Below are 103,910 nucleotides of genomic sequence, written 5' to 3'. Positions count from 1 at the left end.
TATGTATTACTACGCGGCGCAGCCAATACCGTTTTTCGGTTGTGTTACAAGACACGCCCATTTTGTGTTCACTCATGTTATATGAAGTTATTGGGTGTTAGGGTTTAAAATTGATTCGTTATATTATCACAGACAAAGACAGTTGAAAATGTAAATATAAAAAAGTAATTAAGAGCCCTAAGATTATTGAATTGCAATCATATGCATTTTTATTTCTGAAATACATGTACCCCCGGAACATCAGTTTTGAAGAGTTTATATCTATTGATTTATTACATCATCATTACCAACCTTTCTAATACTTAACGCATCGTAGTGATTCAATGAAAAATACAGAATCCAACAATTTTCGAATGTCAATATATGTTCATATATAGGTATGTATAGCTATATAATAGTAATGTTAATCTATAAAATTATTTCTTTGGTGATTTATGCAGTTACGAATAAAGGATGCGTCATTGCAGAAAAAAATACATATCCGCATAAGCGGGTTATTGGTATATATTTACATTTTCAACTGTCTTTGTCTGTGATAACATTACGAATCAATTTTAACTCTAAAACCCAATAACTTCGTAAAACATAAGTTGCACAAAATGGGTGTGTCTTATACCATAACCGAAAAACGGTATTGGCTGCGCCGCGTAGTAATACATAGCATAAAGCCTTTCGGGCTTTATTGGATTATACCACGCTCCGACCGAAATTATCACCTCATAATCTTCAAAGAATGACTCCTTATTCCTTAAATATGGGCGGTGGAGAGGGCAAAAATACCAAAATACATAATTTTTTAAACTTTAATTCTAAGGACTATAAAATTGTAAGGATTGAGATTGAATGCACTATTTACTCAAAATACGCAAAATAAATAAAACCATAATCAACAACTTTGTGTACAATAAATGATCCTAAATGTACATGTTCATTGCCAAAATAAATGAGGACAAGTTTCACACCTTGCCATACATGTACATACACAAACTGAAATCTACATCGGAGCGAAATGGACGTTACATTTGAATACTGTAAGACAAGTATTTGTTTTGTATTTTTTTCAATACTTTTTGTCCTTTCCACCGCCTATAACTTTGTAATACGAAAGACAAAAAGACCAAACAAACAAAATATCGAGATATGTAAGAAAAAAAGCTTTATAAACGGAATCATTTTTTTTTTGCGTATTTTGAGATGTAGTTAAATGCAGACGCCAATTTTAAATAAGAAACAGGGAATCATATCTTTTTTTTTAGTATTATGAGGTGATTAAATACGGTTGGGGTGATTAAACCCAATAAAGCCCGTATGATTTATGATAGATTTGATCACACTCGATCGTAATTTGTCTCTTCTTAATCTCCGAAGAATGATTCCCTATTATATTCATATAACTTTCAGCAATTTTACGATTAAATATCAAAATATTGTTAGTGATAAAATATGTATTGGACTATAAGTTACAAAATCGGTTCGTAGTATTATCAGAGCTAGACTAAGACACTGGATAATGTAATATTTTTTATAAATAAAGTGTTATGGTTCAGAATAAAAGGTGATAAATTATACATGATATTTCTTTGTTTTACTCATAAGAGGGTCATACTTTATATTAACTTGATGAACACATGGGATATGTACTTCTTCCTTGGTTTATCTTATTTGACGATGGTTTGCCAATTCACTTTATCTGAAGAGGTACATGTAACTTTACGCACTTAACGCTCGTATCAGTGACTGAATTAAGGTACAAAGTGTGAAATCCACCCTAGAAGAAACCAATCTGTGCATGTGATCTAGCTATTCTATCACAGAACAGTAAGTTGAATATTTCCATTTCACGTTTAAAACATTTATGAAATTTATTTAATTATTTACGTAAGTTTGCTACATTTCATACAACCAAAACAATTATGATCTATTCTGCAATTATGGGGGGGGGGGGGGGGGCGCACATGATTTCAGCTAATAAAGATTATATTTACCCAACTCTACCCCAAATATTTCCTGTTTCTTAAATCCTTAATTAAGAATAACATGATATTGAACTAATCCGGTTGTTGCCTTATGGGAATTCGGGTCTGACATCACCATACGTAGGTGTGAGTTTTCTTGGTTGCTAAAAGGTTTCAGTCGATAAAACTGGTTAAAACTGAATCGTGTGGATTTCAGTCATGTCAATGTCTATAGAGCTATGAATTAGTCAATTTCTGTAACTAAAAAAAAATAGATCTAGGGAGATTAATATTTGGTAAATATAAATATTGAAATATGAAGGTGATATGCAATTCAGACGCAAATTTTATGTATAGTGCAGAACTTGATTATGCAGTTGCTCTTCAGAACTCTTTTAACAGAGCTGATATACCTTCTTTTAGATGGCACTTTCCAAATCCCAAGTACCTGATGCAGCCCAGCACTACTTGGTGTGTGGCACTGAAGAGTGTAAGAAGAACTGTCAGTTTTACTGCAATCCTTGTCACTTGCAATTGTGTGAACAATGCAGAGATGAACACCAGAAGAGTTCGAAAACCAAGAACCATGAAGTGGTTTTTTACAGACAACGCCAGCATCAACTTCCTGTGGAGCAATGCAAGGATCACCCAACTAGGAATATAGACATGCTATGTGAGGACTGTCAAATTCCAGTATGTTCTAAGTGTGTAATACAAGACCATCAAAAACACACACTCAATGATTTAGAAACAATTTATTCGGAAAAATTCACTCTTTGCCTTGATGAGATCTATAGAATCCATCACTATTTTATCCCAACTTCACAAGATATGCAAAAAGTAATAATGAAAGATACCAAAGAAATAAAAGCAACCATGGATAAAATGCGAACATCCATAATGGCTGAAGCTGAAATGCTTAAAAGTCTGGTGGACACAGTGTTATCAGATAAAATAGAACAAGTCAACAAAATGGAAGAGTCACTAATGGAGGAGCTTCAGAATCAAGACAAAACTTATCATAATTACATCTCCTATCTCAAACACCTTGTCAAAGAGTTCCATGGCTACCTGTCCTCTGCTAAACTTCAAAACAATCCAATCATTTTTTCTTTTTCTGATCAGTTAAAAATCCAACCCATACCAGAGATCACCAAACCAGTCCCTCCAGTATTTACTACTGGTCATTGCAGCAAGGAGGATATTGCCAAATTACTGGGTAAAGTAACGGTTCCAGATATAAAACCAGAGAACAGAGAAATTAAACCCATGGAGACTGCCTCTACACAGTTGAAACTTAGAGAGAAAGAGATGAAACAGGTGGGAGAAAAATCTGACGTGAAACCAACACTGTCAATGACAATGGTAAGATATTCAGAGGATGTATGGGGAGCGAATAAAATGACACAAATCCTTGGATCAAATTCTCGAATTACAAGTGATTTAATTTCTATATGTAAACAGATAGCAAAATAGGTCACCCTATTGATTCAGGTAACCTAAAAAAAATAGTGAATGTACAATATGATCTTATAAAGTTATAATTCTTTTAAACTGAATTTATAGCATTTCCACAATACAATCAAGAATCAAAGATGGTTTAAAAAAAAAAGTAAAGTATCATTTGAAGATGAAGAAGAAACATATCAGTATGACACAAATGCCCTGCCAAACATTATCTTAACAGCTTAAAGCCCACAGATGTGACATTGTCCAAATGAAAAATAATGAATTGTCCAATTGCTGCTTTTGTAATATTGAATTCATTAATAAAGAGAGTAAGATACTAGTACATTAGTTTCCATAGTTAAAATGGAATTTTATTTTGAAAATCTTCTATCATGATATGAAGTCTGATAATGGATTTATACATTAACACATAATGGGATGAAGATGTTTACACTTTTCCATGAATTCACTTTAGTCCTCTCAAATTTTTCATCCTTCCATTTTGGTGTCCTGTGATTCCACTGGTTCGGTTTCCAGTGATTCTTCCTTTTTCTCTTCAGTTATAGGCGGTGTCTCTAAAGGTTCAGCCTAAAGATGAAAGTATACATGTATATTTGGTTTAGTAGATTTTCTGTGATTATGCTACTATAGATTACCAAAAGTAGGTCACTGTGACCTACTTATAAAAGGACACATTGAAGCTCTATGGCTGTTAAAGCTGTTCTTGCAAGTGGTGTTCAAAAAGAGCATTGAGATGCTGTATAGCAGGTTAAAATTCCGGTCGAAAAAATTCGCAATTTTTTCATTTTGCAGCAAATCACAGTAGGTTGAATTTGTGCAAAATAAAAATTTGTAAAACATAAAATTAAAACCCGATCATGATACATGTATATTAACTCACAATGAATGATTGTGATTAATGAAATGGTTTTCAAAAAGCAGCAGTTACAATGTATTTGTTATACCCATTTATAATTATTGTTGTAATATAACATTTAAGTGCACCCAACTTCTAAAATGGAAAGATTGCTACTGTCAATTGATTTCCACACCTTTTCAGGTGCTAGATACTCATATGAGTACCTTGTATAAACACTCAGATTTTTTATATTCTCGCATTTTGATACATAACAACGGGGTCAGGGAATTAAAGGGACTTGGACACGATTTGACTTAAAATTTTCAAATTTTATTTTATTATTTTCAATGTTTATACTGATGAATATAGAAGTCTATAATGCTTTGTCAAAATTTTAAAGTCAAATATCAAGTTATAAGCAAGATACAGAGTTCATAATTATTTGTTTTGTAAACAAAGCTTGAATATTGTCATTTTTTACATAATTATGTGTTGTATTGGTGTAAGTTTCAATCAAATAAATCTTTCTTTCGTTGATAATAGTATTTATGTGGATATTGAATTAAATTTTGCATGTCATTTTGTCTAAGAAATGGTAATTCTCTACATTACATTTTTTGTAAACAACTATAAGACTCGAGCTTTGTTTACATAGCAACCAATTCTTACCTCTGTATCTCACTTGTAACTTGACTTTAACATTCAATATTTTGGTCAACCATTTAAAATGCACAAGTGAATCATTTTATAAATAAAAAATAAAAATTTAGACTGTAGGTCATATGGTGGCCTACTTCATAAGAAGATACCTTGAAATAAATATTACCCAGAATCACAACTCTTTGATAAGTAGGGTGACAAAATACATGTATATAAATGATTACATATCCAGGAGCTGTTTTACCTTTGTCTGTCTTCCTCCTCCGTGCTGTGACATCAGTCTGTTGATTTTCTGGTTGTAGAAGTCGTACACAAACTGAGCCATGTGGGGCATGTTTTTCATAATCATTGCTTCTCCTTTGATTGGTTCATTCATCTACATAAGGACAGATGTATAATAACCACACTTGGGATAAAAATGTCATGTAACTTTATGACAAAAGTTCTTCAATAAATCCTGTTTTATTTTCAAAAATGAAATAAATATTTATGAGTATCAGTACATTTTTGGTCCACAAACTAAAAATTCATTGGCTTAATTTATTTTTTGATAGCTTTCAATAAACGTGTACAGAAGTACAGATAACTTGTATACCTTCCTGGAGGGCGGATAAACTTCTGATGGCACAATGTGAAGTTGTAAGGGTCTGGCCATCAACTGTAAACAAAAAATTCATGATAAAATTTGTCATCATGAAATATAAACTATCGTGTTAACATTCACCAGAAATCATAAACTGTTTCATATTTGATATCCTAACTACCTGTTTCATATATAAAGCCTATATATCTACAGTGTACTTCAAGAAATTAATCATAAAACAATAATACACTTGTCTAAAAAGAGGTGTTCTAACTTGTAGATGTTTTTTAATAATAAAAAAATTAAATTTAAAAAAATTTAAAAAAAATATATAATTTTAAATAATCAGTTGATGATCTTTTATTCTTACCTTGTTAAAAGTTGGCGTGAGTTCAAAACAATTACTGAATAGAGAGACCCTGCCAAACACGTACAGTCCCAGTCTGGCTCGGGACATGGCTACCACCAATCTTCTCACATCTCTGTACAACAAAAATAACATAAATGCATTTTCTATTTTAACACAAAATTTTTTTTTAACTTTTTCAATTTCCATGTATATACACATGGAAATTATATACACATGTTAATGAACATACATGTTCATTTAAACTTTAAAGGTAGAAGAATAAGCTATTAAATTTTTAAAAAATAATAAATTTTAAGAACTATCATAGCATTGATAATAATTCATCATGTTTATTTGAAAGTGCCACAAACCTTTTTTCCAGAGTAAAAATTTATTTTGCTTCAAATTAATTATGATTTATTTTTAGGTTCATAGTTTCATTAAATAATACCTTAAATGTCCAACTGTCTTTGTCCTGACGAGTGAGAGAAGGATGTAATCATTCTGCTGACCTTGGTAACGGTCAACTGTAGTCACCTGGAAAGAGATAAAAAGTATTTTCATCTTAGGTCTCTGCTGATGCTTAGTTACACTACTAACAAATAGAAACAAAATAAACTTGAAATGGTATCCATAAGGGCTTTGATTCTTTTACCAGTATATGCACATTGTTCAAAATTTATTAAATATTAAGCATATTTTATTTACATGTAAATGAGTACTGCAAGGATGAATTATAAGTACCGGTACATGTATTTTCATATACACTGTAGTGCCAATAATGTTACTCAAATAAATTTATAGCGAAAAAAATTACTGTTCAACCAAATTGTAATTATATCATATTCCCAAAATTTTAAACAACATAATTTTTTACACTACTGATTGACAAATCATGATTATAAAGTCTTCACTATATACCAACATTCATTTCCATAAAAAAGTCTCAAAAAAAAGAACATTATTGATAACCCAATATACCACAGCCATTATATTCATAAAAAATACAAATAAAAATAGCACTGAGTATAAAATAGTAAGACTGTTGCAGAGTACCTTGTGTGGTGTCCCAATAAACTGATTCCTGCCGCATCGCTGTTTGATCACGTCCCTGATCAGGTGTTTCTGACCGTTGTACGTCGTTAAGATGGAAATCTTCTCAGCAGGATAACCAAGAAGTCGCATATACATGAACGTAGCTACCACGTACTCAGCTTCCCCCAAATTCTGATAGAAGAATGGGTTGGGTTCAGATTCTCCCACACCATTGAAGTCCTGGACGTCTATCAGTTGATGGTCAAACACAAACCCTGCATTAGCCTTCTTGTACTCGGGATGCACCATGACGTGAGAGAGGCTGCCCAGTTTCTTGTATCTCCAATTGTATAAACTGGCTATCCTGAAATTTTTCATTAAATATTTAGTCAAAGATACATTGCAAGTGTCAATTACAATTAAATAAATATATTGTCACATATGTACAGTACGATGAAAAATCATATAAATGTTTTACTTTTTTTTTTGTACATTGAAATGAAAAAAAAGACGTTTACAAAATACCATTGTTAGTATTAACTCTAGTTTCAATAATATAATATATCTGAGCTTATTTTAACACCAGATATTTGGAATGATAAAGTTGCCTTCAGTCAATTTCAGTTTCCATATATATGAATAAGCCCATCTAACAAAGTCTCATACCCTGGTCTTGCTCGACCTTGAGCATCAAGGTCAACAGTTGGAACTCCCAGCCTGACCAGACGTGTGAAGAGGGACTGCTCCATGTTACAGAACTTCTGGAACGCCATGTTCTTGATGACAGGGGGGAGCTGGTGATGGTCTCCAATCATGATCCAGCGCTTCAGACGATTGTTGTTGTCCTCGGGGTTCTTTAACAAGTAAAATTAATTAAACCAAGGTTTTTTTTTAAAAGGTTTCCAGATTAAGTCACATATATGGAAATGCATGTTAAAACTGATTTATGAGAGCACAGAAAAATCTGCCCAAAACAACACCTTTGATATTTGTCTAATTGTTCATTCGAACAGCAATTTTAGTTCCAGACTATAATGTTGTTTATTTTTACAATTGCTAAATTTTAATCCAACAATCCCTTCACTCCTAAGAATAATACTGCTCATAGGTTGGACAGGATTATTGTTACCAGTATATCACACTCATAGAATACCTGTAGCAATAATGGGATAAAAGTTTCTATTTCAAGGATCTGTGCTGACTCTTCCATCAAAATGTTGTCAAACTGAAATTTGAATCAAAATACATGTATTCAAGACAGAAACTGACACAAGAGAATGACATTTACATTTGTATTTTAACTTTTATACCTTTTATAAAGCAAAGACATGGATTGGTAACATCAAATAAAATTTATAACACATATGTTCATGTTTATCTATCAATCATAATACAGACAGCTCAGTGTCTCCTCACTAGTGTGTCTAAAGACGTTTGTAGAACTCGACACAGTACCTTGAATCCGATAGAAACCAGGTCCCTCCTCTTCAGGGCTGCGTGAGTACACGTCATTGCGATGATCTTAGCCTCCTTGATCAACAGATACTCAGCTCGATCCGATCCACTCCTCAACAGTTCAAAGGCTCGGAACTCCTGTTATTTAGCAAAGGACAGTGCTTGTATGCTCAATGATTTAAGAACAGCAACAAACATCAACAAAATTGCATGAATTTTTTTAATTGCATATTGTTAAGATGTGTACACTTTTTGTGAAATTTTGTATTAATGGTATAGTAGGTCAGAATGTGTGGTTCATACATAAAGGAATGTCATATAAGTATAGGTATTATGTAACAGTTCTATTTAAACTTAATTGTATACATACCTGTGTATGCACATTTACTTTTACCTTGTACATTCAAGTATTTTAAAAACTCCAATTAACACTTTGAGATTCAAATATATATGTATGAACATAAAAAATTTATTACAAATAGCTTCTGAGTAGTAAACAAAATTCATTAACAATGGTTTACAGTAGTATCTAAGAAGTTTTTAGACTATGTTTCTTCTTACTTCGAGCTGAGTGAAGATTTTTTTTATGTGTCTGAAGCAGCCCTCTGCCATGTCCATATCTTCGGCGTAAGATCTTCCTTTAAATATAGGCTGAGGGGCATTCTCAAAATACTTTGTGAAGGGAAACTCATCTTTGATGATATCAACTGTCTTTTCCTGCAAAGGTACATGTATTTGACATTTACAATATTTTCTGCAATACAAATAATGAATTATTAGAAAGTCTCCAACTTTTATTTCCTGATTCATATTTAACTTTTAAGAAGCAAAGTAAAACAAGTTAGGATGAACCAAAACTTAAAGATTAGAATTTTTTTTATTAAAAACAGAAAATCTAACTTACCTTTTGATTTCTGAGTTTACTTTGATATTCTTCCCATCTTGCTAACACCTATAATTATTGCATACATATATTAGAATACATGTACACAATTAAGCTTGATTCAATACCCTGCCATTTTTACAAAATACATGCAATTCCAATTCTTGCAATAAAAAACCCTCCTTTTTTATTCACTGAAACTATGGGAAGATTGTTCCTGTATCACTTGAAATATGTTTTCTTAAACAAAAATTAAATTCCCTCCAAGGCATTTTTTTTAATAAATCATATCGGATTATTAACAATCCTCCTTTTACATCCATTTATTATACATAACACAAAGTATGAACATTATACCAGTGCATATATTTCTTTTGGAGACAAATAAAAGAATTTTATCAAGAAAACTTGTGTGATAATTTTACCTGATAGAGGTAAAAGTATCCAGCTGTTTCACAGGTGTATGACATGTCCCCCTTGACATCTAGACTACTCTGTAGCCTGGCCACCTCCTCCAGGAGTTCTAGGCGCTGGGCAAGGACGTAATTCACACGCCCATATCTACAAATCAGACACGCATTATATATACATCACTAGCATCTCTGAATTGTGAAGCTACCTTTCTTGTCCATGAAAAAATGTTTAGATGCTGTTTAGGCAGATACTAAATGCAGTCATTCTGTACATGACTTGTAGAGGACTTATCGTGAAAGAGAATGTTTGTTTTAACAAATCAAAGTGCTCAGCAACTTCCAAATGATTTTTGCAAAAGTTACTTTTTTTCTATTCTGCTTACTGTATTTCACTTGTACACTTTCATATAGCAAAACATGTTACAAAACTTATAAAATTATACTGTACAGCATATTTTACCTGCTGAAATCTTTCTCAGTTTCCAGGGCTTCCTCTCCATGACCAAGACGGAGCAAATGTCGCTCATCAATGTCAAGGGCCATGATTTTCTCAAAGAGCTGATTTAAGGCCTGTTTAACAAAGAAGAATAGTTGTGAAAGTTTTCATAACAAGTGATTCCAGCCATTACACTTTTGATCTGAAGTTAAGCATCATAACTGCTGATCCACAATCAACAAACGTACAATCAGAAACCTTTGAGAAATGAAGCCATTGTGAACTACAGAAGCAGATACATCAAGAAATATCAAGCTACATAGTGTATGTGTATACTTGACCTGATTGGAGTGTGTGACAATAAGGGTGCGCTGGTCAGGGAAGTTGTGGTAGATGTTTGAGATGATCTGTACGGCCACATCCGTTTTACCCGTCCCCGGGGGTCCAACTACCATGGTCAGACCTGGCTGCATGCCTGACCGTATGGCCTCAATTTGAGTGGGGGTGAACGGAATCTGATTTCTGAAAGAAAGTTTGATCAACCAAAATTCATTATAAATCAGAAATATTCAAATGCTTTGAATAACTTGATCTTCATGAGGTATTATAACAAATCCTTTCCAAAGTAGACCATCTGAACTATATACCTTAGAGTAATACAGTAGATATACTTGTATAACAGACATTTTGAACCCACAAACAATGCTACACTTTCTGTGTGCTCATTATTCCACACTATTATGAGAGTATAGAGTACATACTTTTTGGGCTGGTTGTATGGGTATGGACCCCTGTTTTCGATGAAGTGGGGTTGTATGATGACTTTTTTGGAGGGCGTTGGTTCCTCCTCTGCTGCCTTCCTCTTCCCTGTCGCTGGTTCCTGCTGCTTTGTAAATGTCAACCTGTCAGACAGAAATGGCCATGTTTAAAACGGTGTACTAGCTTATGTACCGTAAACAATTCATATAACTCACACAAATTGTACAAATAAGACAAAAATAACACTGTACTACATAAGAACATGACCCATTTAACTGCATACTGAAGAACATTCATTTCAATTCAATTAATTAATATATCAATTTTTGGTTGCTTAGTTTAATATCACAATTCAATATGCACTAAGAAAGAAAGGTGGTTTGATCTCAGTAGAAGCAGGTCCACAAACATGCCTATGTCTCTAATATTACTTGCCTGAATGGTGGGATGCATTTGCTCACATCTTCTGTGGTTATCTCAAACTCGTGTCCTGGAAAGCTGGCCTTCAGATGATCAATGTTCAGGAAGGTATCGTTCCAGTCCAAGGTCTCAATCGTGTTACTCATTCTGTAAACACATACATGAAAACATACACTAATAAAACATTAAAAACTCATTCATACCATTGCCAACCATTGTCATAACAAATAATCCTCATATCATGTCTACCAAAAGAACATTTCAACCTAGCTGTAACTGTAAACCCTCAGCTTTTTTTTTTTCAAAAGGATGGAAATCAGAAAAAAATCTTGATAAATAAATTCATGATAGTTTTACTACGAACAGAAATATTTCTTTTATTACTTGTCTAAAGCATGTACATTGTACCTATAAATCAATTCATTTTAGCGATCACAAACATACAAAAGTAAATGACAGCAAGATTTTAAAAGCAATACAGAAAGTTGATTCTATGACCCTGCAACTTCTTAACAAACGTCAAATATTAGTGTAATTATTACATGTATTATATTAACAAAGAATTGGTATAGAACCCATGATGATACGACGGGTCCCTTACTTTGAGTAGTGGGCAGCATCTGGCTGTCCGTAGCCCAGAATGAGGTCGTGTAACCAGTCTGGTACCACACACTCCGTGTTCATCAGGTCACGTATGGTTTCCAGGACAGCCTTAAAGTTGTTCTCCTTCGGCTTCCTCCTCATGATGACATTGAAGGTCTCATACACATCCTGTCAAATCAACAGATGGCATAAAAATTGTTATAAGGTGTTTCATAGGAATCATGACATCTGAACCAATGGTGTTCGATTAGGATGCATAAAGGAGGGTGATACAGAAAGACGATTCTATACATGTGTAAGTATGCATATATTTGTGCACATATACCTCATCACCATCCATGTTACTGGTCATATCCTGTTGGTACTGGTTGGGATCCAGCCAGACTCGGAACGTCCGGGTGTCTCCATAAAGATAGGGCTTTGGTTCTGGTCCTAATAAGAAAAATAAATCCGTTTTGAAAAAAAAAAATTACACATTTTTCATCCAAATTGTTTTAAGAAAAACATCCCTTGCATTAATATCTATATTTGTTTCAGGACATTATGAATATTGTTATGATGAAATAAAGGCAGCTTCATAACATATCTAAAATCTTCTTGTACTCCTTACCATCCTCAATGACCTTGCCCTCCATATCCAGCATGCCCTCCACCTCACAGCCCCGCACATAGGTCAGCCCCACCTGGGGGATGAACGGCTCCCGGAAGTTGTACTTGTGGTGGATCGGGACTGTGGGTCTCAGAGTGATCAGGAAGGCCACGTCATGCTTCCTTAGATCTACAGAACAGCCATGTAGTTGTACACCATAATTCATAAAACATTAACCTCTCCTAATTCAAAGTAATCATGATTTGTTGTTCTTCACTTACATGTACAATAGACATGTAATATAGTTCAACTAATACAAAACATATAAGTATATCTAAGTCAAAATAAAGTCAGAATCCATCCCTGTTAAGCACAAGCTCTAAAAATTGTAAGTTCCCTAATAATGATCGTTTTCAGAACAACAAGATACATATGGATTTTTTAAGATTCTTGTTTAATGGAAAATTAAACTTATATTTTGATTTATAATCACCTTCCCATTCTTTTTTAACCTGAGGTCGGACACTCAGATTGACTGTGACGTCTGCTCTCACTTGTGCAGGATGAGATTCTCCGACACGAGGTTTGGCAACCTGTCAAAAAAGAATCATTATCATTTCTCAAATAAACAATCTGCTTTAATTCATTTTTACTTCATAAAAAATACATTAAAAGTTAAGGGAGAGAAATAATATAGAATAGTGCTAACCTCCACAACATTGAATCCAACAATTGGCTGAGCCATTCTGGCCCATCCCCCAAACAAACAGCTGCCATCTTCTGACTGCCTGTTTAATACATCAAGTTTTTAAAGACAGTTTACAAATACATGTTTACCCATACACTACATACTTCATTCATAATTTATGATACAATCTGTTTTACATAAGCTACTAAAAAGTCAAACACCATCCATTCATGAATTAAATAAATTATGAAAAAAATCTGAATTTCAAAAATTATATTTTTATCTAAATAGCTCTTTGTGCAAGATATTCAATGTTTAATCTTTTAAACCATAAACAAGCTTATTTCTCTAGTGATGCTTTGTTCATTCATGAAATCAGTTATAGATATCTTATAACAATGAAGTGACATACCAAGGTTTAAGATGTGATCCTGCATCCTCTATGTCTTGCCGAATTTCATCTGTCAAATGTCAAATTTAAGGTCAGGTAAATAAATAATATTAAATGTGCATGTAAATACCATTGTCAACTTTAAGTTTTGATAAGCATAACAGTTCAAGTACATGTACATGTTTAATGTAAATCATTTAAAACAAAAACCAATTCATTAATGCACATGTAATTATGTTGAGTTTTAGAATTATCTTCAAGTCATGTTCATATACAGGATTTACTACCTTTACACATCAAACAATGTTGGATAACTTACATGTAGATTCCAATCGGAAAAGATCAAAGTTTTTCAACAAATAGTCATGGAGAGTCAGAAACTGCAGATTGAGCTTAGGCAAAGCCAAACAACCTGTTAATGAAATGAATACATTTCTTATGAACAAACCAAGTTTTTTAAACTTTAGAATAAATCTGAAGATCACTAGCTCAAGCTAGCTGATATAACTTCAGGTAATCAAATTCAATTCTTTTATCAATGTTTGTTAAAGAACGTTTCAAATGAAAATCTGAACCAACATTATTCCTTTCTTCAGCAAGGCCCTCTATCTAAAGACTAAAATATTCTTTCATTTGCCTTTAATGATAAAAATCAACATCATATATTCTGTATATTGTATCGAATTTATAGAAAAATATCATTAAATTTCCAAAATTATATTTTCATATACTAGTACATGTAATACCTTCTCCAGAGAAGTACTCTACAGGTACGATATTTTCGTCCCAGATGATCTTCTCCGTGGGGTAGAGGGGCATCTCATTCACCCTCTCCTGCTGAGACTTGCGTTTCTCGTGTCTGGAGATCAACAGCTCCAGCAGGTAGTCCGCATCTGATATACAATCCTCTTCTTTCTCCACCGGGGGCAACTGGTGGATGTATGCTAAGATCTTGTGAAGTTCTACGGGACTGGGTTAAAATAAAATGTAAGATACAGTGAACAACATTCTTTCAAAAACAAAAATCTAATTTCTTTACAAGTATAAGTGTATATTTGCTGTAATTGGCAATCTTAAGTAAAATCGGAGGGATTAGTTTGCAAAAATTGTGTAAACCATGCTTCATGTTCTTACCTTAGAGATTTAAAGTACTTTGTCAGAGCTGCTCTTGTGTCCACACTGGCTACATTGGCAATGGCAAACCTTTGCAGGTCTGGGAAGTGCTTGAAAGCCACTTTCTGTTTAAATAATACATTAAACCAAAATACAATTTTTAGAAATAAATGTACACATTTAATTATCTTACTTTAACATACTTTCCTTATACAATGAAGGTTAAATCAAAAATCGTCATAAAATTTAAGCAAGGTTACACTATCAGTCTGACTCATATGTAATATTATGATAAATCCATTTTATTAAATCTAGTAAATATATCATAGTAGTTAATAATGCTGATAATGCATGACATCATTATTACACTAATTGCTATTTCATACCTGCAGCTTCAGGACTCTGTCATAATGGATATCAATTCTGTTGTGCAGAGTCAGGGCCTCGCCTGTGATGTCATCAATTTCAAATTCTGTGTAACTGCTCAACATCTCCAGTAACTGAGTAACAGAAAGTACAGATTTACATATTTTGGTCTATTAAAAACAGTTAATGTCTTCACCTACCAACACAATAATTGGTCTAGAATCTGAGGCACTAAAATTTTCTTTTATATTCAACTTAATTACATGTAAAGTAATCCAAATCAAAAGACAAAAGCTCTTCTTTTTTTTAATTCTTTTTCAAAATTTAACTATTCACAAACAAATGCAATTTCATTTAATTTCAAATCTTTTTCAGTTTGCAGTGTTAGAAGCGTACACAAAAACATCAATGTTATTCATAGACACTGTGACATCATCTTGTAACTTTGACAATTACCTGTCCGAACAGCTTGCCCTCTGACCTTTTACACAGATTGGAGAGCTGACATTTGACCACCAGGTGGCAGTCTTCCAGGAGAACATTGAAGAATCGTCGCGTAGGAAGCTGAGCCTCAATATCAATCATCAACTCAAGGAAGCGCTCACAGAAATTTATCTTGGAGAATGGTACTTCACCTGCAATAAATTCTCTGTATCAGAAATTCAGTCGCTTTTCCTTAAGTGGTATATAGAACACATGCAGTTTTTGAATAAAATGAAATTTGTCTTCCTTTTTCAATTAATGGTCTGACTGACCAGCTGTTAAGCAACATGTAAAGTTTGATTCAAAATCTGTTTGCATTTGAGCAATATCAAGTTTTTATGATTACAAAGATTTCAGCACTATGCATACAAGTATAAGCACTTAATGTTTAAAAAAATGCACAATAGGCATTTAGTTTTAAACGATGTGTGGTATCATAAATAAGAATAATTATATTTAACAAAAGCTCAATCCACATACAAAAATCCCAGTGTAGATTTTAAAATTAATTTAGTAGCCATGCTGTATCATTCTGTACACTGTAAGACTGCTCAATAGCTGTATGAACTACATGTAAATTATAATGATGATCAGCTTTAAAGATGAGTTTCCATACACATCAATGGATAACGGGCATCAATACCTTTCAGTGGAACAGTGTCCAGTACGCTAAGGAATTTTTTGATCATGTGGTAGAGGAAGCCCCTCTCAAACGTCACCCTCTTCATCTGATCCTCCGACAGCTTGGCATCATTCTTCTTGATCAAGTTGAAGAATTTTTTGTACTTTGGATTGTTTCTGAAAATTTCATCCCTCTTTCCCTGTTTGAAAAATTTTCAAATTGATGTCAGGTTCGTTCTTTTAGGAAACCTTTCTTGATATAATTAAATGGTTTAAACCAGCAAAACACTACTATTTTGACACAGTATTAAATATATATACTTCAACCCCCCCCCCCCCACACACACAACAAAAAACATACAACACACATAAAAGATATTAAGAATCGTTAAGTTTCATAAGTACCTGCAAAATATTGCTCCATATAGGTAGAGACACCAGTTTCTGAATCTGCTCACGAATAAGGTCCACTTCCTATAGAGAAGAAATGTTTAAACATTCAATTCACAATATATTATACACAAAATGTTAGAAATTCATAGGGAGAAGCATGTACATGTACATGTATACATATAAACCATCTGATTTTGTACCACATAAATGTTCAGCCAAGAGGCATTTTTAAAGGTACATTGAGTAACAAAATCATATTTAAACATGTTCATTGCACTATGTACTATTAAGCTCCATCACTTTTTCAATGTCCACACTTTTTTATTGGTTGTAACTGTTAATCCTTAGAAAGATGCCAATTATGGCGAATAAATGGACTTACCAAACTGTTGAAGCAGTGAATGAGGAAGATAAGAAGGATGGACAACTCTCTGAGTGATGTACCCTCTTCAAGACAGGTTTCCAAGGCTCTGAGACTGAAATCACTGAAATGCTCGGGGTGTTGTTTGAAGGACTACATAAAAAAAATGATAGTAAAATAGACAGGCGTGGTTTTCAATTACAATGTACATAGCTGCAAAGAGGGTCAATTCACTAGACATTATTGAATGAATTCTTATCAATTTTCATAACAGCTAAAATATGTATTTGTTTAAATAGATAAAACTCAGATAGGATTTTCTATTATGTAAAATCTCAAAGTGATTTATTAAACATGTTTGAAAATCTTACTTCCCAAGGTGGTACTCTTTCCCTGAACTTTTCATTCACCATCAATACAATCGACATTATGTGTGCATGTCCCTGAAATATTCAGAATATTATATTATGGTAAGTTATTCATGAACAGGCATGTACATTTACAAGTATTCATACTTTAATATAATGAAAACTTTTTAGTTTAATCTTTCAAAAAATTTAAACTCACCTTTTCTTTTGTAAAATTTGGCCATAAGTAATTTTCAAGGTACTGGCTGAAATGAAAAGAAAAATATTTTGAAATTTCTCATTAACACACCCCTATACATTTAATGTGTTCTAGTTGTAAATGTATACGATTCATTCTCAAAATATTGTATTTATACCTGAATTCTAGTAACATAGTTCTTTTTGTTGAAAACCTGAAAATCCAAGTAGAAATATTGCATTTAAATACTGGGGTGCACTTTTAACAAGATTAATAAAAAATAATTCAGACAGATTTTTGTTTAAAGATCATCTTTATTATACAACACTTACAAGATATATAAACACTTGTGAAAATGAAAAAAAATAAGACATGCATATTTGAGAAACTTGAATCCATTATACAGTTCTGTAATAATAAATAAATGCATTTGCTCAACTTTTTTGCTACATACAAGTAATCTTCAGATATATATGTAGTATGGAACTATGGACTGCATGTAAGTTTTTATTTCTGTGTGTATATCACTTACTTTGAGGCCAGAAGCTCTTCTTTGAAAACCTTTTCAACAATCTGTTTTAAAAAGTGTTATATTGTTAAAAAGGTATTTAAAACTTTGTTTCTATTTTTAACTCATTAAAATTCAAAGTGTTAAAGGTAGGAAATCAGTTTAGGCAAATACCTCTGTTTTAAATGGAACTCCATTTTCCAAAGCTTGTTTTGACCAATGTTGACTTGCAAGCTTAAAATTAAAAAACATATAAATCTAAACATATCTACTTATTTCATAATAAAAAAAAAATAATGGATAAATAAACCCCATAATGTTAAATTCATAACATGAAAATGTAATAGTGTATCGCTAGTATTTACATTCTGGTATATGGCCACTTCTCTTCAATTTTTTTTTTATGAAATCTTAACTGACATGTTCACAATCTAACCATTTATATACTACTTGTTTTTTGTTCCCTCTATTGATACTTAAATTCTTCAAACACAACATTACACAGTGACATTTGCCATTCAATCATGCAATGTATAACGAAGGATATTATCACTGTATAATGATTTCTCGTTTTATACTTTTGAGGTTTACTAAGCGTTTAAATATCCGAGTAATACCTGTGTTATACTGTCCTCCTGGATCTGTTCTACTGTCAGGTTTTTGTTCCGTCTCTTGCCAGTCTTGGTCTTGTCACTTTCAGTCGGTGCACTCATTATGAATGTTGTCGCCTTGCTAGTATAAAAAATTCAATAACAATGTGTTTTTTACAGATAAAAATGAAGTGAGTTAGTGTTATAATTTCCTCCAGTGGTTTTGAATTCAAAACAAAAATAGCCGGTAATATGAAACGAACACAAGACTTTTAAAGTGTGTAAAAGGGAGCTGAAGAACAAAAAATCATAATTACCGCTTAGAAAAGTATTTATTCCTAAGAAACAGGTTCTACAGCAAACATCTCTCTTGTATTTGATTTAAAAAATACAATAACAATTTTTCACATGTGAACGTTTTCAATTCGTCAAAACGGATAAGATGCAAGTAAACTAAACGAAAAACCGGTGACCGTATATATTGAGATCCGGAAAAAATTAAAACTAAAGACTTTTACGACACGCTTGTATCATAGAGAAGCGGTTTTGCGAGTTAAAATGCCACGGATTTAGGTTGTACTAATAGTATTAACCAAAAGAATATGTATATCAGACTTATACATCGTACAGAATCTTATGAAGTGTAATGGAGTCTGTAAACTGCTGATTTTTACTTCAAAAGAAAGTGTAGTGCGATAGAATGGGAAAACATTTAGAAAACTTTACAATAGATACTATCAAATAGATTTATTCGAGTTTTACATATGGTTTTGAAAACTAGCAAAAAATAATAGATTTAAAGAAAAAATCAAAAATGTAAAAAAAATGATAAACTTAATATTCGTGTTATTCATTTACAAGTTGCATCATCTCTCAGTAATAACATGTACTTTGTAAAAAAAAATCATTTGCAAAAGAATTTTCTTTTTAAATCAATGCAATGTTAGAATCGAAATCTGGATATTCTGTTCATGTAAAGAAGATTGGTAATATATTTGAACTGGATCGGGTGCATGTCATCTGGTATCCTCACAACGACAGGGGTCCTAAGCCCAATCATCAGGACCCCTGACGTTGCGAGGTTGATTGTATATATATGGTTATCATTTTCTTCATCAATATCTATAGCTATTGTTGAAAATATAATTTGAAAATAATATCACAGACATTACCAGAATAATGATTTATAGACGGAAGTACTATTTTTTATAGTTGCTCGAATAATGTTGAAACTTTGTGATTGATTAAAGTGTTGATTACTAGTAATTAATAAATAAAATGCAAATAATGCAATCAAACCAGCTTGAAAAAACAAAGGTACCGATCGGGGTATATAGCAACACACATTTTTGGTTGTGAATAAAGGTGAATAACGAATCTCTCTCTCTCTCTCTCTCTCTCTCTCTCTCTCTCTCTCTCTCTCTCTCTCTCTCTCGTGAAATATATCAAGGATTAATCTCGTAAATCCAGACAGAGCTGCGAGGAAACCCAACAGTTTTAAAACCGATAAAAGTGAATTTTATATATATTTTATTTACCTTTCCAAAACATAAAGATTTCCCCTCTACGCATTTCAAACATATAGATCGGCCAATCTTACGTCTTACGTATTATAATAACAAAACAAAATATAACCATTTTAACTGGAGCTTGGACTTTGGGTAGTTGTGTCAAACAGCAATGTGACGTAAGCCTGTCTATTTCATTGCTGGCCACTCAGCCATGGCTCTTTGAAATCAACAAGATTTGTCTGGCTTTTGGGGTAAGACTACGCAATCGGTGCACATTTCACTTGAATCCAGCGTCATTTTTTAAAACTTGTTTTGACGCAAGAAATAGTTAGCTACATCCAACCGAAAGTCCAAGGTCTTGTTAAAATAATTCTCTCTCTCTCTCTCTCTCTCTCTCTCTCTCTCTCTCTCTCTCTCTCTCTCTCTCTCTCTGGTTTTAAATGAATTAAACGTTCAGCAAATTAGATAGCAGGTGACCAGATGGTGTTGTGGAATATTCTCAATCACCTCCTCCGTAAATAAGGGACCGATCTGCGACCGCTGAGAATTAGCAGGCCTGGATTTTATTAAAAAGAAACAGAGACTGAATGCGGCAGAATTAGGATCTGTAATGCCCAGGCACGCGCCACCAAACTTAATTTTCTGCCACGGTGACCTGTGCTTAACAGTGTTATCCTGTTTTCTAAGAAAAACCATTTATTATAATCATATTAACGCCATTGCGCGTCGTCCATATTCCTTTCAAGGGGGACACTACAAAGATGTTAGTGTTTAATTTTCATGTTGCAATTTAAATCCAATGTGAAAAAAGAAAAAAAAAAAAGGAGTTGTATCGAGAAAACATGCTGTTTAAAAAGCGCATTGAATTAATCAGAAATGTGAAATCACTTCAGTGGAAGTTGGGCTTTTTTTTTTTTTACTTAAAAAGAGGGTATTTTTGAGGTATTGTATTGGACACTATATGAATTGTTCAAGAAGCATCTGTACATGTATATAATTATATATAGAATAGTAATGGTTTATGCATAAATGTGACCGTTTCTGATCGAGTGCAAATAGCTTGTAAATTTTTTAAATTTCTAAATTATAGATTTCATTGTTAGCAATAAAAATTTTGTCTTATTTCGTAAATGCGAACAAAATTCATCATGTTCATATTTTTTAACGAAAGTGTTCGATCGGATTTCCTTTTATTAATAAGCACTCGACTCTCTTCGTGTCTTGCGCTATGAATCAAATAACCCTTCCTAAATCATTTGATGTGAGTTGGAAAGAAAGCGATTTATATCATTTATGGCGAAAGTTGTCATTTCTTTCAGACAACGCTACATCATCCGTGAAATCCCTCGAAAGAACCGCGTCGCAATAAATTGTACGATGTATAGTTCATAACTGTCATTTATGTAAATAAGTAATCGGCTATGTTCTTTTCCCTTTTTCCGCTGAAATCTACATTTGTTGATTCAATCTTAGCGTTGATCAATATCACGTATTGCTTTATTTCACTTGTTTCCCAAAAATCACTCCTGGTCCCTTTGTGGTTACAATTAGGCCTAGTCTTTGAGAAATTGAAAGCCATATTCCCGTTCTGATGGACTTCAGTGATGCATTTTACGCCGGACTTTTCTAAGCCAGTGAAAATCAATTTTCTTAGCCGTCAAATACGTTATTCAACATTGCAGATAAAGAAACACATCCATGCTAGATTATTACAGTGTTTGAGATGCCCATAGGGACCCAAGATCGCGAGGGTGAGAAAATAGTAATCACATTTGGCGTCGCTACTAGTTTTGAAACACGCTAATTCTAGAAACCAGGCAGGGAAATCCTCGAAGTCTCTCAGAAGACAAATTGGCAGACATTGGCTCAATAACGATAGTTATAATCGTCATTTGGGTTATTGTTTGGGAGCTGTTGACGTTTAAAGATGCGATATTTAAATTGGTTTTTTGTTACGTATGATCCCCCAGATGAATAGAGTTATGTACAACATGTATCTTTTCCAATCGGGACTTTATCATCAACGTTTAATTAGCCTGATTATAACAATTTAGGAATGATAAAAAACTTTATTTATATGTATATGAAAATATGTATTTTTATTTTAAAAACACAATCAAACCGTTTTGTTTGGAAAAATTAAAAAAGGGAAAAAATTGATTAATAAATAACTTCACAAAATCCATGCATCACCATTTGGTTCCCGCCACGACACTTTAAAAACAAGCAAGAAATTAACGCTTTGCTGCATTTGTGAAGCGCTTTTGCACAAAGTTGCATATTTTGTTCTGTTCAGTTTATCAGTGTATATTTTTGGTTGATGATAGACGTGTCAAACTATTCAATGTTCTTTAAAGACATTGTGAGGGATAAAAAAGCTTGGACCATAACATCTAGTGATATACATTTTAAACAAGAGGTCAAGGATCATCTTAATATCTAGAGGTTCTGTACAGAGAATTACTAAAAATTCAACGCAGATTTTAAAACATTTACATTATCCATTTTGTATTTAATTTACATAGAAGGTGAGAAAATCAAAATTTTGTAGCAATTATTAAAAAAAAAAGGTACCTTCCTAATGTCAAAGGCTGCTGACTTAAAATGAAATTTCAATCAGAAACTTTTAATTAATTAAAAGTTAGGCAACTATACACGTTTTTTCTCAGCTTTATCTCTATTCAATTTAATAATAACAACAACCACCATACATCATAACAAAGCCGCATTACTACGCACGTAGAAATCTTCAGAAACATGATCTAACTAATAAAACTCCATTACATCTATAAATGGCTTACTCGTGGACGGGAGACTCTCGCCAAGTGGACAGTTAAATGGAGAAGAATAGATTTGTTTCTGAATTATTTGCTGAAGCCTCCCCTGACCCCTGTCCCTCCTTCTCTCGCTTTAACAAACTAGATATGACAAATTGATCAGATACATCAAGACAGTTTTCGGAACTCATCTGGATAATATCTCGCACCATCGAGTGTCGCCAGCAAGAACGAAGACAAATTGGCCCGCTTTTGTTAATCATGAAGAGGGAGAGAGAGAGAGCACATCGCTTCCCCTTGCTAGGATCAATTTATAATTTCAATTTAAGACCATCGCTCTTTATCTCAATGATGTTTTAAGTAAATGAAGTTGTTATTTCGGGAGGGGGGGGGGGTTTAATTTCCTTCAAAAGACCATGTTGCAAAATATGCCTACTGATTGGCTATCTGGTAGGCGGTTTCAAAAGTTCTGTGTGTATATTACATACAATACGAAAAGCGTTTTACGGTTCTGGACAATATGAGGTGCAGTTTTCATTGGGGCCCAATGAGTGTTCTGCTGAAGCATTATTTTTTAGCATAAATATGTTCACTTGCACATATTGTAGATGGATTTTATTTCTTTCTAATCTATCCATTTTACGACGAAATTAAAGAAAATGTACATAAATATTATACAAAAAAATGTCCCTTTGTCGTCTGAATAAGTGGTCGAAATTAAGCATAGATTTTTTTTATATGTGATTTCGGGTATCCCCAAGATTGTCATCTTTGATATTATTATTCTTTCGTTATATATACACTCGTGCGTTATATGCACCATGATTTGATGCACAGAAATTTTTAGTGACGTTATTTTTTACCAATATGGTGGAAATACGTATATTACTAATACCCGTGTAAGCTATGGACTAAAACAAATCAAAACTTATCCAGTTTGATTAAAATCAGCTGTTCTGGTCTGAACAGCTGATTTTATTCACATCTGATTTTAATCAGATTGAAAATTATCAATAACTATAATCATGAAATTTTATGAACATGTATAGCATGCGGCGTCTAACCATTGATAAGTTCCCAAGTATCAAGTTTGTTGATATACATGTACAACTAAAACGCAACTTAACAAATAAACAAAACAAGCCTATTTCATTTCTGTAATTTATTACGTTGAAACTGAACTCATTGAATAATTTTTATTATAAGAATTATTGGTTGAAGAATATTTAGATATGCGCATGTACTGAATTATACAATTATTAACCCATGTACAAAATCTAAAATCTATAACAAAAATACATTGTACAGAAAATTAGAAAATTTAAAAAAGGTTATCCTATTGCATGCATATTTTTATTGTTTATTATAAGGAGGCTCAGTGGTAAACATATTAATGTAATTAACTGTCAGACCCACCTCATATTTTCAAATGATTTGCTTAGCTATAAACTATTATTTTCAATTTTCTTAACTTTAAGATTTGAATGTTTTCATATATCTTTATAGAACTCTTCTTTTAAGGAGATTTATATAGTCTAAAAATGACCACGACCACCCAGCCCTCTTAAATTCAGGCATCTTGTGCACACTTACTGAATTCTTCTCCAAGATATCGTAGTGTCAAATCTCGTTTCATTTCAGACACGTAGCATCGTTTTTGAAAGTGTGGTTGGGGGGGGGGGCAGACTCATTCAAACAAATCTTGACAAGTAAATAAAAAATGATGTTACTTTGCAATATCATGAAAATCCTAAACCGTGGGGGGGGGGGGGGGGGGGGGTATTTTCTTTAAATTCAATTTCAGTGTTTTTTTCCTTATTTTCAATTCAATTCTTTACATGGTCCCATAAAAGTTGGGGGGGGGGGGACTCCATGTTATTTCAATTTTTTGTATGTAAATTTAAGAAAAATCTTTGCTGCGCAAAAAGTGGGGTGGGGCAGGCCCCTTCCCCCGATGCTACGTGCCTGCTTTTGCAACCAAGAACATATTCATTTTAAAAATAACATAAGAAAAGTATTAAACTAATTCCTAAAATTCAGACGTGTAATATTAATTTTAAGTGTGAAATCTCTTATTGAAAGAACAGATGAAAGTACGTGTAAAAAGAAATGTCTTTTAAATTGCCAACACTTCGTGAAAATATTTCATTCTCTGGCTTTAGATAATATACATGTGCATTATTCAAACGTCGACCATCATGCACTCACACGTGTAAATTCATTTGATTATAGTACGAGGACAACACCATGTAACATACTTTTTTAAAGCACTGTTTTTTTTCCACAAATTTTAAATTCTCCTGTGTAAGAAATGTATGTAAATATAACAATAGCACAATGAAAAGATAAATTTTAAAAATCCTGACATCACCTTGTACATTGTACGTACTAGCTGATGATTTTTGACACAGGTGCGTTATACATAAATACTTATATGTTTAATTTGTAAATCTAGCGTGCGTTGTACTACGAAAAGGACAGTTTAACATATTGTTTAGATTTAATCAATTAATCATCCATGAATGAATCAGTAAAAAATGGATTAAGCAATTCTATAAATTATTTGATTTTAGAATTATCTATATTTTTAATAAAAAAAAGGCATTAAAAGATTAATGTTTATGAAAAGAGAGTAATTGAACATATTGTAAATTACATAACGATAACATTAAAAAAAAAAATCATCCAAAATATGCAGCATTTTAGACACAAAGCTGCAAACTTTGGAGACTAACTATTGCAATTTCAAATGTTAAGTGACAAACAATTTAAACATAGGGTCCTCCATGTTAAAGAATTACAATGCCATGCGAAGAAAACGTTTTCCATAATTCACACACATCAATTAAAATCAATCAAAAATCTTTCGCACCGTTTTTTCTCCTATGAATTTGAAGGCGCATCAAACCCTGGTGTACACTTGGCCCTGCCCTGGCCTGGGGGTAAAGACAAACCCTGGACCCCTTGCAACCGATTATACGACATGAGGGGGTCAAAACATGCCGATGGGGGTGTGGCGGTTGGGTTCATGTAGGCCACCATCCGTCTCATCTCTTCCAGGGCGTTTGCCTGAATCAGGATATAGTTTTTCGCCAGCAACAAGGTGGCTATTTTAGACAACTTTCTGACAGACGGACTATGTGCGTACGGTATAACCGACCGGAGTTCGTCCAAAGCATCGTTCAAATCGTGCATTCTACGTCTTTCGCGTGCGTTTATGCTCAGCCGCGCGTTTTTCTCCACTTTTCCTCTTCTTTGCTTGTGTTTGGTTGTTATTTGGTCTTCGGCGTATTCCTCGGATAAATTCTCGAACTGTCGTCTGCTGACTGAAGGAAAGGGAAAACCCCTATCACTATCCTCACTGTTTTCTTCGATGTCTATGTTCGTGGATCCACAGTCCGAATCCGTACTGTGCTGTGTTGCACACTCCCCTTGAGAAAAATCGAGGTTGTTTGAAAAACTTCTAAAATCGTTTCTTATATGGTGAAAGTCTCCTTTCGTCGCGGTATCCAATTCACATTCTTGTTTTTCTTGATCTTTGGAAATCCTTTCATCCATAGTATGATAAAAAAAACTCACCATGAAATTTAATCAGTACACTAAAAAATTATGATAATAAATTAGTTTTTTAAGATACACTAAAAAGTTCGCTGGTTTCTTCTTACTAAAACTTTGGATGTGTCTATTACCGCGATACACTCAAAGGACGATAAAACGCTATCTGCAATTTCAGATTGATTGAACACTTTGCATGTAGTTGATTCGTCAAAGCACCCCCTTTGATTGGTGGGATGTTCCCCGGTTGGACCCCCCTGCTTTGATTCAGTGCGCAGATGAGCAGCGAGGGGAGATGGCGATTATTCGAAGCCAATGGATGATTTCGGCTAACGCCAGATTTATTGGGTAGGGGGCGGTCCGAATCATCTCATGTCCCAAAGGATATCTCTGAATATTTCTCGATCTTCAAGAAAATGACTTGATTTGTATATTGCAATTTGTAAGTATTTATTTCAATTTAAAATCATTAAACACATTTTTTATTGTAAAAATTTGAATATATTTTCAGTGCTATTTTCATTTTATTTTTCAGATGTTTTTGCTTTTTTATGTTTTGATTCTACTTACTTCAGTTAAACTTTGCAACTATGAAATCCCCAAAAGAAGGAAATAAGAAAATTTAAATGTATTCTTATGATTCATTTCAAAGAAATTTATTTACAGTGAAGGAAACTGGTGCGAATTCTGATGATAGTGTCTATTTACTTACGTTTCTGCAATTTACTTATTAGAATTATTACAGTAATTTGGTGAGCTTGTGGTGCGGTTAAGGTAAATCAGCGAGACTCTGTATAGATGATTAATATTTATATTGACATAAATTGTGGCACATATATGTAAATTAGTTACAGAGTGATTACTAGATTTTGCCAGATTCACAAATCCCCATAAATATATTTTCACGACTCTCTCTCCCCTCTCTCTCTCTCTCTCTCTCTCTCTCTCTCTCTCTCTCTCTCTCTCTCGTCTCAAGTTACAAACGGTCTTACATACCTTTCAGCGTGTAATATGCCTTAGCATGTGTTTGGATCAAAACGCAATCAGCTCTTATTACAATGTCACAGGAACAGATGATATCAAAATAGGAGATGCATTTTAATACCAAGAGCACTAATTTTGTCATTAATTTCAAATATTTTGACAATAAACATGGATTTACTGACGGGCGTCTAAGCACTGGGTGGACAGAACATTTCAGCATTTGAATGGCCATATGCTACAGTCTGCTCGGCTTTCAATTTTAATGCCTACTTTTCAAGTGTCCTCTTTTATAATGAAAATGAACAAATGATGGAAACGCGTCGAATGAAACGGGGAGTCATAATGCGATTTTCAGGCCCCCGTGAGGTCTTGACAAAGAATCGTTTAGGCGAGTAATTGCTTTTTGTTGGATGTCCCGTTCGCGAAAAAATAAATTGAATATTTATGAAGTTTTCGCAAGTTAACTTTTAATTTTTTGCGGGATTTCATGCGGATGGTTATTGTAAAAATTTTGTTTAAGATTCCCCCTGGGTCGGTTTGGGGGTAATTTTACGAGGATCAAACGGTTTTAAGCGTCACACTGTTTCGCTACAGCTTTTAATGATTTTGTAATAAAAAGGGAAACGTACAATAGCTAATACAGCTTGATGAGTAACAAAAAATAATTGGGAGAATAGACTGTGAAAAGACTGCATGCAATAAAAGTAATGTTGAAAAAAAGTTTAAGCGATTAAATTCATTTGCTATGAATTCGACATCTTTCATGTTTTATATAGCCATTATTGTAAATTAATTGATCTGTAATTACTCGAGTACTGAAATTCTCGAGTTGTTCACTTTCCCTACGTGGGTAACAAACATCAACATCTGTGAGCTAGGATTTTGGCATTGAGATCATAATAATTAATAAATTATCACAATAATTTGACTAGACTATGTCAGTAGATTTCAAAATATCAAACATCTTATTAATCTCTTCATAGATGTATATATCCTGGATAATCAAATGAAGTTATTTTTTTTTACCGTACATAATCAAACGAATTTGTAATTTTCTTCACGTGCATAACAAATTGTATATTTTTCAGCAATGTCCGCAACACTCTTACAGGAAACAAACAAATGTTTGAAAGTTGATTCAATTACTATGCCTACTATTTGAATTGTCATACGTTTAGAAAAATTATCTAAATATTTTAAAAGTTTCTTTCAATTTAAAAAGTCTAGCATTTATTTTCTTATATACAGGCCGGTATCACATAATTCTAGTACCGGTAATGTACAGTCCAGTCCGGAACTCTACATACGTTGTGTTTGGTTCCGGGTTTGAAACCGGTAGATTGTACTTTCTATATTGTTGAGACTGTGGCATTACATATGATGTTATTTATTTGGGTATACATACATTAATGTATTTAAAAAAATCAAATTAAGAAGAATTAAGGGCATACAAAATAAAAATACTGAGTTATGACTAAAACACAGAAGTGGTTTGTACCTATACGTATGTACTATACAATTTCCAAAAGTTCGCGATGCATTCTGTATTTTAATTTCCAATTTCTAGAAATGATATTAGTTTGTCCTGAAATCATCAATATTTGAAGAAACAAAAACGATTTCAGTTTATTCAAACTAGTGTATTGTTGGTTTTATTCTCAAATCATTAAATAGAAATAAAACATGTGTTTTCCATTCAAAGACATACATATACTGGAGTAAATGCATGTATATATGCTATGATCGGGGCATGGCCAAATCCAATAAAGTCCGAAGGTCTTTATGATCAGATGGATTTAATCTCGTCATAACCGTGATGGTCACCTCATAATATTTAAGAATTGATTCCTTATTCCTTATATTTATATAATTTTCAGCAATAGTACGAATAGATATTAAATTATTGACATTTTACGTTATTTTCATATCGTATAATTACTCAAATCCCGCATATAGCCCCAATAGTGCGTGATTTGCGTCACTGATGAAATGTATTGAACCATACGTTCTAGTACTACGAATTGATTCATAGCGTTATCACTGACAAAGACTAGGAAATGTAAATATGAGAGAATAAGATGCAGTCATTCTATTTAATTCAATCACAGGGGTTTGTGTATAAAGCATCGTTTGAGAAGTGCGTAATTCGGAAGGAAAATAATATTTTTCCTTCGAGGTAGACACCTTTTTAACGATGCTATTTTTTTCTACACAATCCCCTGTGATTCAACCTGTATTCAAAATCTGACATGACCATTAAACAAAGACTTATTGTTTTTGTGTACTTGGAAACCAACAATAAAAGTTTAAAAAAAATTGTGTTGCTGGCGAAAGCAGAGTCCGATATCAGTTGTTTTTTTCATCCAATGGATAAAAATTTGTTCAGAAGTATACAACTAGCAGGAGAATTGATCTATTGTTCTGGGGTTGTTGATTTTTTTTTTAAAAAATATATGAAATATTAATTTTCTTCAAAGCGGTATGACTTATCTTTTCCTCGATCTTTATATAAAGCCCCGCCCTCTTCCCTAAACTGGGAAAAAATGCAGTATTCTTTTATTGCAATTCTTTTTTCCTTTTCTATACATCATCGTCAGTCAGAGAAATCAACACGAATTGCATGTTTAAATACCGAAGAAAAAATTTGTTTGCATGGGTCAAGTTAAAATAAGGGAAAAATATTCAGCCCTAGTGTGGTTTAGTTTCATAATGAGAGAATGTAAACGACTTACCGTGTCACCCCACCTAGGTGAATTTCGTGTATATCAGAATCTTTTAATCAACTGTTCTTTGTTATCAAAAACCTCATGTAGGCGGTTGATTTTTATACTGAAATGCGAGACATACATGTAGTTGGTAATTTAAAATTAAAGCAAGTTTTGAAAGTGAATTCAGGATCCGGTTGTATCAGTTTAACACAGAAGGCAACATAAATAAACAGTAAACATTTAAATACTTTCGTACGTATACTGTGTTTTAACAGTGGACTTAGAAAATTTGTCTTATTATTAAATTTCACAGTATAAAAATAAAATACTAATTTAAAACGTAAGAAAGCTTAGTAAACACTGCTTGACAGTGCCATGGCTTTACGAATACTCTCATCACCTACCGAGTAATCGACAAGTCAATTAATATCTACATGTAGTTTGTCCAACTCTCTTAATGTGCTCGGTATCTCTGTCCTCAGTAAATTTTAATTGCAAAAGCAATCCATAAAATATTCATCCTTATTGTATAATTCATATGCATAATTTACTTTCCATCGAGAAACCGCGTAGTAAAAATAGCTTATATAACTTGACTTTATTTGAATTTGGAAATCATTTTTTTTTACAACTATAGAAGTACTAGTTTATGTAATCTTAAAATCAACTGCGTTTGTAAAAGAGTGTAATATTCAAGATAAGCATCATCGTTATTCAATCGATTTGAGAATTTAATTTTCCGTTTCCAAGTCTTTCAATTCACGCATCAACAATGTCATCAGCCGTCTTTTATCGTCTGCAGCATTTTCTTTGTTTTCGCCTTTTTCGCCCTTTTTGTCTTCTTTGTTCTTGTCTTCGCTTTTTTCTTCTTCCTCATCGATTAACTCCTCACTGCTTTCATCTTCGTTGTTCTCTTCATCTTTCCCCGAACTGATTTCACCCTCTTCTTCCTCCTGCTCTTCATTTTCGTCATCCTCTTCTTGTTCCTCCTCCTCCTCCTCCTCTTTCTCATAACCAGCATCCCCTTCATTATTTTCCTTCCTTTCCAGGTTAAAATTGTCGACATGCTTCATACTTTCGTCTTCTTTAGCTAAGTTTCCACCGTCATAAGAAACCCCATCGCTCGTAAAGGCCCGACTTCCGGTTTCCCTGTTTTCTTTTTCCTTTGCATTCTGATTGTTCATTTCAACGTCATCATGGCTCATAAACTTTCTTTCTTGCTCAGTAAGGACCTTCAAATTTCGCCACTTCTGCTCCTTAGCGTGTTGCGCGTTTACCCGACTAACCAAACTTAGCAGTTTGTTCAGGTATGGCTGATCATCACTTGAAGGTGGACCTGGATTAATTTTCCTAGCAACAGTTGGTGAATGTAGAGTCTTCCTAGCAACGGCGGGAGAATCTGGAAGATTCCTAGCAACATTCGGCGAATCTGGAAAAAAAATTGCCAAAAGCTTAAATTTTAATGTGGTATAATTATACACAAATGATATCTTATTTATCCGTACTCTTTTGCAATACAAAATGGTTTATTACTTTAAAAAATGAACCAGAGGAGACTGTAAATTTCTAAGATAAGCCAATCGAGTTTTACGGTTACAGTTAAGTACATGTACCCACATCACTTTTACATATTCACACATATGACTTAATATATCTCAGTACATGCATACGTGTACATATGATATACATATACTATACATACGATATATTCGTCGTTGAAATTCATTTCCGCCTTGACCGTCGTAGAGTCGAGCTTCCTGTAAAGATGTACACTTATTGAGTACATATGTTATAATGTATGTAAAACAAATACATGTACATTTATGCTATGTATATACACAGGGGCCAAGCCCGTTTTAACATTAATTTCAATGTAACCATAAATAAAGATGGTTACATTGAAATTAATGTTAAAACCGGCTTGGCCCCTGTGTGTATATATAAGACATCTTCTCATTGCAAAACTACAGTTATATTTATTACAACTAGTTACCCCAAACTATCAGGAAGATATATGAATTTGTGTCAATTATACCCTGTCCCGAGTTTTTGCTTCCACCACTTTTTGCTTGATATTTCGATAATAATGAATACCTTTGTGATAAAAAAATATGAAAAAATGTCCAGATTATCTGTTTTGAAACTCCCTCTCTGTCGGTTCAGGTTTCAATACACATCCCAAAATAGAAAGTCTACGGGGATTTTGCATTGCATCAGTCATTAATAAGCCCGGATGATTACGTTGAAAAATTACGCGAGGTGTCCCGAGTAGGCCTACTTCTGAATGGAGAAAAGATGTAAACATTTCCCATTATAAATTTCCGTAAGAAACTTGTTTTCCTTTCTGTAAACTTTTATGGGTGAAAAGGGAAAATTAATCAATGAAGATATCTTGGAGGATATTTTCCATTTCATCGATTTCAACTGTACTTCTTTCACAGGTATGTGTATTTTTATTAAAAATCATGAAAAAGTGATGGAAGCAATAACTTGGGACAGACTATAAATCATAATCCTAAAATCGTCACAAAGTTGTTATATACAGCATGATCGATGGTAATAAATTAAATTTTACAAAATATAAACTATGTAAAAACCTTTTAAAAAAATCGAAATAATAAAGTGAATGACTGACTTTTTTTACCCCGTTTACCTTTAGGTGCAAGCTCTCAGCGCCATGGAGCACCAGTAGGACTCCGACAACAACACACAAGAAGACAGTTTTCCGAAAAGCCATGTTTACTGGTCACAAACGCTCTGAACAGGAATCATTGCATGTTTGAAACTTTATTCGAAAAAGAAATCACCTGTTTTGCGTCAACTGAAAATGAAATAAAAAAGACCCCTTTGTACCCTTGCATGACTAGCTTTAAGGTGTATACGTAAGAAATTTAATCTTACTCCTTCATCACCTACCTTGGTGGGGTTTGTGTATACCAGCGCACAAGTGTAGAATTTTATTCTAAACTAGAGACGAGCTCGTTGCAAGCAACGATTAGGTCTTCCGTCGTAGCTGCGTCATACTTGTGACGTAATACAAAAATTGATACCTGACCATGGTGCAATATTAGATGTGTAAACATTGTGTAAAAGAAACAAAGTACATGTATATAAGCAAATACAGATCTTTCAAAGTTGTCTGAAGTTTGATTCGCCGCATGTTGTTTTTTTGCATGTGCATTTTATTTTGAGAAACTTATCTAATCATCATAATTGACTCAATATACACAGAATATGGACGACGATTATAATCACACAGTGGGTATGACCGGTATGAACGTAAAAAGACCAAACATTTTACTCGCATTTTTAATCGAAAGCAAGGGCCAATGAATCTTTTAGAATGTATGCGGAGATCCTCGAAATTTTACAGGGGGTTCTGAAGAATAATTTTGGTTTTTTTTTTTTTTTGGGGGGGGGGGGGGGGGGGGGAGGGGCATGCGCGGATAAGAAAAATTTTCCTGGGGTGGGGGTTGAGTGTCTGACGGTTATTTGAGTTTGCCTGGGGATGTCCGAGGCATATTTTTGTAATTTTATATTGTACATGCAATGGAAAGAAATTTTGCAGGGGTTAGGGTTGGGTCTGGAACCCTCACCCTACTCTTCTAGATTCGCGCATGGGGAAGACCGATGCCGGTAATTTAACGGTAATTTTAACCCTTTTTATTTAATTAATCATTTTCAAAATTATCGGAATTCCATTATTACCTTTAAACGCAGTTAAAACTTAAAATACGAACCATTTAGTCTCGGTGAGTATTCGGCCAACATGCGTCCGCCTACGAAAGAAATGGCAACATTCAAGAAATTTGGATGGACGATCTGGGTCCTAGGTCGTCCATCCGATTCTTTTTCAGACTAAGAGCTACAGAACTGCACTTAGAGAATGTCAAACTGATTATGTCAATTTATTTTGTCTCAAAGAATCAGTTTTTTTTAAACAATAAAGATTTACCTTAAAAACAAAAGGAATCGGGCACAATTTTCAATGTTAGCATTTTACAATTTAAAGGTCTAATAAAATTTTGAATGAAGTTTCAAGATACTACTCTTCGTTGTTTTATACGAAATATTGCATGGAAAAAAGATTTACATCGCATATATATTATAGAACTAATTATTTCTCTTTTTTATTTACATCAAAATAAATCCAAGAAAAAATCTAAATATTTTTTTTCCTTTATATGTGTTAATGAAAACGTTGGTCAGCAAGGGCCAGTTCTATGTCGTGCAAGCACCTACTTAATAGATTGTTACACGGATCTACCACGATGACAAATATCGAAAAGGCAATATTGTGGGTGAAGGATGAAAGTGTACTTTGTTTTTTAGGTTTATTTTTGATAATTATATTTATCTGGATCAATTTCCGTTATGAAGTCAAGCATATATTTTCATATTATTATTGACTTAAAACATGTTGGAAAAAAGAAATATTGTATCAAGCAGTTAGTTATTATGCGCAGATCATGCATTCCTCTATGGTTTTCACAATTGCATGTATCAGTTACTACACGTTTTTGCCTACGGAGAAATAAATTTCCAAAGAGATGATATAGTTATCAGTTAAGTTCCAGATTGTCCTCTGCACATGCAAGCACGTGTGTAATCCTGATTTAAAAATAGGTATAATGGCCGGGGGGGGGGGGGGGGTCATCGCAACAAAATTGTGTATTAGCGTACTAGAGTGTACATTGTTAATTAATGATTGATGTTGAATTGTTATTAACAAACAAAATCATAAATTTATAATAACAAACACTAAAATGCCAGGGAGTTCTGCTGGACGCGATTTCATTTGTCTTCAGTTAATAGGGTGTAAGGATGCCCGCCTACTTAATACATATGCTCACGCGTCAACCGATTAAAAATGACTGTATTTTGGATTTATAAATCGTTCTAAAACATTCGATCTGATATTTCGTTGTTAACAATTCAAAACTTTGAACGATTAAATTTGTTTTTATACCTACCCCGACCCTCACGGAAAAATCCATTCAGATCAATGGAAATTTCATTTACAAGACTCCGCGCCAGAATCAGAATGTCTCATTCATTAATTTTTTCGTAGTTAAAGTGGACGAGTCCAAAATAGGAATAGAATAGGAATAGGAATACCATGTGAACATATGCCGTGAATGCAGTTTACTTTGCGTCCATTTTTTTTATTTTGAGAGTCCTTTTTATCATGTTTATCATGGCTTGAAAATGACGGAAGGCCCTTGAATGTTGTTATCTTTATGCAGGCACGTAGCATCCTTTTTGAAAGTGGGGGGGGGGGGGGGGGGGGCAGACTCATCCAAAAAATCTAGACAAGCAAAAAAAAAAAAAAAAAAAAAAAAGACTTTCCCAAAATCTTCAAAATCCTAATCCGGAAAAATTAGTAGCTGTGAGAAAAAGTGTGGTGGTGGTGGTGGGGGGGGGGGGGGGGGGCACCCACAAGCTTGAATTAATAATTGCCTGACGATGCATCTTTAATGTGTCAACATTTATATTCATAATTGATGAAAACGTTATATGGGATGTAATAAGCAACAATGAGCAAGATTGTTCAATTAAAAGGGCTTTTCACATTGCACGTGTGTAATCCTGATTTAAAAATAGATTGCCATATTTGAAAGGTCAAAAAAAAAGAGGGAGGTGTCATCGCAACAAGATGATACACATTGTCTAAGTAGTACAATGTAAGTAATAGTTGGTGTTGGATTATCATCATTAACAAAGAATCATCAGTTTGGATTAATTAAAACAAATATAAATTCATATAATTGGAATATTTACTGGAGGGGCTACGTACAAGTAATTCGCCGAAGTGGGGTACGTGTGACCCGATTTTCGATCAATTGGGCGATTTCATTCATCTGGAAAAGGGTTTCACTCGCGTGTACAAATGTAAATGTACATCAAACAATTGCTAGTCAATTAAGTGTGTATGTTAATTGGATAGATTTCTTCTAAAACATTCAATCCAAAGTATAATATATGTAGTTATTAGTTGACACCCTCCCAATGGATCTATGCCGATGGATCTATCTGAGATCTCAGCTGTTGCGTGAATGGTAAAGAAAGACTTCGCGCCATAATACGTCTCATTCATAATTTTGGCTCGCCGATTAGTGGGCGAGTCCAAGTAAGGCAAGAGCACATGATGTGTAGATGGTCTTACCCACTCTATTTTCTTAACTGGTCATATAATAAATAGAGATATCATGGATCTTTCACTTTTGTCGGAGCATGTAATAAATGGAACCAAAAAATAAAGTAATTCTAATTGAATTAAATTGAAGTTAAAATGTAAATACCCCATCCCACCTACGGATTAGGATTTTCAAAATTCCCCATTTTTTAAATTCCTTGTCACGATTTTTTTTGGATAAAGCTGCCCACCTACCCCCTCCCCCCCCCCCCCCCCCCCCCACACACACACACTTTCAAATAACGATGCTACATGTACGTGTTTGAATATCCTTTCCTATATGGTTAGAAATAACAAAATGTCTTTGATTTTGCATCTAATATATAACAAATTCAATTTTCAATTTGGCTGTTTGAGATTATTCGATACATGTACATTCCTAAAATGATTTAAAATAATGAAATGATTTAATTTCCAGTGATATGCAGGTACATGCACTCGATCGAAGAAAAAGATTGAAATTGCTTCTAAACTCTGCACGTTCATTTTAATAATTTATGATCCGCAGCGAAAATTAAATTTAATTTCTTATAAGATAGCCTAATTGATACATGCATGCTTCCATTGAATAAATTTGGGTAGTCAGGCAAGCTTTTTGGAAAGCTATTGCTTGTATAATATTAAGGTCAGACGCGACCTTCATGTATCTTCCATTTTTTCCTATCTCCACAATGTGAATTAAGATTTCCACTTTGTTATTTCATAATTAAATTTTTAGGTAATATGATTTTTTTGGTTTGGATATAAAGTGTTCAAATTAAAATATATAGTATGACTTAACTTATAAGCATTCAAATGCATTTTGCGTGCTATTTTAAGGAAAGTTCGAAATATTCTAGCTCCAAAACGAGCCTGGTAATGTACTCTAAATTTTTTGGAATTAACAGGTTTAAATGTTAATAAATAAGGAATGAAATATCAAGGAAAATTATATAAAATTGAGGAACGTCTCGTCTGTCCTTAATTAAAATAATATAAATAGACATCATAAATCCCATATCAAACGACATATAACCACTTGAATCTGCACGTCTTTTAATGAATTTATGAACAGCAGGAAATTCTAAGGTAATGTTAGCTGCAAGTCTGTACAGCCCTTGTATGAAAAATTTCGGATGGTACTCAATTTTTCCAGACGGAGAGCTACATATTATATGCAGCTAAGGTAACTTATAATGCTTCCGATGAAATACTTTGTTTAGTAATGCAAGGTTTTAAGAGCGCAATACTTATTTGTTTAATAAATAACACCCTAATACTTCGCATTTTATTTGCTGTTTGTAGAACAAGCAGAACCAGTATCAGTTCGATCCCTACCGTATGTACATTGTTCGAATTTAATAGCCCTTGCATTGCATTGCTTTGCATGTACAAAATATCTTTTAAAAATTCAACACTGAAAGTGTTTATCTATATGGCTATTAATCTATATGTACATGTACACATAGCGTACACATGTGATTCAAAATACCCCAAACGGAAAAATTCACTTATTGAGTCTACATTTTATAGAACTTGCAAAAAATACATTGCGGGTCTGAATGTTTGTTAATGTGTCAATCTATCAATATACAGTTTGTTAATTTTTTTCGATTGCTAAGGCTACGTCGTTTTTGATGAACATTGAACAACATTTTTTCCATGCCATTATTTCCACGGAAGATAGCGAGTACAATTATAAAGCACAATTTATTTAATTATCTCTTTAATATTGTGTGCTAGTATGTAATAAATAATTTATAAATTGCTGCCGAAGGTTGTTTGGTATTTTCGTTTGTAGATGCATTGCAAGTAAAAAACGTGAAACGCGGGGCAAGTCATAATTAATATCCCTAATAACCGTTACTTAAAAATAGCGGCTTTGGATTCAAATATTATCGTATACGAATATTAAGTTCACTTTTTAAAATCATCTCCACGATGATAATATTATATCCATCGGAAATCAGTATTTTGTTTTGCTTTAAAAGAAATGTTCTATCGGGAGCAATCCCGCGTTCGTTTAAATTGCCAGCGTACATTTGTCATGTCAGTAATACACATTGTGCTTTATATGACGGCCGTGTATACGTACTGTAGAAAAGTTGAGTTTAATTACCATGCATTCGAACCATTTTATTAACACATCTCCCAGTACTGAAACAATTCAAAATGTCTCTGTTACAGTAACACAGTGGGGCGTTAAACATGTGTACGTCCAGCTCTACAAGCATATGCACTGTCGTCAAGGCGACGGCCTGAATACAGCTAGCGACTCTTCTATCGATCGGTTACCTGAGTCTCGTAATGCATCTAAATATAGAAAGGGGCACAGTTATGAAACAAACAGCAAAAATAAGGTCAAAGACGTTCATCTTTATGAAATGAATATGTACATATGAATAAAAACATTTGGGAATTTTATGTAGAATTATTTTTGCGCGCTGCATGTATCAGTTAGTGCATTACAAAAAGCCCTTTCATAACCTCATAAACGTGCGCACCCCCACAAAAATGGACCGAACTGAAAACAATTGTTTCTGCAAATACTGGCTATAAATTACGAAAACATTAAATTGAATACCACGGAAGGATTCAAAATTAATTTCTTTACAACTTTGCTTCAATAATGCATTAGAAATTTTTATTCCTTTACAAGTTATTGACAAGAAACTTTTGACGCATCTAACTCCCTAATTATAGGGGCCAGCCCCTTTTTCTGTATACCGAATGAAAGGTCTTGGTAGGACCAAGATCGTTTAAATTACATGTTATAACAAATTTTTATCAGATAGAAAACTAACACGGAAAATACGCGAATTTTTTTGAATTTTTTTCGTACCTTTGTTTCAACATCTATACCACCCCTTTTATTTCCATTTAAATAATAAATAAAATATATCTCGCACGAATTCAATGCATTAGCTTCCAAACCAGCCCATCTTTGAGACTCTGCCAGTCATCGTTATAGCTAAACCCCCCTGGACAAAAGAAGTCGTTAAATTTTACTAAAAGGGGAATAACTCAAAACCGGATGGGGATTTTCCTCAACTAAAATATGCAACGACAACATCACGCGGCATGTTATCAGTCCTGAAAATTTCAAAACAATCGGTGAACAAACGAGCGAGATATTAAGGATCAAAGTTGGCGTCTAGAAGAAAAAAAAAATAATAAGAAATTTGAAAATTTTTCAGAATAATAGTAAGGTCTTCCGTTGGAAACGGAAGACCTTAATTAAGTTTTATCATGAATCCATGAAGACATTTGATATTTAGTAATGCTAAACTGGCTTTCATCAGGATAGAGTCCCAAAAAGTATTTTAGTTTTATGCTATTCGTGATAGGACAATTTTATTTTATTTTTTTATCATAAATTAAGCTCTTTCTTAATCCAGAATCTTTTAAATTAATAGACAGTCTGCACACAACAGTCAGAACTCTTTACTTTTTAAAACCACGCTGACTATAATTTATTATTACGGATTTCATAGTACATTTTTGTTTTTGCTGTTGTTATTGAAGTCCTTTATGGATTTATTCTGTGTTAATGTTCTTGATACAGTGTACATCATTTTATTAAGCGGCTATATATATATATATGTACTCTCCAAAAACATCATTGGTTAGGAATATTCAAGGTACAATCTCACCCTAAAAAGACAGATAACTCCTACAAATATAATTCTATCTAACCAGCAGTGGACGCTGTGGAAGTTAATTGTCTTGAGATTGACGTATAACGCTAGGGTACAGTGCAGCGCGTTAGTTTTCAAGACTAGGGGGTGGGATAGCAAACCTATTTTTGTAAAAATCTAACGCACTGGGTATGGATCTGGTCGTTTGTCAAATAATAACGAAAATTTCTTTTTTTAAAATAGGGTGTAAAAACCCTTGATTATTGTACATAAAAGGAAGACCATGGCTTTACCGGAAACCTTACTTCAAATGCAAGAAGAAAATACTCCAAAAACAAGGCAATAGCATGTAATTTCGTATGCCTGTTGTGACCAAAGATATAACATACTGAACAGAAAGTATGGGGACAACTTTTTTAAGCAGAGATCTTTTTTCATATAAATTAAAATGAAAACCAATATTTATAGTATTTTCATCCTACTGTTTCATATCAATTTTTTTTTCTTGTCGAGATTTTTTGGGGGTAGGCGTGTGGAAAAATGACACCATGTGCTTGACGTACACAATAATAAAAGCCAAAATGTAATAAACACCAAAATCGCTGAAAGGATTTAATGATTCAATAGTTTGATACGATGATGTAGGTGGCTTAATGGCAGAATAATCATTTCGTTGGAACAAACCATTTAGGCATGAGGATTTCACCAATATTTACATTTTAAAAAATCTGGGGTTTTTCTATTTTGGTACACTTTGGTTGAATAATTTAGCTCGCCTGATTGATAGCTCGTTACTTTTCTGATAATTCATTTACAGTCCATTAACGTTTAAGATCCATAATTTTCAAATTACTCTTTTGCCCATTTAAAAAGCTCACACTATGATTCACAATGCAAAAATAAAGTTTTTTGAGGGGTGCCAAGTTCTTCATATAAATATATAATAGAAAATTTTTCTCCAGAAGCCTTTGAGTAAACACTCATCAATACAGAGGAAAGCTTTCTTTATATGATAGAAAAATTACACCCCATTTACACAATTAAAATCAGGCATATTCAAATATGTATTTTTAAAAGAAAAATGGAAGAAATATATTAACAAGATTACAAAAAAATATTCAGGTGAGTGATGTGACCCATTTTGTTACAGTTACTGCCTATTATCAATAGCAGATTTTTTTGGGCAAAATTTACACTTACTGTCTACAACTACAGTATATAAAATTAATAATGAGGCCATTTTTATAAAACTTTGGTTAAAACTAATCAATTAACCAGGGTGGAACCACAGGGGCATCTTATCCCTCTGCTCCCTGACATATTTATATATATTTACATTATCCAGTGTCTTTGCCTGTGATAACACTACGTATCGATTTTGTAGTATATAACTCATAATACAAATGACACCAAATTGAGGCTCAAGTGGGGTTTGTTTATTTATATTTAAATATTTAATCGTACGATGGCCTAAAATTTTATAAATATAAGTAATAAGGAATCATTCTTTGAGCTTTCGGGCTTTATTGGATTTGATCACGCCCCGACCAAAATTATCACCTCATAATACTCAAAGAATGATTCCTTATTCCTTATATATGTCATAGAGAGCAGAGCAGATAAGATGCCCCAGTGGTGGTACAGGGGTTACCACACAATAAGCTGTAAATTGTTTTATAAATTTGTTCTCAAAATGTGTGCACTTTGTCATTTATTATTATTTTTTTTTAATAAAACTGATATCAAGCATATGAAATGGATATATCTCATACATCTAAAGAAAATACCGAATATCATGAGTTTAAAACATTTATTCCATCTTTTTCCAACAAAATATGCATTTGTGGCAAAAATACATAGCACATGTACATTGGATCTGTTCGAAGCTAAAAACATTTTTGTCAGAATGACAGCAAACTAAAGAAGTCTAGCTGCACCCAACTCCTTTTGACATCAATACATGATAAAACTGTGTTGAAAATAAGATTTAACTTTAAATTCCAGTATATTTTAAGGCTTATTTATTTACCCTCTTACAAGAGAGATAACTCTCAGAAAGATAACAAAAAAGGCATTCATTTCAATCATAGTTTTGATTCCTTTTTTTTTTTTTTTTATCATATCACAGTCGAAATTCAATGCACAGAGGGTTGACAACTTTTTTTATATTTATATTTTTTATAAGTGTACAGGTAAATTTTCATTATTATATACAAATGAAATTAAAAAAAATAACAGAGCCAAGTTCATTAAAATCAGATTTGAGAGGACTCATTGCATGTACATGGATATGCCATTACACATTATTTGAAGTGGTCAGAATGTTACTGATTTAAAATATAATGATAAGAAAACCTCATACATGTATAATCAATGCAGTGACTTACTTTTCATAAGTAAATCAAATAATATCTATAATCAAGGCAATTTTTCCTCAGTGACTATGATTGATGCATTACATTACTGTTTATTGAAGTAAGCAACTATTTTCATTAATGCACCAAATCAAATACTGTTTAATCTTGCTTTAATACTAGAAATATATTAAAAATGGCCAACTTGCAGTTTTCATCTATTCATCAAAATCAAAAACAGTACAACAAATTTAGGACAATTTATTGTCAAATGGTATCATATTTATCTTTTAAGAGTTGTGGAGAGTTTAGAAAATAACCCTTAATGCCCCAAAACAAATGAAAATATAAAAGAAGCATGAAAAACATTAAAACAATTAACAAAAAATAAATCTGTTTTTGGCAATTTGAGGGTTTGACTCAAAAATTCCTTCAACAAGAATTTAATTTACTAGGCATCAGCCATTTCTAAGACTCTTAGACTAAGAGAAATCAACATGTTTGCCTTCAAATTTCTCATTAAAAAAAAAAAGGACAATGTTTTTTTTTTCTGTTACATCACCTTCATCAGGCTGCAAGTTTGTATATTGATAGTAAATATGCTGATATTAATCATACATAATTATGGACATGTATTTCATATCATACTATGAATTGAGGAAATCAGACAAAAACATCCAAGGGTTTAAAAAAACCCAGCTACAATAATTTAAAGTATAGTAGCCATTAACTTGTAACAGCAATTCTATCTCTAGACACAAACCAGCTGCATCATTTGTTTGCAAAAACAATAACATATACAGTCTGTAATTCACTTAGCACTCTTAAAAGCGTATCTAACAAATATGATTAATAACCAATTTTAGATGAAATCCATTTGACATTCAATTGAGTCATCTTATTATTTATAACATACAAGAAAGGTTCAAAGATATTATTGGTGTATTTCTACGCACAAGTTTTTAATAATACAGAAAAGGAATGAAAATCAAAAATGAAAGTAACAACCTTATACTGTGAACTCGTTCACTTCGAGGGGGTCATTTTTTTTTTTTATGAATTGCTAATTTTTTTGTTTACATGTTTTTGTCAATATAATGTATAATTAGTAAATGGAGATTGTGTTTTTCATAGCTCAATGAGGAAGTAAACATATGTGTGAGGGTTTCCATGGAAATATGAAGATCGAGTCACTGGTTAATTTTATGATTCTACAGTAATTGTTAGAAATTCTGCGATGATGATTTGGTCTTCTGCCCATCTCACTATTTAAATATTGGGCTCTGTATGTAACAAATTTCCTAACCATTAACTTAGTATTGCACAATTTTCTATATTAATACATGAACTTGTACTATTTCTAGCTTTATAATGAATCAATCTAGCCATCCTATTCCAGTGTTCACTGGACTAGAATTGCACCTTTTTGGACAACAAAATAAATACATGACCTTACAATTGTCACATTCATCAAGGTATTAAAAACTTACAGTAAATTAAATAATGCTTGACATATACATATCTGAGCAATTTCTAAATCTAGTCATTTTTTTTCTATTCCTTTTTTAGAACCTGCAATAACTTTACATATTGACGTCATAAAACTTGTACACACAATTGCTGTTTATGGTGCATATACATACATGTATATGTATACAGTCAAGAATAAGGTTAATCAAAAAACCAGTAAAGCTAGGCTGAAATAAACATGCAGTGAGTGATATTAACTTATTTTTTTTTTAAAAACAGGTCTTTATACAATGCTGAGATTGTACAGAAATCATGACAAATACTGGCACATAGAAATAGTAAAACTCCTAACCAACAACCTTGATCATTTCAGCTTGGAGTTTTCTTCCAGACTCTGCCAGTTGTCATCATCATCCTCATCTGCCCAGACCTCATTGTCCCACCCTGAGGAGGTTCCCTTCGCTACCTCCTCCTCCTCACCAAAGTCCAACAGATTCCCCACCAGAGGCTGCTTTTGCTTCTGGGGTGAGGCAAAGTCTGAGTCCCAATTCACGTCACTCCACCCATCCCCTCCAGAAGACGATTTGTCCCCTGATTTTTTCACACTTTTGTCCGATTTCTTACTCTTCTTCTCAGTCTTTTCCTCGCCCCAGTCATCCCATTCATCTTTGCTTTTTGATTTGGATTTGGACGACTGGAGTGGTGCATCATCATTCAGCCACGCCTCAAACTCGTCTTCCTCGTTAAGTTTCTGTGGTTTGTTCTTCTTTTTGCTTTGGGATGAAGCCTCCTTTTTGCTCTGATAAGAGTCAGTCTCTTCCCATCCTCCCCAGGAATCATCCTCATTGTCCAGCAAACTATTCTGACTAGGATCACTTCAAAATAAAATTCAAAATAGTTTTATATACACTATATATTCATTACTATCAGCTCATTTTTTATCTTATTTGTCTTCTTAATCTTGTAGCAATAATTAATTATTCAACAGAAATGTCCCCTGGCCTTCTCATCGTTTTAAGTAATTAATGATTGTTAATCACAATGGAGCTTTGATTTATTAGAACACATTCAATGTCAACAAAATTGTTCAGATTAAAGGGACTTGGACACGATTTAAGATCAAACATTTTATTTTTATTTCTTATGTATAAAATGGTTTACTGTTGCATTTAAATTGATTGACAAAAATATTGAATGTTAAAGTCAAGCTACAAGCGAGATACAGAGGTAAGAATTGGTTGTTATGTAAACAAAGCTCGAGTCTTATAGTTGTTTACAAAAAATGTAATGAAGAGAATTATCATTTCTTTGACAAAATGACAAGTAAGAACAATTTAAACTAATTCAGTATCTTCATAAATACTATTATCAACAAAAGAAAAATACATTTGATTGAAACTTACGCCAATACAACACATATGTAAAAAATGACAATATTCGAGTTTGTTTACAAAACAAAGAATTATGAACTCTGTATCTTGCTTATAACTTGATATTTGACTTTCAAATTTTGACATAGCATTTAAAACCTCTATATTTATCAGTATAAACATTGAAAATGGAAAAATAAAATTTAAAAATTTTAAGTCAAATCGTGTCCAAGTCCCTTTAAAGAAAATTTCAATAAATGAAACACCAATACAAGAATATTTTAAATCATTTGAAAACAAATTTCCATTGCAAATTGTTCACAAAGCAAAGCTTCCAGATTACATATGTTCACATTACTGAAACCTCACTGTATAATCATTCAGTAGTACATAGTCTTTAAGGAAAAGCAATCTTTTAATTAATTTACAGTATTCTATAGAAATCATATTTATTTCACCATCTGAATTACTAAAATCACCTGCTGTTTGATGACTTGTCTAACAGGAGTGAAGACTTCTCCCCTGGGCCCCCTGTTGGGGACTTAGAGTCACCCCACAAGGAAAAATTGGTCCATCCTTTTGAACTGATCTAGAACAAATAAAAATTAACATTAATTAACATGATAAACTTAAAATATTAGATTTTTTAACATTATATGTACCAGTATGTAAGAAAGATAGGGACCTAAATATAAACATTTTCAAGGAAAAACATTTTTGTAACAAATTTTGTTATCATCTTATACTTTGAAATTTTTTTATACATGTACTTGTATTACATTGCAGTAAAAATACTTAAATGAATATTTTTGTGGGGATTCGATATTTTCTTCAATTTTAATGCTTTCTTTGTTTTCTAATGACAAAAATTTGCAATGCATTAAAAAACCACAATGTGTGCTTAAGATGAAAAATTACATGTGTTTGTATTTACAATTAATAATTTTTTCAAGCATAAATATAAATCATAAACAGCATGTTAAAAAGTTCACCTGGATATGAACTTAGCTGGTATGTGATCAAATCATCTGAGAAGCCCTTCAGATTTCACAGGATTTGATCATGTGACCAACCAAGTTCATATTATCCTATTGAACTTTTTAAAATTAACATGCTGTTTATTTTTGAAATTATCATGAACACAAACCTTGGCTGCAAACCCGCTCATGGAGGTTCCGACGTCGTTGATCAAAGTACCTTCTTTCACCTAGTATAAAAAACAAGTTAGTCCATCAGTATTACGGAGTATAATTTAAGATGACTTCTATTTTGGCCAAGCCAACTGTAAAACACAGTGTAAACTAATAACATGTCATTAACTTGCATCACTCGTAATGTTTTCAACCTCATCCTTAGGGAAGACCCTAGTTCATTAATACTTGTCCATGAAAAATCAATACCGGTAAAACAAAATTTACGTTCCCACAAGCATCCTGTTTGGTAATAAAAGTCTTCATTAGCTGAGAAGGCTTTTTCAGACTGAAAATCATACTAGTTATATAACTTTTGTCTTAAATGAATGCATTACAAAATCAACTCCCACCAAAATTTAGTGAAAAATAATTCATACATAACATGGTTACACTTTTTTTCAAATTTGACTTTTCCAATGTTAGTATTTACAAAGCTTAACTAACTGTAGCCAGCCTAAAACTGACATCTGACTAAAACAAACTTTGACTGACTATTGTTCGGATCTTAGTTAAGTATCATTAACATTAAAAATGGAAAAGTAAAAATTGAAGAAGAAAAAAATCATGACCATTGCCAGGCCTTTATATATAATTTCATGATTTTTACAAATAAACAAAATAACATATGGTACATTAAAGGAATAATTGATCCAGAAATATTCAGGTGTCTGCTAGCTGGCAAAGCAGAGTGTGGTTATATATAATATAGGATGAAGAAATTGTATTATCAATTACGTTGAGTAGCAAACAATTCAATCCAAATAATCTATGAGTCATGAATATGTAACATGATAAAACATGTATGCATAATGACTGCATCACATTTGAGTGTAATAAAACCCGTTCTACATCTGCATAATGAATTGCCCATAAAAATCTGGCCATTGAAGCAACAATTTACAAGTGTAACATTATTTGATTACATGCTGAGAACAGTACATGTTTATATAATTTAAATATTATCTGGTGAACATCTTAAGTCGCATAAAGATTTTTTTTTAATATCATGTCATATAAATCAGATATAACTATACCCATACAGTGCCATACTACATTATATAAAATATTAGATTTTTTTTTTTTTATTTTTTTTTTTTTTTTTTTTTACAAATTTAGCAAATTTAACAGACTGATCAAAAAGCAATGTGTATAATACACATGTATTAATTGTGCATTGAAATGAGTATATAATCCAAATGCCTTACAACTCCCCAAGATTCTGAAAAATTTTACGAGAAAAATATTTTTGTAAACTCTTTGCAAGTACCACAAAACTGGAATTTACATAATTTTTCCCCTATGAAATTGAAATGATTTCAAATGAAACACGTACAACTTAAGATAAATTTTTATGTTTTATATATTTCTGTTTGAAATGATATCTAATGTACAATTACTGAGCTAATTTTGTCAATTTGAATACAGAACTAAAAAGAGATCTGTTGTGTCAATCTCAACTTTTGAAAGGCTGTGAGGTATATTTTAGATGGTCTTTTTTTGCAGAAAAAATTAAAAAGAGAGCACATTTATCAGATAATATGCTTATAAAATAAGATCTTGGATGTAATAGGATTGGAAACCCTCATTCTTTAATTGCTTTTTTTTTTTGAAAGGGAAGGGGGGTGGGAGGGAATGTTAGACAGGTCAATTGTTACCCAATATTTCTGCTGAAACAACCATTTTCGTATTAAATTATTAAATGTAACACACTTTTTTTCTTGAAATTTCTCATCACAACAAACAAAAAATCCAATATATATATATATAGAAGGTTTCAATATTGAATTAAAGGAAGGTGAGGGATATTGCTTTCTCTAGCATATCTGTGAACAGTGTTACATGTAGAAATGTTACAGGCTACAAAATAAATGTGAGACAGGATTTAGGCCTGGAAGCGAGAAAACAGCACTGCAGAGACATTGCTTTAGTTTACACACTGGCCTGTATTACAGCTCACTGATATGCATGTACTTACTCGGCTGGCGAAACTGGACATTGATGTTGAGACATCATCCAGAATTTTACCTTCCTTTACCTATATTATAATCAGTGCCCACATATTTAAAAAAAAAATCAAAATTATCTTCATTAAGAAAAGTTTGTTGTTGAAATGACACTTCTACATTTTTAAACAGTTGGAGAGAAAACGCAGTTTAAAATCAAGATAATATATAAACATCACCATATTTATACCCAGTACATTTTTATTTACACTTTCCGCATTTCAAGCAGGTTGCTAATAATAGATATTGTTATACTTTCATGTTAAATACTGAAATCTGATTGGTTAAGACGCAGTTAATAATATTTTCTATTACCCTCAGCGTTAGCAACGGGTAACATTAAAAAATGATACATGCGCGAAAATTATGCGCGTACGGTTCGCTGTAGAATTCACGTTATTCCTATATGCAGTAAAATTTTCTTAAAAATTAAGACATTCAGTATAACAAAATAAATAGTGCCTGTTTGGGAGGATAACAGTTGAAATTGACACCCCTCGAAAACCATTGTCAACCTCCGCTTCGCGTCGGTTGACAATGGTTTTCTCGGAGTGTCAATTTCAACTGTTACCCTCCCAAACAGGCACTATTTATATAATGTTGCAGAATAAATATCGTACATGTACAAACTCCCATCATTTGAATTTTTATTTAATCCTCCATAAACATAAATTTATTTTGCTATTGTTTACGCGGGTATGATAAGGCAACTCTCAGCGATCAAATTCCTCTGATCGATATGACGTCACAATAAGCAACATGATGTCATATTTTACTCAGAAACATGTCGATTTTAACTTTATCTCTGGTTTAAATTATAAAAACTACAGGCATAAAATATCACTAGAAACTCTTCTAACTGAATATAGCTTCGATTTCTCTCTATTACGTATAATTATCATTGATGACGTCACAAGCATGTTAAATAGAGAAGATCAAGTCGGGAGACAAATCATCGGAATGCAGTGTAAACAATGCCGAAATAAGACTTATTTAATACAGATACCTAAGATTTAGATGAGTGTCAGTTAGGATATAATCAGGATAATACAGGCATGGATATTTTGTTTCATCAGCGCGTGTTTTAAGGTAAGCAGATCGACATTTATGTGGCTTGACCATCCTTTCCTCTGTCAATGTGTACAAAGAAAGGCAAAAGTGTAACACTACCCCGGATATTATGAAAGATAACTTTGGTAAATATCAACGGTATATGACCTAAACTACTAGAAAAGTGCTGCTAGAATCCTGTGCTTTGTTGTTTTAAATGAAAAATACGTAGTATTTTCAATGAAATTATAGAAGTTGAGAGGGTTTCCGATAAATATTTACAATATCTTTTTTATGCGATTAACAATAGGATTCTAGCAGTAATACCACTAAACATGAACTAATTGCCAATCGAATCATAGTATCAAACATACAAATAAACTTCGGGGTAGAGTTACACTTTTTAATTTTTTGTTAAGGTAAAAAAGTGATCTATTTTTAACTGTCACATGATACCATGGCTCGGGAGCTTCAAAGATCGAGTCGATTCCGAAGTAGAAAAATGATATATTTGGGAACACATTCACTTGGTATTCATATTCAGCACTGTTTTCATAAAAATGGACAGTTTTTAAATTGATCATAATTTTGACGGTCATTAAACTCTGAGTTGCCTTAACCTACCCGCGTATCAAAAGTACCATAGTTTTTTAATGAATCGTTTAATAAAAGTGGTAGAAACAATCACAGATGGACAAACTACATATAATGAAAAAAATAAAAAACAGTTCTATGGTACATTTAATACATGTATTATCCATCCACAATGCCAAAATAAAATAATTGCTTGTTTGGAATTGCCTCTCGCCTCATTGAAATACTCTCCCCACAAATCAATTTTATTAGTTTTTATAAGGAGATTTTTATTTTTCAAATTTAAAAATGTAAAAAAAAATCCACCCCCCCCTCCTGTGTCTAGAAAACCCTAGGTGGCAATTCCAACCAAACATTTTTTAAGGATGGCCAAAACCCTCTTTTCCAAAAAAAAAAAAAAACAAAATGAAGGAAAAAAAACCAAACCTTTTCTTTTGTGGGCTTTATAACTGATTCATTCACTGTTAGTCCGAACTCCTTTGTCTTCTTTGAAGCAGCGCTAGCAGCTTTGGCGGCCTAAAAAAAAAGAGATGGTAATAAAGTCAAGTAATCATTCTTAAACTTAATTAGTTGCAAGATCACCATAAGTAAAGATATTTGAACTCAAGTTTAGCACTCTCTATGGAAGATTTTTGAGCCTTAATGGAGTAAAAAAATTGTGAAATAACGATAACATGAGAACTACAAAAAAAAAAACCCCATAAGATACAAAATCAATGGTCTCGTATTTTCACAATAGCTTAGCTGCACAATGACCTCAAATAAATTCAGTACAGTACTGTAGAATCATTTTGAAAGCAATTTTTAAAATATTCCGAGGTTTAGATGCAATTTTTCTCATGTTCAGAACCCACAAATGTTCTATTCATCATGCTTCTTTAGTGAAATATACTCATGGCTTCAAAAATAGATGTATCTGAAATTCAATAAGTGGGTATGGGCCGGAAATATGAATCTATGATAATTGAGCTGTCACGAGCTGAAACGATTGAGAACCATAAAATATCATGAAAATGTGATAACCACTAAGACCAATTAACTCTTACAATGAAATCTAATATGACCCACTTATATTCTTATTTACTAGACATATAAACACAAATTACTGCCTATTCTTAGAAGTAAGTTGTACTGTTTATTGATATGGTATGAACTGATGATGACCTGCATGGTACCTACCAAACCAAATATACAGAGCAATTAAGCAGGAAATTCTGAAACGACTGAGCATCATTAATTAAAACTCAACATCGACACTGAAAATAGTCTCCGATCTAGTGCACACCATGCAATGCCACAGCTTGATCAGATATTGCTGGCATGGCCATCCTTAGATGAGGCTTTGAAATTAATCATCAAAACAAAAAAGGAACAGCCCAATTCAAGCAACATAATTATCTAAAATGCCTTGTGAACAGAGTAATTAACAATATTGCTTGTGGACATAAATTTCTCTTTTTCAGCTTGGTTGTAGCATCGCATGCATGGAGCAAATTCTCTAAGGTCTTGGATAGTTTGGTACTCTCTTCAATTAGCCGGCTTTTTAAATTCCCACGATCTGCTCGCAATCCAATAAAACGTCCAGATACTAGGAGGGGAAATTCCAGGAGTAATGATTTCCCCCAATAATTACAAATTAAATAAGTCTGCTTTTAGTCTATTGGCTTTCAAATTATTGTGTCTGCATTAGCCTGTAGGTCTGTCTGTGTAGCAATTTTCAGTTGCACTTTTGTCGAGTTTTATCATTCTGCTACGAACCAATACTACTACATGATGACTTTGAAATCAACTTTGGCATTTTCTGAAGATTTCTTACAAAAAGTTACATGCATGAATGTGGAGTATAGAAGATAACATTTTGGATGTGAATAAAAGAATATTATACATGTATTTTTTAAAAATTGAGGATAAATTTATCATAAACTGCTGTTGTCATATTAAGTCTTTGTTACTGGTGATTTTAACTATTGTCACATTTCATTTGTATCTGAACCCAAACAGACATTTTGCATACTTTAATAACTGTGTATCAGATAAAGTGCTCTAAATTTCTAGCAATCAAATGTGAAGAATTACTATTTGTGTAAAATAATGAGAATCAGCCCTTGCAAATTTAAAACCTCACTTTAATTTTGTGTGAACTATGAACAGTAGATCCCTTATTTTACACAAACTGTACTGAATTCTGCTATTAATTGTGTAACAAATCCTTGTATTATAAAATTGTGAGCATACTACTTTGATTATACCAGGTAGTTTTATTTAATTTAAAACTATCAGAAAAATAAATAAAGCTTGATTTTATACCCTGCAAGCTTAGCTTCTCATGACTTTACCTTAATATCTATCTCTCACATTTATCTATAGTGTATGATATTACAACAAAAGCCCAGCAGTTATGATTTTATATTCTCACAATTTGATACTAAATATCAAAATTGCGAATTACATGTAAGTACATGCATTAAATTTATAAAATAAGGAATATAAATAAAACTGTATTTCACCATATCATAATAGTGTGAGAACCCAGTAAGTTGCAAGAAATTGTGTTTGAACCCTTTATATTATATATAAACAATAAAATATGTTCAAACCAATTGCTATTTTTTTTCTGCTTTCTTGTTTCTAATTTGGTGATTTTCTTCTGTCTTATCATACTTTACCTCTAATTTTTAGCACTGTCCAAATATTCAACTGAATATTGTACTCCTTTATACAAATCTAATTTTAAAAAGTACAAACAAATCTTACAATTTAGATAGATACCCTACTGCATGAATGATATCCAAATGTAAAATGTATGATTTTCACTTTGGATACTTAACGTGCTGAATATTTTTTTTGCAAAAATGTTATTTTCTACTAAAATGACAAAAAATATTATTGTTTTAGAATTTCTGTTAGCCATTTTTTTTCATTGAAAAGGCCATTAAGGCCATTATGAAAAGGCCTTAATTGGAACAAAATTGAATTTTTGTAGTCCTGTACAAAAATTGATCTGCTATATATTCCTTAGAAGAGAAAACTTTCCTTTGACAAAAACTAATGATTTTTTTCAAATCTTATCTATCATAAAATCTTAAGTTCCATGTAGACTAACCATACTAGCAGGTTTTTGCAGCAAAAAACAAGATATCTGTGAGCCAATGCTCACTAGTGATACCCCCGCTCTGATGTGAATATGCAAAATAAGCAAAGTCGACATTTAACAGAAAGCTGGCATTCAATTGGTACAGAAATATATCCCACAATATGGCATGCCTTAACAAACACTGTGTAAAAATTTCAAGCATCTCCGATAAATAGTTGCTGAGAAATCTTTGACGAAAATTTGTTTGAAAATTTTGGCAAAAAATAATCAAAGTCATTATTTAACAGGAAGTTGACGTCCGATTGATACAAAAATATATCCCACAATATGGCATGCCTAAACAAATAGTGTGTTAAAATTTCAAGCATCTGCGATAAATAGCTGCTGAGAAATCTTTGACAAAAATTTGTTTGAAAATTTTGGCTAAAAATGAATAAAGTCGTCATTGAACAGGAAGTTGACACCCGATTGGTACAAAAATATATATCCCACAATATGGCATGCCTATACAAATATTGTGTAAAAATTTCAAGCATCTGCGATAGATAGTTGCTGAGAAATCTTTGACGAAAATTTGTTTGAAAATTTTGGTTAAAAAATAAGCAAAGTCGTCATTTAACAGGAAGTTGACGTCCGATTGATACAAAACAAGATATCTGTGAGCCAATGCTCACTAGCGATACCCCCGCTCTGATGTGAATATGCAAAATAAGCAAAGTCGACATTTAACAGAAAGCTGGCATCCGATTGGTACAGAAATATATCCCACAATATGGCATGCCTAAACAAATAGTGTGTTAAAATTTCAAGCATCTGCGATAAATAGCTGCTGAGAAATCTTTGAGGAAAATTTGTTTGAAAATTTTGGCTAAAATAAACAAAGTACTCATTTAACAGGAAGATGACGTCCGATTAGTACAAAAATATATCCCACGATATGGCATGCCTTAAAAAACACTGTGTAAAAATTTCAAGCATCTCCGATAAATAGCTGCTGAGAAATCGAAAATTTGTTTGAAAATTTTGGCAAAAAATAAACAAAGTCATTATTTAACAGGAAGTTGACGTCCGATTGATACAGAAATATATCCCACAATATGGCATGCCTAAACAAATAGTGTGTAAAAATTTCAAGCATCTGCGATAAACAGTTGCTGAGAATTCTTTGACGGAAATTTGTTTGAAAAGTTTTGCTAAAAATAAACAAAGTCGTCATTTAACAGGAAGTTGACGTCTGATTGGTACAAAAATATATCCCACGATATGGCATGCCTTTACAAATACTGTGTAAAAATTTCAAGCATCTGCGATAAACAGTTGCTGAGAAATCTTTGACGAAAATTTGTTTGAAAATTTTGGTTAAAAAAAAAGCAAAGTCGTCGTTTAACAGGAAGTTGACGACCGATTGGTACAAAAATATATCCCACGATATGGCGTGCCTTAACAAACACTGTGTTAAAATTTCATGCATCTGCGATAGATAGTTGCTGAGAAATCTTTGACGAAAATTTGTTTGAAAATTTTGGTTAAAAAATAAGCAAAGTCGTCATTTAACAGGAAGTTGACGTCCGATTGGTACAAAAATATATCCCACGATATGGCATGCCTTAACAAACACTGTGTTAAAATTTCAAGCATCTGCGATAAATGGTTGCTGAGATAAATGCGACAGAAATTTTTGTTACGGACGGACAGACAGACGGACGGACAGACAGACGGACGGACAGACAGACACACAAGGGTAAAACAGTATACCCCCTCTCCTTCCGAGCGGGGGTATAAATATATCCCACAATATGGCATGCCTAAACAAATAGTGTATTAAAATTTCAAGCATCTGCGATAAATAGCTGCTGAGAAATCTTTGAGGAAAATTTGTTTGAAAATTTTGGCTAAAAAATAAACAAAGTCGTCATTTAACAGAAGGTTGACGTCTGATTGGTACAAAAATATATCCCACGATATGGCATGCCTTTACAAATACTGTGTAAAAATTTCAAGCATCTGCGATAAACAGTTGCTGAGAAATCTTTGACGAAAATTTGTTTGAAAATTTTGGTTAAAAAATAAGCAAAGTCGTCATTTAACAGGAAGTTGACGTCCCATTGGTACAAAAATATATTCCACGATATGGCATGCCTTAACAAACACTGTGTTAAAATTTCAAGCATTTGCGATAAATAGTTGCTGAGATAAATGCGACAGAAATTTTTGTTACGGACGGACAGACAGACAGACACACAAGGGTAAAACAGTATACCCCCTCTCCTTCGGAGCGGGGGTATAATAAAATTTCTAAAAAATACAGCTCATATTGCTTTAACAGGATAGAAAACAGGCAATCAACATCCATAAATCCTTCTATTTTTATCTTTACCTCAGCCTTTTTTTTAAAACATACAAATCAATATGTTTACCTAACACATCTATCAATCTTTTGAATGGTGACAAAGAGTATTGTGATGGGCTTGCTGATACAACATGAAATCGTATAGCGATATAATTACCGTAATGTGGTTTAGAGTTGCATGCTCTCAAAATAGGAGACGATGATTCACATCTCTTTGCACAAAGACATGACCTCAGTGACATTTCTGTGTTGCCACGAAAATATATTCAAGACCGAAGTGTTTACTAAAATGATTTCATTTCAAGAGAACATCCTCATAATGTGTGATGTTTTACAATTATTTTTGATTTTACTAAACTTCATATTTTACTGAATATTAAATACAGCTAGTACTAAGTACATCTGCAAATACTAAATATTCTGTACATGTGAAACTGATATATTGTACATTGGTTAACTTTTGCAAGTTGCGAATAAAGTATTGGTTTTGCTGGGATATGACCCAATAAAATGTCTGAATTGGAGAAAAATTGCCAAAAATTTCAAATGCCAAAATAACTGCTATGCATATAATTCTGTTAAGATGAGAGAATGTCTGATGAACTATCCTCGAACAAAAATCTTCTTTATAAGTGTAATTCGTTATATTCTTCAAGTTTACAACATATGTAATAATGTAACGGGGTATAAAAATCACTTTGCTGTAAACGTCAATTCATTACATAAGCCTATTCGTGTTTTACTGTAGTGTGAATTTATCAAATTATTAGGCTGCAATCCTTTTTTGAAGTAATCTTTAAAAATCTGTTATATTCATTACTATGCTCTTGAATTCAGCGAAGTCCTAACAGTGAAAGAGTTATTGCATACTTTTTTACAATTAAAATCCTTTGAAAAATTAAAGAATACTCTCTACAATACATTATTTGTTCCACTTCTGTTTTCAAAGACGATGTCAAAATAAAACTAGTACTAAACAAATTGTGAATCTCTTTTGATTTACATTTAAGTAAGAAAAAGAGCCATTAATTAAGCTTGAGATAAAAATTTCTTTGATCCTGTAACCATAATATAACATATTGCCAGTCACCAAGGAAACCAATGAGATCTAAGAGTGACCCATTTATGAACACTAATTAAACGAATGACCTGTCTTTAATCCCAGCTGGACTATTAACAAATCTCATTAAACCACATTTCTTCTAATGAAAAAAAAAAAGGTATTTGACAGTTAACCCACAGAATGAACTACGGATACAAGAACACATTGTAAAACATTTACCTTTGATTTTTCCAAAAGAATTTCTTATGTAGAGTATTTTTCTTCTTCACTTTGATTTAACCAAGGCAAGAAAGATCTGGATACCTTATAACTACGAATGCACCATCTGCCGCATGTCTGCATGAACACTGGAGTTCAGGGGGGCTGACTCAGCCGCAAAAATCAATACAAATATAGCCATTATCCTCAGATCCTGTGATTAAGCGATCTGCCTATTACAAGGTCCCCACTTCACAGTAACGACACTGCATTTTCTGGGTATCAAGACAAAGGGATCATTTTCACTCATAAGATAATGCCCTTTCACCTTGTTTATTAATTTTTTTTTCAGTACTGCATTTTTTTTTAAATGTAAGGGGCTTGTGCACAAGAAAATTTTCAGAAAGGATACCGAAACATTGACACATTTACAAACAAATGAAACACATTTCATAGTGATTAAAACAGCATGCAGATCTGCTCATTTCATAAACTGCTAATTAAAACATCTAGCTCTCATGAATACGGTTTCATTACAAATTCAATAGAAATATATATGACGCACATTGTCATATTGATTCAAAAAGCTTGACTTAATAGATGTTTTTGTTGTTTGGCTGTCTCGGCTGGCATTAAGCAGAAATTGCATGAGCACACAGCACAAGAATAAGCTTCTTCTGCATATCATTGTTTTATTTTTTAGCATTCAGAAAAGTGGTAAATTTCTGAAGGCTTCCAACCTTACTACTTCCTTTAACTTTGAACAGAATCAAACTCATTGACCTTTAAACTAATGACCTTAACACCAATGACTTTTGCCACAACTGAATACTAGGTAAGTACCGGTATGAAAATATAAAAGCAAGAAAAAGAGATTACCAAAAAAATCATCAAATAGATATCAGCTGTATATATACACTGTACATAATAAATTCATGCTTTTAAACACTGCCACCAATACAAGGTTGATGTTTTTGGTCTTATTTATAAACTTCGCTAAAGTAGTTGTCGATAGATATGTACAGATTTCCTGGTAGAACATTATATGGATTTGAACCTTTCTTACACAATTAGACCCCTTCCCCATAAAAAAAAATAATAATGGGCCATACGTTCCACATGCTACCTAAGTAAAATAAAGATCTAATTTAAAGATATCTTCAGGCTGTGTAAATTTGATCAATACTATCAAATCAAAATCATTTTCTTCGTTAATCCAACAAAGGTGACAAAAAATTAACATTTCCATGATAACTTTTCCAAGATAACATATTGTATTTAATCTGCATATCATACAAAACTTGGTGCAATGGGTAAACCACACGATCAAGTAATAAACTCATGCTGCTGCATTATTTGACAGGTTTTTTTTTTGTTTTTTTTTACTGTATTGCCTCAGGACAGCTTTTGAATGTCTCATACTACAGGAAAGCTTGTAAAAACTAAATGAGTCAAAGACTCTCAAAATGAACGGTTTACCCAATTTGTTTTTGCTGAGCTGAAAAGAGTCCTTGAACTTTAATGCAAGTAAAAAATTTTTCAATAAAAAAGAATCATTAACCAAACCCATTTATAGCTTTGATATTTTCAAAGACATCACATTGATTAGAAATTTAGAATTGTTAATATGTTCGGGAAATAGAACCATTTGAACAGAAGCTTGGACTTTGGGTAGTTGTGTCAAACAGCAATGTGACGTATGCCTGTCTATTGCATTGTAGGCCACTCAGTCGTGGCTCTTTAAAATCAACAAGATTTGTGTGGCTTTTGAGCTAATGCTGTATGTTTCGCTTGAAACCAGCATCATTTTAACTTGTTTTAACAAGAAATACCGGTAGATAGTTACATCCTACTGAAAGTCCAAGGCCTTGTTAAAATGGTTCTACCATACACACACTGAAACATAATTGATATTCACACACTTTTTAACTCAGAGACTTATCCAAAGTTAGATTTGAACCAAGAACCTTCCAGTTGATGGTAATATGGACATCACAGTTTTGCAATTGGCTCATCAATTGCAGGACGATTCTAGTTTGATACTCACATTTAAAAGAAGTGATGTACAAAAAAAAACTTCACTCCAGTTTTACTTTTACTTTCAAAATAAGTTTTCACATGTTTGAATTTCATTTAATTCCTCAAAATTAAATTTTTTATCATACGACTTAGCATGCTTAAAACTCTGAAAAACATAAAACATATAAACATAACAGCATGCAGATTGATTGGATTTTTGTGCAAGTCATTATGACAATGGTAAAAAAGTTAATAACAGAACATATAAGCGATAACTTAATTCTCTTGGTCAACCAAATTGCAAGTCAGGCTTAGAAATCAAATTACATGTACTAGTAGCCTATATAAACGGTACATGAAAATCAAAATATCACAAGCTGATGATCCGACTTCCAAAAATGTTGTAGCTACCATAGTTAACTTCACTTATATGAGAGAACTGGCTATTCTGTTTTTTTTAAATGTTCTGATTGACAATAATAATAATTGACATTTTTCTTACTTACTTTCTAGTAATGTCATGAATCATAAAAGTTATCAGTATACCTCATATCATTGTTTAAAAAACAGTTAGAGAAGTGTAATTAACTTCTCAGACATCTGATCTGGATATGAACAAATGAAACAGCGGAATGAAAAATAAATCTCAAGTATTATAAACATACCTTTTCAGACGCAACTGAGGCAAATTTTGTGGCTCCAATTGTAAACGATGACCAGCCCTAGAACATACAACACATCTACATGTACTTTATCTTTATCTTACTATATATGCATTTACAGATATATGGTATTCATTACATTGAGATTTAATGGATTAAGTTTGGTCATCTGGAAAAAAATCTAAGCAATCAATAACATTAACATTCTGGTATCAAAACATGAAACTTATCATATTCATGACTCGATAATGGGAACCTCTTGATCCTCAAGTCAGAAGCATACAGCAGCATATTTGCCTGTCAACTTATAACTGAACCTTGTCAATCATCAATATTAAACAGGAGTTAAAATACACAGATATTTCTAAATCATTATTAAAGATCAAGGTAGGATTTGTTTCTTCAGTGTAGACATCTAACAAATCTGAACTTTTTCTCGTAGATTTATTCAGGAGACAATAAATTTGAATATAGAAAATAGAATATTTACTTACAGATGATAGAGATGATAGAGTCGTGTCAAAGAAATCATCGTTCTTTGACTGGGGAGCAGGGGAACTCCCAAATCCTACATATTTCCCCCCTTGACTGGGTGGGAGATCGCTGTAAAGACAAGGGATGGTGGATTTAGTTTCACACAATAATACAGGAATTTGAATGACTTTTTTGTGAAGGTAAATTAATACATGTACGGTATCATCCACAGTTGAAAAGTTTATAAATGAAAGAAAGACAACTTTAATTTCTTACTCGGGTCTATTGGCATTTTCCCTTTGTTGTCGATCAAAGAAATCATCCCTCTTCTTTTTGAAATCATCACTGTTAAAACAAAAAAAATTCAAAGTAAAAAATCTTTTCTTATAAGTTTTAGACAATTTCAACTGAAAAACGTAAAAAAGATTTCAAAATTAAGGAAACACAAAAGTAAAATTTAATTACATCTGTAAATTGAAAACTATTCCTTTGGAAATTTAAACAAAATTTCTAAGTAACTCTCTCTCCTTGTTTATTAAACATGACTCACCTTTTGTAGAACTCTGCATCCTGATAGTTATCTTGGTAGCTGTCGTCTGCACCGAAATTGCTGTAGCCATTGGAGTGGGGTTTTGAATAACTGGACGACTTTGGCAAGGTACTGCGGGGTTTGAATGCTACGTAGTCTTTTGCTGAGGAGGTGGATATACTCCAGGATTTTCCCTCTGCCTCTGTTGTTATCTGAGCAATACAAAACTTAATTGGTAACTCTTTCTTGCAATAAAGCTTATAAAATTTTTGTGTATACATTTGTAAATGTGTTAAAAAAAAAACTTCACATGAATCTGTCAATGTGTAAATGAACAAGCACGAAATATATGTATAAAATATTTTATTTACTGGCTAAAATATGTGTATAGATGTACAATGTATAACATGTTCTCTGCAACACTTAATGGTTGAATACTTGTATGACCATAATCAATGGAGTATATGTAGATTTACTTATAAAGATTAAATCTTGTGCAACAGAAAAATAAACATGGTTAAGGTGGAATACCAAACCTGGAAAAAAAACAACTCAAATAAACAGTAAATTTTTTGATTATGAAAGATATAATGATAAATAAACTGTACACATGTCAAATAAATGCGAAAAATTTGCAGTTTAGGGAAAACAAATGAATATCTAAAAAATTCAATTTAGTAAGTAACTATAAAAAGCCCCGGTGGGATTTGAACTCAGGATGTACGGATCACAAGCCCGACACTTTACCCACTCGCCTATGGAGTAAGTAACATGTTGCCGTTGATTTAATTCCTTAAAAAAACCAAAATGTCCTTTCGATCAGAGGTCAGCCATTTTGTGATTATGTGTTATTCCTTCTTAAACCAGTAGAAGAGACAAGCATTTCACATTTTAAAGACAAACTGTGTGCATAACACAAACTAAAAAGAAGTAGATTCATCAGATGACATATTAGTGGTACATTGTATATTAAATCCTTGGAACAGGTACATGTGCTGAATATCTACCAAAACCCAGGATGCAAAAAAATGCTAAATTTTAAAAAATTTCAAGTAAATTAGAACAGCTGCCATTATGTATGAGCCAGTCCTTTGATATCGTGGTAGTTAAATCATTTTGTCGAAAAATCTATCAATACGGAAATATTTCCAGAAACTAATGTTATTGTGAGTTTCCTCTATTATATACCTCAGTGATGTTCAGCGTGCCTCTGTTTACTATGTCTAAAAATATCCAGACGTCAAATGTCAATTTCAGCGCGTGCTACTATACGTGAACAGAAATACCGTGATACCATAGAACCTGTGATATGATAGGAAACAAAAATACATGAACAATTCACCTTCACATTTCATACCTTGTCTCGTAATAATGCCGCAGCTTTTGAGTTGTATTTATCCTGAATGGACATTCCATCAGAAAAGTCTGACTGTGACTGAAAGAACTCCAGTGCTTTTCTATTTCCTCCCGCCTTCATTTTCTCTAATTCAGAGTCTTTCCATTTGTCCATAGAAACAGATCTTACAAAACTGAGAGGAAAAACATCGGAATTTAATAGAGAAATACTAGATACTGTGCAAAGCTTACACAACAACATCACATACATGCATTTATTTAGAACTTTAGGCAAAAAATAGATATAATTTCCATTCAAGAACTGACTTATTAATATACATTGTTTAAGTTGACTGATCCCAATGACATCTTCATATCTTATAGATTGACTATGATAATTTTCATAACATTGAAGAAACAGGCATGCAATAATAAACATGATGAATATCCAGTGTTTTTGTGTTTTTTTTCAGTTACCTTAAATGTACACCTAATCCTCTGTGTTTTCCTGAGCATTCTAGACAAATCCATATTCCATAGCTAACGCTGACCCATTGAGGATTGTGTGCACCGCATTCAAAGCATTTCTAAAATAAGAATAGTTTGGTTATTTATAAAATAAACAATAATTTTTTGACGCTATTCCTGAGACAACATCTTGTGACATAAAACTCAGTGGTTGAGCATTTGACTTAATTAAGTGAAAAAGGTCCAAAGATTATTTTTTGGCTCAACTCTATATGTTTTCTTCCTTAGCTATTAAACTTTCATTTTATATGGAACATGATATACTTTCAGTTGTTTGAAATACAATGTTATATGGATATTATACATGGTTAAAATTATTCCAATCCTCAGATTCTTCTTTAAAGTGTATCTACTACTATTGCTCCTAGCTTCACCTTCGCAACTTTGCACTCTCCATCGCCCTCTTTTCTCTCTCTCGGTCGATTATATTTAATTTGATAACAGTATTATTGGAATTGGTATGCATCAGCTAGACAGTGTGGTGGTACCACCAGGCTTACTATTTACTTGGTTATTTATCATATCTTTAAATCAGTGCTGGCGAAGCCTAATTATTATGTATTCCATATAAAATGTATATATGATAATACGAAATCTTTCATTTTCATTCAACTATCCTTTGAAATACAACTGCTGATTTGATGTTTGAGAATTTTTTTTACAGATTTGTGTCCCTGACTTTATATTGAAACCTACACGTATTCTTCAACTGGGCCAGGAATAACATACTTTTGTCAATTGTGGTTTTATTATTGTATCCACCGGTCTTCGCCTAGATGGTATCCATATTCTACTTTTTATAAAAATCGTCCAAGAACTTACGTTATTGTCGTCTTTGAGACGAATGTCTTTCAAAACTCTCTTTGTTCGTGGACTGGCCATTTCTCCGATTCTCTATAGGCTATATAAAAAGTTACAAGTTAATCTGAAGTGAAACCGCAAGGTTTTCTATACTTTTCTTATATTTCGTCTTGAAACTTGGTGAGTTGTCAGTCCATTAACCAAATATGACGTAATGAGTAAAGCTATAAATGGTTATTTGCGCACTTTACTTAAAAGAGAAAGTTGAATTCAGAATTTATAAAATACATTTTTTATTAATACAAAGTACTTTTAAAAGATATAGGAATTATTTTAGCATATTGAATGTACCTTTTATCATAGAAAAGTAATTTGAACAAAATATGAAAATATCGTAATTGACAAAACAATAATGGCGGCGTCCATGAATTTTTGGAAACAAACAAAATGAAAATATGAATCTGAGGGTTGTAAGACGTTAAAACTCAATATTTAATAATGTAAAAACAAAAGATTTAACCTGCATTTCGAAATCATGAAAAAGGAAGGCAAGACAGACGTCTCAAGGCCATATAAATTGGGTAAGTATCTTACTTGAAAGTGTTGTAACTCTTGATCAGATACTGAGATAGTTGTAAAACAAGCTCTAAGAATTCAAGTTTATGTACCTTAAATTTCCGTATGTGCATAAAAAGACGTGTCTATCAAAGTGCAATTTTTAAATTAAAATGTTGTTAACAAAGTTAATAGATTGTCATTAAAATAGTCAATGTACAATTTTTCCAGATATAATCTTCAGTATTTAGGCCAATAATATGGTGTTCCGATGGGGCCACTTCGACCATTGCACTTTAGGTCGAAGATGCGAGAGTGCGAAGTTGCGAAGGCGAAAGTGCGAGAGTGCGACAGCGAAAGTGCGAAGATGCGACGGCAAAGCGTGAAGATGCGATGGCGAAGCGCGAAGATGCGATGGCGAAAGTGCAAAGGTGCGAAGGCGAAAGAGCGATACAACTATCACTCCTTCGCCTTTGCAACTTCGCACTCTTGCCTTCGCACCTTCGTACTTACACCTTCGCCTTTATGATAGCATTCAGAAAGTCTCAGTAGATTACATAGACTTTGATGCAGGCACCGTACTCGCCAAGGTTTTCCGTTTAATCCATGATACTATTGGTAAGCATGTGCTAGGCCATTGTGCTTACTATGAATGTTTATGAATATTTTAATGTGTATATGTGACATATATGTTTACCAGTGCTGGCTATGCCTAATCATTATATACTCCGTATAAAATGTAATGTCCACCAGATTGTATACATTTGCACTTCCAGACCCCTGCCACTTACCAGCTGTCTGTTTACCGTGGATCAAACACAGAAACATTCTAATTTCATTATGCGACACTCCTTGCTCATGTATGGACCTATAGGAGGGTCTGCCCCCCTGGAAAATCCAATATTAATACCTTCACACATGGAGTAAAGGGGGAGAGAGGGTCCGGATCCCATCCCCCGGAAAATGTAATTTTATTAATTAATATATATAATAAAATCTCTAAAATATGTCTCAGACCCCCCCCCCCCCCCCCCCTTAGAAAAAGTTAAAAAGTTATGGATCTGCACAGGCTGTTGAAAATAAATTCTAAAAAGTTCATCGTCTACCTCATATGTCCTTTTATACAGCTAAAATTGTCTTTAAACGATAGAGAGCTCCACAATTATAAAAAGGCGAAGGCGAAAGCGCGAAGATGCAAAGGCAAGAGTGCAAAGTTGTGATGGCGTAGAAGCGATAGTAGTATCGCTTCTTCGCAATCGCATCTTCGCGCTTTGCTGTCGCATCTTTGCACTTTCGCTCCCTTGCCTTTGCACTTTTGCCTTAGCAACTTTGCACTCTCGCACCTCGATCTAAAGGCGAAAGTGCGAAGGTCAAAGTGGCCCCATTGGAACACCATACAAAAGGGTGTGCAAACAAGTCAATGGTCTATTTATCTAAATTGTATGGTATTCCGATAGGGCCAATTTGACCTTTGCACCTTTAGGGTGAAGATGTGAGAGTGCGAAGTTGTTAACAGGCTAAGTCAAAAGATGTGATGATGAAACTGAAACGTGAAGATGTGAAAGTGCAAAGATGTGAAAGTGCAAAGCAGTGCTCCTTTGCCTTCTCAACTTCACCATCTAGCTTTCACAACTTCGCACTTTGCCTTTGCCTTTTTATGTCTATAATTTAAAGATTATTTTAGCTGTATATATAATATTGTTTTTTAGGGGTTGGGGTAGGTAGGTCCGAATGATATATTTGTATTTGCCGGGGGGGGGGGGGTTCCGACGCATTCTTTTGATAAATTTACTGTAAAATTAACAATTTTAAATTTTCCAAGGGGATGGGGTCTGCACCCGTACCAATAATATCTGAGATTAATCAGCAAACCTTAGGCGCGGACAGTGCCTGCATCAAACTTCATTTTATCATCCGATAATTAATAAAAAAAGGCAAAGGCTAAAGTGAAATGTTACGAAGGCAAAGGAGCGAGTCAGAGTAGTATTGCTTCTTTGCCTTTTCACTTTCACCATTGCAACTTTACACTTTGCCTTTGCACTTTCGCTCTTTTACACTTTCGCCTTCGCTACTTTGCACTCTTGCATCTTCGCCCTATAGAAGAAAGTGCGAAGGTTGAAGTGGCCCTATTGGAAGACCATAAAATTGACCTTCTTATTTTGATCTCTTAAGACCATTGATCACCATGTAAGGATTATAAGAATCATAAGGCCATATTGAATAAAATCAATACTTTGTAGACAGGAATTATTTTTTGGATTTAAAGTTTTGATGTTTTCTGTGCTACATGTACTGTAATTCTTAAGTTTATGATTTTATTTGATTGATTTAGCTCATCAGACTTTATGCATTCGTGCAATAAACTTGGAGAAGAAATCATTGATTGTAAGTTTTATACATTTTTGTATAGCATACAATGTATTTTTGCTGTATTTCCATTTCATATTTATGCTCACAAATTACACTCTTATTTAAAACAATCTACTTGACTGACTGTAAATATAAAGCATTGAACCTGGCTCATCAATTTATTAAAAATTGTTTTATAAATCAATATGTCACTTAAAGTCTAGATATGACTCTCAAGGTTTTATTTTTCAGGGTTATGTTGAGCTTGTGATTCATCCCCTGCGACAAGATTTAAAGAGAGTGAAGATAAATAGCAAGCAGTGCCGTATCCTCTTCGTCACTATGTTATATAGGTTCTTCAATCCCAAGTAGAATAAATATGCATCATTAAAACAAAGGCTGTTGGCTCTTTTTACATTTAAATCTCAGAATGGCAGATTACAAGTTAATTTTGGTTCATTTTGTAAAATGGCCTTGTTAGTTTGTGACTGACAGTAGACATTTTATCCTAACTTGTTATGGTCAACAAGTTTTTAACTGATTATGACTTTTTTATGCTTGCATTATGTGTTTTTATGTCTCCAGAATGATATACCTGGTAGTTATTGATTTTTTTTAATAATCAGGTTTATCAAATTTGTAAGCTAATGGTCACTAGCTGTCATAGCAAAAATTAACATAGGCATGTGGCTGTGAGATAAGATTAGATATATAAGTGTTGTGTTTCCTTAGCTATAAAAGGAATATATCATGTGTCAATAAACGATCAGTATGAGGCAAAGTTTCTGTACAATGACCCAACACTGGAAATCTGCCAGGGAGATGCAAAACAGTATGTACTTATTATGCAATAGTAAATTTACTTTTGAATAACTTGCATCATTCATAACGGTTACTCCTTACACTCCTTATTCCACTGGCACCATCCCATTTACTTTGTAACTATGTTCATTCATTGTATTATTTTTCTTTCAGGAGAAATCTGGATTACTTTCAACACTGCCATTTTTCGGCCATGTCAGCAGTAGACCCTGACAATGGAAATGGAGAAATCACAGTTCGCTTGCCCCCAGAAATGTACCTGAATATTGCGGGTAATTAAAATGATTAAGATATTAATGTTTCTCTAAGATTATCCACATTTGTGAAAATATTTTTGGATTTATCGCATCATGCATGTGATGTTATACATGGTTATTTTTTTTATAGAGTTACGCCCCTTCCGCTTGTGCATTGAGTTTTCATTAGAGAACCCTAAAGGGGGTTTACATTTTGTTGTACCTGATTTACCTGGACCTGCACATGAAAACGCAGCACATGTATTTACTGCTGGTCTCAATAACTGCTCCAGGTATTTCCATGCACTATATTCAAGTTACATTCACATGACTTTATAATTTCAACAAAAAAAACTCAAGTACTGGTACATGTTAAATGAAAATCAAAATATGGTAGCATCAGCAAAGGAATTCAAAACTTGCACATTTGATAATCAAACGTTCTGGATTTATTATTGATTAATCAACATTTATTGACTAGATTATGGTTTCCCTGTCTGGACACCTATTCAGAGCCCTGCACCTGGAAGATTGAGGTGACAGTAGACAATGAACTGACAGCGGTGACCTGTGGGGACCTCATCGAGGTGATATCAACTCCAGACAAAAAGCGGAAGACATTCCACTACTTCCTGTCTATTCCCACCTCCGCTCCCAACATTGGAATGGCAGTTGGGTAAATACAGAATATATAGCTCAGTTATTAGAAAATTTGGTTTGAACAAGTTTTATACCGAACACATTTTTAGGAGATTTTTATGAATATACCTAATTATGCACTCAATGTACATGTACCGTATATGCTTAAAAGTATAATACATGTAGATATTGCAGGACATGTAGTGCTCATGTTGGTGAAACAAACAAGTTAATAAAGTTGATAAAGCTTTTACAAATAAAGGTTATGATTAAGTTTAATCCTGACCAAGCAGGGTATGATAAAATGTTTCATATACCTGGTATTTCTTACAATATTCTTTGTATGTAGGCCATTTGAAATCCATGTGGACCCTAACATGCATGAAGTGACCCACTTTTGTTTGCCCCACCTGACTGAGATTCTGAAACATACAACTAACTACATTCATCAGGTAAATATCCATGCTCAGAGATATTTGAACTCTGTATCTCCCTCCCTCTTGAAATTTGACAATGATGGAGCATTTGAAAAACCTTTCTTGTGACCGTTCCTCTTTAATCCTTTTAAAAAATTTGAGTCTTTTGAGTCATACAGGCAATATTAAATGAATAACTGTTTCCTCACCCCCAGGCCTTTGAGTTTTATGAGGAGCTGCTGTCCAGTAGATACCCGTACACCTGTTATAAACATGTGTTTGTGGACGAGGCCTATGTGGAGTCAACGTCTTATGCCACCATGTCTGTTCTGAGGTAATAGGTTTGTTTCAAGTCAAAGTAGCAGTGGATAAGCAAATTCATCGCCCATGTCAATTGATCTGGTGGTGGAAGACCTTTGAATTTGCCCAGTTTAAACTTGCCTGCTGACAATGAGGCCAAAAGGGGCAAAAATATAATGGGAGCAAAGATTTTCTGATATATAGTATACTTTACTGTATTATTTTTGGGTGATTTTATTTATTAGAGAAACTTGAAGAATGCATTGAATATTTTCTCCTGTTTTTCAAAAATATGTAATTTCTGCATGAGTAGATGTATTGTTTATGGGAAGACTATTTAAGTCTTGATTTATTATTTCAGTACGAACCTGTTACACTCCAACAGAATCATAGACCAGACCATTTCAACACGCACCGTCCTGGCTGAGGCAGTCGCCAAACAGTTCTTTGGAACGTTCATCGCCATGCAGACCTGGTATGGTTTGGTTAAGTAATCTATAAAGAATAGCACAAAGTGCCTGATGGATTACTGAAAGTCTCTTTATTCTTTTTGTAACATCATCTGTACTTGCAACATGCTACCATACTCATGAATTAATCAGGATAGACAAACCCAAATGAAAGTATACGACAGTTAGCTTCTGGCTTTTGATTATATATCTGCAATTTGTATTGAAAGAAGGTAGCATATCAGTCCATGCTCATTGCAATACTGAACTGTAATTAACATGTATTACATACTCTGATTTTGTTGTCTCCATGGATCTTTATGCACTAAAACTATATGGAAATTGACTTATATTGAGTGAATTTTTGATCTTCACTCAATTGTGATATGTTACTCAAATGAAAATTGTGATTAGTATTGTGATGACCTTAAAATACATGTACATGTAAAATTTAATGATATTGAAACAATATTTTTTTTATTTATAGGTCAGATGCATGGCTGCCGATGGGAATCTCAGGATATCTGTGTGGTCTCTTTATCAAGAAAACATTCGGAAATAATGAATACAGATTCAGAATTTCAAATGTAAATACAATGTAATGGCTTTAAATTGAAGGGGAAATGTATGGTTTAAGATATTTTAATATAATTAGCACATCTTAACAAAAATTAATTTTTCCTTCTCTTGATTGTCTCTATTTTGTTGGTTCATGTATTACTATGTGCATTTTGGGATTTAATAGTATTTGAAAGACGTCCAAGATTATGAGAACAGAGTGGGAGGAATTGTGCTAGATCCCACAAAACGAGACTCCAATCATCATTTCTCCATCAAAAGCCCCCACACGGTGTCCCCTCGTTACATGGAGGCCTTTCGATCCAAGTGTTTCCTGGTGATGCGGATGTTGGAGCAGAGGATTGGTGAACAGCTGCTTATCCAGGTACTGTACTTACGTAATGAGTGTTTTATTTTAAAAGGAAATCAGAAAACGATATTCTTGCTTAGTCCTTACCTATACACCATGTCTTTCTTTGGCCTTGTGATATAGATGCATTTCATTATTCAGGGATGTGATTTTTCAGTGAAACACTGATTTTAGTGGATTTAAAAGTCAAAATGGTCATTTAAGAGATCAGTACAGACCCCTGTATGACTGATTTTCGCATTTTTCTTTCTCTACCAATCACATCATTGAATATTTGTTTTACCATTACATACTGGTACTGATACATTTATGTAAAGAGGTCAGAAATAACCCCTATGAAATTATTAACCTGAACTAGTATATGTATTTCAGAGTACATGTAAGTTTATGCAGAGATGAACAATGATGCATCTTCATCCGTGAATTGATTTTGAATGTACACATATTGTGTTTTAGGTTGTCAACAAGCTTGTAGCTCTGGCCACAACTGGGGCTTCACAGAAGGTGGGGGCCAACACATGGGGGAACCTGCTTCTGTCAACTTCATCAGTAAGTTGTTTTGTGGTTTGCAAATCTCAATGATGGTATACAGTGAATCATTTAAATTAACATGATTTGGGAAGATAGCTGAGTGTTGGAATGGGTTAGTCAAAAAAATAGACACTGTTACTGATATGTATAATGTAATCTACCCTGATTTTATAAAATGTTGGCATCATGCATTGGAAGAATGAAAACATCACATTCAATATGCAAGATGGAAAAATGGGGAAGTTCTGGATGATCTGTGCATTTTGATTGACATAACATTTAATAGGATAATACTGTGTCTTTTCTGTTTCAGTTTCTTAAAATCATCTCAACAGTCACAGGGAAAGACATCAGCCCTTTCCTCGAATTATGGGTGTATCCTTTGTGTAAGCAGAAAAATCACATGCATATCGTATGGCAATGGATTTAATACTAATTTTGTCATGTTTTAATCCCCAATCTATGATTTACTGATGAAATTTACTAACAAATATTGAAGTACCATGACATGAAAATTACCCCAAAATCATGATTTAAGATTTTTTTTAATTTCATAATTGTGAATGCATGTAAAGATAATTATATTTCTAGACACTGTAAATAGCATGAAGTACAAAAATTTCACTCCCCAGATATAATGTATACTCAGTAGGCTGAATGATTATCAGTAACAGTGAACTAAAACATACAGTGTACAAGTGCTCAGACTCCTTACATAAGAATCAGCTCACAGAGTGGGTGTGCCAGGTTTTTCGGAAACTTTGTGTTCAACAGGAAAAGAAATGTCGTTGAGCTGGAGTTGAAACAGGACCTTGGAGCTAAAGGGGCCTTGAAATATGTGGTAAGTATGCAGAACAAGCTTACAATTTGAGCAAAAATAGAACACACACACACGAAATCCTCCTCCAAAGCTTGTTATTGTACATTTAGTGAATTTCATCTTCTAAACTTAAGAAGAAATACATAGGTATCAAGCATATGTATTCTTTTTCCAAAATTGTGATTTGCCTTATAAAATGTAGTACAGTGTACATGTGCAATGCACACATGTATGTTGCAAAACTTACTGTTTATGTATAAGCATCTATGACATACTCTCCTCAGTTTTTTTTTCATAAACATAAATATTATCAATGTTTAATTCTGTCTTGACATTGTATACAAGGTCATAGTAATGGGAGGCAACTTAATTTTGTATTGATTTTTTATATTTAAAAATGTTTTAGTTGGATTTCTCTAAGATATGGAGACACTGATTTATATATTAAAAATCAAAATAGATTCATTTGTAGTTGAAATCAGATTGAATGAATTAAAATATTTTTCCACTTCAGCAATGACATTTAGGGTTTGTTTTTTCTATTCCAGGGGCCACTGACAGTAACCATTCAGGAACTGGATGGGTCGTTTAATCACAACTTTAAAATAGAAGAAAACAAGACCAAGTTTGACATCACCTGCCATTCTAAATGCAGAAGGTATTTTTTATCTAAATATTTTCACTGTGCTACATGTACATAAATGTACTAAAGGTATAAAAAATGTTGTAAAATTTTGTAACTTAAGTTTGGTGATTTCAGATCTGAAAATGTAGATCCTATGTGGGCATTTTCTAGGAGGTAAACAAAATGGTTATCTTTACTTTCAGGTTTTGTTCACTGCCTTCACATTTTGGAAATTTGTTTTATGTATTGATTTGTTACATATTTTGCATGTATTCTTCAGATATTTCAAAAATAATTTCATAAAATAAAGAAAACCATGAAAGAAATAAAGTAAAAAAGATTTGAGAGTCAAACATGGAAATGTATTATATATTTTATTAGAATATTTTAACATGCTAGTTTCTTGACAAAATCTGAAAATTTAATGAAAGCAACAGTCCCAATCTGCAAAATGATTAATACAAGTTGAAAATGTGAATGATGCTATTATTGAGGTGCATTGTGCATTATGAACAGTCAGTTAGTTTCACATACCAATAGGATTAAAAAACAATTCAATTGCCAGCAGAAGTCAGTATTGGTACATGTACTTTAGGGGCTGATTGAAAAAAAAATACGTTAACAATGAAAAAAATAGCTGTTGATCATTTTGCTTGAAGAGATGCAAAATGTTACATGTAGTTTGAAATTTTGTGGTTTCATGGACAAAAAGAAATACCTTTTACAGGTCACTTCTGTATCTAAGTTTGATTTTTAAAAAAACATTTTGTTCTTTTATATACCGGTAATTGTTTTTTACACATGTATCTAAGTTTGAGTTTGTCTTACAACAGTTATTTTTTTTCTATGTATTAGGAACAAGAAGAAGAAGATTCCGCTGATGACTGGGGAGGAGGTAGACATGGACCTTAGTGCTATGGAGTAAGTCTTATGTTGACATATTTATTCTGTCTTCTGTCCAGCTGTCTTTTTGTGTGTCCCACTTGGATTTTCAGCACTTGTTTAGATCAATTTCAAGCTTCTGCTTTTTTGTATAAAATCGCAGGAAAATAAAATTTTTTGTTATAATTTCCTATCATTCAAAACTTTCTGAAAAATGAAAACAAGATTTTAAAATCCACAAAAGTTTCTTCTTGTGATTTTACGTGGATATTGAATTCTTTCATTTAATTTGGAAATTCAATCTACAGTATACGATATTACGTGGGTTACACTGAACACTTAGAAACAAATTCCTCTGAAAGGTTAAGATTAATTTGGAAGCAAATTAGTATTAGTTGTTTTAGAAGTTTTAAACAAAATTAATAACAGTCCAAGTCTAAAATATGTAATGATCACTGTAGATACTTGTACACTGTCACTGTGTTTGTGTTCCATTGTCCCACATGGAGATTGTTCTTGTCATCCACACACAGACCACGGGGACATTTTACCCCTTGCTGTGCTGTGAGTAGTAGAGACAAGAACTGACCGTCTTCCTTCAGAAGATAAACTGTATCGCTCCTTATATCGCACACCAGGATGTGACCAAGGATATCGGTGCAGATACCATAGGGGCAAAACTCTGACCCCTGACCTGTGTAGGAGAACCTATGTTGTCCAGATTTATTGACCACCACTACAGCTCGTTTGTCCAAGTCTGATGTACAGATATCACCATTGATGTTTTCTGTGATGTAGTGTGGATCACCATACAGTCCCTGTCCTATGAAGTCCCTCTCTAATTCTTTCCCTGTCTTGCTGTACCTTGTGACTTTAGCCTCTCTATTCTTTATCATCCCCACCAGTATGTCCCCGTTAATGTGGGAGGAGTGTATACTGATAGGTTCCCAGTCTCCTGTTTTAATGAATTCAGTGATTGTATTATCCACTGTTATCCTATTGATGACTTTGTTCTTTCTGTCTGTATAGATCAGATCCCCGTCCTGTGTGACTGTGTGGTAGCCATATCCACCACTGGTTTGTATCTTCTGTAGCTGATTCCCCAGTATATCTGTTTTGACAAGGTTGCCATGATAATCACTGCCCCAGACTGTACCTGATTTACCTAATGAAACATTATGTACACTATCAACTTCTGGCACTGTGTAATCCATGACCTTGGTGACAGCAGAAGACATGTCAGATTTCTCTTCGTCTTCTTTCCACTGTTTAGATTTCAGTTGTGTAGAGGCAATCTCCATGGGTTTTATTTCTCTGTTCACTGGTTTTGTGTCCGGAACAGTTACCCTACCCAGTAGTTTGGTGACATCCTCCTTGCTGTATTGACCAGCAGTAAATACAGGAAGGATTGGTTTGGTGGTCTCAGGTATTGGCTGGATTGTAAGGTTATTTGAGGTGTCCAAAGAGATTAGTTTTTCTAAGCTTGAAGAAGAAGACTTGATGTAGCCATAGAGTGTTTTGATTACACCATTGAGGTAGTGAGTGTAGTCATCCATTGTTTCTCTTTGACTGTTCAATGTTTCTAATAAAGACTCTTCTATTTTGTTGACTTGTTCTATTTTATCCAATGTGACTGCATCTACCAGTTCTTTGATAGACTTCGCTTCCTCCTCTATAGATGTCCTAATGGCGTTCATTCTCTGTTTGATTTCTGTGATATCTTCAGCAATTTCTCTTTGCAAACCTTGTGAAGATGGCTGCAAATAGTTTTGAATCTTTGCTATTTTCTTTTGACAAAGCAAAATCTTTTCAGTGTAGATTTTTTCCAAATCAATTAGCAGATGGGCGCAATGACCTTGTGTGGCTGCGCATTTAGTGCAAAGGGGGATCTGACATTCCTCACAGAAAAGATCTGTGTCCGTTGAGGGGTGGATCTTGCATTTCTGTACTGGAAGTTTTTGGTTAATTGCCACTTCATGGTTCTTGGTAATTGGACTCCTCTGATGTTCATCTCTGCATTGTTCACACATTGGTTGGTGACAATTATTGCAGTGAAACTGACAGTTCTTCTCATAGTCTTCAGTGCCACAGTTCAAATGATGCTCAACTGTGAGTGATATTTGGGATTTGGATAAAGCCATCTGAAATGTAAAATATCCCTTTACATTAATGACTGACCATCACAAAATATGATTTTGCTTTGCTTTTTTAGAATTCTTAACTCGCCCTTTTCTTTTTAACCCAACAGTTTAGACATGCAGCATCATCATATTAATGAAATCAATTCAACTTTTCTGAATAATAAGTATCTCATAACTAATGGTCCTATGGTATGTAAAAATTAATGACCAATTTTTAAAAAAATCTCATTCATTACAAAGAAATTGGAGGTAATTAATCCAGAACTGAAATCAAAAACAAAATTCAGGATTAAAGACTTTTTAACCATCAAGTTTTCTTCTTTGCCAAAATAAATTAATGTTTTCTTTTCCTATCATGCAATATTATATGATGGAATTAAGTTTAAATGCTACCTTGGAGTCAAATCAGCAGGTGTCACACCTCAGAAATTTGGAAGCGACTCTGGGAAATTTGCATAATTTACTTCCTGGTTACATTGCTATACTTAGATTTAAAATTCTTTGTCACCTTGAATAGAACACTTAAATTAATTTCCCTCTTGTACCATGTATGTTTGTTCAAAATTGGTCAGGGTTTGATGAAAATGTAAACACCTGAATGATTGTGCAAAAAAAAACCCTGAATGAAATGGTACCTGATGCATACCAGTATAAGTTGAAATCTGACCCAAATTGTTTTAGAATATATGATACAATTGTACAGGTACATAATTTTAAACAAGACAGTCCGACTAAAGCCAGCCTCAACGACAGGTATTTCATGTATGGTAAACAAAGTGAAATAGGTAAACAAAGTGAAATAAAAGGAGCAGGCTTTAGGCAGACTGTTTGGCAAGGCAAATTGAATAGGGGTCAGTGCAAGGAATGAATCAGATTTTTTTGTTATATATCAAAATCTTAATCTGTTCTTTTTTTTTCATAAAATGAAAGAAAAGAAATTAATAAACTGAATTTTGTATTTCCTGTATTTTCTGTGCATGGTGTCTAGAAAACTTTAGCAGACTCAGTAGCCTGAGTTCAGATTATCTTGGATTCAATTTAAGTATTGAATTCTCTGCAGCCCCAGCTATACATCACTCTGGAGTATTTCAGTTCACATTGTGTACAGACAATGCAGACTGAAAGGATACTAAATCAGTTGTATGATAGATTTGTACTAAAATCTTTGTGTACTGAATTCAGTAAGCTGGTACATTTATATGTTTGGGGTTACCATGAAATATAAAAGCTTAGCATCAGATATAAAGATCCATCAGAGCATTGCTACAGAAAGAGTACTCCAGTTAAGAAAGGTCAAGAGTTAACAATACATGTATTAATACTTTATAGAGCATAGTAATTAACTGCTGCTTTTTTGGTTTGTTTAAGTGCTGACTCGCCTGTTTTGTGGCTACGAGTTGACCCTGACATGAACTTGTTAAGTCATGTGACCTGGGAACAACCAGACTACATGTGGCAATACCAGCTCAGATACGAGAGGGACATTGTCGCCCAAAGAGAAGTAATAATGGAAAACCTTATTTATCAATTTGCATTTATTTCCTTGAAAAGGTCATTGTACTTTATTAGCCGGGAATTACATGTTACATTTTGCTTTAAAGAAGGTGTTTTAAATGATGCATTGATCAATACCCTATTTTCGGTCAAAGTAAAACAAAAGAATATCATTTCTACTTAAAGAAAATAAGGAAATAATAAAATTGTACGTTTTTTGTACAACAAACAACCTAGTATGATTGGAATGAATGAGAGATTTTCATGGTGGTGTTTGCTACTTTGACAGGCCATCCGCGCACTAGAGAACTACCCTACAGCAGGGACTAGGCGGGCACTGACAGACATACTGGAGGATGACCACTGCTTCTACAGGATCAGGATGGAGGCAGCTCATTGTCTGGCCAAGGTCAACAAGCAAAAACTTACTGTCCTCAACCTTGCCCTTTTTTGAAGAGTCAAAAATTTGCAGCCCTCAGAAAGAAAAAAAACCCAGAAAACCTATGCCAGTACAATTTTGTACAAGCTTGTCTTTTTGCTTGAAAATTTTAAATAAGTTTTGAATTTATAAAATATTTTTATGAAAAGTCTAATAGAAATTGTAAAAACATCTGAACTTCTTTATCTTGTGTGTATTACGAACAAATAAATTGTGTTTATTTCATGTTTTCACAAATACGTATAAGTTATTTTTTATTGATACATAGGAAACAATGCTCTTTTATACTTTTTATTTATAATCAATTATGCCTTATTCTTTTTCATATAATAGGTGGTGAATAGAAACTGCTTGACTTACCGTAATTTTAATTTTTTTGTAGGTGGCCAACTCTATGGTGGGTGTGTGGGCAGGACCCCCAGCTATGATGACCATCTTTAGGAAAATGTTTGGATCTCATTCCTGTCCAGCCATCATCAGACAAAACAACTTCTCAAACTTTCAAAATTACTTCCTTTTGAAGGTAAGCATTAAAGTCAATATCAAGTTATTCTTTCTTTGGGTTTCACATCACATTGTTGTACCTAACTAAGGATTATGAATAGATTATAGCTTAATGTCATATATAATAATGTGTTATATCATTTATTCTATAGACTATACCAAATGCCATGGCCCTATTGAGAAACATTCATACCATCTGTCCACCTGAAGTGTTCAAATTCATCATGGAACTGTTTAAATATAATGACAACAGCAGAAACAAGGTAACTTACTAGTCCCCCCCTCCCCACCCCGCCCCCACCCAAATAAAAGATTCATAAAGTTATGTATCTCTATCAAGTGATAAAAGTATTGAAAGGTCAAGGGCTTTGGAGTATAATACTTGTGAAAACTTTGTCGTATAATTTCTTAATTTAATTTTTTTTTTCTCTTGCTATCAAGATGAATATAGTAAACAGAAAAAATGTTGGAATAAGGTATCAGTTACACATATATTGTTATGTATGTTAAATCAATGTGTTGTTGTATGAAGAATGTTCTTGGGTTTTTTTTGTTTGTTAACAAAATGTTATTTACGATTGTTTCAGTTCTCTGACAACTACTACAGAGCTGCTCTAGTGGAGGCAGTGTCTAAGACAGTGACCCCAGCCATCACTCTCATGAGTACGCCAGGGTAGGTGTCAGTCTCTTCATTCAAATACACATTTCTTACCTCTGAACACTAAAGAGCGTGTTATGATGCAGGATATTGCACTGAGAAAAACATGAACACGACTTGACACAAGCAGATGGCAATCTTACGCAGTTGTAACTTGTTTTCTGTTCTCCTCACCAGGCAGGGCCCTACTGCTGACAATTTGTCAGCGGAGACAAAGCAGATACTGGAGGAAATTACTCGTTATCTGAACCTGGAAAAGTTACTGCCATGTTACAGGCACACAGTTACTGTCAGGTGTGTAATATTAATGATGTCTCTTTTTTTAAGGAATTGATGAAGGAAATGATTAAATCTATGTAATATTTGTATGGAAGAATATATATTTTTTCATCATATCTAGATGTGTCACATTCACTCCTTTCATTCAATAACTGTTCTAAAGTTATCTAGTTGTTAACTTGCTATCTTGATGTTGTTTTACAGCTGTCTTAGTGCCATCAGAACACTGCAGAAGTTTGGACATTTGCCAAGTGAAGTGGAGTTCTTTAAAAGCTATGCCCAGCATGGAGTATTCAGGGACATTCGACTAGCGGCCATTGATGCTATAGTCGACTTTATAAAAAGTAAGTTTGTTCTCGTAACTCACAATTTTAAGGCTTATTTATTTCTCACGAGTGGAACATGAAGTCAATCATTCCTGTCATTGCTTTGAAGGGAAACTAATATGAACTGAGTGGATTTAGTTATTATTTCATATTGCAATTTATTGATAAAATAATGACACTTTATGTTGGTTGGTTGAAATTTTTTTAATACTTGTGTCAACAATTTTATGATCAACCATTGAAACAAGTATTTATGTCAAATATTCATCTGTTCAACATTAATTCTTTCCATTCTTGGAAGATCAATTTCAAATAATCAGCAGTGAATTGTATATTTTTATCCTGTGGATAAAGACAGAAGGAAAACGTTTGCATCAATTTTCTACATGTACTGGTGCAGTTTTCCTTCTTGATTTTCCTTTGATACCACTCTATAAATAAATAGTCACAATTTTCTTTGAATGCTATGGGATGATTTAATAACCTAGGTGCATACTGCATTTATCATTTTCAGCTGAATCTAGACCAGAGGACATGTACTGGATTCTGAACTTGGTAGAAACAGATCCAGATCTCTATGTGAGGTACCTGAATATTAGTACAGTATTTGATGTTATCATAGTGCTATTGTTAAACATTCAATTAATGTATTTGTTGATGAGAGATAGCTGTCATTCCACTGTGGACTCTCTTTCAGACACTATGCTCTACAACAGCTGGTCCTGAATCCTCCCTTCAGAAGAATGGAAACAAGTGCTCTCCACACGGAGGGATTAGTGGAACGCTTGTGGAAAATGATGAAGTAAGATCATGTTTGTGTGACTTGGTTTCGATGAGGGCAGAGTATGATGCACGTTTTTCATTTTACAATTATTCTTTCATGATATTATTTTTCATTTTTAGCTGCACATTTTCGTATGACAGTAGGCTGCGTTGTGATGCGGCAGATGTTTATTTCACTTTGTATGGACGTACACGCCCATCTTGTCTGCCCATACCTGATGTAAGTAACTGAGTAGCTCCTGAAGGGATCCAAACTCAAATAAATGGTAGTATATGTACATGTATTAGCATTGAAATTCAGAATTACAAAACATGTCTCTTTTCTCTATTTTATAGAACATGGTTGTTCTGAGTTTAAAAGACAGAAAGAATAAGATGAATCCTGCTTATGTTCCTGATGAAATGGAGGTTAGTTCCCCCTCTCTCTCTATTTATCACACATTGTATCTGCATTTCCTTTATCTACTTTGTGTTTGTCTAATATGTACGATAGATGGCTTATATGCATAAAATTACTTGTGAATGAAAGTTTAAAGTAAAATGTAAGCAATACAGCTAGTAAGGGTTAAAATCTGATGAACCCATTCTGTGTGGCAGGAAATGTTTGATGATGAAGAAGAGGATGAAGAGGTGGGAATGGAGGAAGGTGAGAGTTCTCAGGTGGACACTGAGGCCGACATCGACGTTACGGACATTGGCGGGGAGGAACCTTCCCTCAAGAGAAAGTCTCCTCCCCCCACAGAGCTGCCACCACCCTTGGTCCTGTCCATAGGAAGTGTCCCTGAGACCTGCCCCTTGGGAATCTTCAATGAAGACAGTGCATCCCAGTCCAAGAGGCTGAAACTGAAGGTATTTAAAACTGTGGCCTTTATGAGTATTAATAGAGATGTGATGTATTGTAGTTAGTTCCAGAGTGTCTGATTTTCTGAGTTGTGTGAACACTGAATGATTATTTATAACCAAAAGTTTGATTTACTCACTAATTCTCTGCTCTTATTTGAACATCTTTACTATCTTTGATAAAAAACTATCACTTTATTTCATTTCAATTAGATAATTTGTTCATAACATTCATTCTTGACATAATTACACATAAGGAACTATTATCTTACTTGTATTCATGATAACTTTATGCTGAAGTGATAAACTGATAAAATGATCTGGTTAACAATATAAACCACATGCAATTTTTTCATGAAAGGACTTGTTCCTGGCAGAAATATGTTTACAATTACAAGGTTCTTGCAAACCTACTTCAATTCTCTTATTTGCAAATAAAATTTTGTTTATCTACTGTAAATATACATATGCACTACAAATACACTCTATATTCAATTACCGGGTAGTTTTGAATCTAAGTAAAGAATGTTGAGAAAAGTAATGTTTTAGCAAAGTATATTGTATTATAAACAAGTAATAGCTGAGGATTCGAATTATTGAATTTGATAATAGAATAAATGTTTATCTGAAAACTTGCATGAATAGTTCAATTTCAATAAGTTAGGTATACAGTAAAACTGATCACCTTGATATCTAAGATAAGTCAATACTGTATACAGGGTTGATATTGCACCATGTAATTTTTGCCCTTCTACACTTGCAAGCAGTTTCGCCCCGTATTGAATTCGCCCAGACACAGTTGTGTTTAAAGAGAAATAATTGAAGACATCAGAATATGTCTAGTCTTAAATTCGCCCGCCGACAACGAGGCGAAAAATAAAATGGGGGCGAATATTTCCCTGTATACAGTATTTTACATTGTGGAAAACCTAAAAAAAAAATAGCTGTAATCAGACAGTAAAAATCAATTTAGTAGGCAATAATAAGTTTTGTAAGTGCTTAAAAAAAATTCTGTTACATGTTAGAATGCACAACTAACACTGATTGCACAGGTATTGTTTCTTTCTGCATTGAACAGATGGAATCAGAAACCCTTGAGGAACCCCAGGTAACTGAGCCCTCAAAGGCCTCTGGGACTCAGGAAGTCACCGTGACAAAAACACCGGTCACGCCTTCTTCTGCAACGTCGGCATACGCTGCTGAATTTCTCAAATTTGTTGGGGTACTATATTTCATGTTGCTCCAATTTTGGCATTGTATTGACCAGTTATCTAGAAAAAAATGCCTGGTATTATTTCCCTCTGTCAGTCTGTAGTCTATATGAAAACTTACATTAGTAGAGTTTAATGTATTCTTTTGTATCCAAGGGTATTTGATTGTACAATGTACACAATTATATTCTAGCATTGCAAAATTCAAATTTCTTTACTTATAACAAAGGAAATTGTTTTAATCACGTGTAGCTTTATATTGTTTTAAATAAGCTGAAGTACATCTTTTTTCAGCATTCATTCATGAATGATACAGAAAAACGGGTGCATTTATCTTATTTGCCATATATGTTGAAAAGTTTTGTTACCATACCATTTGATACATTGATTCAGTTTCTGATTGAGACTCCAACTCCTTTTTCTTGTTTGATGTTGTAAAAAAGAAGAGCTTTGAGTTTATCATAGAAACATATCATAAAACCTATAATCTCATAATAATACAGTTAACTTTGACATTTTTGAAGGTAAAACAAGAGCATCCTGCTCCAGAGCCCCAGTTATCTGTAACCATGGATACGTCCTCCAGACTCAGTGAAGGGTCTTCATCACCCACAACCACTGCCGTGGGGTCAGGTAAGGAGAAAAAGGAATGTCTAATGGCATGATTGTTTTATACATTATCTTTGTTAATGATTTATTTTTTTGTTATAAAATTGGGGAGATAATAATTGGGGTTGAAGGATTCTTTATCAATTTGTGTATGAAGTTCATCATTTTCCATGGAACAATACACTGTATATTAAAATACCGGGTAAAAAAACCCAGCAACTAATGTAAAATGTTTTTAATGATTTAGGAAATGTGACATTCAAGGTATTGGCATGGTAATTTAATTCACCTATTTTCCTTATTTTTTACACAGAATCTAGTGCTCCTCTCTCCTTTGCTGGACTGTTGCCTTCTTCTGCTTCGGCAACAGACATGTCGTCTGCTACAGACTCTAAAGCACACAAAGCCAAAAAGAAGAAGAAGAAAAACAAGCACAAACATAAACACAAGCACAAACATGACCGGCCTGAGAAAGATCCACTGGGGCGGATCCGAGAGGGGTCCTTCAACAGCTCCGAGAACTCGCCCAGTGTTACTCAGACCACTCTTAGTTCGCCGGAATTTGAAATCTAAACTGTCATGTTGTTGTATATAAATTGCTAATAAAATTAATCATACAAAGGTGAAAATGTATTTACTTATTGGTTTGAGTTACATTAAAATTGTCAAACTGTAGTGGTTGATATATTGATGTTGATTTGAACATTTCTGTTAAAGTGAAATAGAAACTTATCATGTTCCTGCCTGTGACAGTAAAAGCATGTTTTTTTGGCTACTTGCAAGGCATATTGATAGAATACATTTTGTATATCATTTGTGTGTTTTTTTTCCCACCTCGAAGCCAAATACTTAAACACATCTTGTATACAGAAGACCTGGTAAAAATTGAAATTTCAGGTACTAGTTTTTCCGAAGGTTCAAGTGAGCTTTTCTAATCACCTGTTGTCTATCTACCGTCCCTCTGTCTGTCAAACCTGGTATAACGCATCTATATGGGAAGGGGATTCTAACTTGTTAAAATAAAGATCAAATCCCATTTTAAAAGGGAGATAATTGCGAAACAGTGAAAATAGGGTGCATGTCTTTAAAAATATTCTAAAGAATCACTGCACTAGAAATTCCAAAATTTACACTAAAGCTTGTATATCAAATGAATATTTTAAATTGTTAAAATCATGACCAATACTGGGGCCCAAATAGGGGTTAAAAGTTTAACATAGAAATATATAGGGAAAGTGTTTAATAAAATTCTTCTCAAGAACTACAATGCTACAATTTGTGATATTACTATGCAAGCATCCTCAAATAATGTAGATTCTAAATTGTTAAAATTGTGACTCACGGACCAACCCTGGTTTTTACATAGAGATATATAGGGAAAATATTTAAAATGAACTACAATGCTACAATTGTGAAATTCAATGCAAGCATCCTAAGATGATGTTGATTCGATATTGTTAAAATCTTGCAATCTCCCATGCAGAGTTGTCGTTCGTTCCTCTCTTCAGACAGTGAATGTATGAGCCGATGGTAGAGAGTGAAAATCTTGATGGCCGGACTATTACTGAGGCCCCAAGAGGGGTTAAAAGTTTAATTTAGAAATATAGAGGGGAAATTGTTTAAAATCTTCTTTTCAAGAACTACAATGCTACAATTTGTGAAATTCAAAGTAAGTATCCTAAGATGATGTAGATTCTAATTGTTAAAATTGTGACCCCCAGACGAATACTGGGACCCCAAGGGGTGCTTACAGTTTTGCATAGAAATATATTGGTAATTTAAAAAAAAAAAACCTAATATCATTTTGATACAAGGAACTGTTGTTCAGGTGGGCAATGTGGGGTAATGGGCCTCTTGCTTATCTATAAAGGTAAAGTGCCCTTTTCCCATTATTTAGCCCACACCGTATTAGATAGGAAATTTTTTTTTACTATAAAAAGATAATTATTTAAAATTTTAATAATTTTTTAAAACCTAGGTAATGGTTTTATAAAAAGGAGTCTGTAACCTCTAATTTGGCATACATTCAGGAAACATGCATCGAGAAATGAATGTATAGAATTCTGTGCATAAAGTCGGTAGATATTCTGAATTAATACAAGTTGACCATTGGCAATATTGGCCCCGCCCTAGGGTCTGAACCCTTGACTCGGGGCCCAAGTACTTCACAATTTTGGTATAAGGCTTCACATCGATATCATGCCAGTGCACTTACTTTTTTCCACTTGTGTGGGAGTAGGAAAGAAGATCTTTAAAATTTTGCACATTTTCTGCATATTATGCCCCGCCCATGAGGCGCCGGGGTGGTAAGATAATAATTTTCACAATTTAGAGATTCCTCTTATCCAAGAGATGCTTGAAACCAGAAATGGTAACAACTGGCCTTGTAGTTTTCTATACAAGTGTATGATTGTTGACGGGACGTTCATGACGTATAACGCACGAAGACCAATTTGCACATCTACAGAAAAACTGACAAACGGGTCCGTTTGAAACGGTAAAATTTGATTTGCAACAGGCCATGTCCATAAAATGCGATATATGCATAGTATTTCCACAGTGTAAAGCGGAGTGGGTTACGATTGGTCATTGTCGCTCAAGTGAGCGATGTGGTCTAAAGGTTACTCGTTTGTTTGCGAGTTTTTGGAACTCGTTTTTAAAAATTGAAAAATGAGATGATTTAGATACTGTATTTTATTTCCAAACTTATCTATAATACATCTATTTACATCAACTACTGGTAGGTATTTTTTCATCTGTTAGGAAAGTCGATTCCATAGTTCATTTGGATACTGACAAGATTCACTGAAATCTACACGATCCAGTAACACGATCAGTCCCTGAATATGAATGTACGTTTTCCTTCTTAAAATTTAAAACTAATTTGAAATGCATTTTAGCTAATAAAATGTCTAACTTAGTCTAAATAAATAACTTCTAATATCGTTCATTAATTATGTCTAAATGGTACTTCTAGCATCAAATTGCGTGGATTATTTCTTGATCGATCGAAACTATAAAGCTACATTGAAAGGCTGAGCACGAACTTCACGGACTTGCACGGACTGCCATCTGAATATTAGACTGTAGTTACCATGACAACATTCATGTATATAAAAAAATGGCTGTTGTGGATTATTTATCTTTCTGCAATGTGAGCTACCTTCATACCTGTATGAATGTATGAAACACCAACGAAAGCATTTTGTTATTGACGTATATATATCACCATGATCGTATATTTTCACTCTAGATACTTGAATACAGACACAAGGTTGTTCCCTTGCCCAACAAGGAGATTGCTCTCTTTATCTACACACACTGCAACATTACAGTAGAGCTTATCCCCTGATACAGACAAAAGCCGACAGTCCTTGTCTAGTACAAGAACCGTTAGACTGTAACCATCACATACCAGGATGTGACCGAGGAGATCAGTACATATGGCATAGGGACTAAGGTTGTCTTGGCCCAAGTAGGAGAACCTGTTTTGTCCCGATTCATTCACCACCACTACAGCTTTCTGGTCAAAGTCTGATGTACAGATATCACCATTGATGTTTTCTGTGACAAAGTGTGGATATTTGTAAAGGTCCTTGCCTCCTAAGCTCTTCTCTATGTTCTGTATTGCTTTCCCTGTCTTGGTGTATCTAGTGACTTTTGCCCCTACTCCCTTCTTAACCATCCCCACCAGTATGTCCCCGTTGATGTGGGAGGAGTGTATGCCAAGCGGTGTCCAGTATCCCGTGTTGGTGAATTCAGTAATTGTGTTATCCACTGCTATCCTCTTGACGACTTTGTCATTTACTTCCGTATAAATCATCTCCCCGTCCCGTGTAGTTGTGTGGAAACCTTCATAACTGCCACTGGTTTTCATCTCCGCGAACAGAGGTGGACTCCCCTGTAGATCTATATGGATGAGCATTCCTCTACTATCACTCACCCAGAATTTGCCCGACATATCAACCGTTATATGACATATATTGTCGACACCTGGTACTCTGAATTCCCTGAGCTTGGTGACAGAGGAAGCAAGAGACAGTGTTTGTTTCTCGTCAGATGTCCCCTTGTCTTGTTTCCTCTGTTTTTCTGTAAGTTTCAACTCTCTAAAGGCGACCTTCTCTCTGTTCTCTGGTTTATTGTCAAGATCACTAACACTACCCAGTAGTTTGGAGACATCCTCCCTGCTGTATTGACCAGCAGTAAATACTGGAGGGACTGGTTTGACCCTCTCTGGTAAGGGATGGGTTTTAGGAGTGGGTACAGAAACGACGTTTTTAATGTTTGTAGGAGATGGGTGACCATAGAATGATTCGATAAGATCATTGAGATAGTTGATGTAGTCATCTATGAATACTCTTTTAATAATTTTTTGTTTGTAAAAATTTTGACGTCAATTGATAGCTGTCTTGGTAGCTTCTTCCACACCAAAAATTATATTTTTTTATTAATGAATATTGCTATTAATTTGAAAATATTTTCTCTGAACTGAAAGCTGCAAAGAAAATTGAATTTCCCATTCATTTTGTGATTGGTTGCTATTTATACCTTGGCCCCGGTGTAACGAAGAATTTTGACCCGAGTTGAAAATTGACCCGGGGGTCATTTTTCCACGTTGAATATTGAGACCAAAGGTGTTGAATAAAGACCCTAATCCGTTGAAAATTGACCCGCATCGTTGAATTTTGATCATGAAACCGGTTCAAAATTCAACAGCAAAGAAGCACAAACTAACAAATCAATATTAAAACTTGAGTCTATTTAATTAAAAATTATCAGTTTTTATTTATTTATTCTTTAGATTTACATCTTTCAACGTGGGGGGGGGGGGGGGGGTTGGGGGTTGGGGGTTAAAATGAGACTTAAATAATTATGAATTTACATAGTATCCCTTTAAATATGTACATGTAATAACTATTTTATTTATAATAAACTTATCGCGTATAATTGATGTTTTATGTGATATCTATATATTTTTAAAGAAGTATATGTTTTTTAATAATATTAGTATACATGGTTACACGTTAAAATATTCAATTCCGTAAAACTCTTTTTTTTTAAAATTACAATACGTCATATTATTTAATTTTGGTTTTACGTTCACCCAGTAAATTGAAACTTTGATATTGTTCGTTGTAAATTTTCTGAGTGGGTGTAAATAAAAAAAAATTACAGTTTGTCATATTGAGATTTTTGTGTTTCCACCCACTCAGTTTGTTAAAACTGTGACTATCTGAATTTTGTATTCACACCCATCCAGCCAATAACAGTTTACAAAATGATGATATGCTAACATGATTGTACTCTTTCATGAACAATGCTGTAGTAACTATATCTTGAAGCCGATTTTTGGTGTTTTATTTGTTCCGTTAGAATAACTTCTGATGTAACTAAATATCATCAAATCGCAAATTCTTCTAGGCATTAACAATTCTGCTTCATGGAATCTGTAGCAAGTTAGCAACCTAATTTTTGTACAGGATGACAATAGAATTTTGCTTTAACGTTTCTAAATTGCTTTGATCACAAAAAATTTATCATAAATTTACTAACAGTAATTGTTTTCGTCAATAAATTGGTAAATTGCATTTTTTGAATAGAAATGAGTAGTAGAAGATCATACAGCAGCGTTGGAGTAGATGAGTGACCTTCCTTTCACTGCCACCTACATTATTAATTTAATTCAAACGTGTTAAATGTGTATATAAGACATGAGGTACTTGAATATTAAATAATTATCTGAATATTTATCATATATGATTGTATGACATATCGTTGGTAGAATTGTTCACTCACACCTATATTAACAAACATATCACCTTCATTTATACCTGCAGAGATACAAACATAAGACTGAGATTTTCATGATCCAGCCCATTTGAAAAGAACAGTAAATAAAAGGGAACTGTATATAAAGTAAAAATGCAGGTAAAATACTTAAATAGGTTTAAACAGTGTACCTTAAGAGAATCAAAAACGCTTTGGAGATCTAATATAAGTATAAACATGGGAAACAATTATATGAAATATCAGAACTACCATAAAGTATATAGTTCATATAAAATGGTACACTAATGTCAATAAGTTGTTTAAAAAGTTCGTCTCTTTGTTGAGTGTATCTTGGATATCCAGGGGAAAAATCACATTTCCTTCAGATTCAGACCCACAGTATAAACATCGACTCACATCAGATAAAAAAAAAATCCTTAAATAAGTAAGCTTTACTAGCTTTATTCCGTAATTGACGTAAAATAATATTTCCTATTGTCTTAACTGAAAGGTTTGTAGGCTCTAGGTATATTTTGTTTTTGAAGTTTTGATTTAAAAGAAAGATAACTTTGATGAAATTTTCTTTTCTGCATGAAGATTATTCCATAATTTACATGTAGACGCGCGAAACAAAGCTATTGTAATAAGTATATAGTGGTAAATTTGATCTATGATTATATGCATGTTCAGTAAGAAAATATGATTGAATTCAATTTAACATATCTTGTGGTGCTAAACCATTTATATTCTTGTAGAATATAATTAGTTTATGGTTATCCCTTCGAGAGCAAGGTTTCCAAATTAAGCTCACTATATAAATTATTTTAGAAGAATTAACTATTATCCCTGTCACTGTTCTGGTTGCTTCAATTTGTACATGTTTAAGCAATTCGGATTTTTCCTTGATACAGCTGCTCCAAACAATATATCTATCAGTTTTATACTTTTCGCATACCTTTTCATGTATATACCATTAATATAATTAGATCAACAATCCTCCGACTGTATATTTATATGCAAACCTACTTGTTTTTAAATTGATAACATTTTTGCTGTAGAGGGTATATGTTTTTAATTTTGAGAAAATATATTACGTCAGTTGCCTGTGTTTCTAATTTACAGGTAAATAATAGAATTGAAAACTCAAAATAATAGAAATAAATTGCATTTTTAAGAAGAACTATTACTGTATATGCAGAAAATTGTATGGTGCTTCAATAAAGTTAATCAGACAAGTTTATGAAAAATTATTTTTAAGTCGTAAAAAATTAAAAACATGTGTAAATATGTATATGCTGTATATATACGTATAAAAAACCCCCAGTATATATGAAAAAGGATAAAAATATGACAACCATTCATTTATTATTTTGTCAGTGAAATATTCTGACTTCTTCAAATTAAGCATAGGTATCTGACATTATATCCTTTTGTCTTGATACATGTATAAATACATGTATATATATACCCTTTACCCAATAAAGCAGTACAGAGATTATATATTTTCAGTTATTAGAAAAATATACAACGTCAGGTGCCTGTCGAATAGAGCTCTGTTGAATTGCCTTAAAAGTGACGATAACGGGCAATATGTTTGTTAGATATATTTATCAGAGATTGTGACAAGTTTAAACTTAAAATTCTGTCACATGAGGGAATGAAAACCATGTCATCTATGTCAAAAAGTATTCTAGCCCTGCTCCATTCCGAATCAAACGGTCATCTTCTTAGCTTTATTTACATAGTATTGTAATAATAAATGGATGTTATTGCATATTTTCAATCTAAAAATTAAATGATTAATTGGACATATCAGCCTAAAAGAAATTAGCCACGTCCGCATAAGTATCGGACAGTATGTACATTTTAAAACTGAAACTTTCAAATCTGTGCATGATTGTACATTTAAACCGTGTAGAGTAAGTTCCAGTTCAGATCAAAACTCTGAGGTTTGGGTCAACTCTCAACAGGATCAATTTTCAACGGGTCGAGGTCATCAGAGTTTAGAAAAATCTTTCTCATACCGTTGAAAAATGACCCCGGGTATAAATTTCACGATTTTGGTCTCAATTTTCAACGTTGAAAAATGACCCCCCGGGTCAATATTCAACGTTGAAAAATGACCCCCGGGTCAATTTTCAACCCGGGTCAATATTCTTCGTTACACCGGCCTATAAATGAATGGTGGAACTGGCAACCAAAAAAAGAATGATGACGTAATTTGTTTAAGATTATGGAGAGGAACATATACACAACAGTGCTAAATTCCAATGTGGATATTGTTGTGATATTCTGATAGCTGTTTTTGTGATTGTTTATGTGTGAAATCAGAAGGCTGTCAAAAAAAAGGACATTTGGAATGCCTAGGACGAATGCCTTGATCAGTCGTAATACAGCAAGTGGTTGTGCAGGACTTATGAACTATGTGGTTTGAGCTTTGCTTACGGTAAACAGTGAACTTTTGTCCATATCCGTCTGTGCGCGTTGTGTCAATCCGTCTGTGCGCGTTGTGTCAATCAAACTACAATACATGTTATTCTGCAGCAATAAATTGTCACTGATTGGTTGTGTACTTTTAGTCAAGTTTCATCATGATTTGTTCATCATATTTGTGTTTACATGTATGTGTTAAATTTAAAGATTATTAATTTTAACTGGTGTCCTTTATAAGCATGTTGAAATTCCAGTTTCAGGTCTCTAATATTATTAAAGTATACATTATATTTTTAATTCAATACTTATTTTGTGCATGTTACATTGAATAATATAATTTTTTTACTTCTGTAATATTGTGTAATCACAAACTGTTTTTTATTTTTGAAAGTCCAAATTTAATGTAATGCGAAATGTTATAGTCTTGTTGTAACCTTTTTGCTTCTTAAAAAAAATAAAACTGTAATGGCAAAGATTTTTTTTTCATTTTGGTTGTAGATTAATATAATATACGTGACTGCTTTACTGTATATACATTTATTATTTATAAATATTGCATATATTGTACCATTGATGCCAGAGCACAGAAAATGCATTGAACCTATATTTTTGCAATGTCATTTTTCTTATGCAAATGTATTGCGTTGTCGCAACAATATGTTGCAGCAAAACTTTTGCGGCAACATCTTTCTGGCAATCTCATTTGCATACGAAAAACGCTACTGCAGCAACATTGCCGCAATGTATTGCCAGAAAGGTGTTGTCGCAACAATATGTTGCAGCAAAACTTTTGCGGCAACATCTTTCTGGCAACATCTTTCTGGCAATATTGCCGCAATCTCATTTGCATACGAAAAACGCTACTGCAGCAACATTGCCGCAATGTATTGCCAGAATGTTGCTGCAGTATTGCTGCAATAATGCCAGAATGTGTTGCCAGAAGGTCAATATTTTGGTAAGGGTAGTTAAGATCAGCTATAGGAATTCATTATTGTGTTTTAAGTGGATTATCATTATGATGTTGACCAATTTAGGTAAGCATACAGGTAATACATGTAGCTGCAATAATGTAGCCCTCTCCCGATTTTTTTTTTTTTGGGGGGGGGGGGGGAGAGGGCTACAGTAAACATCAGAGAAAACATCAGAGAGGGATACATTATTGCATCTAGTAATACATGTTGTAGCAGTAGCACAATATAATGAGATGCCAGCTGCATACATAAGTTCTACTTTCTAAATGTGATCTCCCTTTGACAGCATACTGTATCATCATCTTTTAATATTTAGATAAGCTTATCATCGTTACCTATCCTATCACATTTGTAAAGTTTCTGTCATTTTAGTTTCAAAAGTAATTTTTTACATTTGTCAGACTTGCACTATTGAGTTGACCCCATATTGACCCTGTATAAACAATTTCTTATTGAATTTGTGTATTACATGTAAGGAAGTGTAGACACTTATCATTTTTATATGATCGATCGAGTTATAATAGGAAGGAAAGAGTATTTCATTCTTAATGTATTATAATGCATCAAATACAATGTAGGTCATGACCTTATGGGACTACTCTGACCCCACGAAACAGGAAAATACAAAATATCTTCTAATGTCATTATGATGCATCAAATGGTGTAAAGTACATTAATGACCCCCAGGTGTTGTCTTTAAACCCCCCACCCACCTTTATGAAATAGGAAATGATGATATACTGTATATTTTGTTAACTTCTGAGATCTGAGATCCTCATCCCTAAACCATATAATTTATTCTTGCTCTTTGTGTCATTGCGCGTAAAATTGTATGTACCGGTAGATTATGCCCCCTTGGAGACACCCTGACATTCTAGAACTAGAAATAATAATGTATTTTATCTTATTCATATGTTACAGTAGTGTTTGATCCATATGTGGGTAATTCCTAGCCTAATGATGTCACTGCTTTGTTTAGGAGACTTTACAATTGCCCCAAATAGGCGAATACACATGGAAGTGATGCATATAACATTTGTTTTTATAAATCTTAAAAATTGAATTAAGCAATTTCCAAAATGTTAATGTGCATCAGGAGAGAAAAAGCAATCAAGTTCTAAATGATTTAAAATGTGCTACTGTACACAACCAGGTTAGATTGGGGGGGGGGGGGGGGTGAATGTGGAATATAAACATTTATAATTTGAATCATTTATTGTTATTAATTTTAACTTGTCAATGAATACTAGTTATTGATCCCAAGGTAGGAATATGACCTCTGATCATATCTCAATAGATCATTTGTCAATTATGCAAGGTGTAATGTAATTTTTTTTTAAGAATAACATTTTTATAAAATTATATTTTGATTTTAATAGATCATTCGACAATTTAGGGGGGGGGGGGGAGAACAGTTTATATTTGAGTTTGTTTGGGGGTGGGGGTTCCAAGTCATATATTTGACAATTTTTTAATGTAATCTAAAATAAGACTAAGCCATACTACAGTCATGAACATGAATAGTATAGAACAAAACACAAACTAATACATGTATATACGTAGGAAGTATTACAAAACATAAATGATTGATCTATATCTGGGTTCTTAAATTGAATCATATATCATGTACATATGTAACATGTTTCTTTGTTCAAGATATTTCAGATTGTATATGTAGGTCATGATCCCAAGTGCTCTTCCTGAAATTATCAAATATCATAAAAACCATTGAGATCCCCACCTTAATCCAAAGATATTATTTCTTCCTTAGGTCATGGCACGTCAGATCATTATGGAATGTAAGTTAATAATTATGACCCAAAGGGATCATCCTGACCCCCTTAGAATCAGAAATTGTCAATTATCTTTAAATTATTGATGTTTGATGATCCTCTCTCTACTTAATCTTTATTATTAAGTCTCCCGAATGAAATTTGGAGACTTATTGTTTATGTACGGTTCTTAATTAATACATGTATTATTATTCTTTGTCTTCTTTTTGTTCCTTCCCGCTCTGAACTTGTTTCTCAGAGATGGCTGAACAGAATTGTACAAAACTCTAGGATATGATAGGCCTGCATATCTAGTTATGCACCCTGGTTTGATTTTTCTTATTTTGGGTTAGATAACCACTTTTCGGGGGTTGGGGGGTGTCAAAAGGGTGTGGGGTGTAACATTGAACCTTGTAGGAATATAAGAATCGTAGATTCTATTGTAAATGGTAACTTGAAAACGGACAAAGATAATAATATAGGGTTTTCATAATCATATATTGACTGTTACTGGCAATATATAGGGTTTATTAGATCTGAACCCTGGGGTCATCCCAACCCCCCAGGAATTTGAAATTACCATATATCTCAGAAACTGTTATAATCATGACCCCTAAACCATATATATTCATGTTTCTGATGTCAAGGGGCATCAAATGTTATGTAGGTCATGGGCCCTATGGGTGGTCCGGCATTAAACGGTATGTAGGTCATGGACCCGCGGGGGTGGTCATGACCTAGCTCCCTCAAACAGGAAGTATACGAATATCTCCAAAACAGTTGAGATCCCCACCCCTTAACCATATATATTCTTGATCCTTAAAGGGCATCAAAAGGTATGTAGGTAATGGGCCTCAGGGTTAACTTTAATTTTTTAAAACCGTAATGCACATCTATGGAACAGTTCCTATCATATCCCAAGATATGATGTGTCTATCCATTAAATTATAAAAGGAGCTCTTGGATCTATGTTTTTTTTTAGTGATAAATGTCAATTTTCTGCTACTCTTTGACTCCCTGGATGAAATTTACATGTTTAAAACCTTATTGCACATCTATAGGACAGCCCCAATTATATCCCAAGAGATGACATAGCTACTTCAAAAGTTGTAAGAGGAGTTCTGGGAACCATACTTTTTTTTGCAAAAAATGTCATTTTTTGTTGCCCACTGATCCCCTTAATAAAAAATAAAAATTCTGGAACCTGATCACACCTCAATATGACACCCCTAATCATATTCTAGATCATTTGGCTACTGCCAAAAAAAAATGACGTTTTTGAAACCATGCAGTTTTTTTTGTTAAAAAAACGTCATTTTTCAGCCATTGAATGACCCCCAGGACAAAATTGAAAATTCCTAAACCTTATTGCGCATCTATAGGATACTCTAAAACATATTCCAAAAGATGATTTGTCTACTGTTGAAAATGTAGGAGGAGTTCGAGGAAGAAGGTTTTTTGTGAAAAAACGTCATTTTTTACCAATTATTTGACCCCCAGGACTAACAGGGAATTTTTGAAACCTTTTTACAAAACAAAATGATACCCCAAATCAAACTCCAAGAGTTCAGTTTGCTGGTTTATAAGATGTAAGAGCAGTTTGAGAAAGTAAAACGTGACAGACGGACGGACGGACGGAACAGGGTAACAACAATATACCCGAACTTTCTTTAGAAGTCGGATATAATAAACAAGAGGCCCATGGGGCCACATCGCTCACCTGAGCAACAATGGGCGTTCAAAAGATATTGTGCCATATGGCCCTCGGTAGAATAACAAAAAAATAAATATTGTAAAGTATTCGAATTTTACACTTATTTTTGCATACACGTAATCTTTGACATTGTACCTTCATTAAATATTGTTTTTACACAGAATAAGAAAATCCTACGCAAGATATAGAACTAAATATTTGGTAGGGGTACACTGTTATATAACTTCTAATTCCCTGTATTTTCGTTCTCGCGTAAACTCGTGACTTTTATAATTTTACTCACACTTGATTGATGAATACACTGGAATGAAAAATGTTGTCACGTGACATGTTAAAGAGCTATAAAAATCAATGTTACCGTATTGACAGGCACATCACTCTAATTTACTATGGCCCACCCATTATTTTCATTTTTATTCAAAAATAACAAATGGCTACAAACCAGGATAATTTTGCGCTGTAATATTTTCATAGGAATAGCGATAATTCTTTTATCCCCGCAACAGAAATGTGTCAGAATTATGGAAACTGTTTTAACGATGTCGTTTTTATTTACTCACATTTCACATTATTCATTGTATAAAGAGGGGGCCCCAGAGAGTAGTTATATACAGCATATCATTCTTTATTTTTTTGTGTATAAGTATTTAACATACTCTTACTCATGTAGAATTTCTAATGATCAACCAAAATTTCAGTGTCAATCGTAGAATTATAAGCAAGATGAGCTCAAAATTTTGCTAGGTTTGAGTCATATTTTGTTCACATGAGTTTTCATTACATTCATGCAGCTTAAGATTTTTAACTTGGTATTTCCTATTCGGCATTTAAAATGAAAAAAATGAATGACCTCAGATATGTGTACAATCATAGACTTGTGAGCAAATCTCTGTATCTTGCTTATAATTCGAAGCTTAACACTCAAATATGTTAAGTAAATAGAAATTGTAAACAATTAAACACAAGAAAGATGCACTATAACAAATAAAGAACACAATTTATTTTTCAAAATAAATCATATACATGTATATACCTACATATTTCCGTCAGCGATATTAAACTATCTAAACTGAATAAACTCGAGAAAATGCCGAGCATTATTCTACCATAACGCAAAAATGATACCGAATTACCGATAGCCTGAATGAATTGCATTTTAGTTCTTTCTTAATACATCAGATGTTGCTTAATGTGCGCAGATAAACAGTTAACTGTTTGATTTACCGAAGTCTCTGTTTGATTTGATACGTAAAAATCACGAAATACAGACGATAGTTCCCAGCTAGGTTACAAAGCATAAATAATGAAAACGAAACGAAAATCAGAACAAGCTAACACCAACGTCATGTGTGAAAACTGTCAACGCAAATCTGAAATATTTAGCCTCAATTTACTTCACAAAATCGGCACCAATATATTTTGCATGTTTCAAAAATTTCTCTTCATACGCGAACTGTTGCACAACAAGCAAATTCATCATAGTCAGATCGACCCTTTTTCGTATAATGTCATGGCTGCTTCAAACAAAGAACCTCGTTTTAGAATTATGGAATACGAGTCTTGGTAAAATGGGTATGCAAACCCGGGCCGTGGCAAAATAAAAGCCGAGGCAGATCGGCAATCGTCAATTCCAAATACGCATTATTTTGCAGCAATATTTACAGCGAATACAAATATACTGGTCCATCAAATGTCCTGACATTTTAATGAAATTGGCAGATTAATAACTGCCAATCTTTTGTTTTGCCCAGGCCAAATCTTGCCTACCCATTTTACCGGATTCCGAACCCGAATCTATTAAACTGATTGAAACACGCCTTTCCTTTATCATTATTTTCGTAATAACTCAGAGTTGAAACAGAATTAGCACTTAATTTTTGCAATTTATATTTTCCTTCCCATAAAAATTGATCATGCTAAATTACGTTGAATTTGTCTCAGTAGTTCTTGAGAAGATTTTTTAAAATGCCCCCCCCCCTTTTTTTTTTTTTTTTTTTTTACAGTTTTGAGGTTTTCTCCGCTTTCAATGAAAATTGTTCTTTCATTTCTGCAATTTATATTCATCTTTCGATATGAATGCTTTGAGCCAAATTTGGTTGAATTTGGTTAAGTGGTTTTAGAGAAGAAGTTCAAAATGTGAAAAGTTTACAGACGGACAGACAGACGGACGGACGACGGACAAAATGTGATCAGAATAGCTCACTTGAGCTTTCAGCTCAGGTGAGCTAAAAACATTGGGGCGGGGCACTTTCAGAAAGACAACAGGGATGAGAATCTAAAAATTAATTTTATTTAGCCTAACAGAGAAGTCTCGGTTTAGGGTTTAAGGTGGTATGGGAAACTTCCATATTGTGACGTTGAGGTACTTCTGATCGAAATAAACAATAGAATCAAGCATAATTTGATAAACTTTTCTTTCCCAGAATTGTTACCTAACGGTGTAGCACAATGGGTTAGAGCATCACCTACGAATCTTGAATTCATGAGTTTGAATCCTGCCGAGACTTTAAAAGTTTAAATTTAAAACAAGTTTTTATGGTCAGATATTGTAAAATTTAAATTTTTTAAAATGGTTGGTGAAGGTATTTTGATTATAGTATCCACATTAATATCAACAGGTGTCCTAAACCACTGTAATACTACAAAATAAAATGTCAAAATGCAAATGTGGGACTCTACAACAGGTCCATCTAAGGGCTATGGTTAGGTGAACCGCCGACATCAAGGCCTATTGGCCTCTTGTTAGGTGTGGGATAGGAGTGGGTGGTGGTATTGCTGTTACATTTATAAATTTATGCAAAAATATGTCTGTTATCTTTTTTTGACCCACCAATTAATCCAATTTTATACAAAAAGTATTGAAAAACAACTACCGGTAATAAAAAAAAATCCCAGACATACATATAACCTTAAATTTTACCTGATATTGATTGTTACAAAGCAGATGTGGATTTTTTTTTGTTAGGACAGGTACTCACTCTCCTCCAATGTTTAATCAATACAAAATTAAACCTTTTGTGTTAAATATATTATGGGGGCTCCTATGCTATATTGTCACACTATAAATTATACAGAAGTTGATATACATTTTTCGAGAGCTAGGATACAAAGCGCATGCGCATGAATAATTTTAGAATGGACCATCTAAGGGCTATGGTAAAGTGAACCGCCGACATCTAGGCCTATTGGCCTCTTGTTAGGTGTGGGATAGGAGTGGGTGGTGGTATTGCTGTTACATTTATAAATTTATGCAAAAATATGTCTGTTATCTTTTTTTGACCCACCAATTAATCCAATTTTATAGCAAAAAGTATTGAAAAACAACTACCGGTAATAAAAAAAATCCCAGACATACACATAACCTTAAATTTTACCTGATATTGATTGTTACAAAGCAGATGTGGAATTTTTTTGTTAGGACAGGTACTCACTCTCCTCCAATGTTTAATCAATACAAAATTAAACCTTTTGTCTAAGATATATTATGAGGGCTCCTATGTTATATTATTACACCATCAATGATTCAGAAGTTGATATAGATTTTTCGAGAGCAGCAGCATATAGTACCTTATAGAGGTGGAGGTATAGGTGATGACGTAATTATTAGGGTCTCCTAAGGGTTATTTTTAGAACAGTGCATTTATAGAGGTCGTTTCTGATTGGCTGTTTTAGAGAGGTTGTATTATAGAGGTGATTTTTCATCACTATTTTTAGAAAAGGTAGCAATATAGAGGTCGTGTTTTCATTGGAGGATTGAATATAGAGGTGGTGACGAAGTTACTATTGAGGCCATATAGAGGGGTACTTTTTAGAACAGTAAATTTATAGAGTGTTTTGGAGTGCATTGAAAAAAGATGAGAAAAATCCCAAAACGTGGACATTGAATGAGAGTCGTTGGTTTGACAATAAGAAAGTTTGTATTAAAGATTTTAGAGAAGTGACCCGAAACGGCTACGATTTTGCTGACAGCTGGGGAACTAAAGATATTTTATTAAAACGTAGAGTTATGCCCCAGTGAGCGCCTGATATGAAACACGATGAATGCAAGACAGACAAAGTTATCAATGAAAAAAGTTCAGTTTGACAATAAGATCCACACTCTGTTAGTTCCATACGAAGATAGGAAAGGTGAATGGATGAAATATGCCATCGATAGAGCTCATTTTAGGAGAAGAATTCAACAGACAGAAATGATATTGTTACCGATTATGAATAAGATAATAAAGTTATCAAAGGGCAAGTGAACTTAGACGATGTACTGTTTGGTTTTTTAAATTAGTGAATGAAACATTTTGACTGTTACAAATAAATCTGAGTTTTTATATGCGGGTCAATGTTATTGTTCCCGCTAAGGAGACCCAAGAGGGTGGCACTACCGCCGCCGCCGCCAGTCCCACAAAAGGCACCCACCTACCGCCACCGCCAGTCCCACCAAGGGCACCCAGGAGGTCGACACTACCGCCGCCGCCGCTAGCACCACCAAAGGCACCCACCGCCACCACTAGTCCCCAAAAGAGCACCCAGGAGGGTGGCACCACCACCACCGCCAGTCCTTTGTCTGGCCCTATATGGATCCTCTATTACGTTCAAGAAGTGGGAATTTGAAAAAACGTATTCCTGATGTTGAAAAGATTTGAGATCTACTTTAAGACTAAATCAAAAGTTCTGCGAGGATTGCGAAAGTCATCAGAATCAAATGGGCTTTTAGCAATGTTTACGTTGTGAAATCTGAAAGGCTGGATGGCCTATCAGAATGTGAAAAAACAGATAGTCATTGTGTTCAAAAAACACTTCAAGTGTTCAATAACTTTGTTATTTAACTATTTTAAGTTTTTTTAATAAATTTATCTTTATTGACTTTTTAAATTTTTTATTAAGTTATAAGAAAGAAGTGTGTATTTAAAAGACACTTTTTAACTTTCGTAATCTCTTTTCATTATGGATTGTTAAAAAGTGCAGTACACATGATAGCATAGAATGCAATAAAAAAAGGATGAGAAACACCCCAAAACGTTGACTTGAATGAGAATCGTTGGTTTGACAATAAGAAAGTTTGTATAAAAGATTTTAGAGAAGTGACCCGAAACGGTTACGATTTTGCTGACAGCTGGGGAACGAAAGAAATTTTATTAAAACGTAGAGTTATGACCCAGTGAGCGCCTGATATGAAACACGAAGATAGGAAAGGTGAATGGATGAATTATGCCATTGATAGAGCCCGTTTTAGGAAAAGAGTTCAACAGAAAAATAATTTTTTTTTACCGATATTAAATAAAGTTATTAAAGGTCAACTGAACTTAGATAAAAAAAAATGTTTATTTTAGTGAAACTTTTCGACTGTAAAATCTGACGCGTATTGATTTGATATATAAAGTTTACTTTGACTCTTTTTTTCAAGAGAGGATGGAAGAATATAAAAAGTGAGTGTAGACTAAAAAATATTTTTAAACAATTACGAACTTTTTCGAAAAGATGTTTTTCTGTTACATCGATATGAAAGTGTAACCTTTTACTTTGATAGATTAAAAAAATGATTAAGAACAATTATTTAACGATATACATTTTGCTAAAAAATTATTTATAAGAAAGTTTTTGGAGGGTTTACAATAATGTGACGGTATAATAGGTGCATAGATATTTTTTGGTTAAGAATAGTATTTTTGTTGTTGTTTTTTTAAATACAAAATCATCTTTTTTCATTACTTTTTAAAGGTTTCATATAAATACTTTGCTTGAAATATCATTAATGACATAAAAATACTTTTAAGTAAGTAAAAAGATCAAAATAATTCTCTACATTATGGAAAATTTTCTATGAACTAAAAAAAAAATTTTTGATAAATACATTCAACAAATTTCAGTTGAAAGATTTTTAAAATAAACTATATTTAATGTCTTTAGTTTTTTTTACTCAAGTGTATTGAAAAAATAAAGTTATTTTTATCTTACAGATGTATAATAATGTATTTTTGTTGTTGTTTTTTTTTAAATAAAAAGTCATCTTTTTTCATTAGTTTTTAAAGTTTTCATATAAATATTTTGCTTGAAATATCATTAATGACATAAAAACATGTATATTTTATTGTTTCAAATGGCGTTTTTGGAATTGTATATATAAACGATGATTTTTTTTTCACACTAGTTTCTTTCTACATTGGCCTTTAATAAAGAAAAAGTAAAATTTATAAGTGTTATTCTTTTCTTTCAGTAATGAATTATTTTCATACACATTTCTATATTAGGTTGTTGGACATGAAAAAAGATAAAGGTTGTAGAACATGAAAATAGATAAATATATTGGTCTGGTTTATCAACTTTTAATGTACACACTTTGTTAAAACTTGAGCCACTTTATGTTTGTTTCAGTCACTGTTTTTTTCTTTGGAGGTTGATAGTTAGGAGGCGCTCCGTTTGTTTGTTTTTTAACCACATATCCACTACCGCTCTGTTCTTCGGAACGTTTCATCATTTCCTTATTGTGGATGAAAGATGTTGGAGTTTGAATGTCCATCAATGCTTGATAAAATTGTCGATATCCGGTAGGAGTTCCTTTTGAATAAGGGGTCAGCGCATGTTTCAGCAAATCGGTGATATGCGAGCCTTCGATGACGCTGTCTTTGTAAATCAAATTTCCATTGTCTTTCCAAGACAATACGTCACCGCCGTACTGAGATAAGAATTTAAGAAATCCTTTGGCTTTATTTTGATATTTAATTGGAATAACGTGTTCCAAGATTTCGAGAACGTGCATCTGAGTGGGAATATCTTTGTCAGTGAGTGCGTCCTTCTCCGTCTCCAAGATTGTCTCCATACTCTTCGGGGGATGATCCTCCCGTTGAATCAGTTTTTGGTATTTTTCTTTTGGAACGAGTATTAGTTCTTGAGCCATTTTGAAAAAGATGTAGTGCAGGTTTGATCAGACGAGGTATGATGCTCTGATGCTTTCACAAAAGCTTTTTACGTTGAGACTTGTTCACTGTTCTGCTCACAAGGGTACTTATGACATTTTTGTATGGATACAGATTTTTTATGTACTGCTTAGAGACCGGAATGGTCCCCTTGTAAACATTAAACATCACCTCGCACAAAATCTGCATTTGAGATGGTGTCATGGTCGACAACAGTGCTCGTCGCTGTTTCGTGCTCGTAGTGTATAACAGATCCAGAAAGGACAGATGCGTTTTAACTGTTCGGTACATAACGATAAAATAGTGAAAAATAAGAAAGAAAAGGATTTTATTTGGGTAGATAGACAATGGTATCTTCGTTAGGTAAGATGCGCGTGCGCAATCTATAACTGTCCTCAGTACTGGGACTCATGTCCACAACTAGATATCCAAACGGTCTGGATGTGGCCTTGTCGTAAGCCTCCTTGAAATATTTTAACTTTAAAGGAAATACTTGAGATCCAAAAGTAAGCACCTGTCTAGAATCGCGTACATTACGAAAAAGAATGACATAATGACAATTTAAAGATATAGTTCTGGCAAACTTTCCGGGCATGTATAGATTCTGGGCCAACATGAACACACTGATTCGACGATGGTGTGCCGTCACGCAAAATAAATTGAGAGATTCCTCGCTCTTGGCAACTTGCATCATCATATCGTCTAGCACCAAAACAATGTGTTGTACACCCTCGCTCCAATCTTCGATCTGTTCCTTAGAAGGTAGCCCTTGATGTAAAACCAATCTATCGATGTTTTTCTCCATTTCTTCAAACAAAGGTTGATATTCGGTATATGCAATTACTATTCGCTCGGGTGGCGTTTGAAACATACCATCGGCATGTTTTAATATTTCGTAAATAAGAGAAGTTTTACCACTCATAGTGGGTCCCACGATCATAGCTGTGGCGGGTGAATGAAAGGGTAAAAGTGATCTCTCTTTCCACCAAGCTTCCATGTTCATTAATTCCTCAGTTAAGACTGATTTTATTGTTAGAATACATACTATTTTTATAGAATAAAAAAAAATTACATCAATTTTTATTCACAAAGCGTATGCATATATATGGTAAGTACAAAGGTTAGATGCAGTCCATTTGTTGAGATATAGTTCGATACACAAAAACATCAGGATTATCCTGCATTTTAAGAATATGTACAATGTCATTCATTGTATAATTTTGACATTTCATCAGTAAATAAAATAGTACATGATAACCACATGTCAAGGCATTTTTTTTCTGAATTGGAATTTCATTATAAATCATTTTTTCCGAATTATGATTTAAATTTTTTTTGATTCGTACATCGTAATGGTCAGGTAGTCGACCAAAACTGTCAAAAAATTCCGCTTTTCGAAAGCCATCTATCCAGATAACAATCCAGTGGGTCCCCGGGAGATGTGAAGGATCCGTATTACAAACGTAGGCCGAAGGGTAAACGTGGACTCTTTGTGGTAAGGTATCTGGTGAAAATACGCCTCTGACAAAGTTCCTAAGCAGTTTATGTCCCTTAACAATGCATAGGATGTCGGATGAATTCATACTTTAGTGTATTTGATGTCCCGTGATTGGTCCACTTCCAAGAGGGCCGGAAATTCTGCGTAGGCCAGACAGTTCAAGGTTTCCGTTGTATTGGCAGCAAATTTGACTTCGAGTCGAACGTTTCCTTGTCTCACCAGGTTTATATACTCTTCACCTAGGTCACCAGGGGCCAGGCTAAAAGTGTATATGGTATATCCTTTGCCAAACTGACTTCTTGTTATTTCCAATCCTGCATCTTTGTTCCATTTTTCTGCCGCTTCAAATAAATTGACAAAGAGTGTGACGTAATTTTGATTAGTTCCTACGTCGATTTTCATGGGGCGGGTAGGCATGCTTTCCCCGTTCACGTAAAGTGCAATCTCTTCCACAAGGTTCTGGAAGTTGAATGGGTTCTTCTCGTAATGACCATTGACAGCTTTTTGAGATATGAAACAGAATGCGGCTTTGGTCGGTAAGGTGTTAGACCAAACGTTCTGCCAGATAAACGATCCAGAACCTTGAGTACAGGTGCTTATTTTTACTTCGGTTCTAGTCAGGGGGTATTTAGCCGTCTTGTCTTTCAAGATTTCAGCATGGTTGATCAAAATTCCACTGTCCACCTTAATCATGCATGCTTTAAAGGACACGTCTAGCAACTGCAACTTGTAGCTAGGGGAGACTTCTTTGCTCATCAAGACAAATGCAGCGGGGTTCCTAAACAGTTTCAAGTGTAAATCCACCCCATTGACCAAGTATTTATCAATTCTTAATATATCTTCGTACAATGGACCATCTAAATCGAATATTTGGCTGTTTTGAGTAAATGCATAGCGGTTGTTAAGGCCCCCATTGGTGCCTCCGTATGCGTCCGGATTGTCCATGTCGTCGTCGTCTGGATAGTAAAACTGGGACTGTAACTGGGATTGAGAGACATCACTACCGCTCGAAAGGAGAAGTTTTAGGTAGGCTTCCCAAGCATAGTAGCTAGTATTGAGGGACACA

The 103,910-nt window shown here is 33.5% G+C and overlaps 6 protein-coding genes and 1 long non-coding RNA gene across 12 annotated transcripts; 1 reads left to right on the top strand and 6 right to left on the bottom strand.

The window, feature by feature from the left end:
* Positions 1-3,745: 3,745 nt before the first annotated feature.
* Positions 3,746-18,949, bottom strand: LOC105318605 (RNA helicase aquarius). 2 transcript variants are annotated; one of them, XM_066067137.1, is made up of 37 exons: positions 18,826-18,949; positions 18,536-18,650; positions 18,093-18,152; positions 17,943-17,983; positions 17,589-17,624; positions 17,432-17,477; positions 17,236-17,307; positions 16,886-17,017; positions 16,516-16,584; positions 16,133-16,310; positions 15,463-15,641; positions 15,027-15,140; positions 14,662-14,765; positions 14,274-14,497; positions 13,847-13,939; positions 13,549-13,597; positions 13,158-13,236; positions 12,942-13,041; positions 12,470-12,637; positions 12,185-12,291; positions 11,858-12,027; positions 11,272-11,403; positions 10,839-10,979; positions 10,419-10,599; positions 10,102-10,211; positions 9,654-9,789; positions 9,250-9,297; positions 8,907-9,062; positions 8,346-8,483; positions 8,044-8,115; positions 7,557-7,744; positions 6,912-7,254; positions 6,307-6,392; positions 5,877-5,988; positions 5,519-5,581; positions 5,168-5,299; positions 3,746-3,992 (listed from the first exon to the last, which is right to left on the bottom strand). In XM_066067137.1, exons 2-37 carry the CDS (start codon positions 18,629-18,631, stop codon positions 3,894-3,896), a joined length of 4,254 nt encoding a protein of 1,417 aa, XP_065923209.1. In that variant the 5' UTR covers positions 18,632-18,650; positions 18,826-18,949; the 3' UTR covers positions 3,746-3,893. The 2 variants fall into 2 exon arrangements, with proteins under 2 accessions (XP_065923209.1, XP_065923210.1); XM_066067138.1 differs by having other exon boundaries at positions 18,536-18,646.
* A 6,730-nt stretch (positions 18,950-25,679) lies between these two features.
* Positions 25,680-26,354, bottom strand: LOC105318514 (class E basic helix-loop-helix protein 22). The gene has a single exon (XM_011415738.4). It carries the CDS (start codon positions 26,352-26,354, stop codon positions 25,680-25,682), a length of 675 nt encoding a protein of 224 aa, XP_011414040.4.
* Positions 26,355-30,622: 4,268 nt separating this feature from the next.
* LOC105318397 (cilia- and flagella-associated protein 251) lies at positions 30,623-32,860 on the bottom strand. 2 transcript variants are annotated; one of them, XM_034456166.2, is made up of 3 exons: positions 32,688-32,860; positions 31,746-31,800; positions 30,623-31,472 (listed from the first exon to the last, which is right to left on the bottom strand). In XM_034456166.2, exons 1-3 carry the CDS (start codon positions 32,778-32,780, stop codon positions 30,775-30,777), a joined length of 846 nt encoding a protein of 281 aa, XP_034312057.2. In that variant the 5' UTR covers positions 32,781-32,860; the 3' UTR covers positions 30,623-30,774. The 2 variants fall into 2 exon arrangements, with proteins under 2 accessions (XP_034312057.2, XP_011413922.3); XM_011415620.4 differs by having other exon boundaries at positions 32,697-32,855.
* An 8,794-nt stretch (positions 32,861-41,654) lies between these two features.
* Positions 41,655-63,156, bottom strand: LOC105318284 (ADP-ribosylation factor GTPase-activating protein 1). 2 transcript variants are annotated; one of them, XM_011415349.4, is made up of 12 exons: positions 62,965-63,156; positions 62,092-62,201; positions 61,637-61,808; positions 60,301-60,491; positions 60,027-60,095; positions 59,771-59,879; positions 59,280-59,336; positions 50,317-50,406; positions 48,219-48,278; positions 46,198-46,257; positions 45,530-45,639; positions 41,655-44,555 (listed from the first exon to the last, which is right to left on the bottom strand). In XM_011415349.4, exons 1-12 carry the CDS (start codon positions 63,022-63,024, stop codon positions 44,045-44,047), a joined length of 1,599 nt encoding a protein of 532 aa, XP_011413651.3. In that variant the 5' UTR covers positions 63,025-63,156; the 3' UTR covers positions 41,655-44,044. The 2 variants fall into 2 exon arrangements, with proteins under 2 accessions (XP_011413651.3, XP_011413723.3); XM_011415421.4 differs by lacking the exon at positions 48,219-48,278.
* Positions 63,157-63,334: 178 nt separating this feature from the next.
* LOC105318056 (transcription initiation factor TFIID subunit 2) lies at positions 63,335-82,408 on the top strand. Of its 3 annotated transcripts, none has more exons than XM_034456158.2 (32): positions 63,335-63,524; positions 65,831-65,883; positions 66,100-66,172; positions 66,589-66,679; positions 66,823-66,941; positions 67,057-67,198; positions 67,387-67,581; positions 67,894-67,996; positions 68,176-68,294; positions 68,622-68,735; positions 69,197-69,296; positions 69,455-69,652; positions 70,094-70,186; positions 70,482-70,543; positions 70,895-71,009; positions 71,537-71,646; positions 72,469-72,534; positions 76,005-76,137; positions 76,420-76,539; positions 76,952-77,092; positions 77,226-77,336; positions 77,661-77,746; positions 77,909-78,025; positions 78,215-78,354; positions 78,851-78,920; positions 79,034-79,138; positions 79,240-79,339; positions 79,456-79,527; positions 79,717-79,968; positions 81,038-81,067; positions 81,695-81,803; positions 82,093-82,408. In XM_034456158.2, exons 1-32 carry the CDS (start codon positions 63,479-63,481, stop codon positions 82,350-82,352), a joined length of 3,645 nt encoding a protein of 1,214 aa, XP_034312049.2. In that variant the 5' UTR covers positions 63,335-63,478; the 3' UTR covers positions 82,353-82,408. The 3 variants fall into 3 exon arrangements, with proteins under 3 accessions (XP_034312049.2, XP_034312048.2, XP_034312050.2); XM_034456157.2 differs by having other exon boundaries at positions 81,038-81,181; XM_034456159.2 differs by lacking the exon at positions 81,038-81,067.
* LOC105317984 (tripartite motif-containing protein 2) lies at positions 71,969-75,130 on the bottom strand. The gene is made up of 2 exons (XM_011414867.4): positions 75,030-75,130; positions 71,969-74,636 (listed from the first exon to the last, which is right to left on the bottom strand). The coding sequence occupies exon 2, from the start codon at positions 74,634-74,636 to the stop codon at positions 72,948-72,950; it is 1,689 nt and encodes a 562-aa protein (XP_011413169.3). The 5' UTR covers positions 75,030-75,130; the 3' UTR covers positions 71,969-72,947.
* On the bottom strand, positions 79,874-81,696 carry LOC136270306 (uncharacterized). Its single transcript, XR_010708067.1, has 2 exons — positions 81,544-81,696; positions 79,874-81,230 (listed from the first exon to the last, which is right to left on the bottom strand). It is a non-coding gene; the product is annotated as an uncharacterized lncRNA (long non-coding RNA).
* Positions 82,409-103,910: the final 21,502 nt, after the last annotated feature.

Source organism: Magallana gigas, chromosome 7, assembly GCF_963853765.1.
Source record: "Magallana gigas chromosome 7, xbMagGiga1.1, whole genome shotgun sequence".
In the NCBI taxonomy this organism is placed as follows: domain Eukaryota; kingdom Metazoa; phylum Mollusca; class Bivalvia; order Ostreida; family Ostreidae; genus Magallana; species Magallana gigas.
This window is presented reverse-complemented; position numbering and strand designations above follow the sequence as displayed.

Excerpts from the sequence above, each read along its gene's own strand:
- LOC105318605 (XM_066067137.1), bottom strand. The coding sequence starts at position 18,631 with ATGAGTGCACCGACTGAAAGTGACAAGACCAAGACTGGCAAGAGACGG. Across the intron at positions 10,212-10,418 it reads TTGTCACACACTCCAATCAG|GCCTTAAATCAGCTCTTTGA; the intron begins GTCAAGTATACA and ends TTTGTTAAACAG. Across the intron at positions 5,300-5,518 it reads TTTATCCGCCCTCCAGGAAG|ATGAATGAACCAATCAAAGG; the intron begins GTATACAAGTTA and ends GTCCTTATGTAG.
- LOC105318514 (XM_011415738.4), bottom strand. The coding sequence starts at position 26,354 with ATGGATGAAAGGATTTCCAAAGATCAAGAAAAACAAGAATGTGAATTG.
- LOC105318397 (XM_034456166.2), bottom strand. The coding sequence starts at position 32,780 with ATGGCTTTTCGGAAAACTGTCTTCTTGTGTGTTGTTGTCGGAGTCCTA. Across the intron at positions 31,801-32,687 it reads TGCACCTAAAGGTAAACGGG|GAAGCTCGACTCTACGACGG; the intron begins GTAAAAAAAGTC and ends ACATCTTTACAG. Across the intron at positions 31,473-31,745 it reads ATTTCAACGACGAATATATC|ATTCGCCGAATGTTGCTAGG; the intron begins GTATGTATAGTA and ends TTTTTTTTCCAG.
- LOC105318284 (XM_011415349.4), bottom strand. The coding sequence starts at position 63,024 with ATGGCCAGTCCACGAACAAAGAGAGTTTTGAAAGACATTCGTCTCAAA. Across the intron at positions 60,492-61,636 it reads CGGCATTATTACGAGACAAG|ATAACAACAGAGGCAGAGGG; the intron begins GTATGAAATGTG and ends TGTATTGCTCAG. Across the intron at positions 59,880-60,026 it reads GAAAATGCCAATAGACCCGA|CGATCTCCCACCCAGTCAAG; the intron begins GTAAGAAATTAA and ends TTGTCTTTACAG.
- LOC105318056 (XM_034456157.2), top strand. The coding sequence starts at position 63,479 with ATGAAAAAGGAAGGCAAGACAGACGTCTCAAGGCCATATAAATTGG. Across the intron at positions 63,525-65,830 it reads CTCAAGGCCATATAAATTGG|CTCATCAGACTTTATGCATT; the intron begins GTAAGTATCTTA and ends TGATTGATTTAG. Across the intron at positions 69,653-70,093 it reads GTGAACAGCTGCTTATCCAG|GTTGTCAACAAGCTTGTAGC; the intron begins GTACTGTACTTA and ends ATTGTGTTTTAG.
- LOC105317984 (XM_011414867.4), bottom strand. The coding sequence starts at position 74,636 with ATGGCTTTATCCAAATCCCAAATATCACTCACAGTTGAGCATCATTTG.